At 37.3% G+C, this 144,179-nt stretch overlaps 4 protein-coding genes across 9 annotated transcripts; 1 reads left to right on the forward strand and 3 right to left on the reverse strand.

The window, feature by feature from the left end:
* Window positions 1-5,262: 5,262 nt before the first annotated feature.
* Window positions 5,263-87,156, reverse strand: Rigi (RNA sensor RIG-I). 4 transcript variants are annotated; one of them, XM_040285915.2, is made up of 19 exons: window positions 57,602-58,024; window positions 46,610-46,712; window positions 43,778-43,912; window positions 36,966-37,147; window positions 35,956-36,103; window positions 34,738-34,860; window positions 33,050-33,145; window positions 32,225-32,378; window positions 31,475-31,733; window positions 29,434-29,596; window positions 27,789-27,893; window positions 24,248-24,405; window positions 23,013-23,148; window positions 20,488-20,636; window positions 18,338-18,428; window positions 14,039-14,206; window positions 12,807-12,958; window positions 8,500-8,643; window positions 5,263-6,421 (listed from the first exon to the last, which is right to left on the reverse strand). In XM_040285915.2, the coding sequence occupies exons 3-19, from the start codon at window positions 43,905-43,907 to the stop codon at window positions 6,113-6,115; spliced, it is 2,667 nt and encodes an 888-aa protein (XP_040141849.2). In that variant the 5' UTR covers window positions 43,908-43,912; window positions 46,610-46,712; window positions 57,602-58,024; the 3' UTR covers window positions 5,263-6,112. The 4 variants fall into 4 exon arrangements, with proteins under 4 accessions (XP_040141849.2, XP_077903864.1, XP_077903863.1 ...); XM_078047738.1 differs by lacking the exons at window positions 46,610-46,712; window positions 57,602-58,024 and adding an exon at window positions 87,022-87,156; XM_078047737.1 differs by lacking the exons at window positions 46,610-46,712; window positions 57,602-58,024 and adding an exon at window positions 58,125-58,523.
* On the reverse strand, window positions 76,610-87,162 carry Topors (TOP1 binding arginine/serine rich protein, E3 ubiquitin ligase). 2 transcript variants are annotated; one of them, XM_005326173.5, is made up of 3 exons: window positions 87,022-87,162; window positions 85,390-85,584; window positions 76,610-80,145 (listed from the first exon to the last, which is right to left on the reverse strand). In XM_005326173.5, exons 1-3 carry the CDS (start codon window positions 87,022-87,024, stop codon window positions 77,215-77,217), a joined length of 3,129 nt encoding a protein of 1,042 aa, XP_005326230.1. In that variant the 5' UTR covers window positions 87,025-87,162; the 3' UTR covers window positions 76,610-77,214. The 2 variants fall into 2 exon arrangements, with proteins under 2 accessions (XP_005326230.1, XP_040141847.1); XM_040285913.2 differs by lacking the exon at window positions 85,390-85,584 and having other exon boundaries at window positions 87,022-87,161.
* Tzmp1 (transition zone microprotein 1) lies at window positions 86,848-87,775 on the forward strand. 2 transcript variants are annotated; one of them, XM_040285916.2, is made up of 2 exons: window positions 86,848-87,067; window positions 87,408-87,775. In XM_040285916.2, the coding sequence occupies exons 1-2, from the start codon at window positions 87,023-87,025 to the stop codon at window positions 87,528-87,530; spliced, it is 168 nt and encodes a 55-aa protein (XP_040141850.1). In that variant the 5' UTR covers window positions 86,848-87,022; the 3' UTR covers window positions 87,531-87,775. The 2 variants fall into 2 exon arrangements, 1 of the variants encoding a protein (XP_040141850.1); XR_005733990.2 differs by lacking the exon at window positions 86,848-87,067 and adding an exon at window positions 87,099-87,239.
* A 1,269-nt stretch (window positions 87,776-89,044) lies between these two features.
* On the reverse strand, window positions 89,045-101,083 carry Ndufb6 (NADH:ubiquinone oxidoreductase subunit B6). The gene is made up of 4 exons (XM_005326175.5): window positions 100,777-101,083; window positions 98,808-98,900; window positions 92,366-92,410; window positions 89,045-89,221 (listed from the first exon to the last, which is right to left on the reverse strand). Exons 1-4 carry the CDS (start codon window positions 100,954-100,956, stop codon window positions 89,153-89,155), a joined length of 387 nt encoding a protein of 128 aa, XP_005326232.1. The 5' UTR covers window positions 100,957-101,083; the 3' UTR covers window positions 89,045-89,152.
* Between the last annotated feature and the right edge of the window lie 43,096 nt (window positions 101,084-144,179).

Consider the following 144,179-nt stretch of genomic DNA (forward strand, 5'->3'; position numbering starts at 1 on the left):
TTTTCATGTAGCTATCCTGTTTTCCCAACACCATTATTGAAGAAACTGTCTGTTTGCCATTATGTGTTCCTGTCTCCTTTGTCAGGAATCAATTGGCCATACATGAGTGGCTTCATTTCTTGGGTGTCTCTTCTTTTCCAATGGTCTGTTTTTATGCCAGTACTATGCTATTTTGATTGCTGTAGTTTTGTAGTGTATTTTGAAGGCAGACAAGGTAATTCACTCTGTTCTCTTCTTTTTGTTCAAGGTGAATGACTATATGGAGTTTTTTTGTGATTCCCTATAAGTTTCAGACTTGTTTTAATTTCTGTGAAAAACATTGGAAATTTGATAGGAATTGCAGTGAATCTGTAGATTGCTTTGGATAGTGTGAACGTTTTAACATTAATTGTTCCACTGAAAGAACATGGGATATCTTTTCACTTTTTGATACCATCTTCAGTTCTTTCATTAGTGTTTGTTTTCAGTGTATAAGTATTTCTAAGCACTATTTTGTACCTGTTACATATAGAATGGTTTACTCCTTTTTATAGATAGTTCATTTTTAATTTGTAGAAATACTACTAATTTTGTGGTGATTTTTTGTATCCTGCAGCTTTACTGAATTTGTTTATTATAAGTTTTTTTTAACATGGAGTTTTTAGCATTTTCCACATATAAAATCATGTTATCTGCAAACAGTTTTTTTTCTTTATAATTTAGATGCCTTTTATTTCTCTGACCTAATTGCTCTATGACTTTCAGTGCTGCATTGAATACAAATGATAAGAGTTGACATCTTTTGTCTTCTTCCTGAGAGGAAAAGCTTTCAACTTTTCCCCACTGAGTATGATGTCATCTGTGTGTTTGTCAGATATGGCCTGCATGAGGTAAATTACTTCAATCCTAATTTCTTCAGAATTTTTCTCATGAAAGAATATTGAATTTTGTCAGATTTTTAAACCTCTAGTGAGGTGATTTTATGGCTTTTGTCCCTTTTGTTAATATAGTATATACACTGGAATATGCTGAACTATTCTGGCAACCAATGGATGTATCCTACCTACTTCAACATGAAGAGTTCTCTGAACATACTATTTGGTTTGTTAAAAATTTTTTGCATATATGCTTATGTGCCTATAATTTTCTTACAGTATCCTTGTCTGCCTTTGGTATTAGGATAATGCTAGCTAGGCTCATAAAATGAGTTTGGAAATACTTCCTCTTCAATTTTTTGAAATTGTTAAGAACTGATATTCTTTAAATGAACTTCCTTAATTTTTGTCTGAAGGAGAGTTTTGCCAGGTACAATATTCTTGGGGGTTTTTTGGTTCGGTTGATTTTGGTTTCATTTATTTTTTTCCCTTCTTTTTTCTCCCCAGCACTCTCAATTATATGTTGAAAAAAATCTGCTGCTAGCTTTAGCAGAACTCCCTTATATATGCTTTGCTTCCCTTTTACAGGCTCTTCTTTGTCTTTGACTTTTAACAGTTTAATTATAATGCCTTGGTGTTTTCTTGTTTGGACTGACTCTGATTGGAGACCTATATTTTTGTCTCTTTCCCCAGATTTGGAGTTTTCTGCATTCTTTTTGAATTCTTATGTTTTTTTTTATACTGTCAGATAAATCCCATAAGTTTTCTTTTTGTTCATTTAATTTTTCTTTCTTCTATATATTTTCAAATAACCCATCTTCAGGTTCACAGGTGTTCCTTCTGCTGGATTGTCCTTGCTATGGACACTATTGTGCTTTTCATTCATCATGTTTTCATCTCTAGAATTTGATTTTCTAAAAAAAAAATGCAATATCTTAAAATTCTCATTTTAGTCATTTATTACAGTCTTCCTGATCCCATTGAATTGTCTGTTTTCTTGAAGTTTGCCAAGCTTCCTTAAAACGGTCATTTTGAATTATTTATCAGACAGATCATAAATCTCCAGTCTCGTGATGTCAGTGATTGGCTTTATTTTGTTCTTTGGTGGGGTTCTGTTTCCCTAATTGTTCTTAATACCTATAGCCATGCCTTGGTATCTGCACATTTCAAAAAGGTCTTATTCTAGTTTTGTGGGCTGGCTTTAAGTGGGAAAGCCCTTCACTGGTTAACCCATTTAGAGATTCTGGGTAGGCTATCTGGAGTGGTCTGTGGGTGGGATTGCTACTGGAGTCCTTGGCTGATTAGATCTGGTATCTATAGATCAGCAGATAGATGAGTCAGGTTGGATTCAAAGTGTGGGTCCACTGGAATAGTTCTATTCAGCAGGACTGCAAGAATTGGCCCCTGTCCACAGGAGCTAAACTGGACCTGAGGTGAGCCTTGAGCCTGAATCCTTGAGCCTGAATCACTGTAGTATGCTGACTGGCTGGAGCCCTACATCTACAGGGGTAATCCTAGAATCTGCACCACTTTTCTCAAGTAGGTCTAGATGCTGGCTCCACTGGAGCCTTGAGCCACAGGGGTTGGCTGGTGCCAGGACATGAGTGAGGCCTGGAATTGTGGGTACTGACTTGATGCCTAAAATCACTAGGCAGGGTTGGCATGGAAACTGGGTCCATGAGGACTGTTCTGGAACTGAGTTCACAGGGTCAGTCCTAGAGTGCAGCTTGTCCCCACTAGGGTCTGCTGGAGCCAGCTTCATGTGCAGCACTGCAGGTCAGCAGGGCTAAGACATGCAATTATGATGCTAGTCTGGTGCTAGGGCCAGCCTGACTCTGAGGTGGGCCTGGAACCAGAATGAATGGCATGGGAATTGGCCTAGAAACAGTCTACCAGACAAGCTTTGAGTCTGGGACACAGCCCTGCCCTGCACTGGGTTTTGCTTTGGCAAGCCTAGTGTTGGAGTCCAAGGCAAAGCCAGTGCTCACTTCCCTTCCCTAGCCCCAAGCTTAGGGTACCTCGCACTATGCTGCCTAAGATTGAGGGAGAAGTGGCACAGGTGAGGTAAAGCACTTCTTAACCTTTTTCAGTGCATCTGTACTTCTGTGCCACGTCTAGGTGATGTAAATATCCCACTTGGTAGCCTTAGCTCTTAGGACAGTGTTTTTGTGTGTGGACAGTTGTTCAAATGGATGTTTTTGTGGGAGGACAAGCATGGAAATTCACATTCCACTGTCCTGCTCAAGTTTCATTATTTCTTGATATGTGACATTATGGTTTCAGAGTCAGTGTATTTGGGAGACACAGTGTTAGATAGGTCTTAATTATTAAAGAATTGACAGTGACAATGACAGTGTATGTTGTAGGTCACTGAGGGAAAGGGTGGCAACAAATGGTCAGAAACCTACCTGACCATAGAATACATTCTTCAGAGAATCTCATGGCACTGTGTTCTACAGAATGCACCTGAGGAAATACTGGCTTCTGCTTTGTTATTTGAAATTCAGTTAATATAGAATCTGTTTTAAGTACAGGAATCAGTTTACTGACGTTGTTGCACAATCAGGGCTTTGAAAGATTCCATTTCAGGGTGAAAGCATCATAGTGTCAGCACCAGCTAGAACCATGGAGATAACAAGGTGGTAGAACAGGTTTATCTGAACCACCTGAAGAACTTACAGAAACACACATGGCTAGACACCCTGCTAGGACACTATATTGGGGACTGGGATTATGTCCATGAAAAAGACTCCCTGGTTAGCTCTCAAATGCAGCCTTTGATCAAGAAATCCAATGACAGCAATGACCTATTTCTTCATTCAGTACATATTAACCAAGTGCCTATTCTGTTCTCAGGTCTATGCCTGACAATGGCTTGATTCCATATAAAAGTCAAATGAGGAAATTCTAAGTTTTTGTTTCAGCTTTAGTCTGAAGAGAGGACTATTTGCCTTCCATCTAAATTAAATGTTAAAAGCGTTTTTCTCTTCTGAATAACATTTCTAGTAGATGTTTAATGTAGAAGTTCCTAAATAGTAATATCAAAGAATAGTAATTACATATAAAGATCCTAATAGTGAAAAATGAAAAAATCAGCTCTCAACAAATTGTTTTAATTTTATTGTATCTAAGAATACTATTATAGTAACCATTGTTAAGCAATTAATTATTGTGTGTGTGTGTGTGTGTGTGTGTGTATGTGTGTGGTGTACTTTTCTTATATTTTAATTAAAAGCTGTCCACTAACCCTGACAGTTTGGGGTTATCCTTGTTTTACAAAGAGCCTATGTAACTGGCAAGTTTACTTGACTACTTGCCAGCACTCTGCTGAAATGGAAAGTAAAGCTGCTGTAATGTGTTATCCTATTAATCTCCAGGGTTCATCTGGGTAATTTCCAAATAGCCTTCAGATATAAATATGTCTTACTTGAAAAGGTCATGTCATCACATGTGCTGAACATATTACTAACCTTTTGTGCTCTCTGGAATTTTGTTTAGGTCATTTAATGGTCGTAATGAACTACAACCAACCAATCTGAATCTGTTTTGGGGTGATACTTAAATTACTAGAGATCCTACCCAGAACTAAACACAAAACAAAAATAAAATAAACCCAGGCACTGTTACCATGTCTGGAAAACCCCAAACTAAGCTCTTTGAAGCATCAGCAAACCTTGTTAAAAGACACAGAAATGCTATTTCAGTACATGTTCTAATTTTTTAAAGTAACAAGAACAGCAAAATTGAACCATTTCCACAGTAGCAACCAAAGGGCTTAACTGAGGACAGATAAACCAAGTGTTAAGCATTAATCTCTATTAATGAAAAATGGCTTGAGATGACTATTCCAAGGGAAGAATGGCATGAGTTAAGAGAACAAATTAAATGAGCAAGTAAACAACTTCTTAGGAAGCATTGTATCCCTGATGTGCCCTCTCCACTAAAAAATGGACTACTATAGAATTTTATGATTACCAACCATGCCACACATTGCTATTAAGAAAACATGAGGATATGTAACTTGTACTTGTGTAGGTATATACTGAACCCTTGGAATTATCTACACTTAAGGTATCAGCAAAGAAGAAGCAATAAAAATGCTTTTATTTTTATAAAAAAAAATAGAAAGGCAGAAGCCAAGGGAAATTTTCAAGAAAAGAATACGACAGCCAAATGCAACAAAGAAGTCAAAAGGACTAAGAAATGGCTGTGTGATTTGGCAACCAGAGTCACTGGCAGCCTTGAAAAGAACAGCAGATTAAGGGGAAAAGCCAGTTTACAATGGTTAGGGAAATGGGGATAGAGGTATGGAAAACCTTTCAGCATCCTATTCATTTATTTAGCTCAGTGTGTATGGCATTGGTACATTATATGCATTGGCAGTGGTTCTGAAAAAGATAGAACCAAATTTGTTTTAGATTTCTTTGTTTTAATTAGTTATACATGACAGTATAATGCATTTATGCACTTTGATATACATAGATGGGATATAATTTCTCATTTTTCTGAGTGTACATATTGTAGAATCATATTGGTCATGCAGTCACATATATACATAAAATAATAATATCTATTTCGTTCTACTATCTTTGCTATCCCACATCCCCTTCTCTTCCCTCCCTTCCCTTCCCTCTACCTAATCTAAGGTAATGCTATTCTTCTCTAGTGTCCCCCACCTTATTGTGAATTAGCATCTACATATTTAAGAAAACATCTGACCTTTGGTTTTTCAGGATTGGCTTATGTTGCTTAGCATGATATTCTCCAACTCCATCCATTTAGTGTAAATGCCATAATTTCATACTTCTTTAATATATCACATTTTCTTTATCCATTCATCAACTGAAGGACACCTAGGTTGGTTCCATAGGTTAGCTATTGTGAATTGAGCTGCTATAAACATTGATGTGGCTGCATCACTGTAGTATGCTGATTTTCAGTCCTTTGGGTGTAGACTGAGGAGTGGGATAGCTGGGTCAAATGGTGGTTCTATTCCAAGTTTTCTGAGGAATCTCCATACTGCTTTCCATAGTGGTTGTGCCTATTTGCAGTCCCACCAGCAATGTATGAGAATTCACTCACATGTGTTTTGCATATATGATGTAGTACAAACTGTTCAAAACCAACAGAAGGTGAAGTTAACTGAGAGTGAGCAATACAGTATAAGCCTTGTGTAAAATACCTTCATAGAGGCACAAGCAATGGGTGATTACCCACAGGGTTAATTTCTTCACTCACCATTCCCTGTAGCTAAAGACTCAGGCCCTGAAGTCATTTGGATATTCTGCAGCATCAAACTGTATCTTCTCAAAATGAAAATCTTTCCACTTTGAGTACCGTGTTTGAACTCCAGTTGCAATATCTTCCACTACAAAACTTTCAATTTTTATGACTGGAATCTCAAATTCCTTATACTTCACGTGGATTCCCCAGTCATGTCTGCAGTTCTCTTTGGCACAGAATATCTTTGCTTTCTTCTCAAAACCCCCATAGTTCTTCGGTCTGGGGTGTGGTTTCCTCACAAAGCGTTCCTTAAAATCATCTCCAACCACAGTGTAATGGCATGTCTAAGATGAATAGTTGGAACAATACAGAAAATGTTAGAAGCAATCCATAATTGTGATTTAAGATAAAATACTCCACAATAATCTGAGATGAAGAGCAGATGGAATCCCACTTATTTCACAGTTTGGAAAAGGAATCACCTGAAGGTCACATTAGGCCTCAAATTAAGTGCTACTGGGTACCTCATGAAAAGGAAGATTAAGAAATTTCCAGGAAATCTACCCCCTAAAAGTTCATATTCTGAGTTCAGAAACAAAAGACATAGTTGTTGAAGATCTGTGGAGTGTTAAATTGGTCCATGAAAGGACAGGCACAATCCGAAGGACACATGGAACAACAGCAAAGGATCAGTGTGCCCCAGAGAACACCATGGACGGTATGTCCATCGGCTACTCATGCAGTCAGCTTTACAATAAACTGCACAGAAACAAATGCAACTCCAACATCTAGCCTTCCAGGAATATAAACTCTAAAATGGCCATTGTCAAGGAAAAAAAATCACAAAAAAAAATTGAAGCTAAAAGGACCTTTTACAGCTAAAGAAAGGCAGGGGAACTTAGTATCACTCATAATATGCTTCTCGCCCAAACAGTTGGGCTGATGAGGTTTAGTTTTCTGAAGACCAAAAGGAACTCTCAAGTAATAACTCATCACCTGACTAGCCCAGCCACTCGACCTGCTCTCCATCAGCACCAAGTTACACTCAATGTTTGTCTTTGGAGTTTTTTTTAAAAATTACTTTTATATATATTTTTAGTTGTTGATGTACCTTTATATTATTCACTTATTTATATACTGTGCTGAAATTCGAACCCATGTGCCTCACACATGCTTGGCAAGTGCTCTACCACTGAGTCACAACCCCAGCCCTGTCTGGAGATTTTTCTAATCCCTTATTTATAAGGAAAAAAACAACAATAAAAAAACAGAAGGTCGACTTGCAAGTGTCACATTCGAAAAGGAACATTTTGTTTTCATTGGAAAAGTGTTCCATATCCCATAAAGTTTAGAAAATAAAATCGTAGGAAGGAAATAGTCACAGAACCTCATCATCAAAATATAACATTTTGGCATATTTCTTTTAATATTGTTTACAAAGGTACCCGCCCCCCATGGTATTATTGTTTCATGCAACTATAAGAATAGCATATTGGGCTAGGGTTGTAGCTCAGTGGTACAGCATTTGCCTAGCGTGTTCGTGAAGCAAAGGGTTCAATTCTCAGCACCACGTATAAATAAATAAAGATCCACTGACAACTAAAAACAGATTTTTTAAAATAGCATATTTATAGTTTTGTATCCAGTTTATTTTTTCCACTTTTATTATACTACATAAGCTTCATAATCGTATTTTTAAATAAAATTCTACTTTGGGGTAATTTTAGACTTAGAGAAAAGTTGCAAGAAAATTCCTAGAAAATTCTTTGTATACCTTTGACCCAGTTTCCCTAAATGCTAACATATTACAAACCATAAAACTAAGAAACTAATATCTGTATATTGCTGTTAGCTAAACTACAGATTTTCTACTAAAATTCTTTATTCTAGGATCTACTTGAGACTACACTGCATTTAGCACAACCATTATTCTGAAGAGCTTCATAATATTTAAAAGACAGTAATTTTTACCTTGACACACAACAACTGTATTTATGGGGCACAGTGAGATAATTCAACACATGAGTACAATGTATAATTGTCAAATTAGGGTAATTTGCATTTTCATCTCCTTAAAACATGTATCATTGCTTTGTTGTAAAAAAGATTTATGAAATATTTAATAAATTGTTGTCCACTATAGCCACCCTACTATACTGCAGAACAACAGAATGTATTCCTCCTGACTATACTTTGCACCTGTTATCTAGCCTCTTCTGCTCCTCCTCACTACCCTTCCTAGCCCACAATGACCACTAGTCTCTCTACTATATCAACGGTTATAGCTACCACATGAGCAGGATGTTGTATTTTTTAATACATGAACCATAGCAGAAAGAAATAGTAATCTTAACATAAATATTTCATCAAGTTTTAACTTATGCTAAAAATCAACCAGGTGCTCTTATAAAAGGCTGCTTACCTCTACCACGCGTACATCAGCCGTGTAACATGCCAAGGTTTTGCACTTTCCACAGAGCAGTTTTTTATTTTTCTTATCAGGGACAGGTTTTGATTTGGGTTGACTATCTCTGATGAATTTATCATGTATCTGTATACTGTGAACCTATGTGCCCAAAAAAGAGCCTCATAAACATAGTCTAAGTATAATGAACATATGTGTAAATAAAAGCACACGTAAGTACATATATAATCATTCATATACACCCATGAATAGACAATATCTACTTATATTACTTTGTTTATAAATATCACATGGATATGTTTATTGGCTCTCTTGACTGTTAGTCAATGTTTGTGGCCTCCAATTAGTCTTTCAATTTCTTCTTCAAAATTGCCATAAAAGGACTAAATATATTCATGAAATAGTCATGTGAACCACGTTTCACACTTTAGTGACTGGCAAAATTTTAGAAATCCATTCAGATACATAAATTAAACTATACTAAAAAGCTATAGTAACAAAACAGCATCGTATTGGCACCAAAATAGACAGGTAGACCAATGGTACAGAATAGAAGACACGGAAACAAACCCACATAAATACAATTATACTAGCCAAAAACACACATTGGGGAAAAGATAGCCTCTTAAACAAATGGTGCTGGGAAAACTGGAAATCCATATGCACCAAAATGAAAATAAACCCCTATCTCTCACCATACAAAAAATTCAACTCAAAGTGGATCAAGGCCCTAGAAATTAGACCAGAGACCCTGTGCCTAATAGAGGAGAAAGTAGGCCCAAATCTTCATCACATCGATATAGGCCCTGACTTCCTTAACAAGACTCCTAGAGCACAATAAATAAAATCAAGAATTAAGAAATGGGATGGACTCAAACTAAAAAGCTTCTTCTCAGCAAAAGAAACAAACAATGATGTGAAGAGAGAGCCTACATTTTGGGAGCAAATTTTTGCCACCCACAAGTCAGAGCTCTAACTTCCAGGATATATAAAGAACTCAAAAAACTTAACACCAAAAAAACAAACAAACAATCTATATTTCTGGAAAATATATTAATAAACGGGCTAAGGAGCTGAACAGACACTTCTCAGAACATGATATACATTCAATCAACAAATATGTGAAAAATTGTTCAACATCTCTAGTAATTAGAAAAATGCAAATCAAAACTAAGATTTCATCTCACTCTAGTCAGAATGGCAGTTATCAAAAATACAGACAACAATAAGTGTTGGTGAGGATCAGAGGCAAAAGGCACACTCACTGCTGGTAGGACTGCAAACTGGTGTAACCAATATGGAAAGCAGAATGGAGGTTCCTTAGAAAACTTGGAATGGAACCACCGTTTAACCCAGCTATCCCACTCCAAAGGACTTAAAATTAGAATAGTATAGTAATGCAGCCACATCAATGTTTATAGCATCTCAATTCACAATAGATACACTGTAGAAGCAACCTAGATGCCCTTCAATAGATGAATAGATAATGAAACTGTGGTATATATACACAATGGAATTAAAAGAGAATAAAAGTATGGCATTTGCAGGTAAATGTATGGAGTTGGAGAGTATCATGCTAAGTGAAGTAAGCCAATCTCAAAAAACCAAAGAATGTTCTCTCTGATTAGTTGATGCTGATCCCTAACGAGTGAGGGGGGTATGGAAAAAGGAGAGGCAAAGGAGAGGGAGGGTTGGAGAGGGATATAAATATAAACTCTCTTCTTAAGCATTCAATTGTTTTTTAAATTCACTTATAACTGATGACATTTAATCATATACTAATTAAACTATGTACAATCTCAAGTATTTTAAATGTTAATATTGGCAGTAAATATAGCCCTAATAGGTCAAAGTTATTTATATTTAAAACTAAATAGAAGTCAATAACTGGGTAAAGAGGTTCAAAATAAGTATTAAATCTGAGGTGTGCTGTCCCTCCTCCCACACACACACTCAGGGTTGGAAAGGAAGCCTTGCTCTATGCACTGAGGTGGAAAAAAGCAAAACTCGGGACTCCTGATGGTGGGCAGTCATAGGAACACATCATGTTGGAAGTTCTTTATTCTAAAGAAACTTTCTTTTATGTCCTATCCTCCATGAAGAAGGGAGCTTTCCTCATTTTCCTGTTTTCAGATAACACTTTAATCAGAACAGTTCAAAATACCCTTTATACCTTACTCTTCTACAATGAAAGAGGACCAAATCCTGAAGTTTCCACCATGGAGATAAATTCTTGGGTACCTCTGGACTGCCCACATGTTAAGTTGCTGCACAGTAACCAGAGAATCCCACAGGAGCCAGAATGCTATAGTGATGGCAGGCCGTACACCACAGACCATGGACAATGCAGTGGGGGTGCCAGGAAAGAATGTGTACAGACTCCCAGAAGATTGCCCAAAAGAGCTCCAGACTTTCTGTTCTCTCTGTTAAAGCTGAAATGCAGGACCACAGTGTTTGAATTCAACTGCAAGCCATCCTTAAATGCCACAAAAGGGAATCTCACCCCAAGAACCACAATTCCTTTTAATTTTAGGAATATAAGATTTTCCTACCTTGTTCCACTAAGCTTTGAAAGCAAAATCTTCCCCCTTCTAAACAGAGCAACTAGGCTGGTCATCTATGACAGGACAGAATAGCATCAAGACTCCAGGTTCCCGGCTTCCTTGATCACCAACTACTAGTGACTCCTGGCTCCACTCATTCTGGGATCCCTTTGGTTTTTTGTTTTTGTTTTTGTTTACTGTAACAGGCATTGAAACCAGGGGTGCTTAACCACTAAGCTACATCCCCGGTGTTTTCCTTTTTTATGTGTGTTTTGTTTGAGACAGGGTCTTTTAAGTTAGGGCCTCACTAATCCCTCTCATTCTTTACCATTTCTGCCTGTCTTAGATATTTCACTGGTTGTCTCCTCACCCCACACCTTGGCTTGGTGTGCCAGCTACCATGGGGAAAAAAAAAAAAAAAAGTCTACATCTGGTCCAGGCTCCACTTTTCTCAACAGACATGCTTCTGTCACGAGTGTCTTATTAAGTGGATTGTAACTCAGTGAGAGATAAAAATTATGCCATGGTTATTAAAACTCAATAGGATTTTAAAACATTTATTGACTCAGTGAAACAAGAAGCTGTCAGTAAAATTAAAAAAGGTGGTTTTAGACATATTAGTCTCCAAATTTAAGAAAGAAATGTTTTTCAAATGAGTAAACTTTGACATAAAGTTGTAATTTTATCCAAAAATAATTGTTAATTTGTTTTAAATCATTGCTTCCAAATACTTTTTCTGGCATAGAAATTATGACCTTTTTGCAATTATGGACACTACAGAATTAGTATACTGAGTTGTTAGGTTCATCGTAATGAAGTTTAACTATGCCTCACACCTCTATTTGGAGACAACTCTCATTTTTTGAGCACATATTTTATACCAGGTACTGTGCTAAGTAATACATATTTCTCATTTAATTCTCATGGCTTCCCTGAGAGTTTAAAAAAAAAAAAACATTTTCCCACCTTGACATGTGAGGAGATTGATTATTCAAGACAGGGTAGCTGCCTGAGCTCACAATGCAACTGGCAAAATTGAGATTTGAAACACTGAGTATTTTCAAAAACTCTTCCCCAGTCCTGCAGTATTCAGTGCTTCTAAGGTTTCTGAGATGAAAATCTCTGCAAAGGGTCTAGAGAAAGTGTGGGTAAGCATGCCTGCATGGCTGTTTCTTGACTTCTTCAATCTGATTTCATGTTTCTGTGGTACAAAGGAAATTACAATAAAATGAGGGTTACTACCAAGAGGCTACTCTGAACAAGTGTGCCACTCTAAGGTATATGTTATTGTCCACAGCTACATGTAGGCATTCCAGCATCTGCCCAGTGACCTGTGAGCTCCTCTCAGAGGACTTTGGATGGCAGAGAGATTTCAGGAAGAAACAAAGGAGAGCTGTGTCATGCAGTGTCAGGATGTGGTCCTCAAGAACTGTCCACTTGAAAGAAAATATAGCTCTGTTTGCCTTTTAGATCTAAAAACAGAACTTCAGGTATTTTAATCTCATTGATCCTAAAATATAACAGATTTAGCTGGGTATGTAGTTCCGTAGTGGAACACTTTCCCTAGCATGTACAAAACCCCAGGTTCAAACCCCAGCACCACAAACAAAACAGAACAAAACAAAACCCAGTAAATTTAATGTTCACTGTGGAACAAAAACAAACTTACTATTCTAACACAAAATTCTGAACAATATGATAAAAGGTACAAACCCTGTTCATGTTTTCTGTTATTTATGGTCAGATGAAAATTTGACTTACTTTTTTTTCAAATTCCGTTTTATCCCATGTCTGAAGTTTTGAAATGGAGTCATTCATCATTTCTTCCCTGTACATGTTTATATTTTCTTTTTCGATTACATCAGCATTACTAGTCAGAAGGTAGCATTTGCTACCTCTTGCTCTTCCTCTGCCTATTGGAAAATAAATATTTTATTTAGTGTTTTTGACTTAAAACTCATATATCATGAGAACACAAAAACAAAAGGACAGAGATATTCCTAAAATTTCAACTTTGGTTCACTGAATCCTGCTTTCACCTGCATGTTAAACACATGGATAAACCAGGAGCCCACCTCAGGCTAGCTCTCTTAGGGTCTCCAATGGCACAGTGTGATTGTATAGCCTTATTATCAGAAATGCCACTTTAAAGATAATTCAATATGAACCCTTCGTATGACTCTGAGCATGATTCTAAGATGATAATGAATAGTTCCTTCCTCAAGAGCCTTTTAGGCAATGACATGTTCACAATCACCAGAACGAAGATAGACATAAAGGGCTGTGGGCATTCAAAGATCTTATTCTAGCTGGGGGACTTAGGGACAGGTAAGATGGATGCAGAGGAAGAAGTAAAAATAGTACCAGTACACTAACCATACTTTCAACAGCAAATGATGAAGTCTGATTGGCTGAAATGGAGAATGAAAGAAGGGGAAGAATGGGAAATAGATTGGAAAGGTGAGTGGGTCCTGGATTTTGAAAACTTGAAGTGAAATGGGGAAACATTAGAGTTTCTGTACTGGCAGTGACGCTCTCAGAGCTGTTTTTCAGGAAAATTAATGTAGTAGTCATAGAAACTGGAAAAAAAGGGAAAAGGAAGTAGGCTAGTTGGGAGATTCTCTAGTCCAGGTGGGACAGAACTCTGAAGAATCTCCTCTGGAGCACAGGGAGCCAGCAGCCCAGTTAGAAAGATCTACACTGGCCAAGTCTCAAGCCAAGTTGGAATTATCCTTTCACAAATATGTCAGTATTGGGCAAGTAAGCAGTATCTTTATGAACAGAATCACTCTAGGGTACAAATTAATGAGTACAACTGTAAACACCCAATCCAGACCAAACAAAGTCACCATTTAGCCACATACCTGAATCCCCTGTACCATCAATTGTATACTCAACCTCATTCAGTAGAGGAAATAGGCCAAAATGACAGACAAACACCAAACAAAAATACAGTGAGAGCCATATAGGAACTGTATCACAGTGTCTCTCACCTCTGGTTTGGATCATTTTGATGACATTGCCCACGTACTCATACAGGATGACCAGATTGCACTGAGCAATGTCGATGCCTTCATCAGCAACTGAGGTGACAATCAGAATATTATCTTTATCTTCTCTGAATGCATCCAGTGCACACTTCTGTGCTGGGAGGGTCATGCCTGTATCAAGCAGACAGACATTAATTACACAACACACCAAAGAGGAAACTTTCCACTTGAAAAACTAGCAACTACTTATGGAATACACATTATATTCAAGGTTTATAATAAGTGCTTTATATTCCTGATCTCCCAACAACCATAAGCATTAGGATCTATTCCTATGCCAGTTTAAGAGAGGAAATTTAGAGAGACCTTTAATATCTGAGACTTTGCAACAACACTAACAGTTCAAATCCCAACTGCGGCATTTACTAGTTGTGTGGCTTCAACAATGTCATTCCAAAACAAATACCTTTTTGCAAAAATATCAATAGCTAACAATAACACCTTTACATGCAAACAGGAATTTACAGCTGACAAAACTTTTTCATACTTTTGCACTCACTGGAACTTCACAAGGCCCTTTTAGATGAACAAGGAATTGTGACATGATTCCCCTTTATAGATGAGGGCCTTACAGTTCCAGAGGTATGGTAAACTGAAAGGTTAGCAAGCAGTAGGTTCATTTCTTTAACTTATGTTTAATGCCCAAATAGTGTGCTTCCTGGAGTGTTCTTCACTCCCTGCCTTCTGTTGTCTGAGAATTATTCCTCTCACGCTCTAAGGTGAAACTCTGGGTGGCTTCAGTTATATTATGTTTTTCAATCAAAGAGACAGCACTCGCTGTTCACCAATAGTTGTATTGTTTCTCCGGGAAAGAGAAAACACTATCTGTCTATCTGTTCTTCCTCTTGTTGGGCACACAGCTAAAACAGACTTCCTAGCTTCCCTTGCATTTGGAGTGCCTATGACTAATTCTCATTAATGACCTACAGACAAAAGCAGTGTATTCCTTTTTCCAAAACTGACCCTAAAAATCATCCATACTCTTGCCATTTCTCCTCAATGGACTAAATAAGGTTATGGTAGAGGAAGTAGAGACACCCTGGGATGATAAATAGCAGCTACTGGGTTGAAATAAGCACTTCAATTATGTTGGGCCACATTCTCCCACTCGGATTCTGAGATTGGGTTTTGGAGACAGGTAGTAAATTGGGAAGGTATGGGGAGTCTTAAATGAAGAAATGGAGAGAGCAACTGTAAAGAAAAAAGAATGAAACAGACATATGGAATCAGAGGACTTCCCAGTCTCATTTGTAAAAGTGCACTTGAAGCCTAAGTGCACTTCCTATACAGACCTGAGCATCCTTGTAGCTGGCCCCCATTCTGCTCAGACTAGCTAAGTAGATTTCTATTAACTGGGGAGAAAGAAAGGACCTCGACTAAGATAGCCACATGTTTCCATGATATCTTATAGCAGTATGATCTTGAAGGCTACATTTAAATTGTCTATATAGACTGAAGTTAGGACGTGGTAATTGCCCAGTTCACGTGATCATGGCAACACCAAAAATGGTGAGAAAGAATATGCACACTTAAGTTCAAACTTTACAGGCTCCAAAGACCCATTGGCATTTAAGTTTTAGTGGAATCACCTTCAGATCTCCACTTAACGTTTCATAGAAAAGCCCCACCTCAAGCAAGCAGAGGAAAGTAATATTACCTCCTTTACCTAGCTGGCCATGGGATCCAGTTTGTACAAAGACCATTTTCCAAGTTGATGAATTATTTGTAATTCCAAGTCGTGAAAACTCAAGTGCAATCGGTTTTATTTGTAGAAAGTCACTTAAATTTAATTCCTAATTATTTGATTTTACTTTGGGGTTTCTTTACTCAGATTACTCTTTGTTAAAGATACAAATATACTTTCTATTTCTTTTGAATCCATGGATTCTCAGTAAAACTGAAACCAAACAAATGAAACAATACATGTGGACCACTCTGTGAGAAGTCTATATGTGAAGTCTATATGTGAAAAGCTAATATTGAATCTGTATTAAACACTTGCTATGTGCCAGGCATTTCTAAACCAGGAGATGGCAAATATTTTTTATGAAGGGCTTATTAGTAAATATTTTAGGCTTTGTAGACCATGCTTCATAGCTGCTCTACACTGCCACTGCAGTGTGAAGCAGCCACAGACAATACATAAGTGAACATGACTGTGTTCCAACAAAACTTTTTATAGACACTTAATTTGAATTTCATATCTGCTTCATGACATGAAAAAAATCTTTTGATTTTTTTCCACCATTTAAAAATGTAAATCTTATTTTTAGCTCAGGAGTCATTCAAAATCATGCAATAAGCTGTATATTGCTATTCATATCAACCCTATGAGCTATAATGAATATTATTATTTTTCCATTTGGCAGATGAGGAAAATGAGCATAGATTAAATAACCTGCTTCTTCACAAAATAGAAAATCAAAAGGCAATAGGAATGGGAATTTGTAAATATTCAGACTTAGCAAACTGAACTGACATTTATCTTCTACCTGAAGTTTTGTTATAAAAGCTCATGATTTTTCTAGTTTAATGGTAACAAGAAGAAGATAGACCAGAAAAAAAAATATTTAGTTAAAATTATCTTCACCTATCTATCCAAATCATCTTAACCTATCTATCCATTCATCAAACATTTATTTAGTAATCATAGATCATGGTTTGTCAGATAGTAGCAAAATGGTTATAGGTTCCACTTTTATCCATAAGGAGCTCACATTTTGTAGGAGGATATAAATAGGAAGCTGTGATTCCATGAGGTGAGCAATGAAACAGGTAGAGTGGATGCTGTGGAAATGTAGAAGAAGGGCATCTCTGTTCATTTTCAGAGGATGGTGGCTGCTTGGGAGAAGAACAACGCCTGGCACAGAGGGAGTTCTAAAGTAAGAATATTTTTGGAATGCCTACTCAGAAAACTCATGTTGGAATCATTTGCAGAGAACTTTGAATCCCAACCACACTAAGGTGATGCTGTACTTCACTTGATAAGTCACAGTTTCAAAATCTGAATCTACTTTTCATATTCCAAAAGTTTAGAAATTATATATGGGGAAAGAATATGAGCAACGACTGAGGATCAAGATGATGGGATGATGAGAAGTTGCTTACTACAAACAACACTCAATAAGAAGAGCAGAGTGAGAGCCCATCATTGTGGGTCATGAAATAGTCTCTAGAGAGCAGGCAGCACAGCTGTGAAGAGGTCAGAATGAGAGCTGGCCATCTAGGACCTTCTCAGATGGTAACAGAGAAGCCTTTTATCCTTTGACCACCCTAGCTAGACTTCAGGATTGTCACCTTTGACTGTTTTTATACCATAATATATATAATATACATAAAAGCTATATGTCAACAGTTTAAATAATAATAATAATACAGAATATTTATATTTTCAGTTAATCTTAAATTTGTTGATTGAGAGTTTAAGGAAAGGGATACATTCAACCAGTATTTGGAAAACAACTTTGGCTCTGTTGGTTGGACATATGAGAGGAAGCAACTGTCTACCAGCAAAGAGACTAGTGTTTGTGGTGTTTGAGCAGCGTGATGGCCTTCTAATTCACCAACTGAGTGAAACTGAACTACAGTTCCCAGTTACTCATCTAGGTGCTGCTGAGAAGGGATTTTGCAGATTTGATTAAAATCCACAATCAGTTGAATTTAACTTAAACTAAAAGGGAGTTCATTCTAGGTGGGCCTGACCTATTCAGGTGAACTTTTTAAAGGGAACAGGATGGGAAGCAATGAGCTCGGCCCTCCCTGAGCTCAGAGACTTCAAATATTCATGCTTGCAGGGTTTCAACCTGATTCTGATCTTCCCTTCCTGTCTACCTGCCCTACAGATCTCAGACTTGCTTGCCAACCCAATTGTATAAGCCAATTCCTTCTGTGACATTTCTCATGGCTCTAAGTTTTCATTCTATTTTTTATTTTTTATAATCACCTACAGAGACAATGCAAATACTAATTTTAAAAAGCTACTATGTGACTGTATTTCAAAGTTGTAAAACATTTATTAAATCTTAAGAGTAAAGACAAACAACAACAACAAAGAAATCTCTAGGTTATGCATAGGTATGTGTACACATAAAAATACACATACATATACCATATATATGTATAATCTCCTACTGGTTTTGCTTCTCTGACTGAACCCTGTAAAAGCATTTAAAAAGAATTTATATGTATTATGTATTTTATATAGATAGTATACTAAATCTAATTTACTACATATATAAGTACCTGTATTCTGATTTGTTCTGCCACGACCAGTCAATACACCAGGTTTTAGAAAGTTGAGTGCAGCATTTTCTTTAATCCATTTCTTTAAAGCCTAAAAATGAAAACTCTCTTTATTAATTCAATATTGAAATATATATTTAGATAAATAAAAAAGATTTATAGAATACAGATGGATATCAGACAGATAAACCTTGAAATCCATGCAATAATACAGACTAGTGGTATAGATTTTTGTGACCTATCTGGTTTAATTGTCAAGATATATCTTAAGCAAAAAAAGTAAAGTTCAAAATAGTGGGTACAGAGAAGTAATAAGTGAGTTCAGCAAAACTGCAGGATACAAAAATCAATATACACAAATCGATTGTGCTTCTACATACTACAAATAATTAGAATTTGGAAAAAAATGTTAAAAGCAACATTCATAATAACGTAACCCAAAGTAATACCTAGGTAAAAGTCTAACCAAACACACGCAGGGTCTCTATGTTGAAAATGACAAAAAATTGGTAAAACAAATGAAAGAAAACACAGTAGTAGCCTCAGTGACTTCCATCTCCTAAATTCAAATCCTCAACTTGAGAGTGAATTTCACTTAATAATTTACTTCTAAGAAGTACAGTAGACATGATGAGATACAAATTCAAAAAAGAATTTATAAAATGAATATGGCTTCCAAATCAGGCCCTCTTTCTCTCAATCTCTCTTGGGTCACTCACTCTGGGGAAAGCCAGCTGCCGTGTTGTGAGGCAGCCTGGTGGAGAGACCCACATGAGTAAACTTGGAAGCACATCTTTTAAAGCCTGTCAATAGCCATGATAAGGAAGCTCAGAAGTTGATCTTCCCCTCAAGATGACTGAAATCATGACCAACACCTTGACTGCATTCTACAAGAGACCTTGAGCCAGAAATGCTGTTTTTCCAGAATCCTGATCCATGAGTGTTAAGATAATAAATGTTTGTTGTTCCCTAGCATTAATTTGGACTAATTTGTTACTTAGTAACATATAACTTATAAAACGTCCTATATAAATGAAGATATATATTATGGTTCTGAACTAGAAGACTCAATATTGTTAAGATGCCATTTCTTCCCAAATTTTATCTATACAGTCGATACAATTCCAAGTGAAATTCCAGCAAGCATTTTCATATATGTGGACAATCTAATTCTAAAATGTATATGGAAAGGCAAAAGATTATGGCTGAAACAACTTAGAAAAAAATTGGAAGACTTACACTATTCCATTTCAAGACATCATAAAGCTACCGTAATCAAGTCAGTTGTGGAATGAATGAATGAATGGATGGATGAATGAACAGATCAAAGGAACGGAGAAAAGAATCCAGAAATAGATCCAAACAAATACAGATAACTGATTTTTTGGTTAAAAAAAAGTTACAAAGGCAATTCAATAGAGAAAGGAGTCTCAACATACATTGCTGAACAATTGGATGTCCATATTCAAAAAGAAAAAGAAAGCACCTCAACCTATAACAAAGAAAATCTGGGGGACCTTAAACAAGCAAAGAATTCCTAGATATACTATAGGCAAAATCCATAAAAGAGAAAATTGATAAACTAATCTTTGGCCTTTTCAATCTGCAAAAGCTATTGTTAAGAAAATTGGGTGACAGGGGGCGGGGTGAGTGGAGGCATAAGCCAGAAGAAAATATTTTCAAATCACATGTCTCACAGAGGACTTTTTGTGAGAACATTAAAAAGAATAATCAAAACCTCAATAAGAAGATAAACAATCCAAATTTAAAATAGGCACCAAAAAATAAAAACTGAACAGATACCCCAACAAAGTTAAAAAGCATATAAATGATGTTTAGCCATCTCAATCACTAATGAAATGCAAATCAAAATTCTTGTGAGATACCATTACACATCCATAGAATGGCTAGAATTTAATTTTCTGTGTGGGTAGATGAAGTTCTTAATCCACAGGTATCAGGATTTATAATTTAGGGTGATTAAGATAGTGAGGTATTCAGGTAAGAATAAACAAACAGAAAACCAGAATAGAGATCCCAGAAACAGACTCACACACATATGGACACTTGACTGCTGAGCAGTGAGTAAAAGGCAGTCTTTCACATGGTACTAGGCCAATTTGTCATTCACAAGAAAAAGGAAGGCTTACATCCACAAGTGCTCTGGTTTTCACGAAAAGAATGGTTCTGGTCTCTGGATATAAGTGGTACTCTTCTTGTAAGATGAGGCAGAGGTCGTTGAGTTTAGGGTTCTCATTGCTGGGATCTCTGCAAACACTTTCTAGTTCCTCCAGTTTTTCTGCAAATGGAGAACACTTTACAAATGGCTTCAAAATTCTTAAAATTTATAACACATCGTGACCTAAAAGTTCAGTTAATCTCTCAATCTTAGACCAAAATTTTCTAAGAAACAACTACCAATATAAGTTGGTACATTTTAGGAAGGTCATTTGGCAATATCCATTAAAACATAAAGCTCACACAACTTTTGATACAATAATTCTATATCTAAGAATTTGAAACACCACTATATTTAGAAAATTATGGAAGAAATCTCCAAGAATAGTCACAATACTTTCATTTAGAAAACAACCTAAATGCCCAAAAGGTGGGAAACAGTTCAACAGATCATGATGGGCTATACATGTCAGTTGTTAAAATTAATTAGGGATTGGGCTGGGGCTGTAGCTTAGTAGTAGAGAACTTGCCGGGCATATGTGAGGTACTGGGTTCGATCCTCAGCATCACATAAAAGTAAATAAATAAATATATATATTGTGGCCATCTATAATTAAAAAATATTTTTAAAAATTTATAAGGGATTAATACATACATAACGGTTTCAAAGATATTTTAGATTTAAAAATCAAAATACAGCCAGGCACGGTGTTGCACATCTATAATCCCAGTGGCTCAGGAGCCTGAGGCAGGAGGATTGAGAGTTCAAAGCCAGCCTCAGGAAAACAAGGCACTAAGCAACTCAGTGAGACCCTGTCTCTAAATAAAATACAAAACAGGGCTGGGGATGTGGCTCAGTGGTCAGGTGCCCTGAGTTCAATCACTGGTACCAAAAAAACAAAATCAAAATACAAGATAGTATATTCAGTACCATGCCATATGTGTGTGTGTGTGTGTGTGTGTGTATACACATACATATACATGTATGAATGAAGCTGTGGTGTGCTAGAGCCAGATCATACCAGACTGATAGTCAATTGTTAAATTTTTGAGAGTTGCATGAGCTAGCTTTAAATACAATGATTATTAAAATTTATATAATTGATATACATTTGCCACTCAATAATATATTAAAAATGAAGGTAATAAATAGCCCATACTCATATCTCTTAATTATTTTATTACTTTTTACTATAATTTGCTCTTAAATTATTTACATCTATTGTGTCTATATGGTAGGGATACTACAGAATGGTGTGCACTGTTCATTTTTTTGGTAACTCATTTGATGACAACATGTTGGTGGCTTGAACTTGATGACAGTGGGAATATTGATACCAGAAAAGTCAGGAAACAGTGAAAATCAATGCTTGATCTATATTCTTGACAATCTAGACTTATGAAAGCAATGAGAAAATTATGCAGATCAAACTTAGCTATTAAGAGTACACTGATAATAATAATCATAATAATAAACATAATCTCCCAGGATTTGAAAAACTACTGTCCAATTCAGAATTTAAAAAAAAAACTGCTCAGATCCTTGAAGTGAAGCTTCAGTGTCTCTGTTGTTTCATTTCCATCTTACTCCCAACATTAATGAAAATATATACCAACATCCATGTCAGAAGTATATTCATCTGTTAGCTACAACCATAAGTTGGTAATGAGTACCAGGATTCTACAAAACCACTAAAAGCCATTTATACAAGTCAACTGGCTATGTAGAATTTACAATCAAGGAGACTGTATTTATTATTTGTAAGTTGCATGCTATATAGCTTCTGTATCAATAAAATTTATAACAAACTTATGTATAATATATGCACACATTCTTTCCAGAAAACTGTTAAATGTTTATCAGCACAGCACACCACTAGGTATACATATGTATAGTAAATACTTCAGTATAGGACAAGGTAATTAACAACAATGATTACCTTTGGGAAAAGAAATTTGAAAGAAAGAGGAAGAAAATTTTTCACTTAATATGTTTCCATATTTTTGGTAATAATATGAGGGCAGTAGAATTAAGGGTCATTTTGATTTCCTCTTCATATAGAGGTATATATACATATAGTCTTTAAAGATCATTAGAATACTTATTTGTATTCTTTAAACTTTTATAAAAATCACTGAAAGTTAAAAAAAAAATGTCATCAACTCTATGAGAATTATACTTTGCAAATTCTACTTTTTTCCTTCTTCCAAATAGGTAATGGTTTCAGCGACCGAATCTCTCCATAGGTATGAGATCTCACTGAAGCCAGTCCCACTGTTTTGTTTTGGAGTGCTGGGGACTGAACTGTTGCCCTACACATGCTAGGCAAGAACTCTACCACTGAGCTACACCCCAGACCCATAATATCTTCTTAAACCCAGTACAACTGCCTGAGCACCACCAAACTTATGTATATTAAATACAACACCATGTCTGTATGTTGCCACTCAGAATTATCAGACTCTGGTGGCTTCCTTCTCAGAAAACACCCCTCACCTTCAAACCTCCGAGTAAGATCTTGCTCAGTCTCATCAAATCCCGCTGTTCGGACATTGTTGAAGAAGTCTTTCAAGTAATTCAGAGCATCTTTCATTTGTGCATCCTCACTGATAATGAGGGAATCATTATATTTCTATTTAAAATAAAAACTGATTTTCAATATATTTCCATCGTCTAACACATTTGCCCAGCTTAAATTCAATTAGCTGCCCTTAACAAGGAATTCGTTTTTAAGTCTATTTCAGTTGGGTTTTTTAGATGAATGTTCCCTGATGGTTCTATAATCAAAATTTGAGCCAAATACAGTTTTTAAAAATCTCAGTTAGCTAGAAACATTAAGTAATTAGAAGCACTTTCAATTTTAAAATTCCATCTTGGCAAGAGGGGGCAGGTAGAGAAACTCATGAAAAATGCATATCATAAAAAGTAATAACAAAAGCATATCAACTTCTACACCTACATTATAATTCAAACATTCAACTTAATTTCTGAAGTTGAATTTCTAAATCATAAATACACCTTTCAGAATGACATTACTGACCTCCTATACCAATTCAATTAAGATAATTAAAATTCTACAAACACATGCTAACTGAATGCATTTTAAAATATTTTCAGTGACACAATGAGCAAAGGTGATGATTATTACTGTTGTTCCTGGGTTAACCAGAGACCCTAGATTTCTGAGCACGGGACTTTATCAGAAGCAAGAAATCACAGGTTCAGGCAATGGGACTCACATAGGCTTTAAAGATGGCTACTACTGGTCACATATCAAGAAAATGTCTTCTTATCATCACCCAATTTTTCCCAACCATGTCAAACATGGGACTGCTGAAGTGATGGTCAAGTTTCAGTCCTGTTACCTCCACTATTATCATTTCAGAAATAATGCCTCACCAGGGATTGAACCCAGAGGCATTTAACCACTGAGCACATCCCCTGCCCTTTTTATATTTTATTTATAAAAGGGTTTCACTAAGTTACTTAGAGTTTTGCTAAGTTGCTGATGCTAGTCTTGAACTTGCCATCTTCCTGCCTCAGCCTCCCAAGTCGCTGGGATTGCAGGCATGCACCATGTCTGGCTCAGAACTTTCCTTTCAAATCAAAGATTCCTAAATGAGTTCTTGGGGAGAGGATGAGATAGATGTTAATAGACTCTCCTCGGCTACCACAGTGCAGCTCCCAGGGGATGCTATGACTAAAATAGCCTTTGAAAAGAAGTAACATACCCGCAAGTATGAAGTATACAGAAATAGTGCTTTGCAAATCCTGCTCTCTTCCTCTTTGTCTGGCAGTCGAAACACCATGCCTGCTTTATGAACTCCAACAATCCGTTGTTCATACTTCTGTGTTCCAAAGTCCCCATTTTGAGTTTGAAATAAGTTTCCTGGGGAGGAAAAAAAAGCTTTTCACTGTGCCATATGGTCAATCACTTAAGGTTCTAGCACGCCCCATGCTCTGATTTCCTTTCTTACTATCTTTAAACAGGGTATGCCTCCTGCAACAGTCTGAGCCTTAAGCAGTGTGTTTCTGTGTACATATGGTTATTTACTGAGTCCTCAACTATGTACCAAGAATCACAGGGTCTTACTTTCATAATTTCACAAACTCATGAGGTAGAGATTACACTTTCTAGTTGTTTATAGGAAATTCAGGAAAGCTAAGTAATTTACCAAAGTCCCACAGATAGAAAGAGTGGGGAGGGCCAGAATTCAAACCCAGAGTGTCTGATGCCCTAATTCTATTGGCTATGACAACTAAAAGGATCACAGAGATACAACAATGGACTTGGGAGGTGGGAGGGGGACTTTGCCTTTAAAAATAAAGAAGTAGTGAGTAAAAATAACAGGTCTCAAGAGCTTCACCAGAGGGTGTATAAAAGCAGGAGATTCAAGACTCAACACAGCCTGTTCTGCTTTGCTGTGAACTTAGGCCATCTGATCTCCAGAGAGCAGTCAAACAGAATAAGAGGGCCAGACATAACAGGAACTCAAGAGATGCATGTTACGGACACCTCTGTATGCATCCCCTAAGCTAAGCCTCAACTCCTTGGTTCAAAAACAGAGTTTGCTATGGTCCAGGCTCTGTTTAGGGCTGAGGATAAAAAGATGAGGAAGGCAAAGCCTGGGCTGTTTTCAAATGGCTTGGTCTTGCAGATTGAGTTCCCTTTGCCTGAAACATATCAGTTTTCTGGGGCTCCTCCAGATGAGAACAGTACATTAAAATTCCCCTCGTCCATTCATTTTTAGAAAGAGGAACAAAGGAGACTGCTCTAACATGTAACATGCCTCTTTCCTAGCCCCAGTGACAAACAAGATGGCCAACAGAAACTAGATGAACCACCAAGTATTTACTGAATTGAATAGGTGTAAAAACAACTTAAGCAATTTGGAAATGACCAATTGAAAGGATACGATGGAAAGATGGAAGGCAATGTACCAGGGGTTAGAGGAATAAGAAAGTAGAAAATCATGCGACTCCACCCCATCTCTCCCTTCCTCTGCCACTTCACCATGTCACCTTGCTCCCAGATGACCAATGAACTGCTCTCCCCACCTCTTCCCTTGTTTCCTCAATTCTTACCCCACCCAGAAGCTAGAGGGTGTTTACAAAATTTCAGGTGAGAAACCATGCTTCCCAACTGCATAAACGCCTCCAATGGATTCCTCAAGCCAAACTCCTACCCTGGTGCTATGGTTTAGATATGGCTAAGCGTCTATCAAAAGGCTCATGCATTCAAAGATCAGTCCCAGTGTGGCCATGTTAAGAGATGGGGCCTAGGAGGAGACACTGCCCTTAGAAGGGACTAAAGTAGTTCTTGTGAGAGGGTTGTTAAAAAAGAAGAAGCCCCTCCCTGGCTCTACTCTGGCTTCCTGTCTGGAGATGGGATCTCATCCTCTCACATGTACTCCTACACCAATGCCATCCACCATGAGACCTTCACCAGAGCCTGTGCCATTTTGTTTAGGCTTTTAGCCTCCAAAACAAGGAGCTAAATAAGTTTCTTTTCTTTATCAGTTACCCAGTCACAGGTATTTCATTAAAGTAAAAACAGGCTAGTGCCTCTATTCACAAAGGGTGAACAGGGATCTCTGGTGTCTGGCCTTGACCTACTTTTAATTTTCACCTCTAGCCATTCCACTTCCCTTCTTTCACTTTATAGGACTAATGGAATTCCCCATACTTTCTCTAGTCTGCTGACCTTGGCAGATTGAGTTCCCTTTGCCTGAAACATAGCTGATGATCAGCACCCAGCCAATCCAGAAGTTTCACTACTTAATTTTGGCTTTGCCCTTAGATTGGAAATTTCATGAGGACAGAAGCTACACCTCAGGATTTCACACTATATTCCCTAGCACATTGCTTGGCACTGAAAGAATGAATGAACATGTTCAAGCAACGGCTAAATCCAAGTTGGAATTGTAAAGATAAAGGGAAGCAAATTATCCATGTGCATTAGAGTTCAACAATTATTTCCTAGGCAAAAGGCTATATGTACATAAACTTGGTATGTCAAGAAAACCAACCAATGAATGGAACATAAAGTGGAAGAGACAGTGAAGGTGGGAAAATTGCCATAAGGCTATTAGAATGGGTCCTAGGTTAAGCTTGGTAAGAAAAGGAAAGGTAAAAGCAAAAAGCTCCTAGAATTCATTGTGTTCTTTCTTCCTTCCTTGCCTGCTATCCTTCCAACCTCACTTGCTTCTCTCCTTGACATGATTGACTCCCTCAAGAATTTTCTCAGCTTAGGTCCTCAGAAAGCCCTTCCCAGTCCAGGACAAGGTTCCCAGGTGCTCCTGTGCTGCCCAGTGTGAGACTTCTCACCCCGTGGCAACTATTTGCATCAGATTTCCATTATTTGACTCTTGAGTTCCCTGAGGGCAGGGTCTCTATACGTCTCTCTCTCTATTTCTCTCTCTTGTGGGACTTTATCTTTAATCTCAATATTTCCGTTGCCTAGCCCAGTGCCTAGAACGATAAATATTTCATGAATGGAAGAATGAATAAAAAGTGGAAGGACAGAACTTGGTTACTCCACGAGGGAGTTTCAAATGAAAAAAAAAAAAAAATATATATATATATATATATATATATATATATATATATATATATACCAAAGATCACCTCTAGTGGCTGGGGTTGTGGCTCAGTGGTAGAACACTTGCCTAGCATATTTGAGGCACTGGGTTTGATTCCCAGCACCACATATAAATAAAGGTCCATTGACAACTAAAAAATTATTTTTTTAAATCACCTCTAGGTTTTAATCACCAGCAGGAGAATGGTGGTTTCATGTTATATGAATAGGAAAGTCAGTACAGAAAGCTAATTTGGAAGGTCAAGAAAGCTGATAAACTGATTTAAACGTATTTTTCAAGATGTGCATGTCCAAACAATTTACATGACATTTAAAAAGAAAAACAGGCAAGAGAGAATAAAGGAGAACTTATTAGGCTCCTGAATAACCTATGATTAAGAAAGTCCATATCTGGGGCTGGGGATGTGGCTCAAGTGGTAGTGCGCTCTCCTGGCATGCGTGAGGCACTGGGTTCGATCCTTAGCACACATTTAAAAAAATAAAATAAAGATATTGTGTCCACCTAAAAATAAATTAATTAATTAAATTAAATTAAAATTTAAAAAAATATGGTGTTGACATTGTCTAAGTGAAAGAGAAAGTAGAAAGCCACTAGTGAACGCTCTACGGCTATTCCAATGGAAGGGACACAATATATGAGACTTATCTCACTGAGAGTTAAGAGAACTCACCAAATTCTGCACAGATATTCCTTGCCAGACTCTCTATGTCCCTCATCAGCTGAGATACGATGAATTTAAATTTGTTGGTAGTCCGTGATTCCACTTTCCTGGAAACTAGAACCATCAAAGGCAAGTAAGTACTTTTAGGGAAGAACAAATCGTAGTTCAATGTGGGTATCTCCAAACCTTTTACTTCCTCTGGAAAATTAGAGATCCCAAGTTCACTGGCAGATGGTCTTAATCGTACAACAAATGCTCAAAAAACTTGGCTCCCTATTGCTCACCACACTGACTCTGACATTTGTTCCCCATGCTTTGGTTTCTCACTCAGCTGCCCTGTTACCTCTGACAAGCCAAAGCCCTCCTGTTCTGCAAGTGGCACACTCGAATCCTGTCTCTGTGCTTTGCTGTTCTCCTTTCCTACTCAGCCCCCAAGAGTGTCCACACATGGTTGTATTCTTTCAGCAGAATCTTATTAATTGCCTATCATGTGCTATGTTCTGGTGATAGACAGTTGAAAAGAACACACTCATGCTCCATAGAGGGCTGAACTCATAGGAGAGTTCTATAACCTAAGTAGGGGCAAGGTACCATGGAGTACAGGAGCAGAATAGCTAATGTTTTGGGGGGAGGCAGTGTTGTTGAATAACTATGGGAAGAAAGAAAGGAGCAAGAGTAGTCATGGGGAAAGGACAGCATGGGCAAGAGCTCAAAGGGAGAAAGCTCATGGCACATGTGGGAACTCAGAGGAATGCAACATGGTTGGGTTTATGGGATTTGGGAAGAGAGGAGGCTCAGAAGGCTGGAGGGGCCAGATTACAAAGAAATTTATACGTGATGTTAAAATGCTGGGTACCTTCTCTCCATTCCTTACAGATTGTTCCCCATCAGGAACTTACCCGTGTCCTCCCGATTACATAAGTATTTGTTTTGCCTTAGACTCATACAGTCCTGTGCTGCTCAGAGAGCAAGGGTGTATCTCTTGAATCTCTCTTGCCCTTGCAGGATTAGTATAATAATAAAGTCAATAAACAAATATTTGTGAGTCGATCTTATTTTAAAGATAATATTCTGATCTTTTGAGGTCAAAGAAGGTGAATTCAGATAATTTAAACTACATTTATCAGATACATATTTTTTAAATTTTTTTTTTTAGTTATAGACGGACATAATACTTTTATTTATTTTTATGTGATGTTGAGGATCGAACCCAGGGCCTCACACATGCTAGACAAGTGCTCTACCACTGAGCTGCAATCCCAGCCCTCAGATATGTATTTAAATGATGATGACCACACAGTACCTGGCTCAGGCATGGAGCACAGGGAAGGACTAGGCCAGCCGTTGGCTTTCTACCTGCTTAGATTTTCTCATCCTCTCATTCACATTGCTAGGACCTTTATCTGGGTTTTATGGAGCCAAAGTAGAAATTTTTGCTCCTTATAGGCCATTTCTAATGTTCATCCATGTGGAGGGAAGACAACACAGGAAGAAAGACTGGAAATGTTATATGACTGTTTCCCAGGTTTGGGGTTAAATATTTTCTCCTAAACAAATAAAGGGCCAAAGTTCAGTGTTCGTGTAAATCACCCTGAACTAGGGGTAGCAGAGAGTGTTAAAAATTCCCAAGAGCTTGTTCTTGGATACCACTTACATTTCTGGGGCTTATAAACCACTTGCTCCAGTTCCTCCAAGTTGTCTCTGACTGTTGCTATCACTGTTGCATCAAGAGAAGCACACAGTTTGCAGATGTAAAGCATGGCTTCATCTGTGGTTTTGGCATCCCCAACACCAACTGAGGCAGTCAGCCCAACAACCTGTAAGACCATTCCAACATTAGCTTTTTTCCCCTAACATTCTCTATGAAATTACAAATAAAAAGGTCCTAATCAGCAAAGCATGAGTACAAGAGTTACAGCTCAGCTAAACACTAAGCAGCCTAGAAACTGAGACAGGGAAAACTTTCAGGGCAAGGATTCTCTTTTCTTTTGCCTTGTGTCCCCTATGATGTGGAGAACATCATACTGAAAAGGAAAAGGACTGAAATTGACACAAATCCATTCCAATCTCAGCCATGTCACAATAACTATGTGTCTTTGGACAAGCACCTGCAGCTCTCTGTAAAGTTGGGAAATCATAGCTATTTATTTGCAATGGTATCTGTGCAGATTTAGTAAGCTACCTCCCTCCAACAGCTGTGCAATAATCATTAAATAACCATCTAACCAGCAAGAAATGTAATTAACATCAAAGTTATTCTAGAAGAATAGGCTATAAGAAAGGTGATTTATATGGAAAGGTTCTATTTTTGGTCTGTGAGCACCATACTAAATTTCTTTTAACCTGCACTCCCCAGATGGATAATTATTAGGGCTGTTGAACTTGACATATGTGCAGACTGATATACCATAAATCCATAGTTTCCAACCACATTTGAGTCCCCCATACAATCAAGGAATTTTTCAGTGTCTCTTACAGTTCTCCCTCAGATTTCAAATTCTCTCCACTCTCCCCAGCTCCCACTCCCTTTCATATATCGATGATACTCAGCAATGTTCAAAAGAGAAGTTATACACCAGAGATTTCTTTTGCTTCCTAATCCATGTAATAACGACTCTCTGAATCGACCCTTCTGATATGACATCAAACATGTCATTCCTCTCCTCTCACACTAATGCATCCACTTGCCCACTAACCCCACACCCTCTGGTGTCTCCAGGCATCTTGCTCTACCAGGCATTGCCCCCACCTCTTTCATTCCGCCTTGCCTACGGCTGTTCCCTACCTCACACTCTATACACAAGTATCACTGAAGAATCTCAAGATTCTGGAGCACACCAGGCTCTTTCAGAACTCTGCCTCTGGACACACAGCACCCTCTTAATGAAAACCACCCAGCCATCTACCTGGCAAACTCCTATTAGTTTCTGCCTAGCCCCTCACCCCCTGCCTTTTTTATTTTTTAACTGGGGATTGAACTCAGGGACCCTTTATCACGGAGATACAATTTCAGTCCTTTTTGGTTTTTTTATTTTGAGATGATCTTACTAAGTTGCTGAAATATCCCAGAACTTGCAATTTTCCTGCCTCAGCCTCTAAGCCCTACTTAACCCAACTTCTGTCAGGTCTTGCCTTACTTTTTTTAGCACACATAGGAGTATTTTCACTCCTGTTCTGGCTGTACCTTATACCTATCTCCACAACACACCATTATGATAAATTGTGACATAATTCTTACATAACTGTCTCCCCAGGAAAACTCAGGTGTTTGAGGACAAGAAATATTTCTTTACGTATTTGCACCCCCAGTCCTGAGAACCATGTAAGGCACAGAGAGGTGGATGATGCGTATAGTCAGCCTTCCATGTCCAAAGGGACATGGAACAACCTCAAATGTAGCCACAAGAGTAAGTAAATAGGCCTGGGTACAGTGGCACATACCTATAATACTAGTGGCACTGAGACTGAGTCAGGAGAATTACTGAGTTCAAAGCCAGCCTCAACAACTTAGCAAGGCCCTGAGCAACTCAGTGAGACCCTGCCCTAAATAAAATACAAAAAAGGGCTGGGGATGTTGCTCAGTGGTTAAGCACTCCTGAATTCAATCTCTGGTACCAAAAGAAAAAAAAAGTAAGTAAAGGAGGATTTAGGAAGATAATAGCTTTTCTGAGGAGTACATCTGACTTTGAAGATACCTGGGGCAGTGGGTCTGAAGATCCTCCAAGTTTCTGATCTAGATAATTGAACATGATCATATTGTATGGGTGGTGTTTATTGGTGTTATGGCATTCATCAAATATCATCAAAGTAAAGACAGACAGTGATGGAATAGTTCCATTTTTGAGATTGTTCACAATAATCTGGGGTGTTAAAATGATGATGTCATTGTTCTTAATAGTCTGTTCTACTGGGACATTTTCAGTTGTTGCTCCAGAAATGCCTGCAACACTGTACCTGGGAAGAGACAGAAATCCTATGTTACCATCCTCCTGAATGAGGAAACACAAAGATGAAGCACTAGATCAGAAGAGCAACTGATGAAGTTCTCCCTAAGTTCAAAAAGAATATATCCTGACATAGAGCAAGTGATTGACCAATGCAAACTCATTATAACTGATAGAATATATTATTTTTTCAAGTCACTAAAAGAAAAAAAGAGTACTTACAAGGGAACTGTCAAATAAATTATAAAATCATCAAAGAAATCAAATGTGCCATTTAAATGTCAAACTTATCAATTAATCATTTAATCACCCTGTAAGAGCAAATCAGATTAGGATTTCTGGCATAGCTAACAAAAGCAATCTGAATTACATCTAGGTTATATAAAAGCTGAATCTCTATTACAATTTTTTTTTAAATTGTGGCTTTAAAAGAGCAAAACAGAAAACACATTCATTGATTAAAGGTAGAAAAAAAGGAGTTGGACTGACTGTTATACCTACCCAAGCCTTTCGAAATAGCTCAAGAACACAGACTTCTGCTGCTCATACACAGGGACATGATTAGCAAAAAAAGCAACTTTCCCTTTTCGTCCTTGTGGAAAATTTTTAAGATGATGTTCACAAATAAGAAGTGAAACTAAGGTTTTCCCACAACCTTTTAATAAACAAGGAAAAAGAAAACATGTAACATGGTATTAGATAGTGCTATAGAAAGGTGTTTCTTTTGGCTCTCCTAACACCAGTGGGCAGGTAAGTAAACTGATCATTTAGAGGGATGAACGACTGCAGAATTTAAGCTATAACTAAAAAATAATCAAGCAACTTCCCAAGTTACCTGCACTTGAATAACCAGGATCAAAAGCATACTAAAAGAGGGCATTTTTCTTTCATTGTTCAAATTCATTTTCTTTCATTGTTCAATTTCATTGTTCAAATTCCTTAAAATACGTGAGACTACATTAATAGGATAGTTTTCTCAAAGACAAATGGAACAGGAAAAAAACTGAATCTTCCTTATTGCCAGTATTCAATAAAAGGGGAAAAAAGAAGGGGAGGGTGGAAAGGGGTTATAAGGGCAGGAAAAATGGTGGAATGAGATGGACATCACTACCCTAAATACATGTATGATTGCACAAATAGTGCATCTCTACACTGGGTACAACCAAAGAATGAAATGTTGCGCTCCATTTGTGTACAATGAATTGAAATGCATTTTGCTATCATGTACAACTAAGTAGAACAAATTAAAAATAAATAAATAAATCTCTTTTTTTTTTTAAAGGGGGAAAGGGAGCAGAGAGGTATGAGTAATAGTGATTGGCTTACCAGTAGGAGCACATATTATTGTATTTTTTCCTTCCTTAGCAGGCAAAGCAAGCTCTAGTTGGTAATTTCTTGGTTTCAAGTTAGTTCGAGACATTTCTATGATACAAAAGGAAAAAAAATTACCAATGGTTACCGCTCTAAGGAATTATGGCATTAGCTGTAGTCAAATGGACATGAATCTGACTGTAGCAAGAAAGGTTTTGGTTGATTATCCTGTCTCAATCTCCTTAGAATCTTGTCTCATTAACCATTCTAGCTTTCTCCAATCATTTGAAGTGAAGAATTTTCTCTCAATGCCAAAGTATCGATGGCAAGAAGGGGGAAAATATTGGAATGAATTCTTTCTTAAACAATACAGAATCCCATAAAGAGAATGCAAAGCAAGAATGGCCTAATTCAGGGCAAGACAGACGACCACCAGTTAGTTATAGGCAACACTATGTGGAACAAGACAAAAATGCCCTCCAAGATCATTAAAGGAAAACAAACTTAATACAGATTCTCAAAGCAATTTCTTCTTGGGGAATAACCATGCTTTGTAATTTTTCAGGCTCTCAAATTTTTAAAAAATACTCAGAGATTTTATCTCAATACCAGGTAAGAATATGACATGTTAAGAGCGTGAAAAGTCTTTGGTCTAAAGAGTTTAATTTACCCATTTTTTAAAAAGGGAGAATTTCTAAAAGATTAAGAGAATTAACTTCACTTAAATGACACATCAGGATCTTTACATCTCAGAAATATTTAAATCAACTTATCGTTATCCATTTTATATCAGAGTGACAAGAAACTGGTATCATTCAGTCGAAGAAGTAACACGCAAATTTTCTTTTCATGTCATCCTAAAATTTGCATTTTTTTCTTCAAACACTACTTATTATTAATCCTAATTTCATTCCTTATATCCTTTTATAAATATCATTTTATTCTGGCATATTACGTAACCTTCTGGTCTCTTCATAAGATGATCATGAAAATATATTTCAAGAAACTTAAGGGGGACTGGGGTTGTGGCTTAGTGGTAGAGCACTTGTCTAGCATGTGTGATGCACGGGGTTCGATTCTCAACATCCCATACAAATAAATAAATACAGGTCCATAGAAAACAACAACAACAAAAAAAAAACAACATAAGGGGACCTTACAGGACCATTAATAAGTACTTATACATTGCCTGATGTTTGAAAACAAGGAGCCCTCTGGTAGGACACAATCCCTCCATGCACTGGCAAATACTACAGGCTGGTTCTCAGTCAGGTACATTTGTGCAGTGCACATAGCTGGCATGGCAGCCCTGGGATCTTAGAAGGAAACTGAACAAGTGGCTAACAAACACAAGTATTTTTTCAGAAAGTAAGGCCGCTGTTGGATTTTTCAGACACTGAGGTTCTGAGAGGACTCTGCCTTTTCAATGTAGCCATAATTCAATGTAGCCACAATAATTTCTTGGTGATAAAACAAGAATGAAGAAAAAAAAAAGATAAGCTAAAAGCAGAAGAAGCAGTCACAGAAAATCAAATGACAATTCTAACCATAAAGTATATATTTTAACTTAAATTATCTTTTCTTTATTAAAAAAATTTCCTTTAAAAAAAATCACAAGGCTGTGACTTCTGGCAGTGCAAAATATATCCCCCCACAAATACCTGAAGAACCCCATTATGAAAAAGAACAAGCAATGCCGGTACCTGAGGGTGCCTGGGAATTCTGACTAAGATTCTGGTGTTCTGGATCTTCCTGCAAGAAAATGTGTATTTCAGAAGTTTCAATTTCATCATCCTCCAGATCTTTATTTTCAATATCTTTTTCACCTATGTGAATAGACAAAGGAAGAACTTAGAATCTTAATGTAATCTGATTACAGTTTTGATAAAATTTTAAACTTCCATTAATTTCCCACAACCACATCCCTTCACTTCTCAAACAATTAAGAGAATCATCTTGAGTGTGAAGTCTCCATTTGATATTTGAACTCCAAAGTCATTTAGAACTAATTATTGTAGGGCTGGGGATATAGCTCAGTTGGTAGAATGCTTGACTGACATGCACAAGGGCCTGGATTCAATCCCCTGCACCACACAAAGAACTAATTATTCAAGGTATAAAACATGGAACCAGTAACTCTGGAAGCTTGTTAGAAATGCAAATCTTAAGCCCCTACTGGATTAGAATCTGCATTTTAAAAAGGCTTCCAAGGAATTCATATGTACACTAAAAAGAGAAGCTTCTTCTTAGCAGACATTCATGTCTCCCATCTCTGACTAATTCCTGACCCAAGAAAGTAGATGTGTATTTATATAGATTCCCGAACAACTTTTAATCAATAGAAGTCTAGCTGAAACCAAGACTAGACACTCAGATGTTTACCAAACTCAGCCTGTAAGGCAAGGCTCTGAGATGTCAGTCTCAAGGAGCCAAATGATGGCACAGACAATCGCAGCAGATTCTTCTTCATTCACACGTTTTGTTCGCTTCCAGATGGCTGCCAGGTGAGAAAACCAGGCAGTGTCTATCATGATTCTACTCTAAAAAGAGGTAAGTCCTGGAGTTTGAACCTTCAACTCAAGAGTACACAAGCTATTTCTCTGATAACCTAAACTGGAAGCTCAGAACCTGCCTGCACCAAATTCTTTGGACCTGATGGTCTAATTCTGGATGACAGCAGTTTGTTCTGCTCCATGTTGAGGAGTTACATACAAACAAACCAAATCCATAGGCAAGTAGCTACCTCCCTCCCACAACACAGCATCATGCTGGCCTCTTAGTAGAGATATAGCCTTAGGTATCTGAAGGGAAAAGTGCCTGTGAGAATAAGTAAAAACAGGTGGGAATAGGGAAGTCCCAAGTTGAGTCGAGTTTCTGAACCTTCCCTCTTCCCTTTCTGAGTTGTTCTTGGCACGCCCTACCTTTCTCTACCAGCCACATTTCACTGAGGTTGTTCTGTTCCTTCTCCAAAGCAAGTTTCAAAACCTTGGGCCAGTTCTCCTTGTCTGATTTCAGAAGGCATTCGATCAGTTTCTCTGAACCTGCTATCATCCCCTTGTTGTAACAAGTCTAAGTAAGGAAAATACAGTTTATTGATTATTTCAAAAATGTTTTCCATTTATGAGTTTTCAAGTGTTATCTGATTTAAAAATCATTGCAAATTGAGGACCTATGGGTGTTCGTTATTGCCATTTTTACCCCATTCAACACTATCACTTAAGATATTCTTTCCTTCATTCTTGTCCTTTAAACATGATATCATTATTTCAAACCAAGATTTCCCATCTCCTTTGAGATAGACTGGCATAAATAGATATTAGGATGATTATAATATTAACAAGTGGTTTTCTTCAGGATAGAGGAATTTACATGACTTTATTGTTAATCGTAGTAACTAAAATTTATTGCACATATACTATGTGTCAGGCTTCTATCAACACTTTACATATACTATCTCATTTAACCCTTATAAAAATACCATATTATTTAGGTACTATAATTGTTCCCACTTTATGCATGAAGACACAGATGTTTACAGAAGCTAAATAAATTGCCCAGGATCACACTGCTAGTACACAGTTACACTACAAATTTAATAAAATTTATTTATGTCCAGAGCCTAAATTCTTAACTCCTAGCCTATAGCCTTTTTCATTTGCTTAACAGTTCAGTTTTATTTAAATTTGCATTAAACATTATTCAGAAAAGTAATGAGGTAATTTTAACTGAAAATAGGTCAAACTTTAAAACTTTGACATAAAAATTACTCAATTCATGTTAAAAGTACTATTTTAGGAAATAATACCTTAGACATGAGGATTTTTTTTTTTTTTAGTTTCAATTATCTTTCTTAGGTTTAAAATAGTATAGAAAACAAAAGCTACATCCCATATTCTATTTCCTCCAAATCTAGTATTTTATGTCAACTTACCTGTCTAATTTCTTCACATTCCTGACTAATTAAACATTCAGCTAGTTCAGGAAGGATTTCTAAAGGAATAATTCTGTTTTTAAATTCTGGTTGCAAACGTTTTAAAAGTGTTCTGTACACTTCTAACTTTTCAATTTTGTTGAAATCCCAATTTTCAATGGCTTCATAAAGTCCAGAATAACCTGAAAAGAAAGAAAATGAGGACTTTTATGAGAGTAACAAGAAATACTTTGATGTTAATATCCTACAATCACGTTTAAATGTAAAGTGACAGAACTCAAAAACACCTATAAATTACCTGTCATTAATGATTTTTCAAAAATAAAATAATATGCATCTTAGCTCCCCAATAAGTTTAGGATTTCCAACAATGTTTATTATCTTTTAGGAGAAAATAGTAAAGTAAGGACAAACATGAAGTCTTATATTTGGCCTTAGTATAAAATCTTCCAAAATGTTCCATGAATTCCACCTACACCTCCTGATTTGCCTTTAAATAAATCAAATTCTCATGTCTATCTTCTCAGAACAAAGCAGTAAAGAAGGCAAGAAGAAACATAAATCTTAATTCCTACATCCCCAGCCCTTTTTGAGACAAACTTGCTTAGGGCTTTGCTGATTTGCTGAGGCTAGCCTTGAACTTGTGATACTCCTGCCTCAGCCTCCCAAGTTGATGAGGACTACAGGCATGCAACACTGCATCCAGCTCCTTCTTTTTAAGAGTTGAATAATATTCCATGTATAAACATATTTTTTGTGTATGGGATCAACTTAGGCCCTCAGCACATGTTAAGCAAAGTGCTCTACCACTGAGCTACATCCCTGACCCAATTCCACATTACATTTATCTGTTCATCTGATGATGGAAATTTGATTTACTTCCATCTCTTACCTACTGTGAATAATGCTGCTATGAACATGGGTGTGCAAATATCTCTTTAAGATGCTACTTTCAATTCTTTCAGAAATATGCCAAAATTAGTATTACTGGATCATATGATGATTCTAAGGTTTGAAAGGACTCTCCATACTGTTTTCCATAAGTTATACCATTTTACCATCTTACCAATAGTGCACAAGAGTTCATTTCTCCATATCTCACCAATATGGGTTACTTTGAATTTCTGATAGAAGTTATCATAATGAGTGTGAGATGAAAATTCATTACAGTTTTAATTTTCATTTATTTAATGCTTAGTGATGCTAAGCATCTTTTCATATGTTTGTTGAGCATTTGTATATCACATATGAAGAAACAGGAAGTCCTTGGACTGATTCTTAATCATGTTATTGGATTTTTTGTTGAGTTACCGTTCTTTATATAATCTGGATATTAATCCCTTACAGATGTTGACTAGTAAATATTTTCTCCAATTCATGGGTTCACTTTCCATTCTATTGATTGTGTCTTTTGATGCACAAAAGTTTTCAAGAGTTGATATAGCTTCATTTATTTTTTGCTTTGTTACATATGCTTTTCTATCACTTTTTAATATTGCTGAATCTATAAAATTAAAAAAACTTAAGACACTGCCAGATAATTGTTGGTTCATTCTTAATTTTAAAAAACTATATATGCAATATTTAATTAAGTAGTCAGAAATTAAAACCATGCAATGCATATAGGTTGAAAATTTTACAATCGTCTTGCACTTGAAACTCTTGCCCTCTCCAACCTCACAGAGATAATGAACATTAACAGTTTAGTTTCCTTTCATATTTTTTCAATGAAGTTCCATGAAAAACCCATATATAATCTGGGTTTGTCCTTTTTTACAAAATGGAATTGCATGATGCACATTATTTCTGCAACTTGATTCCTTTATATAATATTATATCCTAATACAGTATTCCTGAATAGATCTCCTTCATCTTTTTGACTACTATATATTATCCCATAGTAAAGATATAACATGTTAAAGGGATGGGTATTCACTCGTCTATTTTCTCCTTTTCTTATTTATCAAGTTGATGTCATATCCAAGAAATCATTGCCAAAGTCAGTGTCATGATGTTTTCCCCTTGTCTTTTTCTAAGAGTTTTATGCCTTTAACTAAGGTTGAATTAATTTTTGTATACAGTGTGTGATAGTTAATTTTGTATGAACTTGATTGGACTAAGGAATGACCGAATAGCTGGTAAAATATTTCTGGGTACATCTGTGAAGGTTATTCCAGAATGTGAATCAGTGGACTGAGTAAATATTGTAAAATGTACACAGGCATCATTCAATCCATTGTCAAGGACACAAATAGGACAAAAAGTCAGAGGAAGGGCACATTCTCTCTTTTCTTGAGCTCAGACATCCATTTTCTCATCCTGAGACAACAGTGTTCCTAGTTCTTTGATCTTACAACTTTAGAACTCACACCAGCAGCCCTTTGGTACTTAGGTTTTCAGACTCAGACTGAATTATACTACTGACTTTCCTGGCTCTCCAGCTTGCAGACAGCAGATCATGGGAATTTTCAGTCTCTACAATTGTATGAGCTGATTCCCACTATACTTATACGTAGATACACATGCATATATATAACACCTGTGTATACAGATACATCCCTTTATACAGACATACACACACACACTATAACCTACTGATTCTGTTTTTCTGGAGAGCACTAACATATGTATAAGTGTCCAACTTCATTCTTTTCCATATGAGTATCAAGTTTTCCAATGCCATATGTGAAAGAGACTGTGCTTTCTCCATTGCGTAGTATTGGTACCTTTGTTAAAGAACATTTGACCATTATACTCTGTAGAGTTTATTTCTGGGATATTGGTGTATTTGTCTCCATAACCAGTTCCACACTCTTTTAATTGCTATAGCTTTGTAATATGTTTCAAAAAATCAGGAAGTGTAAGTCTTATGCATTTATTTTTCTTTTTTCACAATTTTAACTATTTGAAGGTGTCTTGAGATTCCATGAATTTTAGAATAAATTTTCCTATTTCTGCAAAAAACTGCCATTAGAATTCTGAAAGGGTTGCATTGAGTCAGTAGATTACTTTGGATAGTAGCAATCCCCTAAAATTAAGACCATCTTCTAATTCATGAACATGGGTTGTCTTTCAATTTATTTCTATCTTCTTTCATTTTTTTTCAGCAATATTTTATAGTTTTCAGGGTATGAGTCTTTCACCTACTTGGTTAGGTTTATTCCTAAGCATTTTATTATTTTTGGTGCTATTATAAATGGAATTATTTTCTTATAACTTTTTGGGTTGTTATATAATATATGGATAAGCAACTGATTTGGGTTATTGATATTGTATCCTGAAACTTCTCTGAATTTATCAGTTTTAACAGTTCTTTTAAAATTGTTACAGTTTTCTACATAAACCATCTCATCTACAAACAAAGATATTTTATTTCTTCCTGTTCAAATTTACTTTTGTTTCTTTTCTTGCCTATTTGTTCTTATATTTTTATTGCTAAACCTCATTTTATTTTAAAGTAGAATTTAGAAGTGCCATTTTTACTTATAAATTAATAAGGGGTTTTAGTAACTCATAATAACCTATATTAGGTATATCCCCCAAATGGAGAAACAGTGGTTTCTCTGAAGAGGGTTGTATAAGAGGTAGTGGGGAAGGTAAACAGAAGGAGGCTCACTTGACCCTTCTGTACCATTTAAATTGTTCGGAATAAATAGGCATATATTACAGTAACAAATTTAGAGAAATTTTAAGGCAAGTTTAGGAAATGAAAGAAAATAAGTCAACAACTTTTAATCCTATAAACAAAAGCAGAAAAGTCTCAGTTCACAATATTGGAACCAATATTTAAACATTTTCACCTAAATTTTTTTGAAAAATAAAACCACATCAATTTTCATAAAAGAACTGCAATTATACTGATTATATATATGTGGGCCTCTTGAGGAATTCTAATACCTAGGGAAGGACAGTGTGTGTTTTGCTTTTAACATTGTGCAAATTTAACATACTGGTGTTACAATATGAGGACACAGGTAATAGAAGACACCTCATCATCAGAATTTGTTTTCCTGTAGTAATGACAAGTTTTCCTTAATTTGCCCGGTTTTAAATCATTCTACTACAATGCAAATAATAATTGTATAACAACTGTATTTTGATTAGTGCCTCTTTGTATGCATTGTGCTAGGTTCTTCATATACGTGTCTCTTACTCATTGTTTACAACACAAAAAGAAAATTATCCTTTGGTTTCTTTGACAAATGAGTAAACTGGAGAATCAGAAAGGCAAGTAACTTGGCTAAAATCCCTTAAATAGTTAAGTGGCTGATTTGGTGTTGAAATTCAATGCCTACTCTTCACAGTCTAATATCTCAGTGCAACAAATTACCCCAACAGAAAGCCATCAGTAGACCTACATTCTAACTCTAGCAAAAATGCCAGTTATCTGTGTGACCCTGGGCAAACCTCCTCTCAAGGCCTTAGTTTCCTCATGTACAGGAGGGAGGTTGGGTCACATGATTTCCAAGATGTCTTTCATATCTCTGGGTAAGACTGACTTTATAGGTGTGGACAAGTAAGACTTAGAAACATATCATAGCTCTAAAAATAGAAATTTAAAAGATATGCAACAGGGCTGGGGTTGTTGCTCATCGGTAAAGTGCTCGCCCATCATAGGCAAGGCCCTGGGTTTGATCCTCAGTACCACGTAACAATAAATAAAATAAAGGTATTGTGTCCAACTACAATTAAAAAATAAATATTTTTTTAAAAAAGCTCTGCAATGGTTGATAACATAATAGAATAGTTGTAACACATAAAAAACACACCAAAATGTACACATGTGAACCCACTACTTATAGTAAGAACAAGAATATCTTACCATTTGTGTATACCTTCTCTTCCCCAGCTTTCTATCCCCTCACCAAAGAAATCACTGTTGTGTATTTGATATATCACTCCTGATTTGTTTGTTTGGGAATGGTCACATGACATATGTTTGCTTCCTTAAACAATGTTATGTTTAGTTTAATTTGTTTGGGACGTCATAAATATTATATCCTATGACATTTAAGCTTCTCTGACTTTTTAAAAAATTAAATATTGCATTTCTAAGATTTCTCTGAGTTGTCATCTAGAGGTATGTTCACACATTTTTATTGTAGTTTAATGGACTACTGTGTGAACATTATAAAACTTGCTTTTCCATTCTTCTCTATGAGGATATTGGGGTTGCTTCCAGTTTTGTTTGCTTGCTTTTGTTATTACAAACAATTATACTACAAACATTATGGTATGTGTATTCTGAAATGTATATTTTTCTAGCGCATAAACTAAAGAATAAAACTTGGAAAAAGGGAAAAATGACAGTTGAATTCTACCAGACAATGTCAAATTGTTTTTCAAAAGAGTTGTGTCTGTTTATATATATAGCAATATTTAAGATTTTCCATTATTAAATGTCTTCTTCACACCTTCACACTGTTGGACTTAAGTTTGCTGTCAAGTAGTTAAAAAAATGCTGCCTCAATGGGTTCCTATTTATAGTTTCCTAATTGCTAAATGGGCTGAGAATCTTTTCATTTATTTATTCACCTTTCATACATCCTGTTCTTTGAAATATCTGTCCACATCTTTTGGTCAGTGAGTGTTTTCTTCCTTTTCCTGATTGATTTTAAAATATTATTTGGTAAGTATATATTTTACAATTATCCTCTCCCACCTTGTGACTTGTTTTTTTTTTTTTTTTTTACTTTCTTTAAGTGACTTATGAAAACATTAAATTAAGAACAGTTCATCAAATTTACCAAGCTTTCTTTTATGGCTAATGCTTTAATATCTTGTTTCACAAATCCTGCCATGCCCTCATGTAAGAAAACTATTCTGTTATTTTCTAAAATGGCTTAAAAATTGGCTGCTATATTTAAGTCTTTAAATTCTCTTAAATTCGTAAGAAATACAAACTTATTTATATCTATGTGGATCTGAAAGTTAGGGTGTATTTGTTTTTTAACATTATCTCAATTATAATGGTCAACTGCTATTTATTGAATAGTTCCCCATTTCCCAGTGATCCTCTGTTCCCAGTGGTCTTTAAAATATCAGATGTGTGGGTCTCTGTAAGAAACTCTGTAGTTTTGTTGTTGTTTTTGAGATGATGGTCTCACCATGTTGCCTAGGCTGGTCTCAAACTCATGGATTCAAGCAATAATTTTGAATAGCTGAAAATATGGGCGCATGCCACCATGCCCAGCTTTTTAATAAATCTCAACACCCAGAAGGGAAAGGCCAATTTACCTAATTCTTATGCAAAGGTGTCTTGACTATTCTGAGATCATGATTCTTTCATATAGATCTTAAAATCAGTTTGTTAAGCCCATTGGAAAGGCATATAAGATTTTTATTAGAATTGCATTAAATATACAGATAAAAATAAGGTGAACTGACATTATAATGGTATCAAGTCTTACTTTCCATGTGCAGGGATGTACCTCTCTACTTAGGATGTCTGTAATGTTTCTCATTAACATTGTATCATTTTCTCCATCCAGATTTTACAAATATTTTGTTAGATTTATTCCCCAATACATCATCTTTTTATTACTGTTATAAATGGCATTTCATTTCTGTTTGCTTCCACCAGGCAGAAATGCAACTAGTTTTGTATACTGATCTTACATCCAATGACCTTGCTAATCTCTCACATTAGTTACAATAATCTCTGTAGATTCCTTTGGATGTTTCAGATAGACAAGTATGTTATGAGCCTGAAAATAGTATTTTGAATACCTCAAAATTATTAGCTCTTCACTTTTATAGCATTCTGACAAAACAAAGAAATAAGCTCTGATTTGTAAGAAGAATGAACTCACCTGCTTGGTTTAAGGCATCCAAAAAGCCACGGAACCAGCCTTCCTCCTGGAGTTCCAAAAGGAACTGTAGGAAAAGTGAGGCCGCCTCCATCGCGCCCCTGTTGTTTTTCTCAGCTTGAATATACTGCATCTTATCTACAAATAGAAGCGAGAATACATCAAACTGCAGAACTACTAATTACTGGAAGAAAAGCCAGAAGAGGGCTGCCAGATTTTCCTGAATGGGGCAGGGGCTCGAACAAGTCACATCATGGGCAGGAACTTCAGGAAAGCAGATTCCCTGCCCAGGCTGACTAACCCCATCTGTACCAACTCACTCTTCCCATCTTCTATGGAAACTTCTTGTTTGGTGTGGAAGTCTGAAAACATCTGTAGAAAAGGGAGTTTCCTTAAGACATTTGAAAAACTCCCCCATTACAAGGAAGAAGACATAGCAGTAGGTTAGATGGAAGAACAAAGGCTTTCTTTCTGTTCAAAAAGCTAAGGCAACTGCTGGACTAAAGGAGTTCAAGTATAGCACTGCTCAAGGACTTTAGTAACAGCTATGGTGGTCTCAGAAGCAGTTCAAAATGAACAGGGATACTCTCATGACCCTTCTAGGTTTTTGCTAAGAGGGTTGCAAATACAGCAGAAAAGAGAAAGAAAAGAAACTAAAAAGAAACAGGTCAGCTAGCCACAATCTCCCAGCCTGCTGGTGGTCATTCTAACTTTGCACACTTTAACTCCATACCTAGGAATAGGGCCAAATCATCACCTTCATATGACCTCACATTCAATAAGTTTCCGTTTTTTCTATAGTTGCTAAAATACAGGTTCCAAGGGACTAAGCTGGTGAACCATTATGTTCTTAGAGATTAGAAGAGGATCTGGCACATTATAGATACTCATTAAAGGCAAACTGAAAGAACAGAGAGGAAAGAATGCCTTAAAAATTATGATATTAAGTGACCTGTCTTGGTAACCCAACAGTAAAATTAACTCTTTTAAGTATAAAATTTAATGGTTTTTAAAAGTTATAAATCCATTACTATTATCTAATTTTAGTACATTTTCATTGCTATAAAAAAATCCTTTAACTACTAGCAGTCACTTTGTACTCCTCCTCCTGTTTCAGTCTTAGGCAATCACTAATCAACTGGGTTCTCCATGGATTTGCCTATTCCAGACATTTCATGTTAGTGGAATCATGACAGGTGGTCGCTATGGCATCTTTCACTTAGCATAATGTCTTCAAGGTTCATCCATGTAGGATGTATTATTCACTACTTTATTGCCATGCTTATCCACACATCAGTTAACAGGCATTTGGCTGTAGCCACATTTTGGCCATTATGAATAGAGAGGCTATGAACACTCAGGCACAATTTTTAGTGTAGACATATAAATTTGTTTTTCTTAGGTATACATGGAAGTGTGAGATTCTCAGGTCTTAGATGTTAACTCTATTTTTAACATTGTAGGGAACTGCAACTGTTTCCCACAAGCAATGTAGGAAGATTCCAATTTCAAAATATCCTTGTCAATGCTTCTTATTGTCTTTTTCATTTAGCCATTTGTATTATTTTCCTGTGGCTGCATAATAAATTTCCAGAAACCAGGAGCATAAGATGATTGAAATTTATTCTCTCACAGTTCTAAATGTCATCAGTTTGAAATCAAAGTGTCAGTAGGGCTACATTTCCACCAAAGGCTCTAGTGGAGAATGCATTTCTTGCTCCTTCCAGATTCTGGTGGCCCATCACCACCAAAAGGCCCGACTTCTAGTAATCTCACTCCCTCCAATTTCGGCCTCTGTCTTCATATTGCCTCCTCCTCTCCCTGGCTTGTGGCCACATCATGTAGGATGTATCTACCTCTTGTCTGCACATGGCATTTTGTTTCTGTGTCTTCACAGGCTGACTTGTTATAGGAACACCAGTCATACAGGACTAAGGGCCCATCCCTGAATGCAGTACGACCTCATCCTAACTAGTTATAAAGACCTTATCTCTAAATAAGATCACATTCTGAGGTACTGGGAATTAGGACTTCTACATCTTTTTGAGCAACACAGTTCAACTCTTAATGGTGACCCTTCTCCATCTAGAGGGAAGCTCCACCACCTGCACCCTGAGGAAACACAAGACCAATCGCCAGCCTCTTCGCCACATCCCAGCTCCTGGCGCCTCTCCATCAGAGCGTGCACAGTTCTCCAGCTCTCTGAACCTCAGAGACCCAGGTCAAAATCTGGTTCCAGAACCGCAGGGCCAAGGCAAAAAGACTGCAGGAGGCAAAGATGAAGATGGCAGCTAAACCTAGGCTGCCCCTCTGGGTTCGGTCTCCCTTTCCCCATCAACTCGCCCCTGCAAGCAGTGTCCCTATCCGGAGCCTCCCACCTTTTCCAAAGACCTTCTCTTCCCCTCCTGCCCATCCGACTCTATGCCACGCCAGTAGGATACCGCGTAGAATCCAGGATGGATATTCGTTTAAAAGGATTCACCTCTCTCTCAAAGAAGGCGCCCAACCCAGTCCTCCTACAACGAAATTTCAGGCACCGTCCAAAGTGTCTAGGCCCAAGGGCCCCAAGTCCTAGTTCGAATTTCTTCTTTAGATGGGAGGCACCACGTCCTCTTTACTCAGCGTCATATCCTAAATGTCCCCTTCTCCTTTCACGAAAATTGGCTCTGGCAGTTTTAATGTATAAATAAATAAATAAATAAATAAATAAATATATATATATATATATATATATATATATATATATACATATATATGATAAAATATAAGATCTTTATACAGTAAATGTAAAAATTCAAATTATTTTGAAAGGCAAAATTTATAAACACATATCACCTTAAAGAGACTGTAAATCCATTTGTTGTGTTTTCTTAAAGCGGGAGACAGGTTATTTGCAAATTGGTGCGAATTTGGTGGTCTTGATAGGCTGAGTTGATTTCTGCTTATGGAAATCAAGTACTAGAATTAGGATGCATACAGGAAGTAGATAATGGAGAGCTTCTGGCAAATAAATGAGATATTATAACACATTTGCATTTTATATGCATAAGAAAAAGCTTGTGAGATGCTACCATATTTGACTCTATTTTCCTCCTTCTCCATATTGTTGGCTTTATCATTTATTTTTCATAAGCTTGAAAAAAAGGTGGTGAGAGTAATCCTGAGACCACCCCAGGGCAAGGTAGAAAACAGAAATAAACACTTCCTAACTTCTCTCAGTGCTGTGCTATTTAACTCCATTTCGGGTCATCAGAGAGCAAAAAATTAAAGAGTACAGAAGGCATTGATGATTACTATGAAATACTAGGTACATCAACTCACACAGTGTAAAGATGATTTTTTTGGGGGGGTACGAAAGTGTAGTAATTTTCTGCTTAAAAAAAACAAATATCTTACCTAGATGTGAAATATTATTGTACTAATTAGTAGAACCAGGAAGGAAAAAAAAAATCATGCTTTCTCTGTGTGTGTACCTATTGTATGTGCTAAACTTATTAGGAAAAGTTTCCACACTTTTTAACATTTTGGGGGCAGAGGGTAAAGCCATCCTTTAACTTGCTAAAAATTATGTTATGAAACAGCCGGTATAGATATGCAGGTGGTGTTTCACCTTGGTTTCCATCTCCCTTCCCCCAGTACACTTTAATCCCTTTGAAAGGGTACATTGTACAATTTTATATATTTTATTGAAGAGTTATTCCTTATCTCTTATTCTGAATTAAATTAAATGTTTGGTTTATTGCAGTAAAAGAAAAAAAAATAGTGACCTATCTCATCACTTATCCCAGCTTCCCTGGGTCTACAACTCCACCCTTCTTTCCAGTCAGTTCATCCTATTCTTAATCTCAGTGCTTACAGCTGTGTTCTTGCTCACTGCTGCTCAGTCTTCCCTCAGACACTCCACCAGCCATTACTGATATACTGGGTATCAGCAGAGGTCCAGATTTATCCCAGGCCCAGCAGAAGCCTTTCCAGGTAAATTGTACTGTTTACTTGTACTTTGCTAAAGACTGTTCCTGCTGCTAGCTGGCCCCAATATCTAACAGAACGTAATTCTCACAATTGAAGTTCACCAACAGAATCTAAAGCCTTAAAAGGAGCAAGGGAATAGGGAGGGAATACAGCACAGAATATATTAATGATAAAATAGGACGTAGAAAAAGAGACGAAAGCAAAAGACTTATGGATAAATATGTGCATAATAAAACACAGAGACATGAATAGAGAAGACATAACCAAAAATTTTTTAAGCCAGAACCTCATAAACATGAGGCACATATTCTATAACTGAGCTACACTTGTAGCCCAGTACACCAACTTTTTAACTACATTAGCTTGTAGGGAGGGCATTGAAAGACCTCTACTATACCTTTTCCATTCAAAAATTTTTAAAAAGTATTTAACATAGTATTTTTCTTTTTTTATTAATTTATTTATTTTAATTAGGTATATATATTACAGTAGAATGCATTTTGATTCATTGTACACAATTGCAGCACAATTTTTCATTTCTATGGTTGTACACGATGTAGCATTGCACCATCTGTGCCGTCATACATGTACCTAGGGTAATGATGACCATCTCATTCCACCATCTTTCCTGCTCCCATGCACCCTCCCCAACCCTCCCTCTCCTTGCCCAATCAAAGTTGCTCCATTTTCCCACGCCTCCCCACTCCCCCTTAAGGATCAGCATCCACTTATCAGAGAGAACATTCGGCCTTTGGTGTTTGGGGATTGGCTTCCTTCACTTAGCATGATATTCTCCAACTCCATCCATTTACCTGCAAATGCCATAATTTTATTATCTTTTAATGCTGAGTAATATTCCATTGTGTATATATACCAGTTTCTTTATCCATTCATCTACTGAAGAGCATCTAGGTTGGTTCCACAATGAACAGAGCTGCTATGAACATTGATATGGCTGCATTACTATACTATGCTGATTTTAAGTCCTTTGGGTATAGACCCAGGAATGGGATAGCTGGCTCAAATGATGGTTCCATTCCAAGTTTTCTAAGGAATCTCCATACTGCTTTACAGATTGGTTGCACCAATCTGCAGTCCCACCAGCAATGTATCAGTGTGGCTTTTCCCCTACACCCTCACTAACACTTATTGTTGTCTGTATTCTTGATAACTGCCATTCTGACTGGCATGAAATGAAATCTTAGAGTAGTTTTGATTTGCATTTCTTTAATTACTAGAGATGTTGAACATTTTTTCATATATTTGTTGATTGAATGTATATCTTCTTCTAAAAAGTGTCTGTTCAGCTCCTTAGCCCATTTATTGATTGGGTTGTTTGTTTTTTTCGTGTTAAGATTTTTGAGTTCCTTATACATCCTGGAGATTAGTGCTCTATCTGATGTGTGTGTGACAAAAATTTGCTCCCAAAATGTAGGCTCTCTCTTTACCTCACTGATTGTTTCTTTTGCTGAGAATAAGCTTTGTAGTTTGAGTCCATCCCATTTATTAATTCTTGATTTTATTTCTTGCTAAGGAAGTTGGGGCCTAATCCAATGTGACAAAAATTGGGCCCAATTTCTCCTGTATTAGGTACAGGGTCTCTGGTCTAATTCCTAGGTCCTTGATCCACTTTGAGTCGAGTTTATGCATGGTGAGAGATAGGGGTTTATTTTCATTTCACTGCATATGGATTTCCACTTGTCCAAGCAACATTTGTTAAAGAGGCTATCTTTTCTCCAATTTTATGTTTTTGGCACCTTTGTCTAGTATGAGACAACTGTATTTATGTGGGTTTCTCTCTGTGTCTTCTATTCTGTACCATTGGTCTACATGTCTATTTTGGTGCCAATACCATGTCATTTTTGTTACTATAGCTTTGTGTGTAGTATAGTTTAAGGTCTGGTATTGTGATGCTTGCTGCTTCACTCTTCTTGCTAAGGATTGCTTTTGCTATTCTGGGTCTCTTATTTTTCCAAATAAATTTCATGATTGCTTTTTCTATTTTTATAATGACATTGGGATTTTAATTGGAATCATATTGAATCTGCATAGTGCTTTTGGTAGTATGGCCATTTTGACAATATTAATATTATGCCTATTCAAGAGCATTAATACAGTATTTTTCAATTAGCCTTTTAAACTTACCTTTGGATATTTTTATGTTATTGCTTTACAACTATACATTAGCACAGGAAGAACAAACATGCTTACAAACCTGCAGTACCCCATGTGGAAGCATGGGAAGCCCCTCCCTCATGCAAATATTCCTTCTCCTTTTCTCCTTCTCTCCTCTCCTTCTCCTTCTCCTTTATGGGTTTTAATTAGTTATACATAACACTGGGGTTCATTCTGACATAACTTTAAAGGCATGAAATATAATCTGCTCTCAATCATACCAGTACTTCCCCTTTCCCTCCCCTCCTCCCTCTTCCCGTTCCCTTACTGTACTTTACTGCTATTTTAGTTTTTTGTTGTCATTGTTGTTTAGTGCTTTGGATATACATGATGGTGAGATTCACTGTGGTACATTCATATATATATACTTAGAAAAGTTACTCTAGATTCATTCCACTGTACTTCCCTTATCCTGTCCCTTCTCCCTCCCCCTCAATCCTCTTCATCTAGTCCATTGATCTTTCTTCTATTTTTATGGAATCCCCCCTTTATCTCTCTGTCTTTCTTCCCTTTATTTTGGACTAGCTTCCATATGTCAGAGAAAACATTCAACCTTTGACTTTCTGAGTCTGGCTTAGTTCACTTAGTATGATAGTGTCCAATTCCATCCATTTACCAACAAATGCCATAATCTCATTCTTCTTTATGGCTGAGTAATACTCCATTGTGTATATGTACCACATTTTCTTTAGCCATTCACCTAATAGGCATCTATAAACATGCTTTCCTTCACTCATTAATAGGTAATAGATGTCATTTCCCATCAAAGGGCACCTAGGTTGGTTCCCTAGTTTGGCTACTGTGAATTGTGCTGCTATAAACATTGATGTAGCTGTGTCACTGTACTATGGTGATTTCAGTCCTTTTGGATAAATACTGAGTAGTAGGATAGCTGGATCTTATGGTAGTTCTACCCCTAGTTTTTTGAGGAATCTCCATATTGCTTTCCAGCTTGTTTGCACTAATTTTCAGTCCCACCAACAATGCATGAGTATATCTTTTCCCTCACATCCTCACCAACATTGGTTATTGTTTGTATACTTTATAGTTGCCATTCTGACTGGAGCCTCCCTCAAATCTTACTCTCTTCAGACTAGTTTCCTTCATATTACTTTGGCACATTTTGTGCTAAATTCATTTATTTTAAGTTTGGTACTATAAGAAATAAGTTTTTATATCATGTATTTTTTCCAAATAACATTTTTTTCTTTTTTTAAACACTAAATGTTTAATCATAAACATTTATAAAGGTAAAGCTAAATGTATATCTATTTCATATACATACAAAAATAATCAATTTTCCTGGATGTATCATGACAGATGGTACTGTTTTGCTTTTATTTTTTTGGCTTATAGACTATATAAACTGAATAGTTATCCTTTGACACGCTGCAATTCACTGTTTAATTAAAATAATATTTTTAAGCAAAAGCTTCATCTTCAGTACCAGAAAAACAAATTTACCTGTTGTAAACTGATTTTCAACCAAATATGCTTTTGAGTTCATCAACACTTTCTCTATCTAGACAGATAAGCAGTGATTCATAAAATGTACAAGAAGATTCCTATACAGTAAGGTCTGAGGGTATCCTTCTACTTTATGAGTTGCAAAGTCCATGAACTGAATTTCTTTTAGAAATCTGTGTAATAAGCTAGGGTCTAGCAGGTGCACATTATCTGCCAAAACTCTCCAGATAAAGTGGAGTCTCATGGTAACTGGAGAATCTTGGAAACAGAAGCAATTCCTCTTTGTGTGTTTGTTTAATGACGCCTATCACTTACTTCCCCTACACTAAATGTCCTTAATATCTGTCAAAGATATTCCTCCTCTCCAACAACACTAACATCTCCTAAATTGGACTTCAAGTTATTACCATATGAATTATTCAGATAAATGGGATTCACTATGCTGGCTCCATACATGCATGTGTCATGTACCGATCATGTTCAGCAATCATTCTTTCACCCTTCACTCCTCCCCCTGCCCCAGGACATTTCCCAGGCCTAGAAGTCCCTCTTCATTTCTGTCTGTCCGCCCACTTCCCCATCTCTGGAGACCACTATTCCATCCATATTTCTACAAAACTGACTTATTTGTTTCCACAAATGAGGGAGAACATTGCTATCTGTCTTTTAACACAGTGTCAATGTAAACATTTTAAGCACTTTGTGAAAAGCATGAAGAATTAAAAAAAAAACCCACTGAAATCATACCACATAGAATCAAACCCATGTAATATTCCAGAAAACACCTTCTTCTAATTATATGTACAGATTATATGTAGTTTAAAATAAATAGGCATCTATAAACGTACATTCCTTCACTCATTAATAGGTAATAGATGTCATTTCCCATCAATAAATATGGATTTACATCAATTTTTAGTGGCTGTATGGTATTATATCACATAAAAACACTTATTTAATCTATTCTTTGTAATAGGTAAATCTAGTACAGATAACTGACTTTTCCTGCTTTAAAGTTTTCCTTAGAATAAATTCCTAAAAGTATAATTTCAGTTGAACAGTACATACTTCTCAATGTTGTTACCTAGGGGCTAGGGCTGAGGCCCAGCGGTAGCATACTTATCTGGCACTTGTGAGGTACTGGGTTCAATTCTCAGCATCACATATAAATAAATAAATAAAATAAAAAGGTCTATCAACAACTACAAAAAGCAATTTAAAAATTTTTTTAAATGTTGTTACCTATTGCTCAACTCCCTCCACAACCCTGAATTTGCTCAATCTTCATAGTCTTTGCAAAACAGAAACAAAAACAGACCAAACATTTTTTAATGATTTTGTTTGTTATCTTCTTTGATCACTGTATTTTTTAAAAAACAAATTTCCTGTTCATTAAACATCTGTTGCAATGTTCATTAAACATCTGTTGAATGAACTCTTCCTTAGTTCCAATAATTTTGGGAAATTTTGTCTCTTCTGCTTTCTTTGAGGTTTTCTGGTTATTTAGTTGTTTTATTTATTTATTTATTTATGCTCTTGTTTTGTAGTTACTTGAGTCAAATTCATTAATTCATTTGTGTTATTGTTTTGAAATATCTATAAATCTAACTAGAAGATTAGGTATAGCTCAAAAATATGTATTATATGGGCTGTCTGCTATTCTTGTGAAAGTGGCTGTAACTGGCTTGATTTTCTTTTTGTTAGAAGTTATTTTGAAAATGTATATGGTAATTTTTTGAAAGTTCCATAATAAATTTCTGGAAAATAGAATAATACCTAACAGTTATTTAGTGCCATGTACTTTAATTCTCAAAAACCTCTGAATGTGATTGCTGTTCTTATCTGATAGAGGAAGAAATTGAGTCAGAGAGGAGGAGTTAAGACATTTCCCTATAGTCACAAAGTCTGTAAATTGGAGAATTAATAAAGCTATGCTTTGGGGAATTTATTAAAGATTTATCTATAATGTAGCATCAATTTGACAAAGTTCCTTAAGCACTGGGAGAGTAAGTCATAGTCTCTATAGGATATTAAATTGATTAGCTATTAAATCAATTTTCTAAAATAGATCATTTAATCTGATTTAGCAAAAATGTCTTATAATTCCCCAATTTCTTGACTTTAAAGATTTTTTTTTCTTCTATTTTGGTACACAAAGATTTAGATGTGCCATATCTTCGCTGTGAATTAGGTAACCTTTTTCCCTTCAGTACCTTCTGCCTGTGTGATGATGGTTTTTAGTATTAAAACGGCATCTTCTGATTTCTTTTCGTTTTCATTTATTTAAGGTATCTTTTTTAAAAAATATTTTTTTAGTTGTAAGTGGACACAATACCTTTATTTTATTTATTTATATGGTGCTGAGGATCGAACCCAGGGCCTCACACCTGTTAGGAGAGCAACTACTGAGCCACAACCCCTGCCCTATTTAAGGTATCTTTATCTTATTTTTGATGTTACTTGACTTTAGGAACCCGGTCTCTGGCAGACAACAAAGACCTGAATTCTGCTCATAGACACATTGCCCCATCACATAGCCATGGCTGATGTCTTCAGTCGCTGCCTTGTTTTATATTTCCCTTTACTGTTTCCTCGTTAGCTTCAGTTACTAAATGCTTTTTTTCCTTTTCTCTTTTCTAGGATGAAACATATAATCATGTTTAAATTAATGTACCATTATCTTTACCCTTTCAGACATCATTTTTAAAATCATAGAAGAGTACAATGGTATCTTTTCAATCTTCTCCTTTAGAGGCAAGAAATTTCATTCTGATTACTTTCCATAGTTCCTTACTAATGGTAAAGATTTTAATCCAAATAATTATTTTAAAAATCATTATCCTTTTCAATTTGACAAAGATCCTTACGCATTGGGAGAGACTCTCTATAGGATATGAAATTGATTATATAGCTATTAAATCAATTTTCTAAAATAGATCATTTAATCTGATTTAGCAAAAATGTCTTATAATTCCCAAATTTCTTGACTTTAAAGATTTTTTTTCTTTTAAACAAAAATCTTTTTTGTTTAAAAAAAAATGTTCTGATGTTGCATTTACTTTTGTAGTCAGATTTACAGTTATTCAACATGAACTCCACCTGCTGGGCTTCATCATTTATCACCAATTCTTGAACTCTAAGATCTCCCTTTATTGAGTTATTACTAATTTTTTCAGTTCTTAATCATTTGCAATGGGTAATTTTCATAAGAAATGTATATGAGATCCCACATATACAAGATTTTCTTGCATACACAACCTAAAAACCTGACTGAATACAAAATTTTGGGGAGACTTTTATTCTCAAAATTCTGCAGTTTTATTGTACAGTTTCATGAGAGTTATAGAGAAGTAAGAGACTAACTTAAACTGGTTCCCTTGTAAGAGACCCAAGTTACCCTACTGGATTTTTCCCAAATGTTTATATTATTTCTTCGTCTCAGAATTATAAAAATCCTACCAGTATTTATTGAGACTTGACTCCTCCTCAATAAACTCATTTACTACACACTGCTTCTTTCTTAGAAAAAAAATTTCTTCAATTTTTTCCATTTATTTTTACCCTTTTTGTTCTTTTTTTATTGGAATCACGATATATACAAATTGTAGGGTCTGGATCTGTGTGAACATGCTACAAAGCACTGCCTCCATTGTAAATTTTTAAGTACAATCATGTTTCCAAAAGAACTGCCTACATTTAATTTCTTCCCTTAGCTATTTATTTCTAGTCTTCTTCTTCTTCTTCTTTTTTTTTTTTTTTTTGTAGCTGTGCATGAAGAGAATTCCTTTATTTTGTTTATTTTTATTGGTGCTAAGGATGGAATCCAGTGCCTCACCCAGACCAGGCAAGCGCTCTGCTACTGAGCTATAGCCCCAGCCCCTCCTTAGTCTATTCTTAACAATTAGTCCACCTTCAACCCATCACCATTCCACAGACACCATTGCCATGGGAGGCCACAGATGGCTATAATGCCAAAGTCAAACACAAGGTCAAGTCTATAACACCTCCATGTCCACATATGTGGATGCTCTTTCCCAGTTCTGTCTTCCTTTGTTTACTCATAAAGGATGGGATTTCTCAGGATTCTGTCCCAGGTTCTTTTCACTCATTATCCAAAAGGCAATTTCACCTACTCTTCACTGTTTCAGTAAAATCTCTATACAAATGACTCCCCAAGCCTAGATTTTTTTTTTCCTGAACTGCAGACCTATGCTGTTCACCATCTGATGAATCTCTTTTCTTGGATGAACCAGAGCACACAACTTCAGCATGTCCAACTCTGAACCCTTCATCTTCTACTGCAAACCTGTCCCTCCTCCAAAATTACCTATCTCATACACCACCATTCATTCACTCAGAGGTTTAAGCTAGAGACCCGAAGCTGACCTCCAGCCTGCTGTAGCCCTGACCTATTCACCACAAGAGTACTATTGATTATCCTTTCCAAGTGTCTCTTCAATCTATCCACTTCTCACATTCTTTCAGATTTCTGTTCTCTCATCTGGCCTGTCTGCCTCCAGTTTGCCACTCCCTTGTCTTGGATCTCTGCATCTGCTCTTGGCTCTCCTCCTACTTCTCCAATCCATTCCTCAAACTACAGCCAGTTATCTTTCTACACCGTAAATTCAATTAAGACTGTTGGCATTCCCCACTTCAGCCTGCCTCTCAAGCCTCAATTCTCTCAACCCCTACCTCCCTTCTCCACAACCTAAATCACGGGAATATTTTCTGGATTCCTAGCACACACTGGTTTATCTTTCACCTTGGACCTTTGCACATAATGAGCTCTACCTGCAATTGCTAGTCTCCTGACTCCAATTTAGACCTCGGTTCAAATGGCACATACCTGGAAAGTTTTGCCTGTCTTCTCCAGACAAGGTATACATCTTGGCTATGTGCTGCCACAGCACCCTATGGTTTTCCATCAAAGAACTTACTGTGCTTTATTTTAATATTTAGTTAGTTATCTGCCTTCACATATACATTCTAATTTGTTAAGGCAGGGACCATTTCTACTATGCTCACCATTGATTGCTCAATATGATGCTTCCTATTAATTAATGTGTTTAGTAAATTACTTCCAACCCTAACGTAACACCTGACATAATTCACTTATTCAGCATTCACTGAGTCAATACATGAGCACACAAAAGAATAGGATTCACATCACTTTGTTAGTGTTCCATCCAAGCATTCCTAAAAGAGTTGTATTCCTTGTACTTATATTTTTCAGAGGCCCAAGCTACTCTGGTCACTGGAATACCATTTTATTATTTCTCTTTAGGCACAACCAGTAAGTGAAGGTCCACTTTTGTTGGGTAGTATTCCTTCAATTCTTTCTCTATAACTGAGGTTTGGTTTTGTAGAGCAATTAAGGGCTGGAATAACCTGCCTTATTCTAATGCAATTTCAAAAACTCCCTCACATTGAGTTGCTTGGAGACCGAAAAGAAACTGCCAGATCTCCTCTCCTCTGGACTCCTTCCAATCACCACCTCCCTTTCTCCTCTTGGGGGAAGCCTGAGCTCATTCATCTCCAATGGAAAGCCATTCACTACAACTCAGAAAGTGGCTACCTTCCATGATCAGGTGTCTCACAATCTAGATAGAAGCGCCTGTACTTTAGCCTCAAGTATTCAGTCTTGGTAAAGTCCTGCTCCTCTCAAGCTTCCTATCATTTGGAAGAATTAAGACTTGGCAGAGTTATCAACTTCCTTTGAACCTGGACAGCATTTTGTACCCTGCTGTTTTAATCATTTGGGTATATCTGTCCTTCCTGCCACCCTTATCTCAAAATCCCAGGTTATAAAATATACTAAAGAGGAGCCTGGATCTTATTTCTCAGTCTCTGATGCTAGTACAACATTGGGCACATAGTGGTCTAAATTATTAGCGGAAATAAATGAGACCGACCATTTCTTTCCCCAGCTTTGAACCTAAATAGATTTGCACACACACCCCACAACAAGTTATTCCACCTTGCAGCAACTCAAAGTCCCCCCAACCCCCCGGCCCCGCCCGGCCCCCCCTCTAGGCTTCCCACGGCTTTTCAGACTCTGAGGTCCAGTATAAAACGCTGTGGGGACTGGCCACTAACCCACTGTTCCTGGAAAGTTGTAAGGCGCTCGGCTGCCATATGCAAAGTTAGAAAGAAAGAAAGTTAGCCTATGGACTTCAGGTAAAAGGCAAGGGGGGTTCGTTGGAGACCACTCACCCTCCCTAAACCAGGGGGCCATGTAGCAGAGAATGTGAGTAGGATCCAGAATCTTCCTGACATAGTCTTGGAAGGTGAGCAGATTCCGGCGCTGCTCGCTCGTCATCCCGGCTCGGCTCCCGCGCAGCGTCTGCCAGGCTGGGCGCCGGCTCCCTTTTAAAGCTGTAGGGGAGGAGGCCGCCGCCAGGAGGGTAGGGATTTTCCCAGAAATGGATCCTAGCTGAGAGGCGGAGCGGCGGGGGAACTTAATTACATTTGAGAAAACGGAAACCGAAACTAGCGCCAGCCGCCGCCGGGGCTGCGGAGGCCCGGGACCTTCCCAGCTGCGCGCGGCTCAGTTTTGTTTTCCTGCGGACCCGGGGGAACCGGCGGACCCAGAGGCCCCCAAGAGCAGCCCTGGGGATTGCTTTTATGTTTATGTATCTTATTTTTTGGTTTCGCTTTTATGATGATAACAGTTTTAGTTTCAGTAAAACGTGCACAACTTAAGTGTGCAATAGGATGAGTTTTGGAAGACACGTACCGGTTTCACCTCTTCTCCCAGCGGGATCCCGTGGTAAACAGCATTGTTTTAACCTAGGAAACGGCCACCTGTTTACCAAAGTGACCATATCGGGTTGCATTCCCACTCGCACAAGAGAGCTGCAGTAGACACAAGTCCAGGACACCCATTGGTTTCTTAACTTCCTCACTGGTCCATGTGAAATCATTTATTATTGTGGTTATTAATGTAGTTGTGATTTTCCTTATAAGGATGCTGAACACATTTGCTTGTGCTTATTGGTCTTTCATGTAATTTCCTTTGTAAATCATCTGTCCCTATCTTTTGCTTTGTTTTGGAGAGTGTTGTTGTTGTTGTTGTTGTTGTGTTTCAATAGACTGACAGGAGTTACTTATTCTGGGTACAAAGTTGTCAAATAAAATGTATTCGAAATATCTTCTCCCAGTCTGTGGCTTGCCATTTCATTTTCTTAAAGCTGTCTTTTGAAGAGCAAAAGTTTACATTGACAAAATCTAATTTATCAGCATTTTCTTCTGTCTGCTGCTTTTTGTGAGCTTTAATTGCTCCTTAATAAATCTTTGCAAAAATAAATAAATAATTAATCTTTGCCTGGAGGTCATTAAGATATTTTGTTTTTTTCTTTTAGACTCTTTATATTTTTATCTTTTACTTTTAGGTCTATGATTATCTTGAATTAATTTAGTTGCAGTGTGACATAGAGATCCAAGTTCACTCTTTCCATGCTTCTGATATACATACCAGCACCATTTGTTGACAACTTTTCTTTGTTCTGTTGAACACTTAATTGACTGCATGTGTGTAGATCTAGTTCTGACTCTTTTATTTCCTATTCTAGTTTCCATTTCGGTTTTCTGACTTTTATTTCCTATTCTCTTAGGGAAAGCCTGAGAGCTCATTCATCTCCAATGGAAAGCAATACCTACAACTTACAAAATGGCTATATTCCATGATTAGGTGTCTCAAAATCTAGATGGAAGTGCCTGTACTTTAGCCTAAAGTATTCAGTCTTAGTAAAGTCCCCGCTCCTCTCAAACTTCCTATCATTTGGAAAAATTAAGACTTGGCCGAGTTAACAACTTCCTTTGAATTTGAACAGCATTTTGTACCCTGCTGTTATAATCATTTGGGTACATCTTTCCAATTTTTTAAAAAAGATGTGTATACATACACATGCACACATGTATAATACGATGTTGCCCAGAAACTAATAAACATTCTTATGAATTTTTCATTACTTACAACTTGCACGAATTGAGTCTATTCTGGTCAGATCTGTGAATAAAACAAAGCTGACAATATATTATATATATATATACACATTTTTCTGTCCTAAGAGAAATCATTAAATATGAGTATATTTAGTATACAATGAACAACAAATTCTGATTCCCTATACCTTGGAGGTAATGCAGAAGGCTGAGACATTCCAAAATTATGTATGACCAAATCTACCCTGCCTCTTTGGCTCACCACAACATACCAAAATTAGAGCAATGATTAATATCCAAGTGTATTTTTTTCACTAAAATTAATCTTCAAGCCAATACCTGAAGAACTTTTCTAATACTTTCAATTAAATATTATTTAATGACTTTTCCATCAAGTGCAATATACACAACAATTATTTCAAGTCAGAAAAAAAGAGGGTGATTTCCCCCTGTCCTTTAAAAAAAAAAAGTTTTATACCATTTTTAAAAATCCCTTCAAGTAATTCCTACACAATTTTCCTTATAAAGAGACTCTAGAAAGGTAAAAATCAATATATTTAAAGGGTTGTCATAAAAATAACCAAATGGACTTGAAATTTACTTTTGTACAATTTAAAATTCTGTACTACCTAGGTTCCAGGCCAAAAAGTACTTATAGATGGAGGAAAGACAATTCTGATAGCCTAGGTTCATATATTTCTATGTATATAACAGCTTCAGTTCTCCAAAATACTAGGTTGGGGTTTTTTGTTTGTTTGTTTTCTGGTTCTATTTCTAAAATATTTTTAAACTCAAAGGTAATTTAAAATTAGGGGATAATTACATTTTTTAAATTTTCGTGGATGAAGATCATTAAACCATTGCAGCTCGCAATTCTGCATAAGTGAGAATAAACATCAGAAAGTCCAAAGGGAAGAGCTAATACATGAAGATGCACCATCTGGAACCCTATGACAGTCGGAACGCACTGGGATTCAATTACTTCAATTAACCGCTTCATGGCAGAAGGCAGGTGTTTTATGATGGTTGCAGATTATACCCACGCGAATGAGATATATGCACACCATTATTGCTGCAGTCACACTCTGTGGTAATTCAGAAATCCAAATTTAACCCCAGAATATCTAAATCTGGAGTATGAATTTGAAGGTAGTTCAAACAACAGTTGATTGAAACCAACAATCTTTTTTTTTTTTCCCTTTAAGGCTATAGAAAATCTAAACATAAATAAGGCAATTAATTCTCAGGATAAAAATGCACCCTAATAGTCAAGGTGTCCAGTCAGATTCCACAGTGAGTATATGCTGTATCACCTTCTATTCCACAGGTGTACTTTCTTATTAATGTCTGTAGGATTAAGATCGATTCTTTATTAGCTGCTCACACAGACTCCTTTATTAGTAAATATTGTGATATTTCATTAAATTCCCTGAACAGGGAAAGTAGGTCATGCATTAAGTAACCAATTTTGCTCTCATGATCTTATAACATGTAAGTCTCTTCTACCTCATAGTAAAGCCAAGTGTCATTTATTCTGATAAACACCCCATCGAGTCTCAAGAAAAACCACAACAGCAGAAAAAAAGCTAGAAAGCATTACTCTAATTTTTACAGACCTGAAACACCAAATAGGAGAACTTCTTCAAAGAATTGTCTGTTCTCTGGCTTTCAATTTCTCTGTATCTGTATGATCTGTTGCAAGTATCTTTCTATTAAGAGATTCTCTAAGTAACATTCCTTTATAACCTTTATAATCTGTTGCATTTAAGTAGGACAGACCAGGCAGGACACCGAGGAATAACAGGAAGCAGGTTTAAAGGCTGCAGCCAGGTTCAAAAAGGGGGGGCTCTTTGCCTCCATTAATTCACCCCTCTGAACCCTGAGTTCAGAAAGTTTTAGGACTCTCGGCTGGGGATGTGGCTCAAGTGGTAGCGTGCTTGCCTGGCATGCCTGCGGCCCAGGTTCAATCCTCAGCACCACAGACAAAGATGTTGTGTCCGCCGAAAACTAAAAGATAAATATTAAAATTCTCTCTTTAAAAAAAAGTTTTAGAACTCTATACCTAGTGTGTAAGGGAAAGGGCTCAGAAGCTCACAATCTGTAGAAGTTCACATAAAAGCAGCTTTTTCACTCTTCTGGGCACCAATTCAGGCCAAGGACACTCTGAAAGTCAGTGTCTGGGAAAGGGAAAGTGACCCTCTCCTTTCTTCCCACAGTCCTTTGAGATGCAAATGCCTCTATCAAGGTTCCAGACCCAGGCTGGAGGCTGGAGCCCTCACTAGGTCTCTGCAAACACAGTCTCTACCTGAAAACTGTTGTAGAAATTCTTGCTGATAGTCTAAGACAATTATCTAAACAGAACTTTTGAGGGTCTCTGGAGAAGCTTAGTTATGGCAGGGTTCTTCTGGGTGGGGGGTCTCTGGCCTGCTTCAGTATAGGTCCAATCATATGGTTTAGTAACTTCTTTGGAGTGTTCACCCTCACTTCTGCTTTCCCACTACTTTTCTGCACAGGCTACTTCAAGCATTCCTTGGTAGTTGTTTATACATCTGAATGCATCCTTAGCATTGAACTCAATCCCAAAGCCAGAGCCATGCTGGATTTTCTCTCTCTCTCCTTCCCGCTCCCTCCCTCGAAGGGGTCTCCCTAAGTTGCTTATGGCCTTGCTAAATTGCTGAAGCTGGCTTTGTACTTGTGGTCCTCCTGCCTCAGCCTCCTGAGCCGCTGTGATTACAGGCCTGCACCACTGCACCTGGCTCATGTTGGATTCTTAAAACCTTGTCTCCTAACATCATTTTAAATCTCTGCCAACTTCATGAGGTGGGTCTTGGTGGCCCTCAGTTTCCAGAGTCAGAAAGAGAAGTCCTGGTGGCTACTCTGCAAGCCATGGACCATTCTGGCAAGGTGAGCCCCTGGGGCTTGGAACACACAGGAGTGTGGCAGAAATCACTATCTCTGATGCCTGCGGCCCCTCCAGTTGTAATAGTTTCTAATATCCCTGTGATTTCTTCTTTCACCTATGGCTTTCATAGAAGAGTATTGTTTGTTTTTCAAATACTGGGAATTTTCTAAATGGTTTAGTGCTACTGACTTCTGATTTTAATCTGTTGTGGCCAGAGGGCTGATGCTGTAAGATTTCAGTCTTGAAATTTTCTGATATGAACTACCTTTGATATACATCAGGCACACGTAAGAAGAATGGTGCTCTGCAGTTCATGAGTATAGTGTTCTATAATGTCGGTTATGTCAGATTGATTTATAAAGTGATCCAAGTCTCTTAAATCTGTACTAATTTTCTTTCTGCTTGTTCTATCAAATGCTGAGCAGGGTGTTAAAATCTCCAGCTACGATTATAGATATATCTGAAAGGGTAAAGTTTCTAAGCTGGAAGGCTTGAATTAAAATGTAAAAGATTAGGTATTATTGAGTTCCTCTGTTACACCCAGATTCCTGAGATAGTTAAGACAACACCCTACTAGCCATTTAGCCTAGGGCCCTGTGCAGTTTGTCACAGGGCCCGAACCAATCAGTTTGAATGTGTACCCCGCTTAGGAATGACCAATCACCCCTGCCCCAGCTGTTCCCGCCAATGAATTTGCCAATCACATCTCAGAGTTGTTGTTCAATTTCCCCGTGCCTCATGATGATTTGTTCTGATGTATGCAAAGCCCACCACCCTCTCCAAAAAGTGTACTTAAGCTCTGCTTGACCTTTGCTCTGGGCTCTGGGCTGCTCTCCCTTCTTGAGTGGGCACAGAGTCCCAGCGCGCTGGAATGGATCCCCAATAAATCCCCTTTTGCCAATTGCATGGAGTAAGTCTCTTGTGTGGTCTCTCCCTCCGACGTTCCGCCGGACCCCCCTTACATATCCATTTGTCCCTTTTGTTCTATACTTTTTTGCTTCATTAATCTTGTAGCTGTTTTTTGAAGCATTCACATTTAGGATGGTTAGGTCTTTCTGATAAATTTTGGTTTTCTTTGTCATTATGAAAAGTTTCTTTTGGTTTCTGGGAATACTTCTTATATCAGTCTACTTCATGTGATACTCTTATAGCTGCATCACCTTTCTTATACCTACTGTTTGCATGGTATATCCTTTCCCAACCTGTTGCATTCATCTTGTCTGTTCATATTTAATAAGCATCTCTAGAATACAGTATACAGTTGGATCTTGATTTTTTTAGCCAGTCTAGTAATCACTGCTATTTAATCAGAGGACTAAATCCATTTACATTTAATTATCAATGTGGTTTAGGCTGGGCACCGTGGCATGCACATATAATCCTAGTTGTTCAAGAGGCTGAGGCAGGAGGATCATGAGTTTAAAGCCAGCCTCAGCAACAGTGAGGTGCTAAGCAACTCAGTGAGATTCCCTGTCTCTAATAAAATACAAAATAGGGCTGGGGATATGACTCAGTGGTCAAGTAACCCTGAGTTCAATCCCCAGTACCCCCAAAATGTGTATGTGTGTGTGTGTGTGTGTGTGTGTGTGTGTGTATGTGTGTATAATATATATGGTTCAGATATAATATATATGGTTCAGAACTTCAGTTTTGAATCTGGTTTTGTTTTTTGCTCCTCCGTTCTTTTGATTTGGGTTAGTCAATCATAACTTTGTTATCTTTTAGCCATAACTCTTGGTATTCTTTTAGCCATGTCTCGTGTGTGTGTGTGTGTGTGTGTGTGTGTGTGTGTAGTTTAGTGGTTGTTCTATGGATTACAACATAAATCCTTCATTTACCTCAGTCTAGAATTAATATCACACAGGTTAAATATAAGTTCCTTATAACCACATAATTCCATCTGTCCTACCAGATCTTGTGTACTATTGTCAGAAATTTTATTTTTGTATGTTGTAAAACACATACAATGTTGCTGTAAATACAGCTTTGTTGTAAATAGTCTGTGTCTTTTAAATAAGAAAAAAATTAGTCTTCTCTATTTTGCAGAGCTATTTGCCACTCTGGTACTATCTATTCCCTCTTGAAGATATGGATTTACATCTGATGACATTTCCCTTCTGGCTTCTCTATTGTTAAGGATTCCAGTGAATATTTCATTTCAAATACTGATTTTTACAGTTAGGATTTCCACTGGTTCTTTTATTGCCACCCCCACTACCTGTGTCTCAGCTCAGAACCTCCACCTATTCATTTAACCATCTTTTCTCTAAGTTATTGTACATATTTTTAAGTGTCTTTAAAGTCCTTGTTTGCTAATTCCATTCTTCTGGGTTATTTTAAAAAATTTTGTTACTCCTTTTTTTCCTTAAATCTGAGTTTCTTCACATGTCTAGTAATTTTTGCACTGAATATTATGGATATGTTATAGAATCCCGAGATTCTATTATTTTATTCTCAAGTGTGTTGCTTTTTGTTCTAGTATGACACTAAATTACTAGCTGGTCACTTTGAATTAAAAGAAGCTTCACTTACTTGTTGTGGGAGGTCTGCTTTAGCTTCACTCCTCTCCCCTATTTTGGGTTTGCTGGGAGTCAAACCCAGAGCTATGCATGTGCCAGACAAGTGCTCTACCACTGAGTCCCCAAATCCTCGGTTTTGGCCTTAATCCAAATTAAATCTTAGTCCTGGGTCCTGGTCTTCCCTACAAAGGTGTGGCCCTGCAGGGGTTTCAATGAAAAGCCTCAGCCTCCCTAGGGGCTCACCCTCCAAAATCTGTCTTCTATATGATGGCAGCTGAGATTTCTGTTGAGCTTTTCCCTGTCCAACTATTTCTTATGTAGATTCCTGGAAATTTTCCCTGCACATAGACATTCTAAGGTCAGATAGAGATTTGAGTGAATCTAATATAAATTTTAGGAATCTCCCTTTGCCTTTCTGATATTTCTCCCTCAAAATCCAGTCACTCCAGCTGTTCCAGGGTTCATCTTCTAAGACATGACTGCAGTTCTCTGCTTGCATTCTAGCCTCCATCTAGATGGGGCGGGGTGGGGGGGGCTTAGATGAAAAACCAAATAAATTATCCTCATATAATGCAATTCCTATATTTCAAGAGCCTAATTCCCTCCAACTTCTGCTTTTTTACTTTTCTTCAGTATCTTAAAGTGGTTGTTGTTTATATTTGTCCACATTTATAACTGTTACCCATACAAGCTATATCTGGGTTTGGATTTTTAACTGGGAAAAAGAAATCAGACCCCAAATTTCTTTTTTAAAAAGACATGTCTCCTTCTATGTTTCCAGTGTGAAATAACATACACTTGAATGACAATGAATTTATTAAACATCACTTATAATATATATCTGAAAGAACTCAAGTCCCCAAAATGGAATCATTAGGCTGATTCATAGGTAAAATTTGACAAAGGCCAGGAAAGAAGGGGGGTGTCACAGAATGGTAAGACTTAGACCCTCTCTTAACATGGGCATTAATTTATTCAATACATTTACAGAAATATCTGACTATGTGTCAGATAACTGTGAAAAGCATGTAACATACAGAGATAAATGGAAAGAGTCTCTTATGAGATTCTAGTCTGATTAAGGGATGAAGACAATAAAGATATTAAAACACATTTACTTAGGTAACTGCCAAATGTGAAGTGATTTGGAGAAAACTATTTTGTATAGTGGTAAAGGAGGGACACATTTTAACTCAGCCCTTAAGAATGAGATGGAAGCCAGGAGTGGTGGCGCAAGTCTGTAATCCCATAGGCTCAGGAGGCTGAGGTAGGAGGATCACAAATTCAAAGCCAGCCTCAGCAAAAGCAAAGCACTAAGCAACTCAGTGAGACCCTGTCTCTAAATACAAAATAGGGCTGGGGATGTGGCTCAGTGGTTGAGCGCCCCAGAGTTCAATCCTGGGTACCAACTATCCCTGCCCCTCCAAAAAAGAATGAGATGGAACAGGCTATTCAAAAAAACAAAACAGGGCAAGGAGGGTGCCAGGCAGAGAGACAGCGTGCCCAAATGGGTTTTTAAAAAAACGAAGAGACATCTGTATCCGGAACTTTGAGAACATGGGGTAAATGGTACACAGAGGAAATGAAAAGGTAAGCCAGGCCTTTAAGGGAAAGAATGAAGTCCAATGGGAACACATTGCAGGGTTAAGCAAGACAGAAATCAGACTACATGTTTCAAAAGACTTCTCTGGCTCCTATCCGGAAGGAGTAGATCAGTTGGAAGATGACTCAAAAGTAAAATACATAGATAAGGACAGTGGCCGCGGGGACTATAAACAGTAAATTGTTTGCGATATAGTTTAGTGATTGGATAGAAAGTAAAAGGAAAAAATACAGGATACACTCATTCTGGTTTGAGAATGGTACCACCATGACTAACATGGAAATGGGTATAGAGCTTACTGTGTTCTAGTGTGGGACACAGACAGGTAGGTGTTAGATAGTAATAAGTTCAGTGAGCAGAAATAAAACAGGATAATGGAATTAGTAGTAATGGAGGCTACTTAGATAAGTTGATCAGAGAAGACACAATGAAGAGGGGAAGCAAGTCTTTTGGGTAAAGAGCATTCTGCTCACAAGGAACAGAAAAGAACAAAGGCCCAAAGGCAGGAGGAAACTGGGCCTGTTAAAAAAAACAAAAAAAAAAAAAAAAAAAGGAGGTATGTAGGGTTGCTAGAGTGGAATGAATTAGGAGAGAGAGAAATGGCTAAGGCTGGTTACAGAGGCCTTACAGACTGTGATGAGGACTTTGGTTTTAATCCTAAATATAATGGGAAATCACTGCAGAATTTTGAGAGGAAGAACAACATGATTCGACTCATATTTTTAAAGGATCACTATGGTGATTGGAGGAAAACAAACTCGGGTGGACAAGGGTGTAAGAAGACTGGGTAAGCAGCACTTGCACCAAATGAGAGATGGTGGCATTTTGGACAAGGACTGTAGGTAGTAATGGTTATGGTGAATTTGCAAAATATGTAATCCTAAAACCCCATACAATTTATTGATCAGTTAGACAGATGTAGGATAAGAGAGAAGAGTCACAACTCCAGTTTGTTTAGCCTAAGCAGTTGTATGAGTGGTGTGATATCATTAGCATGGGAAGAGTGGAGAGGCAGCATTGGAGGAAGAAATTGAAAATATGCACACTAGCTTGCTGATAAGAATGGTCTATAGGCAGTGCTTCTCAAGCATTAATGTGCACCATCACCTACACATCTGTTAAAGTGCAGGTGCAGATCCAGTAAGGTCTGAGACTCTATATTTCTAAGCTCCTAGTGATACTGATGCTGCCAGTCAACAGACCTCACTCTGGGAAGAAAGTCATTGAAAAATAAGGTAAAGGTGCAAAAAGAATAACTTTAAAATTGAAATGCTTACTAAATTGAGGGTAAGTGAAATTCAAATATGAAAGGATTCATTTAGAAGGCTTCTCCAGCTATAGCCTATAAGCCATCAGCATCAGAACCCTGGAAACATGTTGGAAAAGTAAATTCTTGGCATCTAATATCTTCTGAACCAAAAACTCCAGGAGTGGAGACCAAAAAATATATTTCAATAAACCCATCAGTTGACTTTGAAGTAAGCTAATGTTTGAGAACAAGAGATAAAGAGAAAGAAAATTGAGTGGAGAGAAAAATGGATACTGTGGTCCATCATGAAAGTAATTCTTCAGTTTTCCAATATTTATACCTTTTTATGATGTAATGTTGTAGTTCCTCCTATATGCAATAGACTTCCCCCCACCTCTCCTTGAATGTATTCTCTTTTTTAATATTCATTTTAGTTGTAGTTGGACACTACCTTTATTTTACTTATGTTTATGTGGTGCTGAGGATCAAACTCAGGGTCTTGCACGTGCAAGGCGAGTGCTCTACCACTACGTCACAACCTCAGACCTTGAATCTATTCTCACCTCAAGACTTTACTATAGGCAATAGAAGGTAGAAGGGAAGGTGTTTATTCTGAACCTGCTCTCGAGCGAGTGGACTCCTGTGACCACCATGTAAAACAGTTCAGAATAATTTGCTCAAAGACAAGAAAACATGGAGACCAGTACCCCTAATTGAGGCCACCTTAGATCGGAAGACTCACACTTACCTAAAGACACTTGAGAATGTTAGTCAAGACCAACCAGACAGGGAGGTTTCTAACAAATGTGAAATATTGTTTTGTTCCACACCCCCACCCCACCCCCCCCACCCACCCCCCCCCCGTCCTTTCTTTTTGGTACCAGAGATTGAACCCAGGGGCACTTAACCATTAAGCCACATCCCTAGCCCATTTTAATATTTTATTTAGAGATGGGGCCTCACCAAATTGCTGAGACTGGCTTTGAATTTGATCCTGCTTCAGACTCCAGAGCTGCTGGGATTAAAGGCATGCCTGGAGAGGTATTGTTTTTGGCAAACAGGGTTTGTTTTAGCCTAGCACTGACCAGAAATGCCCAGCTAATTAGTGAAAGTAGGTGGTAGAAATGGGAAGTTTAATGAGGAAAAGGTGTGGAAGACCCAATATAACAAATGCAATGAGAAACACCACCAGAAAAAACTTGCCTACTTATGTATCATTCTGTAAGAGGACAAATAGATGAGGATGGTCGGAACCTGAAGTTAAGAGAATAATTCTATAAAATGAGCCCAATGTATTGAACCTCCACATGCTTTCTGTGCCAAAAAGCAATCTGCCTGCAGTCCTGCTGGGCCTGAAGGGACAAGAAATGTCACATTCTTCAACAAACTGAGGCAGGGGGCAAAGGTCTGGCAGTCAGTGTAGATAATGAATGATGGGGGTTAAGATGAGGGCCTGGTATCAAAGACAAGACAGTAGGGGTGGCTAACAGCTAACCTCAGGGATTGCACTTCCCACTACAAGGAGTTGCAGCTCCTTCCTGCCCTTAGGCAAGTACACAGAGAAGAAAGAGAAGGTAAAAGAGCAAGACACACTCCCATCAGCACCCAGCTCTGGGCCCCCTTGTTAAGGAGAAGTCTGCTACTTTGTCTCTCTCTTAAATAAAACTTGCTTCCTAAACTTGCCTCAGCATTTCTCAGGTGTTTAATTTTCAACACCACAGGAATGAGGACCTGACCCTTATCTCTAAGACCAATAGCAACAAAAAATTGAGACTGATGGCTGCTTTTATGGCAACACCAATCTACAGTTACTGATTTCCTTCAGGAACACATGGCAGGATGCACAGAGGCACAATGGGAGAGTTGGGCTCATCCAGAATAAGGCTTGCTACTTCAAGTAGCAAAAGGAAACTTCAGCTTGCATGCCAAATCTAGTAAGTGGCTTGTTTTTGTACAGACCACTTCTTTATTTTTATTTATTTATTGTAATAGGAATTTAACCAGAGGCACACTACCTCTAAGCTACATCTCCAACCATTATAATTTTATTTTTAAAAAATTGAAACAGGTCTTGCCCAGGCTGGCCTCAAACTTGGAATCCCCCTACTTCAGATTTCCAAGTTGCTGGGATTAGAGGTATATACCACCACACCTGGTCTTTTGTGGCTATTTAAATTCAAACTAAATAAAATATAAAGTTTAGTTTGTCCTTTTTACATGGTATATTTCAAGTGCTCGATAGTAGTTACTATATTGGACAACACAGCTTGAGGCACCCAAGTCTCAAACTGAATCCATTTCCCTTTCCAATCTATCCCTATTCTGTATTTCCTACCTTGGATATTGATGTCTTCATGCACCAAACGCTCACCATCATTTGGTCATCCTAGTAACTTTTCCTCACAGCTCATGTCCAACTAAATGTCACCCAAATCTTGTCTCATCTACCTCAGAAATCTCTTGAATCCATCTTTTTCTCTGGATCTCTATTAGTCACAGGCTCTTCTGACTTCTAGTTTTGAGCTACTTCAAAGAGGTTCTTTAGTGTCTTTTAGCAAGACTTTACTGGCTCCAAATTTTCTTCTTCATTAATGCTAGTTGTTTCTTAGGAACAAATCTAATTGTTTCACTCACACCTTTAAAATTCCTTTTGGTGGGCTGGGGCTGTAGCTCAGTGGTAGAGCACTGGCCTGGCATGTGCAAGGCCCTGGGTTTAATTTCTAGTAACATAAAATAAAATTTCCATAGGTTCCATCCGACTCACCCTTTATATCCCTAGGATTTATTATAGTCTTGGATTATAAGTACCCAATGTTTGATGAGCAAATACATTTTACAGGTAGAAAAGCAAAGACCTTCTTTCTAAGAGAGATATTTACCTATTTAAAATGAAGATGGTCATGCAGATAAGCAGCCTCCTCCAGGCAAATACTATAACATGTCTTGTTTTACTCCCTTGTGTGTATACAGAAATATATCACTCAGTGTTCTAGAGCAATCATAGATGCAGATTCTACAGGGAGGAATTTAGACAAATCTTAGTCTCACTTGAATTCCATTTACCTGTTTTATTAGTCAGATCCAATGGTATTTACCACCCCCCAATATCCTTGTAGGGAAAGCAGAAAAGAATTTACTAATTTTTGTTACATTATAATACCCAATCTTACCATACTTTTTTTTTTTTTTTTTTTTAAAAAAAAAGCAAGTCTTTTTTGGTTTGTTTTGTACCAGGGATTGAACCCAGAGGCACTTAACCACTAAGGCACATCCCCAGCCCTTTTTATTGTTTATTTTGAGACAAAGTCTTGCTAGGTTACATAAAGCCTTCCTAAATTGTGAGGATGGCTTTGAACTTGCAATCCTCCTGCCTCACCCCTCCCCTACACCGCACCTGACACTTACTGTACTTTTTAAGATAACCATATCCTGCTTGCTATTTTCCATACCTATGTGGCTCCGGTATTGACTAAAATACCCAGGATGATTAAGTAATCTTTTATTATTACTCAATTTTAATTACTTGTGTGCACATGCCAACTGCTGTAAAGAAACACATATAAAGAATAGAATTTAATCCATGTGACTCAACTAGGTTTTTTTCCCCCTCCTCTCTTGCCATCGCTGAGGGTTATTCATTTAGAGGACACTTAACGACCTTGCAGATCATTATCTTCAATTCCAATCACCTTTGCCTCCACCCATTTCATCTCAGCCACACTTCAAAGTTAAGCACACTAGAGTTAAGCACGCTGAAACATTTTTTGTCATCTTATTCCTGTCCCTATACCTACTTGAATCTCACTGGAAAACAAATCCCTGGATATTTCTCTGTTCTCCAAGAATACAGGTCACCTCTTATTTCACCTCCTGCCCTATGCAACCCAACACCAGGATGCATCAGTTCAGCTGCTCTCCACAGTATTTTCCACATCTCTTGCCCGTGTGTTTACTGCTCATATCCAGCTGAACTTTACAGATAAACCCATCTCTATATGAATATGGAATGTGGACTACATCTCAAACAATTCCTGCTTCTACTCCCAGCATTGAATATTACACCAAGCCAAGAAAAAAAATTACAAATCTGTTTCCCAGATTTAAATATCCCCACCAGAGAAGCCTCAACACTAATCAGCAAGGTTTTCTCCATGCTGCCCAATCCTACTCCCCACACATCATTCATTCTTGGATGGCATTCTTCCTAATACAGAGGCTTTATGGCATGTACTACCTACCTTAGTACATCTACCCACAAATATCTGTCCATTTTCACCTCCTTCTGCCATTTGAGAGTATGACTTGCCTCTGCTTCTATCCATTACTTCACTCACCCATGTTTTGGATGTTTTTCCATACAGAGCTTTGATTCATCCCTTTCTGCTCCTTTATTTTCAACATGTCTGGCTCCAGGGGTCTTTTTTTAAAAAAAAAAAAAGACCCATTTTAAATTTAAAACAACACAAATCTTCCTTTGAGCTTATACTCCTCTAGTTTCAACTCTATACTCTTCCTTTCTTAGCTAGGCCTCAAGTTTTTTCCTCAACACTCCACTTACTCAGTTTTGCATCCTTCTATAAAATAAACTCACTCTATTCTACTGAAATTGCTCTCATAACTGACTTCCTCAGGCCAGCTGGATGATATAATAATCTGATTTCTTCATACTTCTAACTTCAACTTCCTCATTAATATTTGTGAACATACAAAAGAACTTCATGATACTCCTTTGCCTCAAATTCTTCCCTCTTACAGAATCAAATGAAATCTTTGTAGGTGTTCAATACTTTGTTCAGACTACTACTAACTTTCGTATCACATCCTATTCACACTTCATTCCAGCAATTCTTATACTGTACTGTCCCAACTACATCACATGGTCACAAATCTGTGGTATTGCAGAACTATCCCCCAAGCTGGAATGTAAAATTCCTCCTCTGCCCATTGTAGGCCTTGCAATGTTCTTGAATTCCAAGATCCAATGCTATTTGCCAATTTAGACTTTGCTGCTGCCTCTGGGCAGACTTAGTTCACTATGTTGAGCTTTAATGCACTTTATAGATAAGGCCACTGATGCATCTAGCAATTCTCTGTACTTGAACTCACCAATGAGGCCAGAGTCCTATCTTACATCACTCCACAATGCCTAGCATCTATCGTGCAGTGTCTAGTATGTAGTTAAGGTTTTTATGAAGTGGTTTAATAATGTAAATATATGGTTATGAAAAAACAAATATTGCAGAGAAGTGTTAGTTGATTTTGGAAAAACTTAAGAAGACACAATTTAAGAAACTTTCTTTAAAAGTGCTGGATGGGGGCTGGGGATGTGGCTCAAGTGGTAGTGCGCTCGCCTGGCATGCGTGTGGCCCGGGTTTGATCCTCAGCACCACATACCAACAAAGATGTTGTGTCCGCCGAGAACTAAAAAAAATAAATAAATAAATATTAAAAAATTATCTCTCTCCTCTCTTAAAAATAAATAAATAAAATAAAGATGTATCCAGTTATAACTAAAAAATAAATATTAAAAAAATTGTAAAAATTAAATGAAGTTATATAATGGATGGAGAGATACTATTTAGAAGAAAAAAATAAAATAAAAGTGCTGGATGGCTAGGGAGACAGTAATTTTCGGGTAATTACAAAAGAATGAACAAGGTGTTCAGTGGTGGAACACAGTGTAATTTAGGGAAAATAGAGGTAAAAATTTAAAAAAAATGTTTTAAACAACCTTTAAAAGTCAAGCAGAGATTTGGACAGTTTTCTCTTCAAGCAAGAAGGTACACTTTAAGGATGGCAAGATTCTTGTTAATCTAAATTGATCACTGATAACAGTATGTAGGAATTATAGTAGAGCTTTTTGAATAAATTTGGGAAACAAGATTGTCCTCAGAGGTGAACTATAAAATCCACAAGTAATGGATAAAAGCAGAGTGCCCCTCAAGTTCCTTAAAGAAATGCTTGACTTCAGAGAAGGTAAACAATGAGACTGGAATATTCTTGTTACACCAGAAAACTGAATGCTTAAAAAATGATGGAATATATTCAAAGTACACAGAAGCCAGTTTGAAGATGTTCTCGCTGGCTAACTACAGGAAAATTTGAGCACTGACATAAGTAAGAACAAAATAATGAATGCAACCCATTGCATAAAATAAGGATCCATACGTCCACACTAGATAAACAAAGGGAAAACTACTTACAGAAAAATGCCACCTATAAAACAAAATGTGGAGTTAGAAAAAATTGATTCAGCCAAGAAGCATCGAGAATGGTAAAATTTAGACAAGGGTAAATTTACATAAGCAACAGCATGCTTACATGTTACATATGTTTCAAAGAATCTCCCTACAAATTAATTACAAAGGAAAAAAAATCTGACAGTGGAGATACTGTACAACATAACCATATGATCAAAATTAATATCACAAGAGACAAACAGGTGCCTCCAGATGATATTGATACAATACCATGTATGTAGTATTCTAGCCCTAAATACACAATCTGAATGTAATTGTAAATAAAATCAGAAACTGAGGGACATTCTATAAAATCTAGTGTCAAATGTTATATGAAAGACAAAGGCTAAAAAAGAACTAAATTTCAGATTAAGGAAAACAAAAAATAAAATCCCAGATTGGAGCCTTCCGGGGAAGGGGCACATAAATTTCAATCTCAATGACATCTACATTATTAGAGCAATTTGATCAGTTAACATTTCACCTTGATTTAGGTATAACAAACTTAGTTACAAACAGATCTTTCAATGCTCTGAATGATACCACAAAAGAATTCTACTTCCCACTCCTTACTTTGATGGTTAGAGATTGGGGATGGGGATAATCCAAACTAGATCAAACTTGGGTTCCAACAACCTAAGTGCCTTCTGAAAAACTTATAAAGTCCAGAGATGTGGTACTAAAGGTTTAGTGTTGTCAACGCCCAAAATGACAGAGGACTGAAATTACTCTTCATAAGGGAAGAATTTCCAACAAGTCCCTGCACCTTTGTACACACTACTCCTACTAGAGAATGGATGGGCTAATGAAGCCCTTGGACTGGCTAACCCAGAGAGCTGAGGAAGTAGAACTTAAAACTAGGTAGTAACAGGTTTTTGTTTGTGAACTCATCATTAGTGAGTAAGCACAAAAGGCTTGGTTGCATTTCTCTTAGATCAAAACGAAATCAAGTCACAAAAACTACTGAAAACCTGAGATAAAATACCGGACACCAAATTCAGATGAAAATAATAATATGCTACTAGGTTGAAGTTTATAGATAGTGAAGCTTCCTGAAAGTAGACAACAGTTAGCCTATTTAAAAAATCTCTAGCACCTAAATAGGTAAGAGGCACACCTTGGTGTCAACCAGGAGAGTTAAGTTCCCAGGAGGAAAAACATGCCATGTATGAAGGTTCTATATACCAAGGCACCGCACCTCCACAAACCTGAACCAGGCTAGTGTGGCTTGAGGGAGGAAAGGAGGTAAGAGAAACATAATGAAGGATGGATTGGAGCTTGATCAAGCACACAGATTTATAGACCATTACCATGTTGCTGGATTTTTTTTGTCTGCTTTTAATATCCTAAGAATGGGGAGTTACTAAAGGATTTTAAGTAGGACAATGAAAACAAAACAAAAAATTTTTTAAAGATCTCTTGAATACTTCAAGAATAGATAGGCATGGGAGGGGCTGGGTTTGTGGCTCAGAGGTAGAGCACTCGCCTAGCAAGTGTGAGACCCTGGGTTCGATCCTCAGCACCACATAAAAATAAATAAAGGTATTGTGTCCAACTACAACTAAAAAATAAATATATATTTAAAAAAAGGACAGGCGGTCTAGGCTTGTGGTTCAGTGGCCTAGCATGTGGAAGGCACTGGGTTGATTCTCAGTTGTTAAGGTCCATTAACAACTTAAAAAATATTCATAAACTTTTTACAAAAAAGAATAGATGAGGGAAATAGGTGGATATGGAGCAACAGTAGATACTAGGAGACCCACTATGGCAGAAATCTCTGCAGCTTTAACTGGGATGATAGACACACAATAGAAATATTTAGTAAAGAGATTTGGTGATTTGATGAGAAGGCTGAAAAAGGAATCAAAGATGAGCATTTTGAGCTCGAACACCTTAGCTACAAAGTAATTTTATAATTCAAAGTTTATTCCTTGATTAACTATAGTCTTCCCATTATTTATCAATGGCTGAGTTAACTAAAAAACTCCACTTAGATTGTTCTAATTTTAAACCATTTTTCCATGCCCTTTAGGATAAATGAATTCTTAACATGGTCTACAAAACCTGCTCCCAAACTGTCCTTTGGCTAACCCTGTCTTCTTTTAGTTCTTGGGATATGCTGGGCTCCCCTTCTAACTTCTGATCATTGCACAGGTTTTCCTTTGTTAACAGAAACTACTCAGTGTCTATTTGTTTTCTAGACTCCAACTATCACTTCCACCTGAGATAAGGTCCCTATTATGTGCTTAGAACTTGTTGTAATTTGTAATGTTATATTTACAAATATATTGTCTTAAATCAACAATCTATTATAAGTCCCACAAAGGTAGGAGATATATATGCTTTGCTCTACCACTAAAATCTAATCAGACCCTGCCACACAGCAGACATTCCAATTTCCAATGAAGAATGAATGGAGTAGAGTAAGGCAAATTGAAGGCTCAATTTAGACTTAATTCAAGTTCTACTGTTCTCTAGCAATCTTATATTAGGCTAGATGTAGAGCAGTTTTATCTTCTCTAAAACACGATAAAAAACAACACAAAGTTTGGTTAAAAGCTTTTTTTGTTTCTAATAAGCTAAATCCTCCAAAACTGCATTCTGCTGAAGACGGAAAGCAAGATACTCAAAATCAGATTAAGTAACTAAAAAGATCATTGAAACTGAGACATCTATAAATGCTGATCATCTATTTTCACCAATTTGACTCCAATAATATATATACACACACATATATTTTACTATTGCATAGGAAAACTCCTGAATTCTTGTTTTAAATGTTACTATTTTATTTTCTTTTGTTGAATACACGTTTTACTGGCAGTCCAGATAAACAAGTATATAAAGGATACTAAATTTTCCTTTTGGCAGAAGTCAAGATAAACTGTAGATTAAAATGCTTCAATTCAGCCTGAAGAAATGTTTTGAATCATACAAATTTTAAGAGGAAAAATAAAGACTGTCCAAAGGGACTCTCCTAGCTTATAACACATTTCCAGAATAACTTTCAAAAAAAAAATTCAAAAATACTCATTGACTACCTTAAAAATATGTCAATACCATATGGCTTTATGAAATAATTTCTAAAATTTACGTTTTTTTATTTAAAAAGGATCCAAAGTTTTAAATAAACCACTAGCAATATCATTTTCTTTACTTAAAAGTGCTTATCTCTGAGGGTGGGACATACATACTTTTTGAACAAATAATGATTTTTACAAATTAACACACACAAAAAAAAATCACTTAAAATATTTTAAAGGGGAAGAGTTTTCACCAAAAGTCATCTTTAAATAGACTGTAATAGATAACAATGTTCCTTTCTATACCATCAAAATCCTCAATGAGATGCTTTGGCAGTTTTAAGACATCAATCTCTATGGAGAGACAATGACATTAATGATGTCCGTGGAGATGGCAATTGCCTTGATGGCTCAGTTTGAATAGATACAACACCACTGGGCTGGTTTTCCAAATCAGAGGCAAAGGTGCTCTCTTCTCTTACATCAAGAGTTTGTTCAACTGAAGTTGGCTGGGGTGGAATATTAGCCACAGTCTTATTGGCATTATTCAAGTTGTTGGTAAGTGTGGTGATATCACACTCCTTGTCCAGGACACCAAATTCATCTTCTATTGTGACTATGTCTTTAGTTTCAAATGGTTCCAAGGAAGGAGCCAAAAACTCATTTTGTAAAGGGTCTTGAGGACAATTATTGTCACATTCTTCCATATCTGCCTTCACTTCCGAATCTTTATCACTATCACTGTCAATAGTAATAACAACTGGGGAACGTGAAATATTATCTCCATGATGTTTCCTATGCTTCTTCTTATGTTTCTTCTTTTTCTTTTTATGATGTTTAGTTGTATCGGTAGCTTTCCCTTCATAGACTATCTCTACACTTAAGCTCCGGGTTCTTCTTTTTCTTTTCTTGGGTTTTGTTTCTCTCTCTGATGATCGGCTGTCTGAAAAGCTGTCACTCTCATTTTTGTAATTTCCATCCAATTTTGATGAAGATTTTTGGTAATGACTGTCCTTTACTTTAGAAGCAAAGTCACGAGATGGTTGAGCAACTTCATTAGTACCCTCCAAATGCCGTGTTTTATATTTTCGTTTCCCTCCAGGCTTTTCGTTTCTCACCCGGTCAGGCCCTGTAGATGCAGTCCTTGACCTATTACTAGAAAGGCTCCTCGATCTGTGCCTTTCATAATAATAATACTTCCTTTCACTGTGATTATTCTTTTTCCTAGCATTTGTTCTTTCAGAAAAGGACTGAATTCTAAATTCTGGACTTGAAGATTGTCTAGAATAATGGGCTCTGGACAGAGTCCTCCTTCTGTAAGACGATTCATAACCGTCCCTGTCCTTGTTTCTACTGTAATATGTATACTCCCACTTATATCTGCTTCCATAATTATTTCTTAAATAATAGCGATCTCTATTTCTGCTCCGTGATCTTCTTTTGCCATGATCACTGCTGCGAGATCTTGATCTGCTTGTGCTTTCACTACTTAGAGAAAGAGTTTGGCTTCTTCTTGACCAACTGCTATCTCTAGTTCTTGATCTCTTTTTGTCTCTTCTTCCTCTAGGTCTGCTACTCTCCCTGCTTCTGGATCGTTTGCTCTTCATTCTTTTCTTCCCGTGATGCCTTCTATGATTCCTCTGATCGTGCCCACTTCTACTCTGGGAACGAGAATCCGAACTTCTGGATCTTCCCCTCTTTCTGTGTCTATGGTTATATGGAGAATATACTCTGTCTCCTCTCATAGATGAGCTCAGGTCTCTAGGAGATGACAATGATGTAGATCGTTTCTCTTCCTTCCTTGATTTGATTCTTGTACCAGAATCACAATGACCTTTATTCATTTGCTCATCTTTTCCAAGAATAGAGCGTGGAGATGAACATCTACTAACATCACTATCACCAGTACTGTAAGAGTGCTCTTGTTCTTGTGTCTTCCCTGTTTCTATTTTCTCATAAGAGCCTAACTCCTCGGAATCTGAGGACAGTTCAACAAGTTCTGGCGTCCTCTCAGCAAGTGGTTTAACAAACCCAACAATGACACAATTATCTGAAGAAGAATCACTGTCATTATTTAGGTCTTCATTGGTTTGTACTCCTTGTATCTGAGACGTGGCTCCTTCTGTGACAAGTTCTTCATCTGAACTGTCAGAAGTATTTAAAAGGGAAGACATGGCAACATGTACCTGATCTGAGCTTGAGTAAGATGGTCCTGGAGTTTCATCATCCCAAGGTGCCTGACTAACAGTGGCTACATTAATATCCAGCTCTTGGGTCTCAGTCTCATCTGGAGATATTGTTATGACTGAAGAATCAGAATGGCTACCTTCTTCATATGATGGAGCAGGGCAATCATAATTAGCATGTTGGTCAAAAGCTGCCATGTTAAAAGGAGATCGAGCAAAACTGATAAACTCATGTATAAAATGCTCAGTTCGGTTAAGTAAAAATGGTCTTAAATCAGAAACAAATGCCTGACTCTCCAAGTCATAGCGAGTAACATTACTCATGATGATGTGCTGGACAATATTGACTAAAGATCCATGAGCTCCAAAAAGAACTGTAAGTTCACGTTTTAACCAAGGGACTAACCTGTGAAGACAAGCTGGATTCCTACGGAAAAATTCAGCTGAAATATCCCTATAGCGGCCACCATCTTCTATATTTCTAACTCGAGCACCAGCGCGATAGAGAGTTCGTCTAAAATTAATAATATCTTGTTCTTGAATTTTCCGCAAAGGCCTTTCATCTGCAGTAGATTGCCTCAATGAAATCTGTCTCATAAGTTGAGGAATTTCAACACCTCTAGATCTTGATGAAATGCCTAACCCTTCAAACAGCACTCCACTATCTGGTGGAGTAGTTGTTCTTCTATTCATGGTACTACTAGGTGAATAAACAGAAGCATTTCTTTCCCTTGTCATTGTTGTACGGTAGCGAAATCGTCGAACTTCAGGGGTGGCAAAAGAACCATTATATGAAGGTCTTAGCACATACTCCTTGAAGTCATCTTCTGCCCTCACAGAATGAAAAATAGAATCAAAGGGCTGTTTACATAGTGGACATTCAGCTTTGTTTTTTGACCACTCCTGAACACAGCGAAAACAGAACTTGTGTAAGCAGCGATCTAAGTAAGACACATTATCAAATCTATCCAAGCATATAGGACACTTAGAATCAGGAGACGCATCAGCTGGTACTGTCTGTTGCAATTTGCTAGTGCCAGCTTTAGGTGAAAAGTTGTCCATTTTAAATTCTTTAGCAGCTGATGCCATTATCTGTAAAAAGGAAAGAAATATATCAGTAACCAAATAAAGAGTAATGACTACAAAATCTGAACAAAAACAAAAATAAAAACCTTGGAACATACTTCATGAAAACAATCGAGCGGCTTATTTTTATTTTACTATAAGGAGGCATTGTAGCATAATAATATAGTGCTTAAAGCACAAGCCCTGAAAAGTCAGATTTCCAGGATTGAATCCTGTGGCATACTATCAAGTGTTACTATCTCTATGCTTTAATATCATCTGTAGGTCAGTGACAACAGAATTCGCCTCATGGGTTTGTAAAGATGTAAAGGGCCATCAGAAAGGGGGCCTGGTACATAATAAGTGCTCAAAAATACTATGTAACATTTTATTATTCTTTTAAAAAATAAATTGAGAAATAGTTGACATGTACAAAAAGTACAAGAGAAAATATAACAAGTGCTCATGTATCTATTATTCAGATTTAACAACTAACATATTTTAAAACATCCCTTCCCCTCTTATCCTTCTCTCTGGAAAATAAAAGCAAAACCACCACAGCCTTAAGCTTATTTCATTTTTATGCACAGTTTTATGGCTTTCATATACACATGCCCCTAACATTATATACTACCCATTTATTTTACTTGTGGTAATACTGTATATGTACTTTTTAAAGACAGCTTTAGTGAGCTAATTTAAATAAAATTTATCTATTTAAACTAATTCTATGATTTTCAGTGAAAGATTCACTGAAACAATCTTTTAGTAAGGATTAAGTGAAATAAATATTAAAAACACTCAAGGGCAGTGCCTGGCTCATAGTAACTGCTAAGTAAACATCAGCTGCAGTTATTATACTATCATTACTATTTTGACACTTTTGTTACTACACAATTATGTTCAGTTAATCACTGATTCCTTTCTAAGAACCCTTCCTTAGCCTTTTTTTAACCCAAAAGTCAAACCACCACAAAGTATCTTGAAATCATGTTTTCAGTCCCCTTTCCTATTATCTTTGCCCACAGGGATCATAAGGATCTTAAAGATTTGTTTTCTTTAAATTCATCAGTTTATATCAATAAGTTACAAAATAAATTTGCCAGTCTGAAATCTAACATGCATTAATTCTGAACTTGCTATCTATAAATCTTATTTTGCTAAATTCTGCACTTATTATTTTGCATATATTAAATATTAATTTCTTCATGTTTCCCTAGGCCTATTATTCATATTCTTCTGCTCCTCTATCATAGCAAGTTCCATCACTAGCCAAATGCTAAGTTAGTTAAATAACAGAATTGCAATTTTCTAAATAATAAAAACTCATTGCTCCTAACAACTATAAAAAAGAAAAACCTTACAACACTTGTATTAGTGAAAAATTCCACCATGTTTTTCAAATTAAATTTGCTCATTTAGGGCATCTTTGTTTTCCCAGAATCATAACTTAAAAGGTAATCAATTAATAATGAATAAATGTTCCTTCAAGGGTTCAAATACATCTAATCTTCTATTTTCTGGATTGGAAATACAAAAATCCCTGTTTTTCATTATTTACCAGGTCTGGAAAAACAATTATACATACGTAATACTAATTGCGTTTGTCCATTTGTTTTTTTATTTGTGGTACTGGGGACCCAGGGTCTCACTATACTAGTTAAGTGCTCAACTACTAAGCTAAATCCCCAACCCTTTTCAGTATTATTTGTATTTTTACTGCATACATTTCTCAGCATCTCCTTCTACTTATAATGCTTTTTTAATCCACCTATTGTGGGGAGGGGGCATAAAAACATGCAGGATCCAGGGATAGTGTGTATGGCTTAGAGGGAAGGAATAGGCAAAAATAGGAAGGGAACCGAAGGGGTTATCAGATGACCTGGACTAAAGACCAGGTTTCACCTAAAACTAGTTCTGTAAAACAAAGAAATTCACATTAACTCTATATTTTAATTTTACCCCTCTGGGTAAGGGGATTATTATATTTGGAAAAAAAGGCTGGTGAATTTCTAATCAATACATTTTATCTTAATTTGTTTCTTTGAAGGGTAGAATTTTAGTATTTACTGAACATTTCTTGTTCACATAAGAACTGCTACCCTGGCTGGGAGGGTGGTGCAAGCCTTTAATCCCAGTGGCTCGGGAGGCTGAGGCAGCAAGATCAAGGAGGACCCCGAATTCAAAGCCAGCCAACAAAAGCAAGGTGCTAAAGCAACTCAATGAGACCCTGCCTCTAAATAAAATACAAAAAAGAGCTGGAGAAATTAGCTCAGTGGTTGAGTGCCATTGAGTTCAATCCCTTGTTACCCTCCAAAAAATATGGTACCCAGAATACATTAAAGGACATTGTTTTTTATTAATTTTTAGTTGTAGTTGGATATAATACCTTTATTTTAGTTATTTATTTTCTTTATGTGGTGCTGAGGATCGAACCCAGTGCCTGGTATCTACTAGGCAAGTACTCTACCACTGAGTCACAACCCCAGCCTGGACATTAATATTAAACTTGAAATTCAAATAGAACAAAATCTTTAAAAGTTTGATTTTTAAAAAAATAAAATCTTAAGTCTTTTCTTCTCTAGTTTTTATAAGCCTATCAACCACTTTGACAGCATATGACTAAAGACAGACCAACAACATCCTCCACCATAAGTAAAAAGAGTAACTTAGAGTTCTCTTATTTCTACACAGGAATATCTTTAGCTACAAGGAATGGTATTTGTCAGAAATTATGATAAATGAAGCAGATCAAATATGTCATATTTAAATCCTTTCAAATCTGCTGATAATTACCTCTTCCAAATTATCACTGAAGTTAAAATGTTTGTTAAAACAAATCATATATGACCCAAGAATTCCACATCGAGATATTTACCCAAGATAAATAACACATGTCCAAATATTTGCATGTGAATATTCACAACAGCCTTAGTCATAATAGTTCACAGGTGGAAAGTAAAATGTCTATCAACTGGATTAGATTAATAAAATGTGGTTTTTATATAAAATGGATTATTTGGCAATAAAAAGAAATACTGATACATGTTACAAAATGGATGAACCTTTTTTTAATGTCAAATGAAAAAAATAATCAGCCACAAAAAACCCACATAAGGTATGATATCATTTATATGAAATGTCCAGAATAGGGAAATCTAAAGTGAATGAATGCTGGTAATGAGGTTTCTTTCTGGCATAGTGAAAACTTTCTACAAATAGATTATGATGATAGTTGCACAACTCTAAATAAACTAAAAACTACTGAATTACATGAATAGGCAAAGCTTATGATGGAATATAAGTTATAGCTCAACAAAGGTGTTTAAAACATAAAATTAAGGCATAAAATTGGTATGGCTAGGACAGTGGGAAGTTTGCAGGAGAGATTCTAGATTTAGGTTGTAAAGATGGACCTAATGGTAAACACACTTAGGGCTATAGGTTGAAAAAACACCTGTGTAAAGGTTTCTCTAGCACTTTATGAATTAGGAATGCAAATTAATTTCCCCATAGAGGAGATTAATCAGTTCTTCTGATCCCACTTCTTCAAAAGCCTCCCAAATCCAAAATAAAGTTCTCATCTTGAGGATGAACTGATTAAGCCAAACCTTTCCTTTATCAAATCTTTATATCTGTTTGCTGGTTCTAACAAGGATAAGAACTCTTTTTGTTATAATTTGGAGGAATTAAAGATAAATCAACAGGCATGAGGTATCTAAGGAAAACAGATGGAGAAAATAAAGAACTGAGAGGCTAGAATCTAAAGAAGGTCATAGATGTGCTATGAAAATGAAATAAAACTGCTCTGCAAAATTATATTTTATAAAGCCAGACTTTCTATAAAGTCATCTTCTATAGCATTCCTTAAATTATCACTGGATATAAAACTTACTAATCTGATCACATTTGAATAATTAATGTTAATCCTAAAGCACTTGTCAATGTTGAAAATCAAACCACTTCTTACTTGTATGACATGGAGGAAGTTATTTCTCAAACCCTAAATTATAAACCTAATTTCTCAATTCTAAAATGGCAAAGTAATAGCAACCTTTTCAAACTCACTTGAAAAGGTGGTTGTGTGAAGGGATATATTTCCTGTAACACTCAGCACAACTCTTGATACACAGAAAGAACCCAATACTGTTCCTCTATGTCATGTGAAAATAAAAGTTAATTTTGGTAACTGATAAGTGCTCAGAGGACAGTCTATAATAATTAAATAACCATAATATACTTAATAAGATTCACAGGTAGATGAACTAGAAAGATATCCAAAATATTAAAAACAATCTCAGTCCTACTTGTTACTTAAAAAAAAATCTCTGCACCTTTCTGAACTGCATTGTAATCACCAATTTCAAAAGGGTATACAAAATTATACAATTTACTGATCACATCTTACCAAATTTCATTTCAATTTCAGCAATAAAAAAGAAATGCTTGAGAAACCTTTCCCCTCTAAAGCCACTCATTCCAGATAAGCACGGTTGTCTGTGGCCAACAGCAGAGGTTTGGATTTCATGTAATAAAAACAAAGGCCCTCCAAAACAAAAAAGCCTCACCATTATTAGCTTAAGTCCTGGGGAGCTGCTTCTAATTTGTCTTAAATAACTAGGTATATTACCTACTATAAATTCTATTCATTTTTCCTCTGAAATCATTGTGCACCTCATCTCAGCACTGTTCTCTTCTAGTCTGCGAATGAGGAAAGCTGCAACTAACTGGATTGTTGATGAAATCACAGGCAGACAAGCCCAGCCCAGAATGTGTCCCACTGCACAGACAACTCCAATAGTCACCCTGATAGTGGCTTCCTTAGGTTAAGAACTGCCGCTGGTGAGGATGGAACATAGCATCATGTGTTATTACATAACCACCACGAACTAAAACAGTTATTCCCATTATACAGACGGGTTCTGCGGTTTGGAGACTTGGCCAAGGTCACACTCCCTATCAGCGGCAAAGCCACGATTCAGACTCAGCGGTTGTTTGTTTTTTCCCAGAGTCCAAGCTCTTTCCAGTACACCGCTAAGCTCGCGCCCCTCGGGAGCGCTAGTTGGAAACGCAACCCTCACCCGCCCACCCGCACCAATCCACAGGTGCGCAGCAGGAGCCGCCTGCTAGGACCCTTTACCCTGCTGAGGCCCAGAGGGCCTAATGGGCCCGAGGCCGCAACCCCTCGTGCAAGGGCCTCGCTCCAGTGGGGAGCGCCAGCTCGCCCAGCACTTCCGACCCCCGCGCCTCATTGTTCCCGATCTGGCTCACCTCGGAAGATGCCGGCGCAGGCCCGGCTGCGGCGCTGGAGGCAAGCTCCCCACGGCCGAGGAGGCTAGGTCGGTGACGGCAAGATCCACGAAGGCGTACCCGGCGACTTCTCCGCCTACCCTCCGGTGCGGGAGTAGGCGGGGGCGCTTCACCCTCCTCGCGAGACAGCGGAGACCCTGGCGGCTGCTGCGACCCCTGTGACGTAAAATGCTCATCACCAAAAGCAGCTTGGGGGCGGGGCAGAAAGCGAGACCCACTCCCCCAACCCCCGGCGCGTCAAAACACAGCAGCAGCTTTCGCAACGCATGCGCAGTACACAAGCGCCGGCACTGAGGGCGGGGTTTAACGCATTAGGCCCAAGACACCGCCCTTCCCCCGTGGCTCAGTTCCCCTGGGTTGAGCAACAAGACCCTCTGAGGCACAGATCTGTGTCACACGATTGATAAATCACTCGAGGTTACTGGGTCACACAATAAATGTTCGCTACCAGCTTACCCAAAACGCACAATAACTAAATAACATTCAAACTCCACCAAACTCTGGGAGAAGTTACTAAATGATCTCTACCATGTATAAAGGAACTAGTGTTCCACCTCAGATAGCTCAGATAGGAAGTTAACACCGGAATTCGAGTGAGATCCACAACCACAGCCCAACCAGCATTCTTGAAAGTCTTCAGAGGGCTCGATCTGTGGTTTGAGGAAAAATACTTACCCAAACTCTTCCCCAAACAACGTTTTTCTTTCAAAGAACCGATTTTCCCTTTCCCACTCCCCAAAATCTGGCTTAAAATCCTGTTAAAATGGTATCTAAGCTATACCGTGAAAGAACGTCTGAGCTAAAGCGGCCCACTGCCAAATTCTACCACTCGGGCCTCAAACGCCACCGTCCCCAACATTCTAGAACTGAACTTAAGACTCGGTCTCGAGAGCCAAACTGCCGTACTTTGGGCCTAATAGCTCACACAAGATGTGGTTCTAAGCTCATAACAAACGTTCAACAAACACTTGTTGATTGGTTTGTACATTATGCCTGGTATCACCACATATTTCTTAGAAATACCATTTACATCAACAAGCTTGTGCATTCTCAATAACTATCTCAGAGGGTTCAGTTAACAAAGAGGCCAGCAATTCATCTGTTAAATAAAATGGTGGTATTTCTGTCTGTGTCAAAGAACAACACACGACCTTCTATATTATGTGGTAACAAAGGGGAAACGTTAATTCTTCCAGCGTAGACCCCGGTGTAACATGAAAACATGGATTACTTCTCAAACTTTTAAACGCGCACAATGGCACATTTTTCTGAGTCACTACTGCACTACATCTGTAAAGGAAATCATTTGCGGCATGCCTATCTCTGGCAGCAGAAAAGCAATTTTAAACAGATTTTTCTCCTTTATTTCACCCCCCCTCGCTGAAAGGCGGGCTAACACCGGTCACGTGACCGCGCCCAACTCCGGGGCGGAAGAGGAACGCTGGGCCCTTAGGAAGCGCTCCAAGATGCGCGTGGGCGGGCGTTCGCGCCCGGTTGTAAGATGGCTGCTGCCGCCCAGCAGCCACCGCCCCGGAGGTTTCTTTAGAGCCTGAGGCTTCCGCGCATTCCCGCTTACGACCGCAGCCTCCTTACCATGAAGCCAGTGAGTCGCCGCACCCTGGACTGGATTTATTCAGTGGTAGGTCCTGTATCTGGCGGGGCCCTACAACGTCGACTTCCTGGGCCCGCGGGAGGAAGGCCCCCTAATTCTTCAGCGCTCAGAAACTCTAAAACCCATTCCTGAATTAAGCGTCTCACTCCCTCAACTCGACTCCGCCTCTTCCTGGAGGACACGATCTTCCGCTTCTTACGTAAGAGCTGCTGGGTGTACTCGCCTAGAACTCCCATTTATTAGATTTTTACTATAATTCCCGTTTTTACCTGGTACGTGGTAACTTGACGGGAGCGAGAGTACCAGCTCATTTATATAAATATTTTGCTTCTTTTACTTCCTCTTGTTTTTTTGTTTTTTGTTTTAGTTGCTGCTTGCAGTCGTTTTACTCTCCTGGGGATATGTCATCTATGCCTCAACAGTAGCTGCTCAACGACAGCTAAGGAAAGAATACCCAGACAAAATCTTCGGGATGAATGAAAACTTGTAGTTCTTTTGGATTTAATTATCTGCAATACAATTCTTTTCTTCATGCTTATCTGACACCTATGTAGATTTAAAAGTAAAATCCACACTTCCCACCAGATTTATTTTTGTATAGTTCTTTATAATAAGCACAAACAGGATAATTTTTCAAATAGATCTTATAGCTTTTGAGTGTCAGACCAGAGATTGTCAGGATGGGCAAGGGTGCAACATCTGCATTCGAGGGGAGAAATAAAGAATGTCCATGCACTTCTGCCTTTTTCAATGCTTTATTCACTCAAATCATTCAATTTCACTCTATAGATTCTTAATCAAGAAAATGACAGTCTTTAATGCTGGGTACTGCAATAGACATATAATCAAAGCAAACAATTCTAAGTTAATTCTAAGCACTGCCAACATATGTAATCGTGACAGACTTATTAAAGACATTCCCCCTGCATGCTAAGCTTAAAGTCTCAAACCTTAGGGCGTTAAGTCCAGCAGATGCACACTCACTCAGATTGCAGTGATCAGGTCAGGAACCTCTAAAGTCTTCTCCTGGGGTGAAGCTGACAGCTGGTTTAGAGGGTCTTAAGGAGAAGTCAACATTCTCACCAGGGTTAAGGTGTGGCTGTAGAATTTGAGAGCAGTGAGGACCATGCAAAAGATCAGGCAGATAAGGGTTGGGATGTCTGAGTCCTCATCAGGTTCTCTGGCATGTGGGCATCAGTGTTGCCTGGCTGATTGTCTGTACATTTGCTCCATCATTTATACTAAATTTTAGGGCTTTTGCTCGTCTTTTGAGTCCCAATAGGCTGATACCAGGTTTCTTAGTGACTTTTTCATTCCAGTGACAGGACATACAATTTGGTGAATCCCATCCAATTGACTCTTATCAGGGTGAAGACAAATGATAGTGACTTAACTTTTGAGTTTTATCAGGGTTGTGGAAAGTGACTTGTCTTTATTAGGCTATGCCTGATGTCAATATTGGAGGGCTCTGTAGGCTGGTGCCTGGTGGGACTGTAGGTTTTTTAAAAATGGAATTGTTTAGGCTAAGGCCATCCTTACTGAGATAGAATGAGAAGTTTTTCAATCTAGTTTCTAAAATACTTAATTAAAAATACTCCAGGGGCTGGGTTTGTAGCTCAGTAGCAGAGCTCTTGCTTTTAGCACAATGTGAGGCACTGGGTTCCATCCTTAGCACCACATAAAAATAAAACGGCATGCTGTCCATCTACAACTACAAAATTTTTTTTTAATCTGAAAAACAAAAAGTGTGGAATTTGTCTTTATATTTTCTTATTGCAATATTTTACTCTGTTGCATACCCTCAACAAAACTGGAGTAAAGACTATGTAAGGGGGGAAAATCAGTGACTAATTACTTTTCTACATCCTGTTTCTCAAGTCAAAATGGCCAGAAAAAGTAGGTGGAGGCCTGGATTACTTTTTGGCATTTCTGGGGTTTACTTATTGTTAAAATTATTCAAAGAATCGCAAGTTGTACAATGTTTTATAAGAAATATGACGATACTTTTCTGAGAATAAACTTTATTAGTTACTTTTCCAGGAAGTATATTCAGTAAATATAACAATAGGAACAAACTTGGGCTCATAAACCTTTGAAAGTTTTAAGTAGTCATCAGTGATGTTGATCAGGATATTCTTTCATTGGTGGAATTACTTCTCCAGTCTCCAGAATTGTATCACCCTGGGAAAACGAAGAAGCATTTATTAGAAAAATCTAAAGTCTGCAGAAGTGGTAGTTTTATTCTAGTCTATGTTCAGACCTTGCATGGAACAATTAGCATTCACATTATCTGGTCAAAGAGCATGGGCTTTGAAGTGAGAACCAAGTATGAAGAATCTTGGACCCCGTTAACAAGCTGTATAATTTTCAGCAAATTACTTAGCTTCAATTTCAGGCATATGTTTTAGATAACAGATTCTCTGTCAGTCTGACAGTTCCCAAGTGAGTAGAGTAGAATTGTCCCATTCCTCACTCCCACCCTGCCATTTCCTGAACTGGTGCTGCTCAGAACTGTCATCTGATGAAGAAACAATCTAGTTTTATATTTAAGCCACATATGTTTTGATTACAATTTGTTACCACAGTAGCGCAAAAAATTGGGGCCTTGAGGTCATTTAATGCTGCTATAATGAAAATCAAGCCATAGTGCCCTGGTTTGGCCATTTGGTGCCAAAGGCACAGGCACTCAAAGCTAAAAAGATGGAAACAAAAGGCAAGGGCAAATTACTTAGCAAAACATCTCCTATAATAACTTGGAAGCAAAGTGCCTAATGAACTTGAGGTTCTAGGAGAATTTCTTTTCAGAAAAAAGAATATATATATATGTATTTGGATACTACTGGCTGCCTTGGGCATGTACTTCAAGAAACATGGGCTTGGGAAAGAAGTGGATGATTTGAGAGGAGAAATAAAAGGAGAGAATCTAAAAATTCAGGATCTTGTAGTACTAGAAAATCAAATTGCTTTGGAATTCCTAAATAGTAATGGTTAACAGATTTTGAGCAACAGATGTCATTAAAACTTAGGAAGCAGAGAGATTCAGTCCCATGGCAAAGACCAGAGTGAAGTGAAAATAGCCTTTGAACCATTCTATTTCAGATGACCTCCATATAGAAGCAAACAGATGAGATCTACCAGGTATTTTTCTATGCTTGCTGAATGTTAAGGGAAATGGATGGCCAAAGATGCCAAACATACAGACTACAGAAGCCTATGAATGTTTGAAAATAAAACCACCTCTGGCACTCAACCTGCTCACAGGAGGCATGTTTTAAAGGCTCTACAACTGCTAAGGAGGGTGTGCTTCCCAATATCCATTTACAGATGGTCTAGGTTGATAATAAAGAACCCCACGGTTAAAGCTAGGGAGCAGGAAAAACAAGGAACAAAGGTGTTCCATCTAGAAGACAAAATCAGTACCTATTTAAGTAACTTTGCACACAGAGGAGCATTTGACTACTAAGATTTCGGAACCGCCACACCCAGTGACTGCTGTGCTACCCACAATCTACTGAACAATGGGTGTGGTTAGGGCAAGAAAGGGATACTTGCCTTTTGGGTTCACTGATCCTCAAATCAAGAAAAATCACATCTGAACCTGACAGATACTTCTGAGAATTATCTGAAGATCATAAATTTGTGCTGGCTACCATGATGGAATAGGACTTTGGGATCTCTCCCTAGGAACTGAGTATGCTGTATATATATGTGGAGAAGAAAGTAAAAAACTATCTGATGACTGCAAGTACAGACTGTGGCAAAGATTCCACCATGTATGAGAATCAGGGAAATGGCAAAAAAGAAAAAAAATTAAAAACCACATAGACAATGGGAATTCTTTCTGGCCAGTAGGATTTGAGAAGCAATGTAAGCTTCTTCCAAACTTTTACTTTAAAAATCATCCCCTTAGACATCCAGTGCTCTCTTCCCCTACCACAATCTTGGACATCTCTTTTCCAGAGGCAGAGCTATAAGACTCTGAGGTGGATTGCCTGATCCACACTCATTTGTGATGACAAGAAATAAACTTGTTTTGTTAAGCCAAAGATTTACAAGATTGCTATTGCCTATCCTATTCTAAAACATGTACAAATAAGCAGTCTTCAAGTTCTGAAAAAGGGAGATTCTTAGGGAGTCAACAGTACAGACACAGTAAAAAACCACAGCAAAGGGAAGAAAAAAAAATCCCCAAAATAAATAAATGCTACAGAATCACTGATGTGGTCTTCTGAACACAGCTCACCTTTTGAATAGAAATGGCAAAATAAAAAATGAGCAAACATATAAGAATAAATATAACTTACCCAACTGATGAAAGCAGCAAGATATTTTACTATTTTGAAACAACATAGGCCCTAACACACATCAAATATGCATAAGAAAGTAAAAGAAGAAATCCTCTTCTTTTCTAAAGCAGAGTTACAACTAGGACAGTTAGCCAATTGTGGTGGTTTTTCCCTTAAATTCCCTTGATGTAATAGATAATGATTTATTATGAAATACGTCAATGAATTTTGAGTTTCATGATTAGATTTTACAGTTAATGATAGTTTATTCATTATCTGTTGACTAGAAATGGACATGAACATAACATGTATTATTTTCCTATACTAAACAATAACCTCACCAACAGCTAATAAAAATACCAGCTGACCAGTGAGTAGTCTTTTATGTTGAGTTAACTCATTTTAGAAAATTCTTCCCTTTTTTGGTGGTATTGGAGAATCAAATCCAGGGAATTACACATGCTAGGCAAGCACTCTACCACTGAGCTACATTCTCTAGCCCCTGAAATGACTTATTTTAAATTAGTAAGCCTTACATATTAATAGCATAAATTTAAAGCACATTAATGGATTTTAAATTCACAGAGAGCTTCAGGTCAAACCTTGAAAATGAGGCCAAAAAAAAAAAAAACACAAGAAAATTAGAGTTTGAAAAAAATAGAAATGCAGTTACTGTCACTGTGCTCAGATGCCTGCTCAGCCTTGTGCCCTAAGTCCCTCATCCAACATGAAACAGTACCAGTGAAAATCTGTTGATACCTTCAACTCACTTTAGGAAGATGAGGTCATAAAACAAGTGTTGAAAATTAGTGTGTCCGCTTCCCATTTTCAATTGTAGTTGCTACCTCATACTAATTTAAAACACACACACACACACACACACACACACAGAGAGAGAGAGAGAGAGAGAGAGTGAGAGAGAGAAAACACACACTTAAAACTGACAGAGGAAAAGAACATTTTAGTCTAATGATCACTGGAAGTGGGGCACAGAAAATGACTAAAAGAAAATTCAGAGTTTAAGAGTTTAGAGACTTACTGGGAAGATTCTGGGCTTCCTTTCAACAATGGCATATGGTTTTTTCTGTAATGAAAGTAACTGTTAATTATGGTGTTGAGTTTGTTTGAAAAATAAAATAAATCATATCCAAAGCTTTAACTTAAGCCCCAAACTTTCATAGAACTCTAGACTCATATATACATCCAACTTTTTATTCAACATCTCTATTTGGCTATCAATAGGCATCTCAAATTCAACCAGTCCCAACTGTCCCACCCCATGTTCCCTATCTTAGTAAATGACACTTCTCATTCCAAAGACCAACAGACTTGACCCCTCAGCAAATCCTGTTGGTTTACCTTGATAATGTACCTTATATCCAATTGCTTCTCATCATTTCTAGTAATACCACCCTGATCAAACTTCTATTATTTTTTTCACCTGGACTATTTCAATAGTACCTATTAACCTTTCTGCTTCCACTATGTATCCTCTACAATGCAGGCAGAGCAGAGTGACACTTTTAAGATGTACCATATCTCTGCTCAAAGTTTCATAATTCTTAGAGAAAAATTCAAAGTCATTTCTGTGATCTCTGAGACTCAACATGACCCAGCCCTTGGCTACCTGTCTGATCTCTTTACCACTCATCTCCCTCCCTCACTGTACTGTAGCCTCAGTGGCTCCCTAGCTATTAGTCCAATCAGTCAAACCTGGTTATGCGTCAGAGCCTTATACTTATTGCTCTTTCTACCTGAAATGTTCTCCTACATATCTGCTTGGCCCATGACCTTATTTCATTTATTTCTTTTCAAATATCACTTTCTCAAAACACTGGCCCTGTTTTTTTGTTGTTGTTGTTTGTACTGGGGATTGAACCCAGGCCTCATGCATGCTAGGAAAGCACTCTACCAATGAGTTATATTCCCCCTCCTCCTTTTCTCCCCCATCATTCTCTTTTACCCTGCTTAATTTTTATATTATATTTTATTTGATCACCTTCTGTAGCTTTCATTACATGCCTCTTTGTTTATGTATTTACTGCCAGTCTCCAAAATGGGAATAAGCATTTAGTGGGGGCAGGTATGTTCACTGCTGTATCCCTGTGTTTAAAACAGTGCCTTGCTGGGCACAGTGGCACAGGCCTCTAATCCCAAGGCTTAGGAGGCTGAGGCAGGAGGATCTCAAGTTCAAAGCTAGCCTCAGCAACTTAGGAAGGCCCTGTCTCTAAATAAATATTAAAAAAAGGGCTAGGAATGTGGCTCAGTGGTTGAGCACCTCTGTATTCAATCCCTAGTACCAAAATAATAAATAAATAAGTTTGTTAATTAATTAATAATAAATACAACAGTGCCTTGCACACAGGAGGTGCTAAGTAACTGTTGAATAAATGTACTTACAAATCATGTACATCTGTACAAGATACACCACCAGACTATTTAAAGGTCATTGGCATACATAGGCCATGGATATAAGACATGAGGAACTAGAATATGAAAGAATACATGTGAAGACTAAAATCTTTTAAGAACTGTGGCCAAAGTCAAGAAGACATTGAAATTTCCTCAGAGAGATGTAGAATTTAGGTAGGCAGCAAAAAAATTAGCTGAAGAAAACTGGTTACAATCTTATTGAAGACACATACCTGTGGTTACCCAAATTAAGAGAAAGAATAAGGTGAATGGCCTTGGGCCCTCTATTGGCACAAAATGATTAATTAAATGTCTAACACTGGCTAAGAAAAAAATCACCTGAAAGTGTTAATCCCTCAGATAAGCAAGCATATAATGCACTGTATTATCAACCTAGTAACTGCAGCTTGTTAAATTTGTTTCTCCTAGAGGATAAGATCTTTTAAATCCTAAATTTAGTTATAGATATATAAAGTAAATTAACCCAAAGTATAAATAGATAAATGTCAACTTTTAAAAGTTCTGAAAACATGGGACAATCCATATAATATCCTTTTGATTAGTGAGTGTGCTTGTGTAAGATAATGTGGCTATTAAAAGATTTAACAGATTAGGTTTAGGATTCTAATTAAAATGTATAATTGATTTAGACTTGTGATCATAAATTTTAAAAAATTTGTCTCTTAGGGTTATGAATTTACCCCATAAATACTTAAAAATAAAATTGAATATATAAAATCTATAAAAGCATTTAAAGCCTATAAGAGAATTTGATGTTTACTTGTAAGTGGAATTGTTTTAGGAGAGTTCAACACCAATTAATCCAAAGATGGTGAGAACAAAGAAAGCAGATTGTTCTTATTTTATTAGCTGTATAAATAATTTAACAGAATTTTAAAAATTGATTTTACAAGAATTAAGAAAAAATAGATTTTTAAAATTTAAAACTAACTAATATTAGATTATATTCCTAGTAACTATAACCAGTTCTTTCTGTATATAAAATCCACTTTTGGATATTAGAAAAACATCATAAAGGGGCTAGGGTTGTAGCTCAGCAGTAGAGTGCTCGCCTCACATGTGCAAGGCCCTGGGTTCAATCCTCAGCACCGCATAAAAATAAATAAATAAGATAAAGATATTGTGTTCAACTACAATTAAAAAACAAATATTTAAAAAATCATAAAGAAATATCTTTCTCTTCTAGGGTCTTACATGCTAAAGTAGTAAAAAAATAAATAAAATAGAAATATAATGATATGAAATGGTCTATAGATTTATAGGTAAACATAAAAACATTATAAAACCCTTCAACAATAGAAATATAAACTATTATCTGACCTGTGAAGATATAAATTGTTATCTCCCTTTATTGGTTGCATAAAGATTTTATGTTGGTTTTACCAGACCCAAATAATCTCACATTTTAACACATAAAACAGACCATGTCCACTTGGATATCTCCAAAAATTGCTATGGCAAAACATGATCCTAAACAAATTAACTTTCTTCCTATCACCAGAAAGCACTCTCTTCTAGATTCTCCACTTAAACTCCAAGGCTAGAAATTTTACAGACATAAAGGACATAACTTTGCCTTTATACTTAACCCAATCAGCTGGTAAACTTCAGATTTTTTTTTCTTCAAAAATGTCTCCTGGCTTCACTTTTCTTTTTTCATTCCTGCTGTTTTCACACTAACCAGATTCCTATCACTTTACCATCTACTAAACTGCAACAGCCTCCACCTGATGTACCTGATGTCAGACTTTCCTCCCTTCAATTCACCCTAGATATCAATGTTTTTTCACGTTCATCAAGTCACTCTCTCATTTAAAAATGGAGAGCTTCCCAAAGCCTAACACATACAAATTAACTTCTTCTGCCAAGTTTTTTAAGACCTCCCATGAATTGATCACAGCCTACCAAATCAACAGAAACCTTCCATTCTAGTCATCTTCTCAGTCTTGGGAACATTTTCATGCTCATTACTGACTCCATATCTTTCCTTCTACCTGGAATAACTTTTCTCCTCCATACTCTTACCTAAATCATATGTACTGTCTAACATCATACATATTTAAAGTCAGGAATTTACTCTTGTATTTTTTTTCTTCAGCAATAAAGAAAGAGGACGTACTAAGCACTCTATATTATTTATCAAGGAACATAACTTCCTTAGTGAAAAGAACAAAGATGACATCATCAATCAAAGAGTCTACAAAATCAACAGAAAACAAATCATGTTAAGAGATGATTTTTGGAGAACTCAAACAGATTTCCTTATTTATTTCATACCTCTTTCAACAGGCTAAGAGAAAGCAAATCTCAACAAGATTATATATAACTTGTTAGGCAGACCCTAACTTTTGTTTTGATTTTATTCTGAAATAACTTTAAACTTATGAAAAGTTGCAAGATTGACAAAAATAAATTTTTTCTTGAATCATTTTTTTTTTGGGGGGGGTACAAGGGATTGAACTCAGGGGCACTCAACCATTGAGCCACATCCCTAACCATTTTTGTATTTTTTATTTATAGACAGAGTCTTACTGAGTTGCTTAGTGCCTCGCTGTTGCTGAGGCTGGCTTTAAACTTGAGATACTCCCAAGCAGCTGGGATTACAGGCATGAGCCACTGCAATGGGCTTCTTGAATCACTTTATAGTAAATTGCCTGACTGGTTAGTAACTCTATTATACATTTCCTACAGGCAATATTCTTAAAATAATTACAATACAGCCAAATCAGGAAATTGACATTAATACATCACTTCATCTATTTGATTTAAAGAACCCACCCAATTTCAATTATTGTTTCAATAATTATTTGGACTTCTCAGAAAACCCCTTACTTCTCCACTGATTGTGTAGACTCTTTAAAATTCTGACTGCCAATGTCACCTTTGTTCTTTTGACTAAGGAGATTATACTCATTAATCAAGAATTCCATTTAGTTGGCAGTCTCTCTTTAGTCTTCTTCAGTCTGGAACAATTTTTAAGATATTCATGAGACCAGATATTCAAGGTCTCATGACCTAGACACTTTTGAAGGAAACAAGCAATAAATATGCAGAAGAGTCCCTCAATATGGGTTTTTTGTTTCCTCCTGAGTGAATTCAGATTATGGACTTCTGGTAGAAATATCCCAAATTCATACTGTTTTCTTCTATCACATCCTTTCAAGAATTACATAATTTCAGTTTGTCCCATTACTGACAACATTAAGGTATTGCCTGCCAGATTTCATCACTACAAAGTTATTCTTTTTTCCTTTATAACAAGTAAGTATTTTGAGGATTAAGGTTAATTTTAACATAGTAATTAAATATTACTATGATTATTCTCAAATGGTGACTTTTCTATCATTTCTCATCCATTTATTATTTAGCAATCTATTGCAAAAAGTTTTTCTTTTCTACCATTAAGTAATTTATTTATATGAGTATGAACTCACAGATTTTCATTTTATTTATTCAGATGATTCTATTATTATTTATTTTTTGATGTTCAAAAATCCAGAGTCCTTTCAACCTGACTCGGTGTCTTTTTCATATATCCCTATTATTCTTTGAGCACTTCTTTACTTTCTGACCCATTTTGTACTCTCTGCTCTGGCCCTGGAATCAGCCATTTCTCCAAGAAGCTCTACAGCTTTTCAACTGGGAAATGCATTTAGAAAATATGACCTGGTTGGTAGGCATCCTAATAACTAAGGGGCCTTAGTTAGGCCTTCTCAGTAGACAGAGCTAGGAAATGAAAACACACAGGCATACACACCTTTATATCCAATATTTATTTCTATATCTATTTAAGGATACATAGTAAAAGTGGTGAGTTCATACCAATATTTCCAATTCTCTCTTTTCATATATGTAAATTCTTTTTCCAATAGTGAGAATCCTGAGTTCTAGTATCATCAATATGTTTACTTATTTGATCAATCATCCTAGGGGTAACAAATCTACTGTTACCACTACCGTACCCCCAATATTATAACCTCAAATCATTGGGTTCCCCATCTTACTCTGGGTTGCCACTTCCATCACTGCCTCATACCACCTTTCCTCCAGATGTCCTCCTTCCCCTACTAAGTTCCACTTCCTACAACAGATTGTTCCCACTGCTGCTCCCCAAAGAGCTGTGCTCAGCCTTCTCCCCTACAATCCACTTAGGATCTAACCCCTCACTCAGTTACAAGAATGCCCTCCCCACTGTTTGTGTTCCAGCATTCCACACACCACAGCCACTGTTGCTCCCCCTTCCGTGCCATTCCAGAAATTACATCCCCCCCTCATCTCGCCTTGATCCAATACTATGCACCTGATTGTGCTATCCCTATCCTTTAAAATATGGCAACTGGCTCCATTCAATCAGTCCATATAAGATCTTTCACTTAACAAGTTCAAGCTTTTGGCTATCCTGGTTTCTAAAGAAAGAGAATTATGAAAAATCAGACAAAAGTGAAGGAAATGAAAACGGGATCATGACAAAGATAACCTTTGCCTATTTTGAATTTTACATTAGATCTATGCTCAAAACATTCTATTATTTTATTTCTTCTCCAGCTCAGGATTCTCAGTATACACTAGTATCATTAGGTCAGTCACATTCTAATCATTTAAACACTATTTCTACCAGGAAATGGATTTTTAAGTTGTAGACTACTCTACACATACCCCACACATACCTCATCATACTGGGGATTGAACCCAGAGGATTTCTACCACTAAGCATACACCCAGCCTTTTTATTTTGAGATGAGGTCTTAATAAATTGCCCCAGCTAGCCTTGGACTTGCGATTCTGCTTCGGCCTCCAGAGTTGCTGGGATTATAGGGTTTTATCACTGTGCCCTGCTAAAGATTAATTTAAAAAAAAAATCATACTTAATTACTTATAATCTTCATTAAACCTTTTAATTAAAAGGATTCAAAGTACCTCAAAATCAGCTATTAAGTGGCAGATTATTTCCACTATATAAACAGGGAGTACAGCATACTCACATAAGAGTCTGTTTTGCATAATATTAAAAATAAATTCTGAAAAGCACATGCTTAAAACATACTTACAGACACATGATATTTGACGTAATAATGAACAATCCAGGTGGGTATAAGTACACAAGTAACAGCAAAGATACTGGTCCTGTATACTTTATAGATCTGAGGAGAAAAAAAAATTTACAAAATAAACACATATCCCATTTTATGTTTGTGGTTAAAAAAATAAAACAAAAAAAATTGCTAAAACAATGTCATGACTATTATACAAATCTCTAACTGGAGCATATTTTATTATAGTCTGCTGCTAATCTTACTCAAATATTTTTACTAAATGTAGGCCTGCTATAGGATTATGAACAGAGTCCAGAGCAAATAAGGCTTAAGACAAACAGCATTTTACAAGACTATAATAAGACAGTTATAGATTTGTTTTTTAAAGATTTCTAAAAACATTATAAGCTTGTTAAAGATAAATCAGGGCGTAAATAATGAAAGAATAAGTTTAATGGATTTAGCCCGAGTTATCAACCTACAGAATTTTTCAAGTAAAGCCATCTGTCTAATCTATCAATTTTAGTACTGACAATCAATATTACTTGCATTATTCTAGGAGAAAGGCAAAACAGTACACCAGTGCTGGAAAAAGAACATTTTACATACTGAGATAGGGGTATTCCAAACTCACTGTGAGATGCCTTCTGACATATCGTTGTAAAACAAAGACAAATGAGAACTGAACTCAGTTATTTGATGGCAGCCAGTTTGACTGAAACACACGTATCCTTTCAAGGAAAGGACAATCTAGAGTCTAAGCATTATAACACTTATAACTATAGAAGAAATGATCCACTCAAAGTAAGCAGAGATGGAATTCAACAAATGATTATTTACTTTCTTAAATCACTGGCTGATGGGTGAGATATCACCTTTCAACTAGTGACTGCTAAAATCAATATGGAATACTTCGAAGGTATAAATTAAACAGTTTAATTTTACCACTATAAATATATCACTTTCTCAGAAAAATTTACACCAATTCTGTTGCACTAAACTTTGTAGTACAGTAAGATGGTAGATACATGTAGATTTCAACAACTCCTTCCATTAGCTCTGTGACCACAGGCAAATCATTGAATTTTTGTAGGCCTCAGTTTCCTCATATTAAAAAGAGGATTAGGAACAGTTTCTATCCGATAGGAGTAAAGAAAAAAAAAGGAAACATATGTAAAAACAATCAAAAGCAAAAAAACCCTCAGCAGACTGCTAGGCACACACATAGCAAGCACCCAACGTTGCTTACAAGCATTATTACTATTATTTAGCCAGTGCTGCACCTAACTGAAAGCAATTCTGACAAAATATTTTAAAGACTTCTAAAAATATCACATTGATATGGCTTAACAAATACAAGACTTCAAGAAAATACCCAAGCATCCTGAAAATAAAGACCATTCTTTAAATGAGTAATTTTCTGCCTAGCGAAGTCCAGGAATACAATAACAAAAAACGGTGTGTTAGAAGTACATAACTTGTGGTTTAGAAAGGGGGCTTGCAAATATGACTCACTAAGCGTACCAACAAGACCTTGCCTTTGTACAATCATATATGGCTGTACTACTAGCCCGGGGGTCATTGTGCCTTCTGGTAGTTGGGAACAGTGTTTGTCTCTATAACCTCAACTTTAAAAGGCAGACAAGTACGCTCAAATACTAAAATCGCAGAACCTTCATGTCCGTGAATCCTTGGCTGTCATTCCGAGAGATTTCTACCGTCCAAAGAGCCACACGTGCAGCGTCCTATAAAAATCTGAGTCGCCGCCTCCTCACTACACTTGACAGCCGAAGGGGGCGATTCTCCCAAGGCTATATACGTGCTCCCTGCCCAAACCTCTGGAGGAGCGCCCAGGCTAAACCTGAGACTTCACACCCGGTTCTCCCTTGGGGAACTACCGGGACTCGCTGGCTCAGAACAGTGTCAGTCCTCCGTGTGGCCGCTGCGGACTATGCTTAGAGGGTCGGGGAGGTCCGTAACTCACCACATTCTTCCAAGGGGCCCTATCCTGCAAAAACTTATTCCAGAATGCCTCCATAGGCCACATCCTCTGGGCAGGTAGGACAGGCTCCCGGGGGCTCAGCTCCTGGTCCTTCAGCCATCGCCGCCTCAGCTCTCGCAACTGCTGGAGCCGCAGTTTTTCATCCGGCGTGTACCCCGTCATGTCGCCACGGGTAGTAAAGCAAAGGGACGCAGCGCGCCCCCGGAACAGGGTCTCGTCCCGCGCGCTCCCGCTCCTCAGAGCGACCTTGCGAGGACGCCTGGGAAGGGCGCGCGGTTTTGACGTCACAACCTGGTCCCGCCTCTGCAGTAGCGCCAAATTCCTCTTAAGGAAAGCAGCGTGTGCGCATGCGCGCGAGGGGCTGGTCCCTGAGTTTTGGATTAGAGTGGAGGGGCCCAGCAGAGACGATGAGAGGTCAGAGGTAGAACAACTAGCGTCCCGCGAGCTGGAAAGATGAGCGTTATGTGTCTCAGTGAATGTCTGTCCAGATGCAAAATTCTGGGCTTTTCTCTCCTACCTTAGAACTCCTTTCTCCATGACCTAGGGAGTCATCAGATAGTTACACCAAGTTCAACTCCCAGCCATAAAAGTAACTGGTAAAGGGACCTTGGACTGCTGTCTGACTGTTCCTCCATCTGCACAGCGGAAAGCAAAAAGAGTAACTTAATATCTGGCAGGATTTTATAGGTGCCTCTGATCCAGCAATCCCATTGTAAGACTGTCCCAAAGATGTGGTAAAAATATGAAAAGATGAGCATGAGCACTTACTGTAGCACGATTTATGATAGTACGATACAAGAAGTTATTCCCCAGATTCCTTGATAGCGGACTGTTTGAATAAAATTGTGCCACGAGGTTATAAAGTGCTGCTACTGTCAGTGGTCAAAAGTATTAAAGAAGGACTCAATATACCGCTGTGGAATGATCTCCAGATATATTATTAAGTGAAAAAAGCAAAATGGAGAGAAGTGCATATTGTATTAATACACACACTACATACACGCATACGTAATACATATTGCTTAAATTTTAAAAATAATGGAAATGAAAACAACTGATATTTTAAACAATGTTGCCTATAGGGAGAGGAAAGGAACAGAATAAATCGGGAATGGAAACTACACTTTTCTAAATGTATCTTATTTCATAAATTTGATCTTAAAGCCAAGAAACTATTTCACATCATTATAACACAAAATTAAGTGTACAAAAGGCAGACCCTTAAAATCAAATGTAAAATAAAACACATTAGTCTAACTGATCTAAATGTGACAATCTTTTTTCTAAATTTTTGTTTTTTAGTTGCAGTTGGACCCAATACCTTTATTTTATTTATTTTTATGTGGTGCTGAGGATCCAACCCAGGGCCTGGAACATGCTAGGTGAGTGCTCTACTGCTGAGCCACAACCCCAGCCCTAAATGTGACACGATCTTAAAAGACACAATTCCAAAAAATTTAAACTATCAATTTCTGTACATCCATAAAGGGATAAACCTCAACAACAAAAGAATTGTAATATCTATATCTATATAGATATCAATATTTTACACTGTTTTAAGCAATACACTGTTTGGAAGTGGTCTTGGTATTGTTAACATGACACTGAAAATAAATTTAATTAGTATTGTAAAGAACTGTTATTTTTCGTATAGGAGAAAGGATATGAATACATACATTGTATGCTATGTAAAAACCCCATAGTACTGGATTCTGAATAGGCAGAAACAATATGAATTTATGAAGTATTATCTTTAAAAATAGACAACATTTTATCTTAGATCTGCCTGTTGATAATGACTTTAAATTAATGGCTAACCCCATGTTATGGTTTGGATGTGAGATGTCCCCCAAAAGCTCACATGTGAAACAATGCAAGAAGATTTAGAGGAGAAATGAGTGGGTTGTGAGAGTCTTAACCCAGTCAGTGAATTAATCCCCAGATAGTGATTAATTTGAGTGGCTACTAAAGTGGTAATGTGTGGCTGCAGGAGGTAGGGCATTAGGGGCATGGCTTTGAGGTATACATTTGTATCTGACAAGTGGAGACCTCTCTCTGCTTACTGATCATCATGTGAGCTATTTCCCTCTGCCACACTCTTCCAGCCACGATGTCCTGCCTCACCTCCAGCCCCAAGGAATAGAGCCTGCTGTCTGTGGATTGAGACCTTTGAAACCATGAGCCCATAAATAAATGCTTCCTCCTCTACAGTTGCTCTGGTCCAGTCTTTCAGTTGCACCAGCGAAAAAAGCTGACTAAAACACCCAATAACCACAAGCATCCCTAGCGCCTAGATCAGGCCTTGGGTGTGCTAGGCAAGCACTGTATCACAGAGCTACACCTCCAGTGCTCGCATTTACCATCAAAAAGAAAAGACTCTTGGAAGCAGCAGTTCACAAATGTGTTGCTCCAAACATTTCTTTTTATATATTTCTATATTTTTTAATTGTTGATGGACCTTTACTTTATTCATTTGCTGTGCTGAGGATCGAACCCAGGCAAAAGTTCTACCACTGAGCCACAACCCCAGTCCCAGACACTTCTTTAAACTCTTAAACATTGTTGAAAACTCCAAAGAGCTTTATCTATGTGGATATCTATTGATGTATACTGCATTTGAAATTAAACCATTTAAAATAACAATAAAAGTTATTAATAACATTAAAAGTTATTTAGTGGGGCTGGGGTTGTGGCTCAGAGGTAGAGTGCTCACCTACCATGCGAGTTCGATCCTCAGCACCACATAAAAATAAAATAAAGATATTGTGTCCACCTATAACTAAAAAATAAATATTTAAAAAAAGTTATTTAGTAAGATGAATTCTATTGTTTTATATTTTTGTAAATGTTTTAATATCTGTCAATAAATTACAGCATAATTTCTATAATTACAGTTGTATTAAGTCATAGTATCATACACTATGTACCCTCTGGAATATTCCCTAAAAAACTGTAAGAGAAAGAGAGTTTAAAAGGGAAAGTAGCATCTTTGTATTATCATGAAAATAATTTTGACCTCACAGGTGCTCCCATGACTCCTCATACATATTTTGAGAACCATGGCCTTGGAAAACTAGGGGATACCAGGTTTGGGTTAGAAAACTTAAAATAAGTTAGAAACTTGTTGCCATTCCAGAAAGGAGGGAAGTTTTTAAAGACTAGTAGGTTCATGTCAAAAGGATTCCAGAGCCAACTTGAATAGATTCCCATAGGTCAAAGATGGAAATTTTTGAGCATCAATAAATATGGCTTCAGTGAATTTTAAAATATCAAATATGTACACATACAAGAATTCAAGATGGTTTTTAAAATTTTAATTTGTTATTTTGGGATAACATTAGGAAACCAACTCATTATTTTGAAATCAGAAAAATGTCAAGAGTATTTTTTCTCTTCATTCTATACAAATTGTATCTTAAAGTAACAAAATGGTTGAAGAGAGAAAACTTCTTCAGAGAATCATTAAAGAACTAACAAAAGAAGAAGGTGTGGCAGAATTAGAATTATTACATTTTATAATCCTTAGTTCATTAGTGAATAAATCAGTGCAGTGGTCATTCAATAGTTATTCAGGTCTCAAAAAGAAAGTAATTGCGCCCCCTGGTGGAAATACAGGCCTCACTGCCTGTAAAGTAGCCTTGCCAAACAAATTGAACCTGAGTCTGATTGTGTTTCTAGATCATAGTGGACAGGCGCTTCTTATAGACCACCAACATGTTACATGTAGATAAATCCGGATTGTAGGGACTACATGCCACTGACTTCGTTTATTAAACAAAAATATATTGAGGGGAAAAACAGACACAGGGAGAATCCAGAAAATAAAAGAGGCAGAGGGAATTTTGAATATTATCTCACTATTTTATGATATTAAAGGATTATTATTTTTTTGTATGTGATGTTATTGTGGTTATATCTTAAAAGGGAGCTCTGATATTTTAAATATACATTCTATAATAATTATAGATGAAAGGATATATAATTTATTTCTAAATAATTGTGAAGGGAGGAAGGAGGAATGGAGGAAATAAGATTAGTAATGAGTTGGCAATTGTTGAAGCTATTTGATAGGCAAATGGGTGCTCATTATATTCTTCTTTCATTTTCATGTTTTGTATATATTTGAAATTCTATCATATATAAAAAAATTATATCTATGGCTTGAAGTATTGAGTAAGCTATATCTTTAAGCAACTATTAATCTGAATTCTGTCCCATGACAGCTACAGTTTGTTCTAAAATGTTTGCAGTCTATTGAAGCTAGAGCCCTCCACTCTGTTATGATGAGACCCAAACTACTGATATTCCAGTGAAAATAAATCCCTGAGTGCTTTCCTATCCTAAGAAGGACTATATTTAGTTCTCCAAAGAGGCATTTGATAACCCAAATAAATGTTTCCTTTGTGAGTGGAATTAAGCACATCTAATAATTTCTTGAATTTGGGATCAGCATTCTGGCTTACTCTGGGAAATTACTACATTCTCTCTCTCCCTACCCCTACCACATTTGAAAAAAAGAGAAAGAAATGAAATCATGATTGTTTAGAAAGATATATTCTTATATCATGGACTCCTGCCACCCTTTCCCATTTACCTACGGCTGTGAAATGCACAAAGCTGAGTTGAATAAAAATAAATCAGTGAAAGAACATTCATCTTAGCAAGACTGGGAAGTATGGACTCACAGATCCAGATGGGCTGTAGTACCTGGAAGACTACTAGATATCACCACAAGAGGACACTCTCGTTTGCTGAAAAATTATAAATACAATAAAACTGGTTTTACATAAGGACTCAATAACCAGTCCACAAAACTGGAAAGGATCTAAAGCTTAGTGGGCTGGGAAAGACAGGGCCAGGAGATACATTGTGGAAATATTTTTTGTCAGTAAAACTTACCTTTATAACTTTGGATCTGTCTAGTAAAAGTCTATCCTTCCAGCTATGTTTATGAAACCAGTAGGAGGCTTGGTTTGGCTCCTGGCAGTGTGCTATTTGGGACCAACAAGAGACTGAGACCATGGATTTCATGTGGTTTGAACAGAAAGCTGATCTGAGCACAGAACCTGACCACCAGACTGTCACCAGGAATTGAGACAGGAGTTCCACATCAAAGTTCCCTTTTTCTCTTTTAAGAGCCTTTATGATGTCTTCTCTTTAAACACTGCTTAAGCCAAATAATTGAAATATACATGTATTTTTAATTTCTCTGGAAATTCCTTTATCTCCCTACTAGATTATTTTATCTTATTCTTTTCTTAATAATATTTTTTAGTTGTAGATGGATACAATATCTTTATTTTTATGTAGTACTAAGGATAGAACCCAGTGCTTTACAGTGCGAGGCAAGTGCTCAACCACTGAGCTACAGCCCTTTTATCTTATTCTTTAGCTTCAAAAACTTTTGTATTACCCTACCAAACAAGCCATCATTATTTGCAAGATGACAAAGAGGAAATTTGCCCATGTTGATCTGAAAACAAATCTGTGAAGTTGTGCAAGACAGAGCATTCTCCTTCAAATCCCTATTTTGAAAGAGTCTCGGAGACATAACCAGTATAACCAACAACTTCATGGGGAAGTTCAGTATTGATAGAGGCAGAAGTGAAATTCTGAGCTGTACCCTTAGTTGAATTTTAGTTTCCATCTAGGGAGCACAGTTGTCATGACTACCACTGTTTTAGTATCATTGCAAGATTAGAACAGAAAAACTCATCTGATGTCTTCAGCCTTTAATAGTCCAAGGTAGTGTTCATTTACTCAAGTTTTTACTTCAAATTGGATCCCTGCACTTTCAGTGGTAAGTGATATTAATCAGTCCTCTAGAAAGAGTAACTAGTTAGGCTGGGTGCAGTGGTGCGTGCCTAGAATCTCAGCAGCTTGGGAGGCTGACGCAGGAGGATCACAAGTTCAGAGCAGGCCTCAGCAACTTATTGGTAAAGTACCCCAGCGTTAGATCCCCAGTACCAAAACCAAAAGAATGATTGATTAAAATCACTAACACAGAAGGAACTTTCATATTTTGTTTTAATTTCAATAATAAAGTTTAACATTTAGTGTGATATTATCCAGATTACTTATAGCCAAATCCCCAAATTTGCATGTGTGTTTATACTCCCAAGGGATCCAGTTGGAGGCAGTGTGAAGTTCTGGCACATTTTTTGAATAAATGTTTTGCAATCATTCAAATGTTAGAAATAGTGGATTCCAACTTTGTGTACACCCACTAACAACAGTTCAAAAAGTAGGTGAGGTGATGAATAGAGAAAATAGAAACTTTTTCTTTATGCTTTTTTATTGTTAAATATGTGTTGCTATAGCCAAGGGTGGTGGCATATACCCATAATTTCAGTGACTGGGGAGGCTGTGGCACAAAGATTGAAATGTTCAAGACCAGCCTTAGCAAATTAGTGAGACCACCCCAAAAACTTAGTGATACTGTGTTTCAAAAATAAAAATAAATGAGGATATAGTTCAGTGGTAAAGCACCTCTGGGTTCAGTCCACAGTACCACTACCACATTTGAGAAAAAATAAAAATAAAAATAAAAAGAGAAAGAAATGAAATCATGATTGTTTAGAAAGATATATTCTTATACCGTGGGCTACTGCCACCCTTTCCAAATTACCTAAGGCTGTGAAACGCGCAAAGCTGAGTTGAATAAAAATAAATCTGGGAAAGAATATTCAGCTTACCACAAGACTGGGAAGTGTGGATCTACATGGGCTATAATACCTGGAAGACTACTAGACATTGCCACAAGAGGACACTCTTGTTTGCTGAAAAAATATAGAATTAATAGAATTATTACCTCCAAATTATATATGCCCCCCAAAATTATATATGCACATGGGTGCACATGCTCAATGATTCAACTGATGTTATAGCATGTTAAAACTCAAGGCAATGGGCTGGGGTTGCTGCTCAGTGGTAGAGCACTCGTCTAGCACATGGGAGGTCCTGGGTTCGATCCTCAGTACCACATAAATAAATAAATAAAGGTATAAGTTTTTTTTAAAAAAACTCTTAAGGCAATACACAATAAAACAAAATACCTAAAGGCTTCTCTCCATTGCTTTTGTTTTATTAAAACATGTCCATTACTTTTGTTTTATGCTTTTATTTTCAATTGATTTGTAACTTAATTTCAGTTTCATAAATGAAACAAACTCTTCAAAGCAAGTTTATATGTAACTTGATATGTGTGAATATATAAGCAAAGATATAATTAAAATAATTTAACACGGTGGATATACAAGAATTTGTTTTCCCTCCTTTAAAAGGGCTTATCACATTACTTAAGCATTTGAAAAATGCTGTCATAACATTATACAGGATTGTTTCTTTAGAGTTACTGATAACCGAAAGGGAATAAGGTAAGGAAATGTAGAGTAGGCATATTATCATAAATACTGCATTGCCTTTTTGGGCCAGAGAGACAACTTTGTAAGATCTAGTATTTTATTTTTTTAAATTATTAATATATTTTTAGTTGACAGATAATAATTTTATGTATTAAGGAGTTCAATATGATATTTTGAATACAATATGGAATTATCAAATCAAGCTAACATTCATCACCTCATTTATTTTTTGATAAGAAACTAGAAATGTACTCTTAGCAGTTTTCAAATATAGAATATATTGTTATTGACTGTAATCACCATTAGGTATGATAGAACTCTTGAATTTATTCCTGTTGTCTAACTGAAATGTATCCTTTGTTGAGTCCAACAATTCCCCAATCCCTTGAAATTCCTCTCCTCTATCCCTCTAGTAACCAGAATTCTTTTCTCTCAGTTCAACTCTTTAAGATTTTACATATGAGATTGTACAGTATTTGTCTTTCTGTGCCTCCTTATTTCACTTAGCATTATGTCCTCCAGGGTCTTTTATGTTGCCCCAGATAAGACTTCCTTCTTTTTTAAGGCTGTATGGTATTCCATTGTGTATACAAACCATTGAATTTTCTTTGTCCATTCATTCATTGATGGACACTTAGGGTGACTGCATATCTTGGTTATTGTGAATAATGTTTCAATGAACATGAAGAGTGAAATCAGTTTGTTGACATACTAATTTCATTTCCTTCGGATATGTATTCAGAAGTGGGATTGCTGTATCATATGACAGTTCTATTTTTATTTTGTTACCTTTATTTCTAGTATTTTGAGAAACAATCTAGTATTCCTAAATGTCAGAGGCTGCCAACTGTAATGGTTCACACCTGTAATCCCAGCTCCTTGGGAGGCTGAGGTAGGAGGACTTTCGAGTTTGAGATCTGCCTAGATAACTTAGTGAGACCCTGTCTTAAAATAAAATTTTTTTAAAGGGCTGGGGATGTAGGTCAGTCATGGAGCATTTGCCTACCATATGTGAGGCCCAGGGTTCAGTCTCCAGTAAAACACACACACACACACACACACACACACACACACACACACACACACGAGATCATTCTTCAATTTCAACCTGGTATATTACATTTCATAGGATGTATACCTCACAAGATATTAAGGATAAAGTGTTTAAACCCCAAAATTTCTTAAATCTTTCAGAAGGATAATTTTTTTCTTTCTTTTCTTCACCCCATTTAGCAACTAATTCTGTCTCTTTCCTCCTTAGCTTTAGTTGACTTTCTTGGGTGAACAATGGTTTTTGGAGGGAGAAGGAGCAGGATCTGAATCATCTCCACTGGTTTTGATGCAAATTTACATGATAACTGATTAAATTTGCCTCCATTTTTTATTTAGATGTGATGTAGCTGTCTTAAAGTCCTTACTGTTAGTAAGAAGGAAATGAATTGCTTAAAAAATTTAATTAACATTACAACTCTTCATTGTGTAAATGTAGCTGTCTTTTGTTTGTGCTTCTGAAATAATGTTATATTTCTTTACTGCTCATAATTTATCTTCAATCTTCACATATCTGCTTTGAAGGACGCATGGATTTCTATAATGACATGAGTAATGAGAATATTTGGAAGGTTTCTTTGTTCTCTTATCTGTACTCAGGCATTTCATTAGCATGATGAAGCAGTGGTCATAAGCTGAAAGAGTTCTTCTCCCAGCTTCTTTGCTCATGTCCTCTCTCTCTCTCTCTCTCTCTCTCTCTCTCTCTCTCTCTCTCTCTCTCTCTCTGGCATGAATAAACTATACCTACTTCAGGTAACACCATGGCCACTATCATCATTTTATCTACTGGAAAATGTGAAGCACTGTCTAGACTGAAACAAAGAAAATGGAGAGTTGAGTCACAAATCTAGATAAAATTCTTTCCTTAATATTTATTTTAGTCAAAATTATACCAATGCTTATTAACATAGCTCAGTTCATTGAATGTTTCTTGAATGTTCTATCTGTATCTGGGGGGAAGAAATATTTCCCACGCTGATTATGCAGATATTTATTCAGGAAAAACAATGTGCAGACATTTTGTGGATAAACCTTGATTATGGTATCTATGATTGACATGGAACTTTCCGGTTTATACAGTACTTTCATGAAGATATTTTGTTGGTGCTCATTATAACCTTTTGAGTCTGCATTTTTGTTGACTCTTTAAGTTTTTTAGAGAAGTCAGGGTAAGAAGAAGTAGTCTTTTTCGCTTCCTCCCAAGGCACTCATGAGCAAATGGGAAAGGCTCTTAATACTAGGACTTATAAAGCGGGTAGAGAAAAGAAGCCTGTGTATTTATTTACTTTCTTAGAGGATCAAGTATGAAAAGAAACCATATATCCAGACACATTCTATTGGTCTTGGATGTGGACAGATATAAATGCAAGGTCAGTGACTTCACTTGCTGGAAGATGGTAATCCAAGTCACATTGGATCTCAAAGTATCTTATGATCTAATGGAATGTAGCCCACAATAGTCCTTGCCACAGGAGGGCTCAGCATGGCTACTCCTGTCTATCAGAAGGAAGTGGGCTCCTCCCTGGTCCAAGTATCCCCCAAGTGTATCATATCAGAAACAGTGGCTCACTTTTATTGGCCTATTAATTCACAAGTGTACCCAGAGAAGGAAGAGACTAATTATAATGGGCTCAATTTGATTTATCTTATTCAGGAAGGAAAGGTTTCAATATCAAACTCCTAACATTCCTGTGGCCAGTGCAAAGTTCCCCATAACTTGTTGATCTCAAATGGTATATCGTAATCATCATCCAAATCCTACCAGACTTCTAATTCTAAGTTTGCCTCTTACCACGTGTGGATACGTAAGCCCTTTTCTAGCAACAATCTAGTCACATTAATAGAGGTTTTCATTTATTGCTTTCCTTCCAAGATCACATATCATCAAATCAAATCCTGGTATTTTCGAGTGCTTATAGCAGGAACCATTTGGCTTTATGTTTTATGTATGCTAAACACTGAACTATGCTGAGAATAAATTTATAAATAAGACTCAAGGGGTCTTATCTAATAAAGGAAGATATATAGATAAGTAATGTATATAACTATTCTGGTGATGTGAATGGAACTCTAACCTTTCTAATTTTAAGAGGAAAATGAATTATATACTTTTCATTTATTCACTCATTCATGCATTCATCATATTCTATTCTGCTACTTACCAGAGAGCAGGATTTGTCCTCAGTGTTCACATATGGCATTAAAAAGTCCCCACCTCAATGAATATACAGGATAATGTGGGACCCAGATAAGTAATAAATACTTTCAATAAGCAGGAGATACAGAGGCATATATCTAGTACTCTGGCTGCTTGGAGAGAGAGTTATCAACCACCTAGGTGAGGCTTCAGGACAGAGAAGACAGCATAGAACTAAGATGCAGAAAGAGGAGACATTGTTATCAGACAGAGGAGAAGCAAGGATATACAAGGAGGAAGCATTGACAAGTGATCTTCATTCTCTCTGACTGTTAGGATCGAGGTAGGCAAACCTTCTCTTACCTTGAAAGGACCATGAGTATGCCATTGGGGAAAACTAAATGACAGGGCTGGGGCTGTAGCTCTGCGGCAGAGCAGTTGCCTGGCACATGTGAGGCACTGGGTTTGATTCCTAGCACCACATAAAAATAAACAAATAAATTTACTAATTGACAGCAGCTACCAGGGCAAATGATTGGATAAGTCCAGCTGGTCTATTGATTTGATTGATCCGAGAGCTTTGGCTTGTAGTTCTGAATCCAAATTTTAGTGGTGCTTTTCAAAGCTCTCATTGTTCTGCCTTATATACTGTTCAATTTTCCCCTCTTCTTCTACCCCAGTCTTACACTACAAGACTAACAGTCTCTTGATCCAATAATGTCACCTCAATCTCTTGTCTCTTTGCCTTCTGCTCCCAGTCATGCTTGCTTTCTTCCTCTCTGCCAATATGGTTTTACCTGTGGCACAGTTATTTCTGTTTTTTTCTGTCCATCTAAAATCCTCCTTATGTATTAAACCTGTGCCAAGTCTGGCTTCTGCAAGTGGTTATAGTGTAAATATCCTACTTTGAAAACCTGAATATACCTGAACATCAGTTAAATGGAAACAGGCACATATCATTTCTTGCAGAGCATCTGGGAGGAGTTTATTTAAAAGTTTAATCAACATGCAAGAAGATATAACACCAGTAAACGTCTGGTGGCTCAGCTGACAGGGGCCTGTTCCCAAATTGCCCATCCTGTAGACATTGTCACACTGCACTCATCATGGCTAGAGCTGTGGGAAGTGTCTCCATCTAAGTGTCTCCATTCATAGCCTGCCTTCCTGACTCCGCAAGCTTGAACTCTGTCGGAAAGCACTTTGTGGTTCTATTTCTGCTGTTCTGCTGGAGGTCCTCAATTTTTGTCCTTCATGTGCACACTCTGAAATGTGCAGGAAAGAGTCATCATGCTCACACAGCTCTCTGAAAGTCTCTTCTTCTTATCATCCTCTTTCCTTTCTTGCAGTTTCTTCTCTCCTGTATTCATCAGGGTAATTAACAACTCCAAAATCTCATTGGCTTAAAATGATGAAGTATGTTTCACATCCACAACATACTTCATTTTAGGTTGATGGAACACATCAAACCCAGGCCACCAGAGGCTCCCATGGCCTGCCCAGGAAATGATATACACCACATGGGGGTCAGGAGGGAGCAAAGAAATCCTGATGATGCAGGATATTTCAGGAGCCAGGACTGCAAGGAGTATGTAACTCCTCTACCAATCTTCCATTTGCCAGAACCCCATCACAGGGCCCCGCCTAACTGCAAGGGATGCTTGGAAATGGAATTTAGCTGTTTCCAGGAAGGTAATAAAATGAATTTGGTGGTCAGTGTCTCACTTCTTTTGGCTAATAGATTTACATATACTCCTTCTCAAAGGTCTGTTCTCTCCAACCAGTCTATGGAAACACACTTTGACACCTCACATGATGCCAACCATGCCTTTGATGGGTCATATATAACCCAGTTACTTCTGTAACACATTGATTCTTTATCATATATGATTTTTTTTTTGGTACTAGCGATTAAATCCAGGGTGTTTAACCACTGAACCACATGGCCAGCTGTTTTAAATTTTGAGACAGAGTTTCACTAAGTTGCTTAGGGCCTCACTTAGTTGCTGAGGCTGGCCTTGAACTTATGATCCTCCTGCCTCAGCTTCACTGGGATTATAGGCATGTGCCACCATGCCTGGCTATCATACACCATTCAATATAACTCTGATATTGTCTTATATAGACAGTCCTGTATACAGCGATGATATTTCATAGTTGAAGGGGTGATAGTATCAGAGACAGGCTAGAGAGACTATTTTCCATAGGAGGGGGAAAAGTAAACAACTTAGAACTTTTGGAAACTTAATTGAATGTGAATCCACAGAACGTGGTATTACCCCATTAGTCAGTGAAGTGGAAATATATTTATTTATGAGAAGGCTTATTTGTATCAGGGACAGTTAACTTGGGTTTAGAGGGATTAAAATGCTATTTTAAAAAACTCAAAAGTAGGTCTTAGAAGCTGAGCTCATGGTTTCACAGTTAGGGGATTCCACTAGATGGCCCTGTTTTAAAACATTACAAAGCTAGAGATAAGCTGCTTTCTGATTACTGCAACTCAGAGTTTTTCAAGTATTTAGGGCACTTCATTACCAATTGTAGCTGCGTTTCCTAAAATACTATTGATGTGGCAAATTTCATCTTTTAATATGACATGGAAAATGTTTTGGTAAAATAATTTAGCCCAAAGTTTTCTTAACAGAGAGTATTTCGATTTGAACAAATCATTTAAAATGAAAGACCTGCACAAAAATGACAGCCTGTTCCCCAAAATGCAGCATCAGCAGTAGTGTTCCAAGAGTTCAGAAAGAAGCCCAAGCTGTAATTTTCCCTTGCTCCAAGTGGATTTTTAAAGCCAACACAGATTCTACCTCTGTTTTTCCCAGCTCTATTTTGAGACACACATTTTAAAATCCCTAAGGTTATTCTGCTATGTTATGTGAATTCTGACAACTCCAAATAAGTCCAAACCACCCAATTAAAATATTCTCTGAAATGGAAATGAGATGATTATAATAAAAAGCTTCAAACCCAATATTTAGTACCCAGATCCTGGTGTTTGCCATTATAAGGCATTTACAGAATTGCTGATGAGACAAAACAGAGGACACTACTGTCTCTTTCCCCTATCCATGCATCCATTAATACTGCCATTTTTTTTTTTGTATCAGGTTGTTGATCCTCATAGCATAAAGTGAGTTCATCTGATTACAGGTAAAGAAAGTCAAGGAAATAGACTGTGGACCCTACTTTTTATTTCTTCCTTTTCCTAACCCTTGTTCCTACTCAAAGGAGATCAATGGTGAGACTACCAACAACTCCAGCAAGTTGATAGAATAATATTTGTTTATTCCCAGAAACAAAGGAAGCCAACACAAGAATCTCTATCCCTTGGGGCTTAGGTTGTGGTTCAGTGGTAGGACACTTGCCTAGCACATGTGAGGTACTGGGTTTGATTCTTAGCACCACATAAAAACAAAATAAATAAGATAAAGGTATTGTGTCTATCTACAAGTAAATACTAAAAAACAAAAGGTGATTGACCATTTTTAAAAAAAAGAAGAAAGAACATCTATTCCTACTATCCCTCAGGATTCTTCTTGTATATTATTTATTTATTTATTTATTTAGTTGTAGTTAGACACAATACTTTTATTTTATTTATTTATTTTATGTTGTGTTGAGGATCGAATCCAGCACCTTAGACGTGCTAGGCCAGCGCTCTATTGCTGAGTCACAACCCAGCCCCTCTTCTTGTATTTTAAATGGAGCTCTTATACTACACTCATCATTACTGAAAAGTTCTAATCACACAATTGTAAATGAAAAATTAGAGCTCTACATTCAGGCAAGGATACTCTCCCACCAGTATTATGGCCATCTGAATTATCTCAGATATTACATTGAAAACACTTTCCATCCCAACTCTTCCAATGTATGGCAGCCATATACTTCCTTATCCACTAAAACATAAATCAAAGAAATATTGCACAATTCTGTGTGCTTTTTGTCTGTGTGGGGAGTAAAAGTAAGGAGCCCAAAGTCAAAGGATTAGGGTTGGCTGGGGTATTGTGTTTGTAACTCCATCACTGGCCAGGATGAAATGTCAGGGATAGGATTTACCTTTCCTTCTGAAACAACTAGAAAATCAGACAAAATCAGACAAAACAACTAGAAAATCAGACAAAATATACGAAGCAATGGTTTTAAGATACTGGAAGACAGGCAATGTGGGACTGTGGTCTCTGATAGAAAATAAATAAGTGAGATAAGCTCCACAGTTGTCCCAGTCCTCTGCTAGAGGAAATTTCTAGGTTGCAGTACATGAAAAGAAATCCTAAGCAGAGCAAGGAAATCTCACTAAGTTGAGGGAAGATAGATTGAAGTTTGAGGAGGCCAAAGCAGTGAGAATCTCTGAGAGAGGAGGGCAATACATAGAGCTCTGAAGTCTTCAGCTAAGTAATGATCTGAGCATGTGTAAGAGAAAAATTCTTGAGGTTGGAGAAAAAAGGTCTAAGAAATCAGTACACCAGCCAAGGCTAGGCATGCAGAAGACTAGTGGAAAAGGACAATCTATAGAGATAAAGAAAAATGACAAGGGGCTGGGATGTGGCTCAGGCGGTAGCGCGCTCGCCTGGCATGCGTGCGGCCCGGGTTTGATCCTCAGCACCACATACAAACAAGGATGTTGTGTCTGCTGAGAACTGAAAAATAAAAATATTTTTTAAAAAATTCTCTCTGTCTGTCTCTCTCTCTCCCTCTCCTCTTTCTAAAAAAAAAAAATGACAAATAATGGAATTAGTGGACAAGTATAGTTTAAAAAGCTATTATAAACATGCCCCATCTAGTCAAGAGGTTAGAGGAAAACATAATCATGATCAGGAGAGAGATGAATGACAAAAAAGAGGTACATGAAACTTCTGTAAAATAAGAATATGATCTCTGAAGTCAATAATACAATTAATTTATATTAGTTACAGCTTGAATACTACAGAATAAACATCAGTGAACTTGAAAAAGAACAATAGAAACTATTGTAAGTGAATAGCACAGAAAGAAAAAACTGAAAAAAAGAGACAAACACAGTATCAGTGACTTGGGGAAGAATATCAAGATGTGAAGTTGGAGTCTCAGAAACACCATAATATACTGTGAATTCAAAGATACAGATAGGTTAAAACCAAAAGGATAAAAAATACATATCATGCAAACATTATTTTCAGACAAAGTACATTTCAAGAACAAGGAACACTACTAGAGACAGAAGGACACTAGTAATCATAATTGTGAATGTACATAATAACAGCTTCTGATGTATGAAGAAAAAATTCATAGAAATAAAAATAAAAAATAGATGAATCTACAATTACAGTTGAAGACTTCAAAATTCTCAGTAATTGATAGAATTCAAAGAAAAAATAATATAAGAGATTAACTCTACGCAAACTTACTTGATCTAATTTGATGTTTATAAGATATATTGCACAAGAGCAGCAGAAGATGCATTCTTCTCAAATGCACTCAGAACCTTCACAAGATAACCACATTCTTGTGATAAAAATAAGCCCTAAGTTTAAGAACATCAAAATAATATATATGCCATTATGTAAAAATGTGAGTATGTAACAGAAGTGAGTCTGTATTATGTATTTGGGGAGTTCAAAACCCAATTGAGTCGAATGTATGAAAGATGATATGTCTTGAGCTCTGTAATGTTTTGAACAACCAATAAAAAAAAAAATAATATAAATACATTGTTTAACCACAATAAAGTTAAACTGATTAACAACAGAAGAGAGAGATTAGATATTAAGCAGCATACATTGAAATTTCTCATGGGTCAAAAAAGAAACCATAAGAAAAATTAGAAAATATTCTTAGTTGATAGTAAATAAAAACAAAACACATTGAACCTTGTGGGTTAAGTAAAAGCAGGGCTCAAAGGGAAAGTGATAGCATTAAATAATACTGTTGAAAAAAGAAGAAGGTAGAGGAGGACCTCAAATCAATGATTTAAACTTCCATTTTAAGAAACTAAAAAAGCAACAGCAAATGAAATGTAAATAAGGGAAGGAAAAATGAGGAGCGGAAATCAACCTGATTGGTTCTTTGAAAAGATAAAAAAGTACATTGTAAATGTATAGCCAGATTATTTCAAGAGCAATGGGAAACCATTAGTATGTTAAAGCAGGGGGCAACATAACTGTATCATATATGTCAAAAAGACCATTCTGCTCTGGAGGGCACAATTTGGAAGGAGCTAGAAATGGAAGCACAAGGATCAGTTATTGGCAGAAGTTAAATGGTAGCTTTGACTAAAGTGGTGGCAGTGAAAATGGAGAGACAAGAACACAGTCAAGAACTATTTTGAAGGCACCTAGTCCAGGCAGTGAGAATAGTCAGCTGTGGGAGGTGAGCGAGAGGTGGATATAGGACAACTCCTAAGTCACTATTTTGTTATTCCCTGTTTCTCTTAATGGTATCACCAACCACCTGGTCATTCAGGCTACAATCCAACATCATTGCTTTGACTACTTGTGATTTAGCATCCAAGAACTATGGAGGCAAAATACACCTCATAAGACCAGAGTATGACCTTCTTATAGCATAATTTTAACTCAGGCTCAACGGTGTCTAATGATCTACCTGTGTGAATTTTTTTTTTTGACTCACACTTTGTGAACAATTAATACAATCCCTCCCCACACCCTGCTTTTGTTTTGAGTTATGGTTCTTTCACTTACTTGACATTGTCTTTTGGCTGTTCCAAGTTCCTTTAAATTACATAGGTCAAATACTACTATTCAAGACCTCTGCCAAACTGGGCTTCTGGTGTTTCCCATCCCAGTGATTGGCACCACCACTGCTCCAATTGTGCTAGTCAGAAACTTCAGGGAGGTGACCTCTTGTATTAGATGTGTGTGTGTTTACTATTTTCCTTCCTTTTCCCCACCTTCCCTCCCTTCTTTGTCAGATTCCCCCATTTTTGTTATCTTTTGTGTGCTTTAAAATGTCTGCCTTTTGCCTTCCAACTTGACTATTAACAGGGTTTGTATAATATCACTGGGTCCCACTTTCTCTTCCATAGAGATTTGTAGATACTGCTCATCCATCTTCTGTAGAAGGCAGTATAACCGTGGTCCACTTCAAGTTTTGAATATAGAGTGCTACTTATTTTTAAAATGGACATGCTTCTTTCTCCTCTTCTCTCCCCCTCCTTCATAATCTCTCCCTTTCCCTAATCTCAAGGGAAACAGGATTACCTTTCTTCCCCATCCTAGAAGAGTTATCTGTCCCTGAGTACACACCCACCATAGGAACAAAGTAATCCAGATTTGGGGGATAGCACCAGAAGACCTCAGAAATGACTATCTCCCAAATTAATGAGTGAATTATAACTCCAAGAAAAAACACGTGGAATGTAGTCTCTGAATCATCTCTTTAAAAAACCCCTGTGTCTACTGATGAGCAGAATCACAGCCTTTGGGGCAGGAGTCCTCTTTGTTTCTCCTTTGCTAGCAAAACAATAAACTTTCTTCTTCCTTTTTCTCAAAACTGTGTCCTTGTTATTGGATTGGCATGGGGACAAGGACTAAGCTTTCAGCAACAAAAGGATGCCAGCCTCATCTTTCCCCCTTGTAGGTGGCTAGCTTTGTCTGCTTGGATGATTCAGAAAATCTTTCTTTATCCCTAAAGTTAAATACATTAATCAATGTCTATTATTTTATATCAAACATGTTCTAGGAATACAGTATATTTTTTTCAGTAACAGATTTTGTTATTCACTTTGGGGAAATTTTCCTTCATTACATTTCTGAATATTTGTTATTCTTCTGTTGTTGAGTATGCTAGTTCAGGGGTAATAATTGTATTTTGTATCATCTGGATCTGAACACTTTATTTGGTCTCTTATTGTTTTAATTTCTTTGTAATTTTCTGCTTTGCTCATAGTGATGTTTTTAAGCCTTTCTCCAATGCCACTAAGTCTTTATCTATATCTAGGCTGTTCTTTTGCTTCTAATTTATTTGCTGATATGTAAGAATTTGATTTTGGTTCTGATTGGTTTCCTCACACTGGCAATTTTTCTTTCTTCATTTTCTGTAGTTTTGGCATTTTTTTCTTTGAGCTTTAATTTTATTGATAACATATCTTTATTAATTTTTCATTTCACACAAGGCAATCTGGGGGAGTTGTGTTCTGTCTTTTGGATTTTGTTTTCTTTTTATTTAATTACTTTTATTATTTACTTATTTTTTGTTTTCTTGATATACAGCTGTTTTTTCCTCTTGATTATAAGCTCTTTTTTATCAGTACATAATAATACTGAATAGCAGCTTTCATTGTAGCATATTTGTACATGCATAAAGCATAACTAATCAATTTCACATCTCCCATAACTCCCTTACCCTTCCTCCTCCCTTCCCCAACTTCCTTCCTCTACTTAGTGGTCTCACTTCTGCTCAGATTATTTTCTGGCTGTCTGCTGTTCTCTCTCCTCCTCCTCCTCCTCCTCCTCCTCCTCCTCCTCCTCCTCCTCCTCCTCCTCCTTCTTCTTTCTCTCTCTCTCTCTCTCTCTCTCTCTCTCTCTCTCTCTCTCTCTCTCTCTCTCTTCTTCCATCCCCTTCTCCCCTCCATGGCACATTTACAAGGTTGACATAATATTTATTTTCATTTTTCTTAAGCTAAACTTAGACAGTTCTTTATAACTCTTCAGTTTCCCTATTTTCCTATAGTTCTTTTTGATCCTCTTCTCTATAAGCTATTTATTGCCCCTGTGGAAAATAATATGAGGGCTAAGAATTATTTTCATTTACTTCTCTGTAGCCTAAGGACTTGAGCGAGGGAAGAAGGAGAGCTCTTCTGGAGCTACCTTCAGTTCTTGCTGGGATCCTGACTATATGCTTTCTTCTGAGCAATATCCTTTATAGGGGCCAGACTTCCCAGTGTGGGGCAGGTATGTCCTTTAGATGGTTTCCCTATCTGAGAATTCATATCAAGGTGAATTGAAGAAAAGTATCAGTATTTTGTTGACAGCTTTCTTCAGTTCTCTTTCTGGAAAGCAGGAGTGGTAAGCAAGGTGAGGAGCTGCCTTTCAAACTTTCTTTCCTGAAGTTTTCTCTTTTTATTTTCATCTGCTGCTGATGAATTTTTGGCCTTCTAAAACACAATATATTTGGTCCATTTCATTAGATAGTGAAGGAGGAATGCTCTCTGATCTGATTTTCTTTACCTTTCAGAACAATGTTTATTGAACACTGCTGGTGACTCCAGGCAGGTGGTTCCTGGGACACACTTAGGAAAAACAGAACATGAAATTCAGTGTCAGGGTAAAATAAAAATTAATGATGGATTGAAAAAATGGAGAGCCTTCTAACTGACTGAAAGATTAAGATGGTTTATAATTTTGTATTTACTTTAATCATATATTTGTTTCCAAGAGCTTTTTTAAAAGGGTCCAAACTGAAGTTTTTACCTTTCCCAACATTAAAAAGCACTAACAATAGATAGTTGCAGGGTGAAAATCTCATATATCAGACTTTAGAAAGAAGAACTACCAAATCATCCTCATAATCACACAAGATATCAGAGTGGTATTAAAATGTGTTCCAAGTACACAATATCCTCTCCCCAAGATGTCTCCTAAAAGCAGCTGAGCTGAACATCTCTGACATTACCGTACTTCACATTTATTTATCTTACAAAGTGAAAATAATTCTTTCATTACTTTTAGAGATTAATTCTGTGTGCTGACTTCAACAAAACTTGATGTTTTCCACTAGTGCTTAGCCATATTTTAAACAACACCCTAGGAGACAGAGTCAGTACTGTGAACGGGGATTTAACCGTACAGTTCACATTGAGATCAGCAAAAGGGTGGATAAATCCCTAGGTGCAGGTTTAATTTTGTTGCCAGAAAAAGAAAAACCCAGCCAGCGTTCAGAGTCCATCAGGCTCAGCTTCTCTGATCTGTCTCTGCAAAGAGCAATGGGCAGGAAATCGCACATCTTGGAGCCTGAGCCCCCCTTAACCTCAGCTGCTTGCCAAAGTTCAGGAGACTTGGTCCTTGGAGTCCAGTGATCAGGCTGTGCTGTATTGCTGGGTCACAGGTTCTTGAGGGCTGCTTATCTTCTTTTCAGCACTTGGCAGGTGTGCTTCACATTAGCTTGATTCTGCCTGTGTTCCTTGGATGATTCACAATGATTGCTCCACATGTCACCTTAACCCAGAGAGCAAATTACAAAGAGTTGTGGATTCATTTTAAAGCACAGTACTCTCTCCTAGTTACAGTGGCTGAAGAGGTTGCATGGTTAATAGCCATTACTTCTGATTCTTTGGTAGTTGAGTAGGGCACCGTGTTTAAGCTCCCATACTCTGGGCTCAGGATTTTAAATCCAGGCTCTGCTACTATCTGCATGACAGGGCAAGGTATTTAACCTCATGAAACCACAAGTTCCTTATTTTTAAAATGGAGATAATACTGGAATCCATTGGGAGGATTTAAAAATTTAATACATGGAGAATTCTTAGCCCCATGTGCAAATGTTCTCAATGAAGAAGCTGCTGAAGACAATTAGCATCTTATTATTTTATTTAAAAAGGCTGATACTGAAGGTTCACTTTTATATACTTTATATGCTTTAAATTTTTATTGAGTTGCTTTATTAATAGATATTAATATAATGAAGTACTTCTGCAACCATGTGTTTTTTATTTGCAAGTTTAAAAAATATTTTGTTTACTTGCAAAATCACTTCATTTTATGACTGAGGAAGAGAGAAAGAGATAAGAGAGTAGTCTAAAGTCACAAAGCTGAAAAGAGGTAAAATTAAAACTGAAACTTCCGTGTCTTTATTTGAGTCCAGGGCTCTTTCTATTTCCTTGCCCTGCCTTTCCTGATATGATCAGATTCAATACTGGAGACTCACATTGTAGTCATCTTCTTACAGAGCCATTCTAGACGTTAGTAATTTTGCATTTTGGCTGCTACAACAGAACACCTCAAAACAACTCTGGGTTAAACAAGGTATTTATTTCTCATGTTAAAGTCCAGGTTACAAATCTAGGGCTGATATTGAGGCCCTGCAATCACCAAAGGCCCAGGCCTCCTCTCTCTTGATGCTCTGCATATCTCAACACTTGGCATCTATCTTTGGTCTAAAGATGGTTACTTTGGCTTTTACCATCATTTCCACTTTCCAGTAGGTAAAGGTGTGGAGAGAAGTAAAAGTCTGGTTCATGTATTCTGCTTTAAAGCACACAACGCTTTTGCTCACATCCCATTCATTTGAACAGTCATCTAGCTGCAAAGGTTTCTGGGAAATATTCTCATTGGATGTGCCCACCTAAAATTTCTATTTATATATAAGAAGAGGAGACTGGATATTGGAGTAGAATTAATATTTTCTGACACACACACTAAGCTTCAAGTAGAGTGATATTGTTACAAAAGTAGTAAAGAGTTTTAGATTTTAATACAGTAGCCAAAAGGTATATGCACGTTCTAAGCTTAGATAAAGGATAACTAATCTGCTTCTTGATATGTGGTTTAGGATATGTATATAAGGATTTACAAAGGCAGTGTGGAGTTCTACATAGTCTTTACAATATTTAAAAACCAGTGGATAAAAGATGATAACAAGTGTTGGCCAAAATGTGGAAACTAATTCTTGTACTCTGCTAGTGAGTGAGAACAAAAAATGATGCAGCCACTTAGTGAAATATTTGGCTTCTTAAATAATTAGTTGCCATAGAGCCAACCAATTCCACTCCTACTTATCTACCCAAGAGCAATGAAAGCCTATATTCACACTTTTATATAAATGTGCATAGAAACATTATCCATAATATCCCCAAAGTGGAAATAAGTCAAATGTTCATTAACTGGTGAATGGATAAGCAAAACTATGGTATACTCATACAATGGAGTATTTTTCCAGCAATAATATGTGTTTCAGTATGATTGCCTTTCAAAAATATTGTTAAGTGAAGAAGATAGACACAAAAGGCCATATACCGTACAATTCCATGTATATGAAAAATCCATCATAGGAAACTCATCATAGATGGCTATATCTAGAAGAAGCTTTGGAACATCTGGGGACACCCATCCCATTAACTTTGCAGACAGAAGTAACAGCTGAGCTGATAGCACAAGCTGAGCAAGAGACAGAAAATAGGTTAGTGGTTGCTCAGGAATGGAGCTGGGAAGGGGAATGAGACTATAAAAATGAGCATAAAGTTTCCTTTTGGGGTGATGGAAATGTTTGAAAATTGATTGTGGTAATGGTTACAAAAATCTGTAAACTTACTAAGAATTATTGAATTTACACATTAAAGGATCAATGGAAGCAGCACAATTATCCTAAGTTTGCAGGGACGGGGACAGAATAGGTACTGGAGGTACCAGAGGTGAATGTGTTGTTGATCTGCTTGCAAAGAGCTCACATCTTGGAGATCATGATGAAGGATTTTTTGAATCCAGATAGTGAACTATAAAAATTAAATAGATCATTTAAGTTCTCAAGACTTCAAATGTTCAACATACATCCCACTGTTATTTATTCTACTTCATTTTTTACTTCTCATTTATCCATTCCCATAGTTTGACTGGTTTTTCATTTAATAATTTTTCCTCAAAGAGTGTCTTTTGTTTTCTGATAACCACATCCAGGTCTCTTGAACATACATTTAGATGAATCTTGCTCCTGCCATCAGCTCAGTAGTTCCTTCAACCTACAAAATGAATGGGATGGGTATCACCAGATGTTCCAAAGCTTCTTCTAGACATAACCTTTTATGAGTCTAAGTTTGTTTTTCCTTTGCCTTGTACACTGAGAACATCTAAAATTTGAGGACACATAGTGATTAGTTGATGTGGAAATAAACTAGTTTTAAAAAGTATTGCCTGGATAATGTTCATACTTCCAGAACCTTGTGCATGCAAGGCAAGCACTCTACCAATTGAGCTATACCCCCAGCCTTGAGTACAATGCTCATATGGGAAAAGTTGAATAAGAGTGACAGAAAGTAAGGGAAAGAGAAAAACCGAGAGGAGAGTCAATCAGCCTGGAGCCTTGCATTGAGAGTCAACAAGTGATGACTTAAAAGGTGTGGAGGGGGGTGAGACAAGCATATAACAAGGCAAAGCCAACGATGAGTTCCCAAGGTCCCCTCCTACAGTTTCCATGAGACCAAACCCCAACATGAGAACTGATACTCCTAATTTATTTATTTATTCTTCACATCATCAACAAATATTTTTTGAACATTCCTATTGCCAGGATTAAGGATGTGCCAATGAGCCATACTTGGCATCTTGCTCTATCTTAACTGCTTGTTTAAACCCTGGTCTCATCTCAGTATTTTATAAGTGTCTGCTTTCATTTTTTTATTTTAAAGAACCTATTTTTTTAATTTTATGAAAATAATTAAGATTAGGTCTAAAATTTTCTTCTTGTGACTACCACAAATCTTTCCAGAAGTATTACTTTCTTTTTTGTTTGATTATGTTTTTCTTCCTTAACAAAGGCCTTTACCAAGGTCATACACTTAGCCACAACATACAATTTTAGATTTAATGTGGAAAAACATCCCATTGTTGGTAAACCCTATCAACTATTTTAAAAAAATGATTGTCCCCTTTTCCAAACTGTTTCAAAGTTAAAGATGAGAAACTTAGTTAATTATAAAAAAACAAACCAGAAACTTAAGATAACCTCATCACCAAAAGTTAAAAACAACATTAAACATCAAACCAGTCTTATGTATCAATATAGATGCAAAGATCTTAGGTGATATACTTAAAAATTAAATTAAAGAACATATTTAGGGCTTTACACTACATCCAAGTAGGAGTTCCTTGAGAAATGGGAAGATTTAATATCAACATTGGTGACAGACTAAAAATAGGGACAAATTCTTTGCCACTTCTCCCAATGAGAGTTGGGCTTAATGACCGTTACCTTGAATTGGGATGATCTGTTTACTGCTTTGACTAATTTAGGATGGTGGAAGTTACACTATGCCTGCTCTGAGTTTACCCTTTAGGAGGACTGGCAGCTTTTACTTTAGGTTCTTGAAGCCTTGAGCCGCTTCTCAGAAGTTGGACTATGCTGCTAGAGAGAGGCTCTGAGACTACATTGAAAAGGACCAGAACACCTCAGTGCACCCTTCTAGCTATCCCACCCAGATGCCAAGCAGGTGAGTAAGACCATTGTGAACCCCTGGATGATCTCAGGTGCCAACTCCACACCATCCCAAAATGCCATTCAACATCATGTGGAATGAAGAATCACCTGGCTGAGTCCTGTCCTAATTTCTAACCCACAAAACCATATGATATAGTAAAATGGTTGCTGTTTTATTTGTGGTAGTTTGTTATACAGCAATAGAAAACCATAGCTATTGTCAACATCATGTGAACTGACAAGTCACTTTAAAAAGAAAATATCTAAGATATATATATATATGTATATATATATTATATATATATATATATAATACACACATACACACACACACACACACATACCTACACATCTTCAATCTTGCTAGCACAGCAGAAGGAAACTGACATCCTGATATTATTGTTGGTTGCAGAGTTTGTGCAATTTCTCTGGAAGGTAATTTTGGCAATATGCTTAAAATATTAAATTTGCAGACATAATGATTCAGAAATTTCACCTTTAGGCATTCCTCTGAAGGAGATGTTCCACTAAGGTCACATGATCTATGTGTCAAGATATTTTCTGTAGAGTATGTTAAAGGGAAAAAAATAGCAATCTAAATGCTCATCAACATAGGAATGATTAAATACAATACATGCATCCCACCAATGACATTGCAGCTGCAGTGTTTATCTCTGAGGTCTAGAATTCTGAGGGACTTTCACTTTCTGCTTTACATGTTCTCCTTCCTCTTATCATGTCTTGTGAACTTGTTTCTTTGTGTTACCCAGAAAAATTGAACACAATTGGGAGAGAGACTTAGCATGGCCAAGGCATGTTCAGATAAAAAATCCCTGGGCTTCCACGACCTCCAATCATGTCAAAGCTCCTTCCCAAATCTTGCTGAAACCCATTCCAGACCATTCTTGCTCAGAAATGAACACGTAGTCATGGTAACAACCGACTGTTGGTGATGATTAGAAGTCTTATTTGAAGAAAAACACTTTTATTGTCAAGGTAGCGTGTGTGCCTTCTTATTTATTTGAATCAATTATTTACCCCACGATTAAATGGAGCTTCCTCTCAAACTGCATGATACTTGTTTTTATAAGACCTGGAATATTAACAACGGGAGGGGAAAGCAATGCTCCCAGGTGACGCTGAAAGCTTTGAAAAATAGATGCGTGAGAAGCTGATAACCTTTGATGACATTTTTTTCTGGAGGAGACTAGTAAGAAAGGGAGTTTACTCAGTATTTTGATCTTAAGAAATGATCAAGAAAGCTCTTTTCTTTATAAAGATAGAAATATCTTAATTTTGAAAACACATACTTACTGACAAAATTTAAAGAATACAAAGGCATTAACTGCCCCTTCCCCATTCTTGTTTATAATCCCAAACTCCCAGAGATGAGCACTGTTAACCAGTCTGTTACTTACAGATAATTTTATGCACACATATGTAGTTTAAGCGTGTACATCTTGTGGTGTACATATTTAGTTCTTAAATACAGATGAGGTCTGTATTAGTTAGGATTAGATTTGGCTGCTTATATAGAGATTTAAAATATGACCTGAACAGGATCAATGTTTACTTCTCTCTCCCAAAAGAAAAACAAGCGATTCTTCCATTGCTTTCCTAGTAGATTCCTAGTAGGCTGAAGACAGCAAATAAGACATACCCCGCTGGCGCCGCCCCCGCGCCTTTGGTGGAACATGGATTGAACCCAGGATCCTAGGATCGCTCAACCACTGAGACACATCCCCAGACCTTTTTATATTTTTTTATTTAGAGACAGGGTCTCACTAGGTTGCTTAGGGCTAAGTTACTGAGGCTGGCTTTAAACTTGGGATCCTCCTGCCTCAGACTCCTAAGTCTGGGACTACAGGTGTGTGCCACTGCGCTCTGCTTCCCCTTTCCTTTTTAAGGCAACTTCTGATTATACCCAATTAATCAGCATTTACACATTGCTTTCCCCACCAACACAACTCGACTGCACTCCCATTTTTTGTGCCCTCCTCCCTCTCTGAGCCACAGGGCCCGGGCTGAGCCAAGGGTGAACAGGAGCCCATCAGTAAGGGCACTTTAACACAGGGGTTTGTTGCATGTGTTCATATTTATTCTATATTGTGTTTTCTTAATATTAGTATGTTGGGTTTTAAAAAATAATAATAAAATTAGAAAAAACCAGAAGGAACATTGGACATGAACCATAAGCTATGGTCGAAACCACTTTGTTCATAATAAAAAAGAAAAATAAAGGATGCCTATTAAAGAGCTACCACTGAGGGCATCAGGGTTGCCCCCAAGACAGCAATGAAGACACTGACAAAAGGACTTTAGGGATCTTAATTGGAGGATCTCAAGCTTCTTAAATGGCAACTGATTAGAAAGGACATCATTGGACTTTTCAAAATAAAATAATGGGAACATTTATTGATTCAAATACCATCATCCAAAGATTAGCCATGTCCAAAACTTGCCAGTTATAATCTCCACTTCCTACTGGATATCAAGAAATAGGGAAATCAGAAGTCTTAACATGATTCCTGGGCTTGTCCAAAAGGCACAGAGAACTGGAAATAGGATTTCTAGAAGGTGTCAGACTGGACTCTAGCTATCAAAAGTCCCTATACACAGCCACTTCAGAGTGACACCAACAGGCTGGCCACTCTGTCTTTGTGGTCAGCAGTCTGTAGAAATTGTATGTATGAGCAATAAGAATGTATGAGAAATACTTCATACTGGAACGACTCAGGAAGAAGTCAGACAGGAGATGTGGCTTGGCAACTCATAGGCATGTGTTGAAAGTTAGGATCTATAGGTCAGCAACTTAGGGTTCTGGGCCTTTTTCTTCTTGTACTTGTAGAAACATGGTTCCTGGTTTTTCCTGATTTCCTTGTTTCTTAGTCTATTGTGCTTAACAATCATATTCAGAATCGCTTCTCCTTTTCCTTATGTCCTTAGGACTCTTATAATATGTGTTAAAACGAAAAGATATAGAGATCAGTCTTAAAATCATGTTTTCAATAGTTAAGCATGGGAATGCTCTTTAGGCAAAGGAGTTATCCAGTTTTTTGTTGTTTTACGTGTGAGTATATACATATACCATGCAAGTGGGAATTCATAGAGAATTCTTCCTGAAATAATTCTGTTATTCCAAGCATTCTTATTTCTCACAATTTTTCTTTACAGCACAATTCTATTTTTAACTATAAATATTGCCAATTAGAGTATTATTGTTTTATAAACATAATTCATATTAATTCATAAATATGATTATTAAATTATATATATTTACAAATATGATTTATTTTCTAGATCTCTCATGATTTATAAATATTTATATGTAGATTGAGTATACATTTATAAGACATGTTTCATTTCTATGTCTGGAGAATAATTGATTTTTAAAATTATCTCATTCAACTCAACTCAAAACTACATGAAAAACTACACTAGTGTCTTAATCATTGAGTTGGAGAACTTCCAGATTATTCAGGAGAGTTATCTTCTGAAGCACATATCTGCATTATTGGTGATAATTTGTATCCCAGGAGAAAATATTTTGGGACAGCTAATTGATGTATGTATAATGAAGCAATTTCTATTTTAAATTGAAGAGCAAGAACTAGAATTTTATGCTTCATCAGTGTCTGTCACTTTGTTCATACATAAGAAGCATTTATTATTAATAACAGCAATGGCAATAAGTTAAAAAGAAAATGAATCATGTTGAGATTTAAAACTCAGTAAAAGGGCCTGGGGATGTGGCTCAAGCGGTAGCACGCTGGCCTGACATGCGTGCGGCCCGGGTTCGATCCTCAGCACCACATACCAACTAGATGTTGTGTCCGCCGAGAACTAGAAAATAAATATTAAAAAAAAAAACTCAGTAAAAGCTTGCCTTAGCTGTTGGACACGGCATATGCAGAAGATAAAGCCAAGGTGTATTATTAGAGAGGCATACTGTTTTGTCTTAAAGACATTCTTTAAAAAACACAATAAAAATTATCAATAGCAACTGACTGTAGGCTGCTAAAGAGTTTTTAGAATTAATGCATTTTTCACCATTTATGATATTAAATTTCTTCTGGATGTGCAGAACGCTGGGTGGATAGAGAACTAATTACTGAATGACAAATAACTGAAACTATTACTTGAAAAAGAATAGAAAAGACAAAAACTCAGAGAAAGCTTGAACTTCTAAAATAGTTTAAAAGATCAAATATGAGATACTCAAAAGAAGTGGTCTCCATGTTTGAGGAATGGAGATGGCTCATCCTCAAGGCAGGCAGATCAGCCCATCAGGTAGAAATTTCTTTTTTCACTTAAATAAAAAGCAACACATTTCCAAATAAAATTTTAACGAATGATTTTTTCAACAATAAGATGCTCACCTCTCTATTTGGTTGCATGAAGCCCATTTCCCTTCTCTATGCTGATATTTTCACAGAGCACTGAGACTTCCATAGGATAACATGCAAGTATTGAGAATTTGATTATTTGAGTGCCTGTGTTCATTTCTATGTTATACAAAAAGTCTAACTGCCCTTGTGTATGCCTTTCATTGTTTAAAATGCTGTGTAAAATCTCTGTTATACACTAGTTTCAGATCAAGAAATATAACCAGAAAGAGTGTCACGTTGCTTTATTTTTCTTTTTTTTTTTTTATTGTTGGTCGTTCAAAACATTACACAGTTCTTAATACATCATCTTTCACAGTTTGATTCAAGTGGGTTATGAACTCCCAACTTTACCCCGTATACAGATTGCTGTTTCACATCAGTTACCCTTCCATTGATTGACATATTGCCTTTCTAGTGTCTGATGTATTCTGCTGTCTGTCCTATTCTCTACTATCCCCCCTCCCCTCCCCTCCCCTCCCCTCCCCTTTTCTCATCCCTGTTTAATGTAAATCTTCTTCTCAAGCTCTTCGTCCTTACCCTGTCCTTGTTTACTCCCCTTATATCAAAGGGGTCATTTGGTATTTGTTTTTTAACGATTGACTAGCTTCACTTAGCATAATCTGCTCTAATGCCATCCATTTCCCTCCAAATTCTATGATTTTGTCGTTCCTTAATGCAGAGTAATACTCCATTGTGTATAAATGCCACATTTTTTTTATCCATTCATCTATTGAAGGGCATCTAGGCTGATTCCATAATCTTGCTATAGTGAATTGTGCTGCTATGAACATCGTTGTAGCAGTGTCTCTGTAACATGCTCTTATTAGGTCTTTAGGGAATAGACCGAGAAGGGGAATAGCTGGGTCAAATGGTGGTTCCATTCCCAGCTTTCCAAGAAATCTCCATACTGCTTTCCAAATTGGCTGCACCAATTTGCAGTCCCACCAGCAATGAACAAGAGTGCCCTTTTCCCCGCATCCTCTCCAGCACTTATTGTTGTTTGACTTCCTAATGGCTGCCAATCTTACTGGAGTGAGGTGGTATCTTAGGGTAGTTTTGATTTGCATTTCTCTAACTGCTAGCGATGGTGAGCATTTTTTCATGTACTTATTGATTGATTGTATGTCCTCCTCTGAGAACTGTCTGTTCAGGTCCTTGGCCCATTTATTGATTGGGTTATTTGTTATCTTATTGTCTAATTTTTTGAGTTCTTTGTATATTCTGGTTATTAGGGCTCTATCTGAGGTGTGTGGATTAAAGATTTGTTCCCAGGATGTAGGCTCCCTGTTTATCTCTCTTATTGTTTCTTTTGCTGAGAAAAAACTTTTTAGTTTGAGTAAGTCCCATTTGTTGATTCTAGTTGTTAACTCTTGCGCTATGGGTGTCCTATTGAGGAATTTGGGGCCCGATCCCACAGTATGTAGATCATAACCAACTTTTTCTTCTATCAGATGCCATGTCTCTGATTTAATATCAAGCTCCTTAATCCATTTTGAGTTAACTTTTGTGCATGGCGAGAGATAGGGGTTCAGATTCATTTTGATGCAAATGGATTTCCAGTTTTCCCAGCACCATTTGTTGAAGATGCTATCCTTCCTCCATTGCATGCTTTTAGCCCCTTTATCAAATATAAGATAGTTGTAGTTTTGTGGATTGGTTTCTGTGTCCTCTATTCTGTACCATTGGTCCACCCGCCTGTTTTGGTACCAGTACCATGCTGTTTTTGTTACTATTGCTCTGTAGTATAGTTTGAAGTCTGGTATTGCTATACCGCCTGATTCACTCTTCCTGCTTAGCATTGTTTTTGCTATTCTGGGTCTTTTATTATTCCATATGAATTTCATGATTCTTTTATCTATTTCTACAAGAAATTCCATTGGGATTTTGATTGGCATTGCATTGAACTTATAGAGAACTTTTGGTAATATCGCCATTTTGATGATGTTAGTTCTACCTATCCATGAGCAGGGTATATTTTTCCATCTTCTAAGGTCTTCTTCTATATCTTTCTTTAGGGTTCTATAATTTTCATTATATAAATCTTTCACCTCTTTTGTTAGGTTGATTCCCAAGTATTTTATTTTTTTGGGGGATATTGTGAATGGAGTAGTTGTCCTCATTTCCGTTTCAGAGGATTTGTCACTGATATACAGGAATGCCTTTGATTTATGCGTGTTGATCTTATATCCTGCCACTTTGCTGAATTCATTTATTAGCTCTAATAGCTTCTTTGTAGACCCTTTTGGGTCTGCTAGGTATAGGATCATATCATCTGCAAATAGTGATAATTTAAGTTCTTCTTTTCCTATTTTTATGCCTTTAATTTCTTTTGTCTGTCTAATTGCTCTGGCCAGTGTTTCGAGGACTATGTTGAACAGAAGTGGTGAGAGAGGGCATCCCTGTCTTGTACCAGATCTTAGAGGGAATGCCTTCAATTTTTCTCCATTCAGAATGATGCTGGCCTGTGGCTTATCATAGATTGCTTTTACAATGTTGAGGTATGTTCCAGTTATCCCTAATTTTTCTAGAGTTTTGAACATAAAGGGATGCTGTACTTTGTCGAATGCTTTTTCTGCATCTATCGAGATGATCATATGGTTCTTATTTTTAAGTCTATTGATGTGGTGAATAACATTTATTGATTTCCGTATATTGAACCAGCCTTGCATCCCAGGGATGAATCCTACTTGATCATGGTGTATAATTTTTTTGATATGTATTTGAATCCGATTTGCCAGAATTTTATTGAGGATTTTTGCGTCAAGGTTCATTAGAGATATTGGTCTGTAGTTTTCTTTCTTTGAAGTGTCTTTGTCTGGTTTCGGAATCAGGGTGATGTTGGCCTCGTAGAATGAATTTGGAAGTTCTCCCTCTTTTTCTATTTCCTGAAATAGCTTGAAAAGTATTGGTGTTAGTTCCTCTTTAAAGGTTTTGTAAAACTCTGCTGTATACCCATCCGGTCCTGGGCTTTTCTTAGTTGGTAATCTTTTGATGGTTTCTTCTATTTCCTCTATTGTTATTGGTCTGTTTAGGTTGTCTATATCCTCCTGACTCAATCTGGGCAGGTCATAAGACTTAAGGAATTTATCTATGCCTTCACTATCTTCTATTTTATTGGAGTATAAGGATTCAAAATAATTTCTGATTATCTTCTGTATTTCTGAAGTGTCTGTTGTGATATTACCTTTTTCATCCCGTATGTTAGTAATTTGAGTTCTCTCTCTTCTTCTCTTCGTTAGCATGGCTAAGGGTCTGTCAATTTTATTTATTTTTTCAAAGAACCAACTTTTAGTCCTGTCAATTTTTTCAATTGTTTCTTTTGTTTCAATTTCATTTATTTCAGCTCTGATTTTAATTATTTCTTGCCTTCTACTTCTTTTGCTGTTGTTTTGCTCTTCTTTTTCTAGGATTTTGAGATGAAGTATGAGATCTTTTATTTGTTGGTTTTTTCTTTTTTTGAGGAATGAACTCCAAGCAATGAATTTTCCTCTTAGAACTGCTTTCAATGTGTCCCATAGATTCCGATATGTTGTGTCTGTGTTTTCATTTAACTCTAGGAATTTTTTAATTTCCTCCTTGAGGTCTTCTAAAACCCATTGATCATTCAGCAACCTATTGTTCATTCTCCAAGTGATGCTTGATTTTTCCTTCATTCTTTTATCGTTGATTTTCAGTTTTATTCCATTATGATCAGATAAGATGCATGGTATTATCTCTACCCCTTTATATTGTCTAAGAGTTGCCCTGTGACATAATATATGGTCTATTTTTGAGAAGGTTCCATGTGCTGCTGAGAAAAAAGTGTAACTACTTGATTTGGGGTGGTATAGTCTATATATGTCAATTAAGTCTAGGTTGTTAATTGTGTTATTGAGTTCTATAGTTTCTTTATTTAACTTTTGTTTGTAAGATCTGTCCAGTGGTGAGAGAGGTGTGTTGAAGTCTCCCATGATTATTGTATGGTGGTCTATTAGACTCTTGAACTTGAGGAGAGTTTGCTTGATAAACACAGCCGCACCATTATTTGGGGCATATATATTTATGATTGTTATGTCTTGTTGGTGTATGGTTCCCTTGAGCAGTATGAAGTGTCCTTCTTTATCCCTTTTGATTAACTTTGGTTTGAAATATATTTTATTAGATATGAGTATGGACACTCCTGCTTGTTTCCGCATTCCATATGAGTGGTATGATTTTTCCCAACCTTTCACCTTCAGTCTATGAATATCTTTTTCTATCAGATGCATCTCCTGTAGGCAGCATATTGTTGGGTCTTCTTTTGTGATCCATTCTACTAGCCTGTGTCTCTTAATTGGTGAATTTAAGCCATTAACATTTAGGGTTATTATTGAGATATGATTTGTTCTTCTAGCCATATTTGATTATTGATGTTTCTAAACCTGATTTGTTATCCTCTTTGACTATTTTTCCCCCTTTACTGTCCTATCTCCCATTGTTGGTTTTCAGTGTTATTTTCCATTTCCTCTTCCTGTAATGTTTTGCCAAGGATTTTTTGAAGAGATGGTTTTCTAGCTGCGAATTCTTTTAACTTTTGTTTATCATGGAAGGTTTTAATTTCATCTTCTATCTTGAAGCTTAATTTCGCCGGATACACGATTCTTGGTTGGAACCCATTTTCTTTCAGTGTTTGAAATATGTTATTCCAGGATCTTCTAGCTTTCAGGGTCTGTATTGAGAGATCAGCTGTTATCCTGATTGGTTTGCCCCTAAATGTAATCTGCTTTCTTTCTCTTGCAGCTTTTAAAATTCTCTCCTTATTCTGTATGTTGGACATCTTCATTATAATGTGTCTAGGTGTGGATCTCTTATGATTTTGCACATTCGGCGTCCTGTAGGCTTCTAGGATTTGTGATTCTGTCTCATTCTTCAAGTCTGGGAAGTTTTCTTGTATAATCTCACTGAATAGTCTGTTTATTCCTTTAGTTTGGAGCTCTGTGCCTTCCTGTATCCCAATGACTCTTAAATTTGGTCTTTTGATATTGTCCCATAATTCTTGGATGTTCTGCTCATGGTTTCTTAGCAGACTTGCTGAGCTGTCTATGTTCTTTTCCAGTTGAAATACTTTGTCTTCATTGTCTGATGTTCTCTCTTCTAAGTGATCTAATCTGCTGTTAGTATTCTCAATTGAGTTTTTAAGTTGGTTTAATGATTCCTGCATTTCCAGGATTTCAATTTGTTTGTTTTTTATTACCTCTATCTCCCTGTGAAATTGATCTTTTACTTCCTGGATTTGTTTGTCAATGTGATCTTTCATTGTCTGATTTTGCTGTCTCATGTCTTCCTTGAGACTCCAGATCATCTGAAGCATATATATCCTGTACTCTTTATCTGACATTCCGTCTGTTGCAGCTATTACCTCTTCTAAAGTTGAGTTGACCTGCATTGCTTGTGGACCTTTCTTTCCTTGTCTTTTCATACTGCTCGCGTTTCTTCCTGCTTGGTGCAACTGTTGTGTTTTTGAAATTTACCTCCTATTTATTTATATTGCTCTTGTATAGTTGGGAAGTCTCCCTTGCAGGGCGGGTAGTGGCTGTGCTCCTCCCCTAATTAGGGTGGTCTGTCTACCACGCTAATTGGTCGCAGGTCTGCCCCCACTGCAGGCACTGGTGGCTGTTCTGCTCTGACCCCACTCCAATTGTGGTAACGTAACTACCACACCCTGGGGTCGTTGGTCCTGATCTGGATGTGGGTGGCGGCTCTGCTGTGCCCCCACTCCAATTGGTGTGACGTGTCTACCACGCTGGCAGACCTCTAGGCCGGTGGGTCGCAGTTCTGCACAGCCCCCACTCCCAATGGGGGTACCTGACTACCTCTCCAACGGGTCGCTGAGCCCCCTCCGGACCCGGGCGGCGACCCTGCTCCACCCCCACTCCAACCAGTGTGACGCGACTGCCTCAGTGTTACGTGTCCACCACGTTGGCAAGCTACCTGGCCTGTCTTGCCAGTGGGTCGCTGGTCCTATTCTAAGCGTGGGCGGCTTCTCTCTTCAGCACCAGCTGCATTTGGGGTTTCATGGTACCACGCTGGCGGGTCACTTGGCCTGCTCTGGGCGCAGGTGGAAGCTCCACTCTGCCCCCACAGCACCCAGCAGGACCCTGGCCGAGAAGCAGTCACCGCCGGTTCCCTAGCCTTGGGCCAAAGCAGCTTAGGTAGCAAGAACCCCGCCTTTCCGATCCGGATACACTCTCTCCGCTGGGAGCTGGCCCCAGCGAGCGACCCCCGGGGTTCCCCAGCCCCAGGCCAAAACTGTCTCGGGAGTCAGAACCCAGTCGCCCCAAGCTCAGCGCACGCTCCACTCGGAGCTCGCCTTCACAGGCAGTCTCCGCAGATTCCTCAGACCTGGGCCCGGTTAGCCTGCTTTATTTTTCAAATCAAGATAAATTGAGCTCACGAGCCTCATTCTCCAACGCTGGGGAGAAGTCATTATTAGTCACTTAGGGATGATAGAGGAGCCTCTGGCTTACAAGATCCAATATAAAGGAAGAGTTTGCTGCTTCTCATTGAAAGAAGGCCAGAGTATTCTCAGTCCTTTCTCTCTGCCCACAGAAAGAAATCTGTTATCTAATGAATAAAAATTATCTTGGGTCAGGTTTTTGGGTGTTGTCTCCTGAAGATAACTCTTGAGTAATAGCAAATGGTATTGAAAGGCTGAAAATGTGCGGCTTCACTGGTTGCATATTCCTGATTTAGAGATCCTCAGAAAATCCACTTCTTCACTGACCCCTGCAGCAGACAGAAGTGGCCAGACATACCTGAATCCCAGCAATGAACATCACTTAGGTTCTATCTAAACCATTCCCTCCATTCCCTTCTCTTCCACAGTGTCCTGCACAACCATGGTCATTAGGGTTGTAATATATCAGTGCAAAGTAGGAAGTTTGGGGGAGAGTTTTATAATGGGGATATATCTATTTTTGTTTTTCATAATATTACACATGTCTACTATTTTTTCAAGTGAAAAATTAAATGTAAAACATTGTCTTAAATGATTTAAATTCACCCCTTGGCATCTATAAAATTAAACATGATTCAATTGCCCATATAAAGTTTCCAAACATTATTAGATGATTTATTTGTGTTTATTCCCACCAATAACTGATAATACATGCAATATCCAAAACTAAGCAAACAAACAAAACCCAAATCAACAAAACATCAGAAGAAAGCACAGAAAGAGGTTGGGGGAGGAGAAAGGAGGGAAGGAGGGAGAAAAGAAACAAGGTTTTATTATTAGGTAATAATACACTAGCAGAAAAAACTTAATTTAACTGTATGGGTTTAACATCCTGAATATGTTATTGTTTAATGAAAACTTGAAGAAGCAAAAAACCAAGCCAAAAAATACACTCTTTTCCATGAAGGAAGAAGCAAATATGGAAAAACTGTTCCCTTTGGGAAAAACACTGAGCCAGCTAGTAGTCACATTGAGGAGAAAGGGGACAGGGTGCCGCAGTCTGCCTGGGCACAATTCAGGAGCCACTTGTCAAAAAGAAACTAACTTTACTTTTAGAACTACTAACGCCAAACAAAACAGCTCCTCAGGGAAAAAACCCTCAGAGCCCAACTGCCACTACCGGCTTCCACAAGCCTCTCTCCCCCACCCCAGCCTCTCAACCTCCCACAATCCTCCTGCTCTTGAGGCCGATTGGCTGGGTTGCGTGGGCAGAGCCAAAGAAGTCACCCAATGAGCAGCTCCGTGGAGGAGCCAATCAGCTAGATGTTGCTGGGGCCGCTGTGAGCCAATCATCAGCTGGCAGTCTGAAGGGCAGGGAAACAGCCCAATGAACATCACTGCAGAGGAGCCAATCAGCTAGATGTTGCTGGGGCCACTGTGAGCCAATCATCAGCCGGCAACTGGAAGTTTGCTGGCAGCTGGATCATCAGCTGGCAGCTGGAAGTTTGCTGGGGCCCCTTTGGCTGTGGCTCTCAACATCTCCCCCTCTCTGTTTAAACAACAAGCATGTGGCTTATGGACCGTGCCTGCCTTAGGTTGTCCAATACTACATATGGTCCTTACCCGTCTTCGGATGAGCTGACCTCAGGGCGTCAGCCTCCTGTCTTAGGTTGGTACCATTGTAATTGGATCTTACCCGTCATTGACTACCGGTCCAGTATACAGCCACACCTGTGGAGAGGTCTCAGCGGGGGGGCGGGGTGTGAGGTTCTTTGCCTCACCTCTGTTGACCCCCAAATTTTAGCTGAATGATCATGACAAGCAGAAGGGAGGAAGATATACCAAGTCAATTGACGGCTCCTTTTGGGAAAATTGTACCACCGATGATATCATCAGCAAAAATACCCCAACACTACCACAAGTCGCTGCACCAACAGATAGTTCACAATGCATACAAGTGACACATAGTTCTGTAAGCAGTTCAGTGCAAGTTCTGTAAGCAGTTCAGTGATGGCTATTGCAGAAACTGTAGATTAGTTTTATCTTTGTCTTCACCGGCACAGGGATGAAGATAGGAATTCTGGCAATAATGGCTAAAGAAAAAATTAGGTAACATTCCAGAAGACACTAAAAGAAAACAATTTTCTTAACAATTTATATTATCTTCATCGGCACTGGGATGAAGATAGAAATTCTGGCAATAATGGCTAAAGAAAAAATTAGGTAACATTCCAGAAGACACTAAAAGAAAACAATTTTCTTAACAATTTATATTATCTTCATCGGCACTGGGATGAAGATAGAAATTCTGGCAATAATGGCTAAAGAAAAAATTGTGTAACATTCTAGAAGGCACTAAAAGAAAACAATTTTCTTAACAATTTACATTATAGTGAAGAGAATTATTAAATATACTGAAAACGAAAGGTGAGAGTAAACAAACAGATCTGTTAACCTCCTTTTTTGTTTACATATTAAAACAATTCTTAACAGTTATTTACCCAATTTAAATTAAACCATTTAAATCACGTGAATAAAAAAAAATATTTGGATCCATCTTTTCATGAGCGCTCATCATATATGATATATGGAAATACGTACATTGGACATACGTACATTCAAACATATAACACAAAACACAAGTGTGCACACATAATATAATACATACAACACATAACATAATAGTAAAGGCCTTATAACTTTTTACAGGTAAAATCTCTATTGCAATGTTTAAAAACTCTATAGTCAAAAAAAAATAGAACTGATCAGCAAAACATTAACCTAGGTCTGTATGAGCTCAAAAAAATAAAATAGAACTTCATGATATGGGAAAGGGCAATAATAAAATAGATATTGAAAAAAGCATCCTGGTTCTGTCGCAGATGTAAGGATAGCCAAATTGGAGTTTTGGATATCAGCTATTATGGATTTGAGCTAAATCATCTTCTTTTTGGTCTGTAGAAATCGCTTTAGTTAATCTCTCTGGAATCCAAATCGGCTGCTGTTCTCCCTGTGGAAACACAAAAACAGACCCCCGACTCCAGACAATCACTGGGTCAGGATTTTAGTTAATCTCTCCGGAATCCAAATCAGCTGCTGTTCTCCCTGTGGAAACACACAAACAGGCCCCCGACTCCAGACAATCACTGGGTCAGAACCTTGGTTAATCTCTCTGGAATCCAAATCGGCTGCTGTTATTCCTTTGGAAACACACAAACAGACCCCCGATTCCAGACAATTACTGGGTCAGGACCTTTCCATTGTCCTGTTAGAATATCTTTCCAAAGTACCTTGGGCTTATGTACATTTTTTGGACACATATGCCTTTCTGCAGCACTAAGTCCTGATGAATCCAAATTTAAAAAGTTTAGAGTAAAAAGGGTTATTTTAAGTTTATCTTTGGGGAATATATACCCCTTCCCAATTCCGTCTTTTTGCTTTAATAAGTACATTTTAATAGTTTGATGAGCTCTTTCAACTATGCCTTGTCCCTGTGGATTGTATGGGATTCCTGTTATATGAGTAATGCCAAATGATGAGCAAAATTGTTTAAAAGAAGTAGACGTATAACCAGGGGCATTATCTGTTTTTAACTGTTTTGGAATGCCCACAGTGGCAAAATTTTGTAAGCAATGAGCTATAACATCTTTAGTTTTTTCGCCAGCATGAAGGGAGCCCATCAAAAATCCAGAAGAAGTATCAACTGTAACATGCAAATATTTTAATTTTCCAAATTCTGGCAAGTGTGTGACGTCCATCTGCCAAATATGGTTAGGCATCAATCCTCTAGGATTGACTCCAAGATTAACTTGTGGTAAAAAGGTCACACAATTTTGACATTGTTTTATTATTTGTCTAGCTTGTTCCTTAGTTATTTTAAAACGCTTTTGTAAAGTTTTAGCATTGACATGGAATCTTTCATGAAAATTTATAGCTTCTTCTAGTGTAGAGAAAATATGTATGTCATGTGTAGTTTTATCTGCTAAATCATTGCCCAAACTAAGGGCTCCAGGCAATCCTGTATGTGCCCTGATATGTCCTATAAAGAATGGATCTTTTCTGTCCCAGATTAAACTTTGTATAGTGGAAAACAAAGAGAAAACAGTAGAAGAAGGGGAAATCCTACCAGCATCTTCAAGGGATACTATAGCATTAACTATATACTGGCTATCAGAAAATAAATTAAATACAGAATCTTTAAACATCACAAAAGTTTGTAATACTGCATTAAGCTCTACCTTTTGAGCTGATTGTTTGGGTACTAAAAATGTAAAAGTTTGATCAGGTGTAACTATTGCTGCTGTACCATTATTTGACCCATCAGTGAATATATTTGGAGCATTCATGATAGGTGTTTTTCTTGTCATTTTTGGAAAAATTACAGGATGCAATGACCAAAAAGACAATAAAGGATTAGATGGTAAGTGGTTTTCAAATGAAACATTAGATTTGCACATTATTATTGCCCAAGTATTTAACTCATTAGCTAATTCATCAATTTGATTCATAGTATATGGAGTAATAATTTTATGGGGAGAAATTCCAAACACTGCCTTTGCTGTTTTTATTCCTTTGAGTATTAATTGTCCTACAGCCTCAGGATACCTAGTAAGAATAGCGTTAGGAGAATAAGATAAATGTATCCATAATAATGGACCTTCTTGCCAAAATACTCCTGTAGGAATATTTTTTGTTGGTAGTACAATAAATAATAAAGGCAAACTTATATTAATTCTATCCAAATGCATATTTTCCATATATGTTTCAATGATTTTTAATGCCTTTCTTGCTTCAGGCGTTAACATTCGGGGTGAATTTGGATCTGATGGACCTTTTAGGATATCAAATAAAGGTCCCAATTCTCCTGTTGGAATACCTAGATAAGGCCTTATCCAATTTATGTCTCCTAATAACTTTTGAAAGTCATTAAGTGATTTGAGTTGATCTACTCGTATTTGAATTTTTGGTGGACGGACCATGGTTGAGGATAATAGAACTCCTAAATAATTAATTGGAAAATTTAATTGTACTTTATCTATTGCTATCTCTAGATTATAATTTTTTAATAAGTTTGTAAGTGTGGCATAACATTCTAGCAATGTGTTTTTAGCTTTGTGTGCTAATAATACATCATCCATATAATGAAATATTTGTAGTTCAGGATTTTGATTTCTAAGTGGCTGGATTACTTTGTTAACATAAATTTGACACATAGTTGGGCTGTTAGCCATCCCTTGAGGGAGTACTTTCCATTCATATCTCTGATCAGGACCTTCATGATTTAGTGCAGGGATAGTAAATGCAAAACGTGGACTATCCTCAGGATGAATTGGAATTGAAAAAAAACAATCTTTAATATCTATAACTAAAACATACCAAGTTTTTGGCAAAGCAGACAATTGAGGAATCCCCGATTGAGCAGGTCCCATAATGACCATTTCATTGTTAATGGCTCTTAAATCTTGCAGTAATCTCCATTTACCAGATTTCTTTTTGATGACAAAAATGGGAGTATTATGGGGAGATACAGAAGGTTGTATATGTCCTTCCGCTAATTGTTGTTTGACCAGATCATGGGCTACTTGTGTCTTTTCTTTAGTCAAGGGCCACTGAGGAACCCATACTGGTCTTTCTGATTTCCATGTAATTTTTATTGTCTCAGTGGCCCTTTCTGAAAATCCAACCCATGTCTGTCTGTTCCTTGATCTATTTGTATTGGTGCTGCTATACATTGTTCTTGTCTTTCTAATCTTTTTCCTTTCCTAAAACCTTGTCTAGCCATAATAGTGGGTGCATTTTGATTGATATTATTTGTTAATGTCAAACCTAATTGATCTAAGACATCTCGTCCCCATAAATTTACGGGAAGATGATCCAATACATATGGCTGTATAGTTCCTTCACATCCTTCAGGATCCTTCCAATCTAATACCATTGCACTTCTATCAGGATTAGTCGCCACTCCTAGGCCTCGAAGCGATTGAGTGGCTTGTTGTAATGGCCAATGTTTTGGCCATTCTTGACGAGAGATGATGCTAAGGTCTGCACCTGTATCCAGTAGCCCATTAAATTCATGTCCTTGAATATTTAGTTTTAGCATGGGGCGAGAATCTAAATTTAAAGAAAGCATAGCCCAATCTACACCTGTGGAGCCTAATCCCTTGGAACCTCTTTCTACAGCTTGACTGGAAAACTTATCATGTAGGCTTGGTATTATTAGTAACTGTGCTATTCTATCTCCTGGTGAAATTACTGATATACCCTTTGGAGAACTGGCTATAATTTTTATTTCACTTTCATAATCGGAATCAATTACCCCAGGACTTATCAAAAGTCCTTTTAGAGTAGAAGAGCTGCGTCCCAATAATAAGCCTACTGTTCCTTTGGGAAGAGGTCCTTTTACCCCTGTGGGAATGATTTGAACTCCCATCTCTGGAGTCAGTACTGATTTGGTGGAGGTGCAGATGTCCAACCCTGCGCTCCCTCTGGTTTGTCTGATGAGGGATCTGATGTGCTGGGCACTACCCTGATGGGGTTGCTGGGGTTGCTGGGTTCCTCCAGTGCTCCGTATATTTGTGGTTTGGGGCCCCGGAGCATTGGGGCCCCCTGTCCATTTTTTGGCAACGGAGCCCGATGCCTTTGTCCACAATATTGTGGATAAACACCTTGTCCTTGTTCGTTTTTTGATAATGGAGTACCCTCTATGGTGGTTTGAGAACGGCATTCATTAGCCCAATGTAATTGAGTACCCTCTATGGTGGTTTGAGAACGGCATTCATTAGCCCAATGTCTCCCTCTACGGCATCGTGGGCAAATACCCGGTATTCTACTTGTTTGATACCTAGTTTTGTTAAACCCTCCTCCTATGGGGCAATTCCTTTTAAAATGTCCTGTTTGTTGACAATTGTAGCATGTTCTTGGCCTGGCATCTAAAGCCTGTTTTACTGCAGCTGCCACAATTTGCCCTTGTTCATTAATGTCTCTGGCATCTAAAACCTGTTTTACTGCAGCTGCCACAATTTGCCCTTGTTCATTAATGTCTCTGGCATCTAAAGCCTGTTTTACTGCAGCTGCCACAATTTGCCCTTGTTCATTAATGTCTCTGGCATCTAAAGCTTGTTTTACTGCAGCTGCCACAATTTGCCCTTGTTCATTAATGTCTCTACATAATTTAATATATGTGTTTAAATCTTCCTGTTTCCATGGTCTAATGATATCTCTACACCAACGATTCGCTTGGTCATAAGCCAGTTGTTTTATTAATGGCATTGCTTGTTCTGTATTCCCAAAAACTCTGGTAGCTGTTTGAATAAGCCTATCTACAAATTCAGCGTAAGGTTCATTAGCTCCTTGTATTATCTTAGATAATTGACCTTGTAAACCTCCATGTTCTTGTAAAGTCTTCCATGCCCTGACTGCATCTACAGCAATTTGTGAATATACACCAGGATCATATGCATTTTGTTGCTGCCGATCCTCATAAGGTCCCTTTCCTAACAACATATCTAGATTTCTCTGAGGATAACCAGCTGCTGCATTTCGCCTAGCCGTCTCCTTGCAAAATTCCTCATTGGCAACCTTCCATAACAGGTATTGTCCTCCATTTAGCACAGCTTTACACATACTAGCCCAATCTGCTGGCGTCATGCTTAAGTTGGTAATGGATTCGACCAAGCTTACAGTGAAGGGTGCTTGAGGACCATAGGTTGTTACAGCCTCTTTTAGCTCCTTCACTGATTTGAAATTTAAACCCTGGTAAGTTCGCTGCCCTCCTACCTCAAATACAGGGCATACTTGAGATCCTGTCTCAGGATCCCAACTATCAACTGCGGGGGTTGGGAGTCTCTTAGCATATGGAGGTGGTGCTGTTGATTGGACACTTATGCCCTCTGGTGATAGAGTGC

This window comes from Ictidomys tridecemlineatus, chromosome 4, assembly GCF_052094955.1.
Source record: "Ictidomys tridecemlineatus isolate mIctTri1 chromosome 4, mIctTri1.hap1, whole genome shotgun sequence".
NCBI classification, from domain to species: Eukaryota; Metazoa; Chordata; class Mammalia; order Rodentia; family Sciuridae; genus Ictidomys; species Ictidomys tridecemlineatus.

Bases quoted from the DNA above. Each gene is read 5' to 3' on its own strand.
- Ndufb6 (XM_005326175.5), bottom strand. From the start codon at position 100,956: ATGACGGGGTACACGCCGGATGAAAAACTGCGGCTCCAGCAGTTGCGA. The intron at 98,901-100,776 runs GTGAGTTACGGA...TTTTCTCCTCAG, and splicing joins GGGCCCCTTGGAAGAATGTG to ATCTATAAAGTATACAGGAC. The intron at 92,411-98,807 runs GTAAGTATGTTT...CTTTCATTACAG, and splicing joins ACGTCAAATATCATGTGTCT to AAAAAACCATATGCCATTGT.
- Rigi (XM_078047737.1), bottom strand. From the start codon at position 58,311: ATGATTTCACATGGACCAGTGAGGAAGTTAAGAAACCAATGGGTGTCC. The intron at 27,894-29,433 runs GTAAGTGGTATC...TGATGGTTCTAG, and splicing joins GGTTTATAAGCCCCAGAAAT to TTTCCAGGAAAGTGGAATCA. The intron at 14,207-18,337 runs GTACTTATATAT...TGCTTGATACAG, and splicing joins CAGAACAAATCAGAATACAG to GCATGACCCTCCCAGCACAG.
- Topors (XM_005326173.5), bottom strand. The intron at 80,146-85,389 runs GTGAGCCAGATC...TCCTTTTTACAG, and splicing joins CTGCGCCGGCATCTTCCGAG to ATAATGGCATCAGCTGCTAA.
- Tzmp1 (XM_040285916.2), top strand. From the start codon at position 87,023: ATGAAGCCAGTGAGTCGCCGCACCCTGGACTGGATTTATTCAGTG. The intron at 87,068-87,407 runs GTAGGTCCTGTA...TTTTTGTTTTAG, and splicing joins TGGACTGGATTTATTCAGTG to TTGCTGCTTGCAGTCGTTTT.